General features: G+C 46.0%; 3 protein-coding genes and 2 long non-coding RNA genes across 12 annotated transcripts in view; 3 read left to right on the top strand and 2 right to left on the bottom strand.

Annotated features, from left to right (window-relative positions):
* CD164 (CD164 molecule) overlaps positions 1-5,872 on the top strand; it is an 11,673-nt gene extending 5,801 nt beyond the window's left edge. The window contains exons 4-6 of the mRNA XM_064170161.1: positions 703-834; positions 1,818-1,898; positions 2,843-5,872. Coding sequence (XP_064026231.1) covers positions 703-834; positions 1,818-1,898; positions 2,843-3,003 — 374 coding nt within the window. The 3' untranslated portion in view covers positions 3,004-5,872. The remainder of the gene's footprint in view (positions 1-702; positions 835-1,817; positions 1,899-2,842) is intronic.
* A 41,689-nt stretch (positions 5,873-47,561) lies between these two features.
* On the bottom strand, positions 47,562-62,457 carry CEP57L1 (centrosomal protein 57 like 1). Of its 5 annotated transcripts, none has more exons than XM_064170287.1 (10): positions 62,165-62,457; positions 61,787-61,883; positions 55,118-55,319; positions 53,711-53,863; positions 52,913-53,092; positions 51,307-51,428; positions 50,780-50,896; positions 50,287-50,364; positions 49,062-49,157; positions 47,562-48,090 (listed from the first exon to the last, which is right to left on the bottom strand). In XM_064170287.1, the coding sequence occupies exons 3-10, from the start codon at positions 55,278-55,280 to the stop codon at positions 47,887-47,889; spliced, it is 1,113 nt and encodes a 370-aa protein (XP_064026357.1). In that variant the 5' UTR covers positions 55,281-55,319; positions 61,787-61,883; positions 62,165-62,457; the 3' UTR covers positions 47,562-47,886. The 5 variants fall into 5 exon arrangements, with proteins under 5 accessions (XP_064026357.1, XP_064026359.1, XP_064026360.1 ...); XM_064170289.1 differs by having other exon boundaries at positions 49,065-49,157; XM_064170290.1 differs by lacking the exon at positions 50,287-50,364.
* Positions 62,458-65,801: 3,344 nt separating this feature from the next.
* SESN1 (sestrin 1) lies at positions 65,802-138,225 on the top strand. 4 transcript variants are annotated; one of them, XM_064170065.1, is made up of 11 exons: positions 119,371-119,462; positions 120,060-120,131; positions 127,947-128,012; positions 128,862-129,062; positions 129,970-130,152; positions 131,431-131,673; positions 132,976-133,123; positions 134,072-134,184; positions 134,862-135,052; positions 136,132-136,276; positions 137,136-138,225. In XM_064170065.1, exons 2-11 carry the CDS (start codon positions 120,123-120,125, stop codon positions 137,220-137,222), a joined length of 1,386 nt encoding a protein of 461 aa, XP_064026135.1. In that variant the 5' UTR covers positions 119,371-119,462; positions 120,060-120,122; the 3' UTR covers positions 137,223-138,225. The 4 variants fall into 4 exon arrangements, with proteins under 4 accessions (XP_064026133.1, XP_064026132.1, XP_064026134.1 ...); XM_064170063.1 differs by lacking the exons at positions 119,371-119,462; positions 120,060-120,131 and adding an exon at positions 65,802-66,293 and having other exon boundaries at positions 134,075-134,184; XM_064170062.1 differs by lacking the exons at positions 119,371-119,462; positions 120,060-120,131 and adding an exon at positions 65,816-66,293.
* Positions 115,621-117,549, top strand: LOC135189607 (uncharacterized). The gene is made up of 2 exons (XR_010308168.1): positions 115,621-116,215; positions 116,776-117,549. It is a non-coding gene; the product is annotated as an uncharacterized LOC135189607 (long non-coding RNA).
* On the bottom strand, positions 129,264-139,754 carry LOC135189544 (uncharacterized). The gene is made up of 2 exons (XR_010308131.1): positions 138,619-139,754; positions 129,264-132,297 (listed from the first exon to the last, which is right to left on the bottom strand). It is a non-coding gene; the product is annotated as an uncharacterized LOC135189544 (long non-coding RNA).
* Between the last annotated feature and the right edge of the window lie 1,300 nt (positions 139,755-141,054).

Below are 141,054 nucleotides of genomic sequence, written 5' to 3'. Positions count from 1 at the left end.
GGTTTCCTGCCAGGCTGAATTGTTTCAAGATGTAAATAACCACATTTAAATGAGCCTGAGCCTTAGAGGCTTCTGGACATAATGGCATTTCAGGAGGAGGCTTGCTGATATATATTGGTGTATGATTAAGCAGCAGTTTATGTAAGCTGTCCACATGTGATTAACTCAGTGAATGCAGTAAGTTGCAAAAGGCTTCACAGTTGTGGGGCTTTTTTAGAGTGCCAACAAGAAGCAGTGTCTCAGAAAGCCTAGGCTAAGCTTTTCAATGACTGTGTCTTGGTTTTCATCCCAGACTGCTGCAGCTGTCTGACCACTGTCATTTCCAGTTGAACTTGATAGGTCAGGTTCAATCTGGGTGGCAGTGAGATTGGGAAGAGTACAGAGTCCCTGGTTTCCTATTGTGTGAAGCATGTCCAGTTTATGCTTGGACAATGGGACTCTTTCCCTTTGAAGAATCTTGAATTGCCAGTCGGACATTGGCTTGGTTGGGCTGCCTGTGAGCAGGGTTTTCATGCATTCAGTGGTGAAAGTTTTGCTGCTAGTGTGATGGATTGAACATTCAACTGCTTTGTCATTTCAAACCAAAACCACAGCAGAACTTGCTGCTATGTGAATTCCCTGAAACTCAAACAGCTGCTGCTGTGGGTTTTCAGTTCAGTACTGTCATTAATTTATTTAACATACATTTTTATTCTTTCATAGCTCCTACAAATGCTTCTCTTACCAATACTACTGCTACGCTGCCTTCCAGTGCTACTACACTGCCTTCCAATAGAACCACCCCGTCTTCCAATACTACAGGCACTCCTGCTACCACAGCCCCTACTACTATAGGTAATACAGTAACAGTGAACATAAAATGGCACTAAAGTAGGAACTGGTGAATAAAATAAAGGCTATGGGGCTTTTCCACAGATCACTAGTAGCACAGCTACTAAACATCTGATGTAGGGAAGAATAAATTGTCCTAAGGTTTGGAAGGAGTGGATTATATAAAACTCTAGCAGAGAATATGCTGCTTTCCAAGATAATTAAGGGGGAAAAAAGAAAAGCATACTCATCTTTAAAAACATCTGCTGCTTAAGAAAGCTGGAAGGTAGTGACTTAGTACTAATTAGGCTCAGATCAGCCTGATGTACAGTAAGGTGGTGTTTAGCTTTGAGTGAACCTACAAAGGTTGGCATTTGTCCATGCACATTGTGGAATACTGATTAATTTTTAGTAACACTAATGTGGGGAGGGGGGTGAGAGTTGTCAGAGACCCAGTGTTCTGGCTTGATAATGGAAGAGCTTCAGGCAAGTATTTGCTTATTTCAACGATGCCATTCACAGTTACTGGTTTGGAGCTGGGGGGAGAGAGGAAGTTTTGCTATCCTGTCTAGAGATATTCCATCCAGTACTTTTTCAGTATACCGAATACTAACTAATTCTAAGGGCTGTTAATGAAAGTCCTTTGCCTCAGTGAAGATTCTCAGTTGTCTGGAAGCAGGTGTCTTCATTCTTGTTCAATACCAGCATTTATATCTGTGCTTGAAATAAAAGTGGTTTTGTCTGAACAAAGAATCACTGTCTGAGCTGTGGAGAAACTTGAAATATTTGGGTAACAATGATAAGCAAGTTTGGGAAAAAAATCCTTATTGCAGAAACTTGGCTGAATGCCATGCAGCTGAACATCTAAATTCTGTGGGGTGCAGTCTGAGGTCAAAGCTTAGCCTCGTTCAAGCAAAACAAGACAAATCATTTAAGTAAGAACTTCAGTGCTTGCAGATGTTGCTCTTGAAGTTTATGCTATGCACTGACTGTTTTCTTTCAAACAGCTAATGTCACCAATGCAACCACACATGCTCCTCTACCTACAACTGTCATTCCTTCAGCTATCCCAGCATCCACTATTCCAGGTAACTGTTACTTCTAGCATAATTAAAGCATGAAATACCTAGAAATTGATGTTGCTTTAAAAACACTACTTCAGAAGACTTACTAGCAAGCAAGAACATTAGAGTAGAATTGGTATATCTGCTGCTGTCACTTCTAACTTTATGGCACATCTAATTTTACTGAGGAGGTGTTTTTATGTAGCAAGCTAATGCCCTGAGCAACAGCTAATTGGTGAGATAATAAAACTTAGAAACATGTTGGTGACATGAAGTCATTTGGCTGTCTTTAACAATGTGGCTGGAAGTTACTTGTTAACTCACCTCTGTTTTGGGGGGTGGTATTTCTGGTGAAAGTGGGATACCTACTTAGGAAAAGTAAATTGAGTTACAGTGGTGGGAATAAGCTGGATCATTTTATGTCAGCATCAGTCCTGACTCTGCTGTTTCATGGAAAGCTCTCATGGAGTAAAGCCCTTTACAACTAGCCCTCAGCAGCTGGCTGTTACTTCCAGATTCACATTCTGTGGCTTCAGCTCATTTCTTTAAATATAACATTTGGGGTACAGTAGATGGAAGATAATTTAAATTGAATTTAAGAAAAAAAAAAATGGAGCAAGCAGCAGGAATAGAAAATGTGTTTTGAGTGTGAGCATGTCAGTAAGATACTTCTATATAAACTGGGAAAGCTTTGGCTTTTTGAAGTACCAATAAAGTCCAGCTGTGACTTGCTCAGTATTGAGGTCCAGAGCAGTTTGCCTGTAACTAGCTCTAGCCTTGTCCAAACAGTATTTAACCAATTTGAATATCAATCATTTAAACACAGCTGGTGACATGTCTTTAGTTTCGGTTTTGTTTCCTTCTTGGTGTTTGGATGTTTTTAGTAGTCTTAATAGAAGGAAGCCAACAGTAACATCAGTAAAACTGTTGTGAGCATTGTGCACTCAAACTTATGTGGTGTTTAACAGGTACAAATACTACCGCAACTCCTGCACCTTCTTCACGCAAGTCTACGTTTGATGCTGCAAGTTTCATAGGTGGAATTGTCCTTGTGCTGGGTCTACAGGCTGTTATTTTCTTCCTCTACAAATTCTGCAAGTCGAAAGACCGAAACTACCACACGCTTTAGGACTTGCCACTCAACCATGGACTGGTAGCTCAACACCTGTAGTTCACTGAACCAAAATATTTTCTGTTGCTCACGGAAGACAGCAGTTCTTACCACCCTTTAAATCTCTAAAAGAAGACTTCAAAAGAATATTTTTGCAACATTATACTTGGCAAGAGGTGATCTGAATTTCTTCAACAGGATGACTTGCAATACGCTGCATGGGTTCTAATGGCTGTCTTATTTTCCTGTAGTGGCTGCTGCTGTGGGACTTTTTTTTTGATATGCCAAATGTAGACGTTCAGAGATGATTCAGTAGCAACACTGTCTTGAGTAGACAATCTCATGATGACTTGTTGTGATGGCGAATTTAATCAACATTTGGTACAGTATCCCTTCAGTTTTATCAAGATGTGAATTATTGGTGTCTGACTTCAGGGAGTGAAATAACCATTTGTACTAGTTTATGGCTGTGCTAGAAAGGTGAATGGAATTGTAGTAGGTAGTATCTTCACAGAATAACATAACCCCTGATTTTTTTTTACATGAGAATAAAGGTTGCCTGACAAAAAAACTGCATTCCAAACAGAGGTCCTATACCCTTTCCAATTAATATTGAGGGTGGAGAGGGGATGTGTAGGGATTATCCTCTTAAGGGGAAATGAAGATTAGTGCCTTAAAAAGACTGAAATTCAGTAGGCTGCAGAAGTGTCCCACCCATCTCAGATCACTAAGACCATTAACTACAAGCTTTATGTAGGAAAATGGAATACATGTGGCTTGAGCATTCCAGTTTAAAAACTATTTACTTTTTACTCTAATTGTCCCTTGTTGAACTTGTTTGAGGGTGAAGGAGCATGGTACAGTAATGCTGAGCTACAAAGAGAAGCTTTAAGTTGTTTACCTCTTTGCTCTGACTTACAGAGACCAATCATAGAAATAGTGATAAAATTCAGTTCACTCCCTATCTGAAAAGGCAACAACTTATATTTATACTTGAAATATTGGTGTTTAGGGGAGCCTGAAGTCTTTCTTATTCAAATAGTTTTTGAACTCATTGCAATTCTTTTCAGGGTTTTGGTTGCTGGTTTTGTTTTTTTTTTTTTGCCCTCTGGTATATCTGCTTTGGGAAGGAGCAGTTAAGAGTGGTTCAGAGGATCTACTGATTTGATCCTAGTCAGAATTGCTGTAGTTCTGGGGCTGACAGGGCTGCATCCTTTTTTCTTTCCCTTCCTGGCATCAGATGTATAGCACCCTGCAGTGATTTAGTTGTTTTTTTTTTTCCCTTGGCTGGATCAGCCATGTGATCTGAGCATCAAAGGTACGCCATCTCCCATGCAGACTGACTCCTGTAGAAATAAACCCACAGGGAAAACTCAAGTGGTGGGTGTAGCACGTAGTCAATAGCTTTGGATGCTATCCCTTGATCATCTATTTCAGGGTAATCTGTAGTACTGTCTTGCTAGCTCTGAGTGAACTGGAATTTGGCACCCGATACCAGATGATAGTGTTAAAGCAGAGACAGTCACGGTGGTGGAACTTGGGTAGGAAGCAAATTTAAGTGCACTTCAGTTGGAGACTTAAAGCTCTGTGTTGCTTTCTGGTGTTCCTCTAGTTTCAATGGCATTGTTTCTATTGTGCTGCACAGGAAACTCAAATTGCTGCAAAATACAGGAGTTACTTGCCAGTACTGTATCTTTCTGTTTATTAGCTTTTGGTTTTCTAAACACAACTTAAGACAATCAGCTCAGGTTTATTACAACGGCAGAGTGAGCAGCCAGTTTCCAGCAAAAGCATGTGTGTGGGTTAGATGCTATATCCTTGGCCTTATTGTGTAATCACTTCAATCTGTCTTTTCCCTCAGAGCTATTTTCTTAAATTTGTGTAAAAAAGATATCCATGAGCTTGTATTCTGTGCTTTGAAGTGAGCAAAATACTCTCCTGAAGTGTGACTCAGCAAAGCAAACTGTATGCCTGGTATATAATTTTTTGGCCTCTAAGGGCTATCTTTTGGGAAACTCACAGACAAGTGCTACAAAACACTTCACAGCATAGAAGATATTGCCACAGAAAAGTTGCTCTGTAAAATGTTGCTAAAATGCTTATTCATGAGCTGTGCTGATCCTCATTTAGGTTGCTGATGAAGTATGCTGGTAAAGCAAACTGAAAAATGTTTAAAGTGCCTTAAAGTTGCTTAATCTTTGGCCTCAGATTTTGTTTGAAAGGGTAGAAAGGATACCTTGCCTTAGTTACTAAATTTTTCTTAGTGCCAGCAATTGCTACTTTCCAAGACTCTAGGAAACCCAGGATCTGACACAGGCAGATGCCAGTCTGAAACACTCAAGCTTGTACTCTGTCAGTTCAGTTCTGTCCTGGAAGGCCTGCACTATGCACTGCTTGCTCGTTATCCTTGCCAAAAAGGTACAGTCCACAGTTTACAGAGTCGTGGTTTGGGTTGTTCCCCTTTCAGTTGTTTGGGAGGAGGGGAGGCTGGGTTATACATCTTCACCATGTGCTTGGCTGCCTCACTAGAGAAATTAATTACTCCTTTGAAATGGCAGTTTCAGATGATCTGTGCTGTGTGCTAGCAAAACAACAAAAACCTGAAGTAACAACTTGCAGTTTTTCTTGGCCTTGTGTTTTGAAATGGAGGGTAGCTCTTAGGTCTGTTGTGTGTGTTTGCCCCCAGATCAGTTTTAGGCACTGGACTGTAGTGACTCACAGTTACCTGGCTTTTTCTTGAAGCCAATTTGTGCAAATATGGAGCTGTTATCTTATGAATGTTCTCTGCAAGTGTTGCTGTAAAAGTTTGTATTTTGTCTTCAATGAAAGAAAACTGAAACAGTTGTAATTGCAAAACCAAATGATAAATAAAATCTGTTGGATGGGATTTTGCTTGTAAATTCTCTTTGAGAAATCCCAGTGGGGACTTCCTGCTGACTTTATGAAGATAAGAGCTGTTTTCTACAGGAACTGAAAAACCCAGGATAAAAGGAGAATGAAAGGTGAAGAGTCAAGTTAAGGTAGCTCTCCTCACCACAGTATTAACTTTGCATGTGATATCTGCAACAATACTGATTCAGGTTTAGAATCACCTCTAGAGGAATTTTTGTTTAGGTCACGTTTTCCATGTTTAGCCCTCTTCTCCCCTTAAAGCCAAAGAACAGGAAGGCATTTGCTGAGTGTTGCAATTGCAACAACCTGTAAGGCTTTAGTGCTCCTCTTCCCAGTAGCAAAGCTTGCAATACTGATGGTAACCTGTGAGGGGGGGAAGAGGGACTGCAGCCTGTACTTCCAGGAAGGCTGTCAGTACCTCCCACATTGTAGCATCTTTTCAACCTAAGATCTTTAACCTTGATGAAAAAGGTATTGCTCCGAGGCTCTCTGACTGCAGTGCTAGGCAATAACTGTCACTGAACAGAGGGGTGTGGTTCAGTAGTTGCAGGCTGACTTAAATAACATCATGACCTGGCAGTGACGATTCTGTGGGCAGCAAGTGATATGTCAATGTGTCACTAGACTGTACTGGCATAACTCAGCCTCATTACAGGAAAACCTTGAGCAATGATTCTAGAAAGGCTGTAGTATGTAAATGGAGGAAAGATAAAGCTTCCTGCTGGTCTTAAAATTGCTGTGCCTTCCAGAAGAGCATCCATTTATGCACACAGTCCAAACCTGAATTAAATGCTGGTTGCAATGCAGCAGTGCAAGCCTGTGCACAGTTGTTTATCCCCTACAGTAGCAGCCTTGTGTAACTGCTGTCCTTTGAAGGTGGTCTCTTGGATGTACAGCATTTCTTCAAAAAACATCTTGCAATTTTGCTTTGTTGAAGAAATATTTTACCAAGAAGCTGTGATTGGGCTGAGACAACCATTTTTTACTGCTGCACTGGCACATAAGTGCTGCCATTGTTCTGCACTGAAGTTGGTATCTGGTTCCTGGAATGTGCTGGAGTCCCATTTGACAACTCGTCGCAGCTGACCTTAACTCGTCGCAGCTGACCTTGCATAGTTAGCAGTCACTTTATCATTCATTTAAGGTGTACCTTTAAAAGACCTCATGTTACTTGGTAACTAATTCCATGGCATTCTGGGTAGATTGCGACTCGTTGTGGTGTAGCAGCAAGCTTGAATGAAGGAGGGCTTGCTTCAGTAGTGGGGGAGGATGTCAGTCTTACTCTAGGAATCTTCTGTCTTTAAACACTACAGGAGTTCTGACAGGAGAGTTCCTTCACTCGGTGTTAAACCAATGCAATGCTGGTCAGGGTTGCCTGAATTTGATTCTAGGTCTGAGCTATTTTTCCAGAGTACTGAGCTATTTGATTAGTCATGTTCACAGGCACCCAGGGATGTAGATGGCGCTGAAAGGCACACAGGGTGGTATTCTAACTCCAAGAGCTCTGCTATGATTTGACATATCTCTGAAAGACTGCTCTGAGTCTCTTACTGGCTGGGCTATAAAAGCAGTATTGGTGTTTCCCCATGCAAGACAAGTACAGATAAATTGATGTTGAGTTTTGTGTGTGTGTGTTCCAGTTAGTGTAACGTTGTGCAAGAAGCTGCCCATCTTCCTCTTTCTAGGGGGAGGGGAGAGAAGAAGGTGCTGGAGAAGGTGGTGATGCACTTTTCATGAGTCATCTTTAAATGTGAATGAAAGGTTCAGTGTACAAACAGCAACCTCTAGGCCCGAGAGCACTGCACTGGGCAGGATATGGTCAGGGGTTGCAGCAGGAAAGCAGTTTGAAAAGAACAAAGCCAAACACCAGACCCTGTGCTTTTTGCTCTGAGTGTGAAGCTGTGCTTTGCATCCCCATGATCTACCGTTACCACAACAAAAGGAAAGCTTAGCTCTGGCTGTTCTCCTTGCCCTTCTGTACTGCGGTTTGCTGTCTGAAGGGAGAACCTGCAGTGCTGCTCTTGCTCAGGAGAATCTGCATTGCTCAGGACCTCAACTGGAGCAGTGGATGAGCTGACTTGGGCTGGTATTGAATGCTGCATCCAGCTATGTTGGCTTGCACTGTGCACAGCACTGGAGTTTCACTGCCTTTCTCTCCTACATCTGCCAGTGCAGCAGCATTTTCTAAAATGCCCTGGGCCCAGAAAAAAAATATTTAAGTTTTCTTCTGCATCAGCCTCTCTGTCTGTAGCTTTCTCATTTAGGTGTGGCAGTAGCTTATCTGCACCAGGTGTGCCCAGGAAGAAGTGCAGCAGCTGTTTCATATTACTGAGACAGGCCTCAGCTCAGATGCACTCGAGAGAAAAGATGAGGTGAAGATCACATAGAATGGTTTAGGTTGGAAGGGACCTCAAAGCTCATCCAGTCCCAACCTGCTGCCACAGGCAGGGACACCTCCCACTAGAACAGGTCGCTCAAAGCCTCATCCAACCTGGCCTAGAACACCAAAGTTCTTCCCTGAGAGAGTCATTGGACACTGGAATGGGCTGCCCGGGGAGGTGGTGGAGTCGCCGTCCCTGGAGCTGTTCAAGGCAGGACTGGACGTGGCACTTGGTGCCATGGTCTGGCCTTGAGCTCTGTGCTAAAGGGTTGGACTTGATGATCTGTGAGGTCTCTTCCAACCTTGGTGATACTGTGATACCTGCAGGGAGGGAGCAGTCACAACCTCACTGTAAAGAACCCTTTCCTAACATCCAGTTTGAATCTCCCCTCTGCCAGTTCAAACCCATTCCTCCTCATCCTGTCATTACAAGCCCTTGTCAATAGTCCCTCCCCAGCCCTCCTGTAGCTCCCTTCAGATACTGCAAGGCCACTCCAAGGTCTCCTGGAAGCCTTCTGCAGGCTGCAGAACCCTGGCTCTTGTAGCCTGTCCTCAGAGCAGAGCTGCTGCAGCCCTCTGAGCGTCTCCGTGGCCTCCTCTGGACTGGCTCCAACACTTCCATGTCCTGCTTGTGCTGGGGGCTGCAGAGCTGCACCCAGGACTGCAGGTGGGGTGTGAGGAGAGCAGAGCCAAGGGAGAGGTCACCTCCCCTGCCCTGTGCCCACACTGCTCTTGCTGCAGCCCAGGGCACTGTTGCTGCCTGGGCTGCACTCCCACTGCTGGCTCAGATGGAGGAGAAGGAATGGAGGGAAATCAGTGTCCCAGCTCAGGGCCGTGAGCTGCTGGGGCCTGAGGGGCAGAAATGCTGCTAACTCCTTCTGGGGAGTCCAAATGAAGACACTGCACACCGATGGGGAGTCGAAGGGAGATTCTCTTCACAGGTGCATGCATACAGGAGGCAGTCAGGCAGAACGAGCACATTCACAGGCTGGGCCAAGGCTATCAGGCTAAACCCTTCTAGAACCCTGCACCCTCGCCCCCTCAGCAGGCCTGAGAGCAGCCGGAGCTGCCCTCCCCACCTCGGGCCTGCAAGGCCCCAGCAGGGGCCTGGCGCCGCTCACAGCTCCCTGCCGGCAGGAGCCCTCTGCCCACACGGACCGGAGGTGAGCAGGGACTTGGTCTTCCTGGAGGCAGCAGTGAGGGGAGGAGAGGCAGGGAGGAGAAGAGGGGAGCCAGCAGGCACTGCCTCACAGCTCTGATCCCGGGAAGCAGCCTAGCAGTGTGTAAAGCAGAGTGTGTCCAGCAGAGCAAGGGAGGTTCTCCTCTGCCTCTGCTCTGCCCTGCTGAGACCTCATCTTGAGCACTGCCTTCAGTTTTGGGCTCTGCAGCTTCAGAGGGACAGGGATCTGCTGGAGAGGGTCCAGGGGAAGGCTATGAGGATGATGAGGGGCCTGGAGCACTGCCTGGTGAGGAAAGGCTGAAGGGCCTGGGGCTGCTTAGTCTGGACAGGAGAAGACTGAGAGGGGATTGAATCAATGTCTGTAACTATCTGAGGGCTGGGGGTCAGGAGGGGGGGACAGGCTCTGCTCACTGCTCCCTGGGATAGCACAAGGAGCAATGGATGGAAGTGGTGGCACAGGAGGTTCCAGTTCAATACAAAGGGGAACTTCTTGACTGGAAGGGTCCCAGAGCCCTGGCACAGGCTGCCCAGAGAGGCTGTGGAGTCTCCTTCCCTGGAGCCTTTCCAGGCCTGTCTGGATGTGTTGCTGTGTGCCCTGAGCTGGATTGTGTGGTCCTGCTCTGGCAGGGGGGTTGGACTGGATGATCTCTTTGGGTCCCTTCCAACCCCTGACACCCTGTGAGCCTGGGGTGACCATGTCTGTCTCTGGGATGGGACTTTGTCTCTGTGGTCTTAAGGGAACCTGCCCCCCTCTTCCCCCCCAACTACCCCAAGCACTTGCCTGATTTTTCCTCAAGATGATTGTAGGTCTTTCTGCTCTAAATATTTTCCTTATGGAGGGGGTCATCTCTTTCATCTTTGCCTGAAAGCTGCCTGGAACTTCAAGAGTTGAGGAGGGACTCAGAGCCATGGACACACAGCTGGCCCCAGCAGCCAGTCAAACTGCACAAACGACCCTTACCTGCAGTTGCATTCCTCTGGGAAACTGCAGCTTCCAGGTCATAAACTTGGCAGTGCAGTTCGTCAGGCAGCTGGAAGGCCTCCCATTTTAAACTGCTCCCTGGAGTTAACTGGCTTCTGGTCTAGAAGGTGGTGAAAGGACTAATAGCAGCAACAAAAAGACATCATCTGGGAGCCCTGCCTGAAAGCAGGAAAAGATGCTGCTGCTCTGTGCACTCTGGTGAACGAGAGGCCATCAGTTCTTGCTGGTTGAAATAATCCATAATTACAGCTTTGCTAAACATCCATAATCCCTCTGAATGCAAAATGCAGCCCAACTGGTACCAACTGATATTCTCATTATTGGTTAATAGGGAGCTGGAGGAAGATAAAAACCACACAGAGGCTTCTTCTCACTGTTCCCTCCATGTAAGCCTAATTAGACAAGACCCTGGCTCCATTTTCAGGGCAGAGGTGATGTGAGGAACACAGCAGCTCTTCCCTCATCTCTCTCACAGCCTAATTTGCTAACCAAGTTTAAATACAGGGTCCGTTAGTGTTAATGACCACATAGGTGCCAGCTGCAGCTGAGAGTACTGGGTGGCAATAAAAGCCTGCACATTGCAGTTGCCACTTTCCTTTCTGCTCTCCCCCAAGGCTTGACCCAGCTGTTGATCTCTGATCTTTTGAAGGGTTATTTTGCAAACACAGCAAAAGAGTTCAGAGTCCCCTGGAAGACAGACACCGGTGAGGTCAGCAGTCTGCTGTCTGCTTTGACCATGTAAAAGTCTCACGAATTTGGTCAGAAAAGCTGCCAGCAGGCTGAGGAATTGTTCCCAGCAGAATGGCATTTGTCTTCCTGACTGGAAAACAAGCAGCCCCTGCTTTCACCTTGGTGCTTTAGAAGGCTGAAGGCAGAATATGCTTTGGTTGGTTTACAGGAGAGGCATTTAAATACATTTATAAAGCTTCCCCCCCCCCCCCTCCTGCTCTCTCTAGACCAAAAAGGAAGGGCAAGGAGACTCCAGTGACAGCAGAGTTGTCAGTCAGTAGATGGATTCATCTAGTTAAAATCTAATCAAGTGGTTGCCAAGCCATATTTGTTCTGCAGGCTAAACTGCAAAAGAAGCATTGCACATGTCACAGCCAAGAGCTCTCTGCACCAGCTGTGCTAAACACAGAGATTGTATTCACTTGGCCAAGTTAGTTTGAATATTGAAGCAGTTACAGCTCCACAGACCCTTTTATAGGGAGGTGATCTTCAGAGTGGATCTGGTTACTCAGTTATTCCAAATCAATGATCAGCAGTGCAGTGTTTGTTACCACACCACAGGGCCAGTCCTCTGTCTGCCATGGCCCTGTCCTGCCCAGGGATGCAGTCACTGTTCTGCGCAGGTCCTGCTTGCTTCTCATTCTTTATCTGCTCAGGCACTGAAATACTTCTCAAAGAGATAACCAAGTTACCAAGCTGTCTGCATGATTCTGTACTCCTACCCTGCCTGCATATTTATGCACTGACTGTGCCTTATCACAGAATCACTGAGGCTGGAAAAGACCTCTGAGGTCATCCATAACCTAAGACCACCACATCAGCTAAACCGTGCCACCAAGTGCCACATCCTATCTTTTCCTAAAGATCTCCAGGGACAGTGACTCCCCATCCCTGGGCAGCCCATTCCAGTGCCTAATCACCTCTCCGTGAGGAAGTGCTTCCTAATATCAAACCTAAACCTCTCCTTGCGCAGCTCCAGGCCATGTCCTCTTGTCCTGTCACAAGTTGCCTGGGAGAAGAGCCTGATCCCCACCTGGCCACAGCTTCCTTTTAGGTAGTTGTAGAGAATGTGAAAGTCCCCTCTAAGTCTCCTCTTCACCAGGCTGAATATCCCCAGCTCACTCAGCCTTTCCCTCCAGCCCCCTCACCAGTCTCACTGCTGGCATTCCTCCCCAAATATTCATTGGTAAATTTTATGGTCTATAATTTTGTATTTATTTCCCAGCCACTGACAAAAATACTCAATACTGATAACTCTGCTGCCAGCTCCTGTAGCAATCCATCAGAAACCATCTTCATTTCATGAAAATAACACATTTTTATATGTCAACACCCCCAGTCCTCAACCCATTTAGCATTTTTATTGTGAAACACTAACATTTGAAATACAAAAAAAGGTAATGTGCTGCTAACCCAAGGCCCTTCCAAAGCTGTATGAAATCTCTAGCATTATGTTTATCTACCTTGCAATCTTAGCAGCAGAATGGAATGAGGTTGGTCTGTCAGGGTTTGTTTTGCTTACCATCATGTTGCTTGGCATTAGGTATATTGCACACGTGGGGTGTGCTCTTCAGCTCAGCTTTGAGGAATGAGCCATTTCAGCCACGTTGGAGAAGCAAAAGGCAGGTTGCTGTGGCACTGAGCTACCCATGAAGGCCTTCAGGTAGGAAAAAAACTCAAAGTAATTCATTACTGGATTTTATTTCTGGAATTAATGGCATCATCCCTGAACATTTCCCTGAAACTCAATGATTGGGTAGAAGACTAATAACCTTCAAGATCTGTAATGTAATTTGGTTTTAGTATGTGGAATAAAATATTCCAAGTGTCCTTGCCTCTACTAGAACATCCAGCCAGCACTGCTGAGGACAGACATAAATGTAGCTCCTGCAAGCTGTCATCTGTACACAACTCAAACTTTAGCCAGGGTGCTACTTTTTTTTTTCACTTCTCCCTGCAGTGGTGCAAACAGTTAGACAAATGCACTGTTTGGGGGGCATAAAATACACATCCAGCTCCAGTCACTCTGTTATGCAGGTAGTTTTGAATCCATTTCCCTCACAGCATCACAGAATGCTAAGGATTGGAAGGGACCTCTGGATATAATCTAGTCCAACTCCCCTACCAGAGCAGGTTGCTCTTCTACAATACCAATAGCCAAAGTCCTGATTAAAGCAGGTGAACTGGAGAGAATTCCATTTACTGCACTGAGGCATGAAAAGCTGCTGAATTTAGATGCCTGTTTGTGTACCTGTTTGGTTCTCCATTGCCTGCTGGACATCTTGCAAGAGCTTTCCTCATAGACATGAGCTGCTCCTGGAACGAAGTCATTTCTGGTTCTGCCATGAGCTTAGCATTCAGATGAGAGTTTTTCTGTTTTGAAAAGCTTCTGTAACCAGAAAGCACATAACAGAAACAATGATGGGAGCAGGGATTTTGTCTCTTTTATATAGCACTGAGTTTCTTGGAAGGTAAATCCCTCAGAAATGTCTAGTATAAGTGGGGTGGAATTGTTTCTATTTTCTAATAAAGGGCTGAGCAGGGAACAGGCTGCACAAGAGGGGTATAAAACATAGAATCATAGAATGAATCATAGAATGGTTTAGGTTGGAAGGGACCTCCAAGCTCAGCCAGTTCCAACCCCCTGCCATAAGCAGAGACACCTCTCACTAGAACAGGTTGCTCAAGGCTTCATCCAACCTGCTCTTGAACATCTCTAGGGAGGCTGTGGATCTTGGATCACATTCTGTGATTCTGTGATCCATAGCCTCCCTGGGCAACCTGTGCCAGTGTCTCACCACCCTCACTGGAAAGAACTTCTTCCAGTTTAAATCTCCCCTCTGCCAGTTTAAACCCATTACTCCTCGTCCTTGTCAATAGTCCCTCCCCAGCCTTTCTGTAGGCCCCCTTCAGATCCTGGAAGGCCACTCCAAGGTCTCCTTGAAGCCTTCTCGAGGCTGCAGAACCCTGACTCTTGTAGCCTGTCCTCATAGCAGAACTGCTGCAGCCCTCTGAGCATCTTCGTGGCCTCCTCTGGACTCACTCCAACAGTTCCATATCCTTTTTAGTTTTAGGGGCTCCAGAACTGCACACAGCACTCCAGGTGGGGTCTCAGGAGAGCAGAGTAAAGGAGGAGAATCCCCTCCCTTGCCCTGCTGGCCACACTGCTCTTGCTGCAGCCCATAAGATAATCTTCTGTATGGGTGCAAATCCACATCATTAATTACATTCACTTATCAAGAATTCAAGTTCTTTGGCACAAACAAGCTCAGAGCAATGCAAAACTTGATCTTTCTCACACACTGGAGAGACCTGACCACCTAATCTGCATTGTCTCTAAAATAACAATGTGTATGACCATGTTTGTTCTCCTTCTGGGCAGAGTCTTGTTTGCTTTCATCACAACCATCAATGTGGATGCATAGTGGCATTACTGTGTCAGGCCCAGATTTAGCAGGCCTCTCTGCTTTCCCAGGCATTTCAACTGGAAAAAGCAAAGTCCAGCATCCTCTGCACTTGGAGTGGAGGACAGCAGATGTTCTTACATCTTCAGCACCATTGCAAAGTGAGACAGGAGAAAGCTCTAGCTGAGCCAGATGAGCCACTTTCTCATTAAAAAAAGGCCCAAATTCCTGTTTGTTTTTCTCAGGTCCAGCCTTTTCTTTTAAATCTCATGAAGACAGCTCTTATTTCTTTCCTGCATTGACAAACTTGCAATAATTCAGTCCCTCCTTGACTGATCTGCTTAATAAAATATTCAAATGGTTTAGCATCTCCCTGATACAGCTGAACTGAGTGGCTGCACATCCAGTTTTATTTGGGTTTAAAATTAACAAGCACACAAACCTCATATTATTTTCACTCTTTTTAAGTTGACAAATAAGATCCATTCTGCCTTTCCTTTGCTAATTGACCTATATAACAATCAATACCCTATTTGTTCCATTCTAATCAGCCTCATTTAAAGTAGCAAGGCACTTTTCCTTCCATCCATCTTCACTTTCGTTTAATTTAGTAACTTTCGTGCTTCATCTTGCATTTCTGTAATTAAATTTGCAAGTCTCATGCTGTGTTCTGCTTTGTTTAAGCAGATACCAATTTAAAAGGAAAAAAACCCCACAACTCAGCCACCTCCCATGCCCAGAGTGCACACCAGCCCATGTCCTCTTGACTCTGCTCAAAGGGGAGCCCTTTGACTTCACGTGAGCTCCCCCACTCTCCTTGCTCACTGCTCCTGCACACTGTCCTTTCCAGGGTGGGGTTGTGGGAGCCACCCTGCAGCCTTCCCCCACATGGACCTCTTTCATTTCCACTGTTCTCTTATTCACTTTTGGCTGTTCCTATTGCGCAGGTTCACTGGGGTTGTTGAAAGCCCATCTCACTCTGATGGCATTCCAGTTCTGTCCTGCTTTGCAAGCTTCTCTGCTTGAGAGATCTGCAGGCCTATTTCCTTTAGGAAGAAGTATTTAGCCATTATCCATTTGATCTCATTTGTATTCACCCACTGCCTGCCATCATTTCAGGACAAATTGAACTGTGCTGAGGAGGAATATATTTGACTATAAAGGGGATTGATTTGGAAGTTGTAGCCTGGAAATTACTTTCCAGGCTTTAGTTTATAACTCTCAGAACATTAGTTGTTTGAGGGGCACAACATAAAGCTGAATAAATTGTTGATTCTAAGTAACCCCAAGTGGAACAAAAGATTCTCTGTTCTTTTATGTCCCAAGATCCAACACATTTATCAGGGTCACTGAAGCATCACAACCTCTTCCCCCTACCCCCTAAAAAAGGAACAAGGACAGCACATGACAATGCTAACATACCACTGGGTGTGAGTTCACATTCATACTTCTTCAGATCCAAGATCAACCTCTCTGATGTTCACCTATGTAGAAAAGCTTGGTGCTAGTTTCCCCAAGGTCACACTGAAAGCAGAGTTCCTGAGTTTAGAACCAAGTTCAGTGCAGCCCAGCTCTATTTCAACAACTTCCCAGCCTAACAGCTTGCCTTTAGTTTCCTACTCAGCAACTACCTCCCACCCAGAGAAACCAGCTTCCCTGCTTCTCAAGGGAGCTCTGAGCATACTTAATTCTTTCTGCTAAAGTCAATGATGATCTTGCTGGAGAAAAACATGGAGTAGGTCTCAAAGCTGCCACACTTTCTGCCCGTGATCATAGAATGATGGATGAGGTTCGGTCTGGAGCGAAGAACGCTCCAAGGTGACCTTATTGTGGCCTTTCAGTATCTTAAGGGAGCCTACAAGAAAGCTGGAGAGGGACTTGATGATCTATGAGGTCTCTTCTGACCTTGGTGATACTGTGATACTGTGATGTCAGAGAGTGGTAGGACTGGGGGGAACGGAACAAAGCTAGAAATGGGGAGATTCAGACTGGATGTTAGGAAGGAGTTCTTCATCGTGAAGGTGCTGAGACCCTGGAATGGATTGCTCAGGGAGATGGTGGAGGCCTCATCCCTGGAGATGTTTAAGGCCAGGCTAGATGAGGCTCTAGACAGCCTGATCTAGTGTGAGGTGTCCCTGCCCACGGCAGGGGGGTTGAAACTAGATGATCCTTGTGGTCCCTTCCAACCCTGACTGATTCTATGGTCCTGTGCTTTTCGTTCCTCCATCTGAAGCTAAAAGAGACTTTTCAGTTAAGAAATTAAATTATCAGCTCAGGATCTGCCTGCACTGAGGTTGAACTCTAACATCCCACGTCTCAAAAAAGAAACATTTTGTGTTTTGTGGTCATACTTTGAGAAAATTATTCAAATTCCACTGAAGGAATCCCCCTAAAACTGCTTCCTTACATCATGCTGGAGCCTGGATTTCACAGTGACTTGGGAAGCAGAGTTCCCAGTCCTGCCCTGCAATCCTGCATTGCGGTTGCATAGAAACCCCCAGCCCTAGCTCATCTTCACACTATTGCAGACCTGAGAGCTGAAATAAACCTGCCAGGAGGCAGCAGGGCAATACACAAGTTTGCTGCCAGTGCTGCTGGTACAAACCAACATAATCTGAATGTAAGCTCCATAAGCTTAAGAAATGTGTTTCTCTTTTGGGTCACTGATTGACAAGAGCTTTAGTAGATAAAGCTGTAAAGATGATTTAGCTGCTGCTTAGATAGAAATGCAGAACATGTAGCTCTAGATCAGATTCTTGGTAGCTTTCCATCATCAGCCTTTGAAGAAACGTTTCAGCTCTGTGGCTGCACAACTGAGACATTTTCTTGCCTTCCTGTGTGTTTCCAGAGCTCTGCAGGAACAGAAGGAGAAAAAAACCCAATCCCACTACACATCGCTGGGTATCACTGTCACAAAATATTGATCCTTCAGTAATCCCTGGGATTTGACACTGGGTGTGCTTTATAGCTCAGAGTTTCTCAGCTTTGCCTAAAATGTTTACAAGGGAAAGCAAATGTCATTGCAAACAGATTGCAGAGCCTGTTGTTGAGCAGCAGTATCAAAGTCACTCTGGCAGCAAAGCCGAAATGCAGTTTCATTATGGACTGGTTCTGTTGATAATGACCTGGCACAGGGCTGTGCACTGGAGCTTTCTGTAAACATGGAGCAAAAAAATGTGGCTTTTGTGTGAAACTGAACGCTTCTGGCCACTCATTCCTGCTCCCTCCCACTACGACCTGTAGCAGTAGGGCACAGTTTCCCTCCTTTTTGTTTCCTCTGTTTTGTTTCTTCTACTGTTCATGCCTGTGAACACCCAAAGTGCCCACACCCACGCAGCAGCTGTTCCCAGCAAACACCTATCATGCTAAAAACTCTGGCAGTTGAATTGCATTGCTAGGTCTAAACTATTAATGCTCCAACACAAAGAAGTAATCTCCTATCAGGCTGTTTCAAGCTGCCTTCAAACTGCAGCGTAATTAGTGCCCAGCCTCGTTTGCACAATTGTCTTTGCAATGATTGTGGCCAAAGGGTCACTTTGCATGCTCTGAGCTCTGGAGAGTTTGAAGTTGTTCAACAGACGGAATAACAACCTTCCCCTTACCTGCTACAGCTTTGGTTTGATTCTGGGTGCTGAAGGATTGTAATGGGCTCTCCAAAGTCCTACTCTGTGCCCCTTTGGCTTTCATGGATGGGTACAGGGCATCCGTGCTAGAATCACTGAGATCACATCTTCTCTTTCACGTGTTTGCTCTCTGCTGCCACCTGAAAGGAAGCTGTAGTCAGGTGGAGGTCAGTCTTCTTCCAGGTAGCCAGCAACAGGACAAGAGGAAATGGCCTCATGTTGTGCCAGGTTGGATATTAGGAAAGATGTCTTTACAGAAAGCATCACGGAAAGCATCCAGTTGAAAGAGACTTCAAAGATTATCCAGTCTAGTCTTGAGACTGGAGTGAGACTTGGGTGTGGTCAGGCACTGGAACAGGCTGCCAGGGAGGTGGTGGAGTCACAGTTCAGTGAGCATGGTGGTGTTGGGTTGATGGCTGGACTGGGTGATTTTAGAGGTCTTTTCCAACCTTACTGATTCTGCAATTCTCTGATTCTCTCTCCAAATTGCACTGTTTGCACTTAACCTTTTTCTCCCCTGCCCTATGCAGAGTATGATTAAGTCTTAGCTCACTGCATTAGCCCCACATGAACTACAAGTGGGATGGGACAGTCTCTTCTTGACTGGTCCTGCCTTATTACATACTTCAGCAAGTTTATGATAATACAAAGCTAAAACCAAGGGGAAGGAAGAAGGGGTCAGCTGGATAAAGCATGGAAATCTGGTCACTGTCATTCAAACAGACCAAGAAACTCTCTCCACTTCCTTCTGCTGCTCTCCTTGGTATCTGATCTTAGCACTTTGCTAAGTGCTTCTGAGTGCTAGGTGCCAAGGCACAGAGGCACTTTGCTCTTAGGAGCAGAGGAGTCATTAAGAAGGCATGCACACCTCCTGACCTTTTATTGCTTTCATCATGCTGCCTTTTCAACCCTTGATGGCAAGACACAAAGGTTAGCACGGAGCTTGGAGAGGCAAGTAGGGAGCTCCGTATCTGCGGAAGGGGACGGGTGGGGACCTGGAGGAGAGAAATAGTATGTCCCAGGTGCTTTAGAACAGTCTCGTCCCTGCTGAAGGTGGATCTCCTGATACAAAGAGCTGTTCAGCTGCCACAACAGAATCTCCTCCTGCTCAAATGTCACTGAGAGGAAAACTGGGAGCAAGAAGCTCACTTCTCTTCCCAGGAGGCAAAAACTGCCAAGTGTCAGACATTGCTATGGGTGAGGAGGGGCTAGGAGATGCTGCGGCCAAGGGACTCCTGCAGCTGCCTGGCCCCATGGTGGAAGCAGAAGCTGTTGGCTGCTCAGCATGGAGAACTCCTGTCTCTGACCCCTAACCCTCCTGCTACCCAATCCTGCTCTGCCCCAGAGCTGCTCCCTCAGCAGAGGTTATAAATTAGAGGCAGAGCATAGGAAGCCAGCTTCGGGCTGTGCCCCCTCTGATCTGGTGGTACTGCATGGGCGGTGGCACTGGCATACAGCTAGGTGGTGACCAAAGGAGCAAATGGGACAGCAGCTTGACACACTCACACATTTCCTGTGGCAGATCCAGGCTTGCAAATCTAAAATGCCTTGGCCCTGCAGGGACAGCCCCACTGAGCTTTGCTTCCTGCGTGCTCTGCTGCATGGCAGCGCTGTTTGCTGGTGCCCTTGCGCACAGATTTCAGCCTTACTGTGTCGTCTTGCTCTTTCACTTCCTTTCTTGTGGGTTCCAGGGACAAGGCTTTTTAAAAACCCATGTTCCATCTTCTACTTTCAGAAGGGCCTCTCTCATGGAAAGCTTCCAGTTTTCTCTTCTTGAGTGCTCCAAGTGAGCCAAGTAGGAGGGCTAGGAAGAATCCTGCTGCAATTCATCCAACAGGCTTCCAACATTTCCATTTATCCAAGTATTGTATTTAACTGCTTTTTACAACACTCAATATGCATCATTACGCAAGCAAGCTTAGAAATGTTGTCATTTCATTGCAGCTTCTTTGTCACCCTCAATTCTCCTGCACTTCATTCCCATGCTTTTAAAACAAAGTGCCCCTGTTCAGTCAGTTCTTGTGACATAAGCATCAACCTAGGCTGCAAATCTTTCTGCAGCTGCACATCTCCCTTTGAATGGCAGCTGCAGGACAAGGATCTTGTTCTTTTGGGGTTCTGTCAAACACACACACAAGTGCCTTTAAAAATGACATGGAGTTTGTATCAGCTGCAGCACTGACAAAGGAATTACAGGGACAAATAACAGCTTCCAGGATTGAACTTGGCAGAGAAGTTCAAAAGAGATTAAATCTGATTTAGTGCCACACTGTAAGCTCTGCTATGGAGAAAATGGAAACTAATTGCAGTGGCAACAAGGAACAAGAAAGATGAAGCATCTGATGCCCTGCATTTCTTATTTCCTGTTGACACACAGTTGCTGATCCTAGGACAACATTGCCCTCGCCAATTGCCTTTGCAGTATTTCCATCAGGAAATTAGAAATAAAGGCACAAGGTAGTTTTTGCCTTCTTGCAAGTCTCTAGAAAAATCTTTAGTCTACAGAGAAATGCAATCACAGCTCCACTGGATAGCACAAGAGTGGTCATACTGAGTCAGAGCAAAGGTCAGAGTCCTGCCTCCCACAGTGATCAGAAGTGGCCTCATGGGAGGGTGACAAAAGCCTTCAGAACAAGCATCTGCTGATATTTCCCACAGATACTCTCATGGCCTCCAAGAATTTGTAGCTTGGGCACTTCCTCAGCCAGAGCTGACTGCTGAACGTTTAATAACCCTTGGTAGATCTCTCTTCCACAATCCCATGCAGTGTCCAGCAGGGTGCTCTGAAGTTCACCACCCATCACATCCTGCAACAAGAGATCCCACAGCCAAACTACAGACTTTGTACAAGAACCACCTTTGTTGTTGCTGTTGTTGAGAAATAGCTACCTGCTGCTGGCCTGAGATGCCCTTACGCTGGAACAAGCCCATGAGCAAACACTTCTTTTTTACCTCCTGCCTTTGACTGGTGGTTTTACAGAGCTCTCCTCCAGCTGCACTGCTTGTTCCACCCAGCAACATTTCATCATCTATGTGGCTCCTTTGGGAACCTTTCCAAGTTCTCTGTCCTTTCTCAGGTAGGGATCAGAACTGCACAGGCTGCTCAGCACAGATTTATTCCACACTGCAATGGTGTTCATGTTTTTGCTCTCCTAGAGGGAATCAATTTGCCTTTGTTTGTTTTTTTGCTTTCACTACTGAGCTGAAACTTTGACAGAATTTTCTGTCATAACACTAAGAATTTGTCTATGATTCTATGATTTCATTACTGCCTGCTAGTGGTCAAGCAGGAGGCTGTCATATTATACACTGGTATTGGGGCATCATTTTACTAACACACTGAACTTCAGCTGCTGTTTTATTTTGCACTCACTCTGCTCTGTAAAGTCCTTCTCCAGCCAGCCCTTGTCCTTGGTCTCCTTTCTTTATAAACACCACACACACACCTTTGTACAAGACCAGTTTCAGTCCCATCCCTGAGAGGCAGTAACTCTTACTGTGGTCAGTGTCTGGTTGCTGGATCAAACTGTAGAAGGGTCACATCTCTGTGACTAGGCAGCAGCTGGGCTGCTTCTCTGGCATCCAGTGGATTCTGGAAGCTGTCAGCTTTTTGTGTGTGTCTTGAAATTCAGTTCCTGGAGTCCCAAGAACAGTACATTTGTCAGGAAAGCACATAAAAGTATCTCAGCTACATAAACTTGTTTTCCCTCCAGCAGTTTCGTAGTTCAGGACCATCTTCATTTTCTGTCTCTAGCATTTTCACACAGAATCACAGAAACATGCAGGTTGGCAAAGCTCTCAGGATCACCAAGTCCAACCTAGAACCCTACTCTACAAGAGTCACCTTAAACCATAGGCCTAAGCACCATGTCCAAATGACCCTTAAACACATCTAGGGTGGGTGACTCAACTACCTCCCTGGGCAGCTCATTCCAGTCCATGATCACAGTGTCTGTGAAAAAACTTTTTTCTAATGTCCAATCCAAACCTCCTCAGTTTCAGCTTGAGGTCATTCCCCCTTGTTCTGTTTCCAATTACCTGTGAGAAGAGCCCAGCAGCAGCTTCTCCACAACATCCCTTCAAGTAGCTGTAGACAGCTTACTCCAGAGACCTAAACTAATTATTACTGGCAAGGCATGACAGGGACAACTTTTCCAACTGATTTTAATAAAAAGTAGTAGGGTTCAATACTGCAGCCTCGATGAGCTCCAAGGTCTATTCCAACCTGGTTAATTCTGTGGTTCTGTGAACCTAATGAATATTTTACTGCTGAGGCTCAGAACTTTTTCTATTTCCTTTAAGCCTAGCAAAACATCTTCTCAAAACAATGGGTCTCTGCAAGTCACAGAGCTGCTGTTAGTTGGTGTTTGTAGGAGATGTGGGTGTAGGGCTTCACTGCTTCCCAAGACAGGGCCAGCACCACAGAAGTGATTTAACTTGGAAGCACCCATTCTAGAAACCCAGAGCTCTCTGCTGGGATGCAGCAGCTGCCATCCTTTCAGGAAGTTAAATAGTCTGGCCTGAAAGAGAGGGAAATAATTCCTCAGCAGCAACAAAAAATATCACAGGCAATGGGGTTAAAATGTCTGCACAAACTGTGTCACAGAGACAGTGCTAAGGACTCCACCACTGTCTCTTTGCTGTTCCAGAAGCAGGCACGGTAACAGCAGTAACATCTGAAGTTGAAATACATTGCACATAATATTCCTCCTACCCCTGGTTGTGTGGTTTCTCACTGATCCCTGAGCTCAGGCTCTTTGATTGTTTCAGAGCTCATTAAACAGACTAATTTACATGAGCTTTTCAGCCACATAAAATGAAGCTGCTAATATGCACTTGATGCTACAATGAGCACACACCACAGAACAGGCAGTGCTTGCTGCTAGAGGAAATAAACCTACTTCAAAACCAAACCTGCACAAGCACAGTGTTAAAAGCAAAGCTGTAACAAGTATTTATGATTCACTGGGTCCTTTCTTCCCTCTCAAAATGAAATTTCAAGAAATCCAGACCTGCTAATAAAAACTCTTGCTCATAGAAAAAGAGAAATACATAAGGCATAAAATCTGGAGACATCAAAAGACAGAGCTAGCCTTTGATAGATCTTTCCCCCCATTCCTGAAGAGTTTAATATTTTTAGTCAATGATCATAATCAATTGTTTGTTTTTTTTTCAGAAGGCAGGAGGGTAGAAGGGAAGCTGTGCAGGTGAAGTTTTCAATCCTGAGTTGTGGCTGAGCAATACTTACTAGATTGGTGGAATGGGGAATACTTTCAGAAGCAGAAGGCAGCGCAGCATGGCTGGGCTCTGATTTAATTACCTTTGATCTTTAAGCTAAAGGAGCCTTCCTTTCCTTTTCCTTTTGTTTCTACCTCTCACAGAACCACAGAATGTCTTAGATTGGTGAAGACCTTCAAGCTCATTGAGTCCAATCATTAGTTTCACACTGACAAGCCCTTGACTAAACTAAATCCCTCAGCACAGCATCTAATCACTGTGAACCGCTATGGTTGGAAAGGACCACCAGGAGCATCCAGTCCAACCTTCATCCCAGTATCCTTACTCACTAGACCATAGCCACAAGCACCACATCCACTCTTCTTTTAAACACCTCCAGGGATGGTGACTCCATCAACTCCCTGGGCAGCTTGTTCCAGTGCCTGACCACCCACCCAGGAAAGAACTTCCTCTGAACATCTCAACCAAGAGGGCTGAAGCTCTCTCCTTCCTGGCAGGCACTCTTTCACCAACACCCTTCACCAATGGCACAGGCTAGCTGCATCCAGATTAAAACCTTTGATGCTGGTTTCCCCATCTCCATTGCCAATCTAAATGGTGATGTGTGCAGGAAGATGCGTGGCTCAGTGCCTGGAACCAAATATACCTCTGAGCACTAGCAGATTCTGACCTTCTCTGAAAGTGCTTTGAACATGATCAGCACTTCAGGAAGATGAACAACAAGTTAAGGAAGATGCACCACAAGTTAAGGAAGATGCATTCATCTGGAGACAGCAAAGAGGATCTGAGTTACTGCAAGAAGTGGGAGGTGCTGAGCATTCTGAGTCTGTTCTCCTTGAAAGATACCTTTAAAAGTTTGACAGAACAGTGACTTCAATGTAGACTTTGGCCTCTAAGATTTGGAGCCAGGGTATTTTAAACATAGCCTCACTTAGCTTTGATGTGGAGAACACAAGGTAAAGGTTTGACCTCCAAAAGCTGTTGAATTTTGAGTGGAATTTGAAAGAGACTTTCTTAAAGTGTCCACTTTACAGGGCAAGGACAGGAGCTGCTGTGCTAGGGGTGTTCAGGGTCTCCTCCTCCAGGAACAGGAGACAGGCAAAGCAGCAGACAGGCATTAAAACCCAGCATCATTGGTATAAAATATGATGTGCAATCACTAGAAGACAGCCCACATTGTTTTTCTATATGAAAAGACAACTTTTATTCCATGAATAACAATACACCTTCCTGGGTTTATGTACACCATGCCATTTCTGGCCTTCACATACATGCTGGGTTAATGGTTGGACTTGATCTCAAAGGCCTTTTCCAGCCTAAACCTTTCTCTTTAATCCCTTTAATGAAGTAGAATGTGCAGCTAGTACATTCCAAAGGAAGAGCTCTCGGTTCAGCTTGGAGATTAAAGGCAGCTGTTTTCTGAAGGAAGTTTTACAGGGGGGTTATTATTTCCTGTGTTTCCTTTTGTCTGAAACAAACAAACAAAACAATCCAAACCAACCAACCAAAACAAACAAACCAACCAAGGCTGGATGCAAAAACAACCCCAGACCTTAGGGTCGGGTAGGGTGGAGGAATAAAAGGTTGTAAGCGAGGCAGTTGTGTTTGGGCAGGGCTTGTTTAACCAGCTGTGCCCTACTAACTTTTGCACCAGAAAGATAAGCAGAAATTGTACCCAAGGAAACCAGACAAGTGACGCTCTTCAGGGGAGATTAGTGCTCACACTCCCTATTTCCTCTGCTTTACATCACAGCCCAGAAATTAAACCAGCAGGGCAAACAGAGCAGCCAGGGTTTCCTCCAAAGGCAGTCCAGATGTGCTTTGTCTTTACAGGCTCCTGTGGCAAGGACTCTGGGCAGCCTGGCACAGCTGTGGTGCTTCCCCACCTCACCACAGGATGTTCAGGGTGGCTTCTGGGTGCTTACAACTGAGTTCCAAGGCTGTGTCACTCTGCTATGATGTGGCACCTAACTTCTCCACAGTGAAAATAAGGACAGCCCATGGCATCCAGATAAACCCCAGGGGCAGCCCAGCAGGGATTTGCAGTGACGTTTCTCAAGCAGCAGCTGAGCCGTAGCCTCATCTCAAACAAACCATTACTGAGCTAGCCTGAGGTGGTCCTTGCCCATGGCAGGGAGGGTTGGAACTAGATGATCCTCGAGGTCCCTTCCAGCCATGACAATTCTATGACTCTACATCATGGAATAGGCTGCTCAGTGAGATTGTGAAGTCACCATCCCTGCAGGTGTTCAAAAAAAGTGTAGTTGTGGCCCTTGGGGACATGCTTTAATGCCCATGGTGGTGTTAGGTCGACAGTTGGACTGGATCTTAGAGGTCTTTCCCAGCTGAAACAACTCTCTGATTCTATGTAAAACCTCCTAACCCCCTCCCAAGCCCCCAGAGATGCTATGCTGTGCTGGCAGTCTGACTGGTACTTTTAAAATATGTATGGCTAAAGGCTCTGACCTACTTTCACAAGCCAGATCTGGGAACAAAGAAAAGGTCATGGGGAAGGGAAGAACAGGATGGCACCAGCGCACAAACACCACAGCCCTACACTTTCCTCTTTCTTCCTGCTTCTAACATTTCCTTTTAAGAAAAAAAAAAGCTTAGACTCTCTTCTGTAAGACATTTCTGCTGCCCCTGAGTGCTTCTGCCTTTTTCTAAGGGATGCTGCCAAGATTTAGGTGGGCAGCAGGTACATATCCACAGCCTTCCCTTCATGCTGCTGCAGCTGGACTCTGTGACACAAAGACAGCAAAATCAGGAAGGAGAGGGGGTTGAACCAATCCAAGAAAGGTGCTTGTGCCAGGGGAGGTCTAGGATGGATGTTAGGAGGAAGTTCTTCTCAGAGAGAGTGATTGGCATTGGAATGGGCTGCCCAGGGAGGTGGTGGAGTCACCATCCCCGGAGGTGTTCAAGCCAAGCCTGGATGAGGCACTTAGTGCCATGGTCTGGTTGATTGGCCAGGGCTGGGTGCTAGGTTGGACTGGATGAGCTTGGAGGTCTCTTCCAACCTGCTTGGTTCTATGGGCACCTCCCTGGAGTTCTTGGAGAGATGCACAACACAGCTCATCCAAAAGCAGAGTCATTCCTGTGATGGCTGAAACAAGTCATCCCTTTGGATCATCTCTTGATTTTTAGTGGAGCCTACTCAGACAGAGGCAGCTAAAGTTAGGTGTGCTAGCCACAAGCATTTTCTACTGATCTTAATTCATTTTAAGCTTATGGAACATCTTGAAATGAGGCTGTAGTGAGGTCAGTTGCTGTTCCCCAGTAACTGGCAACAGGACAAGAGGAAACGGTCACAAGTTGTGCCAGGGGAGGTTTAGGTTGGATATCAGGAAACATTTCTGTAGTGAAAAAACGGTCAGGCACTGGAACAGGCTGCCCAGGGAGGTGATGGAGTCATCATCTCTGGAGGTGTCCAAACACCATGTAGACACAGCACTCTGGGACATGGTTTAGTGGGTATGGTGGTGTTGGGTTGATGTTTGGACTTGATGGTCTTGGAGGTCTTGTCCAACCTTAGTGATTTTATGATTCTATGTGCAGAAGGCTTTTCATCAGAACTATTCCCACTGTCATTTGTTCTGCTCCTCTCTCTGAGTCTCTTCTTTCTATTCTTCATTTTTTTCTTTATTCCATGTTACTTTTTTTCCTGCTCTTCACTCCCTATTTACTTTTTTCCCCTCCCTCTATTTTCTCAGCTGCATCTAGCCACTTCCTCCACCACATACTGTTTCTTCCACCCAGCTGCAGGTCCTCTCAGAGAGAGGGAGAGGGTAGGCAGGACCTGCTTACCCCTCGAATGCCTGGCAGCCACAGATGCAGGCAACAAGGTTAGCTCAGAAGATAAGAAAGCAATTGAATCAATGTCCTGCTGTAACCCTCTCAATGCAGGCAAGATGGAGGCTAAATTTCTGCTTTCATCATGACTAATTGACAGCTGCTGTCTACAAGGTGCTTCTTAGCTTCAGCTGAACAACAACAGAAAATGAAACATTAACTGCTAATAACTAATAAAGAGGAGACAAAAAGGGGGAGCAGAGGAGCTTAAAGGGCAAGAGCTCTTACCTGGCTAGGTGTTGCTGGCAGGTAAGAGCTAGCCCCAAACCAGTGCAGCTCCACAAGCCTGCAGCTGGTGTGCAGCTAGAGGACAGGGAAGAGGTAACCAGCACTTTCCCAAGGATTTTTTATCACGTTTGCTAGGGAACAAGATGACCAAGAGCAAACCCAGCATGCTGAGGGACAGCTTGCACATGGGGAACCCAGTGGCTTACAGAGGGTCAGCAGAAAGGCTTGCCTGGTTAACCCCAAGTTTTGAGGAAGGAGATCCTTGTGACACAGCCAAAAAAAAACATCCCTTCTGGAAGGAGCAGATGATACAGGGTCATCTTCTAGTCTGTTGTGTGCTCTTCCTCTCCTTTCCTAACTGCTGACAAGCCACATGGCTGTCATTTATTAACAAGGTGTGCTTTAAGTGTAAAGCAACTCTCCCTGCCTAGGCTAAGCGACTAAAGCAGAGGAGTCACATTCTCCTCCACTGCTTATTCAACTGTCAGTGGCTCCCAGGATAAAGTAAGCTCAGAGATTTCTGCATATTTATATAAAAACAATCCCAATTTCCAAGCAGGAACAAGTGGTGTTGCTCTGAGCTCCTGAGCAGCGGATCTCAGCTGTACAATGCTGAAAGACTGCCTGGCTTATTAAGACAGGATGCAAACCATGCATGAAACACATCTTTTCTGGTGCAACTGATAGTTTCTGGGGTGGGTCTTGGCCCTAGGACCTCTCTTACACCTCTGGTGTTAGGAAAGAAAGTGTATAGGACACTGCTCTGAGAAGAGTGATTCTCAGAAGCTTGCAAGCCAGAGCTACATAGAATCATAGAATGATCCAGGTTGGGAAAGAGACATCTTTCCCTGCCCTTCTCACACTGCAGCTCTGAGTGACCCAAAAAGAGACACCCAGGAGTCATGATAACATCTATTTGTGATTTTTAAACTCAGAAGGAAGCTGCTGTCACACAGGAAATGTTTTAGCCTTGTTCCCTTAGCTGGCTCAACCCATCTCTAACAACTTCTGAACGCTAGTTTCGCCTACATTTGACACAAGAGCAGCAGTCTCCAGGGCATAAAGATCCTTGCAGTTCTGCACAATCAGCATTCAGCTAGAGAGGAGAGCCCCCTGCTCAGGGAAAAGGCAAGGCGAGTTTGATCTCCAGCTGTTTTGTTTGGCTTGCTCAGCTCCCAGGAGGCAGCAACCAGCTGGGCTCCCAGCACCACAGCCAGGCAGAGTCAGCACAGGCAGGGCTGTGAACACAATGCTGCTTCTTGCCCAGATAAGACAGCAAAGGATGAGCACTTCCCATGCACAGGAATGAGCTGAGGACACTGGTTGCAAAGGACTGAGCATGGGGAGTATGAGGGATGCATGAGGGATGCATGAGGGGGCTGAGGGGGCATGGGCATAGTGTAAGAAGGTGGGAAAAAGAAAGAATTTGCCTTTTTGATACAGAAAGCAAAGGAATAAGATTCTCTCTTTCTTCCTCCTAACACCTAAGCCAGGTGAAAAATCAGGTCACAGAGAAGCTCTGTTGTGAGAATGTGGTAAAGGCACAAATAGGAAACAGCTCTTTGTCCACTAAAATCAGATAGCACTCCCTGCCTGTACAGTAAGAGAAAGAAAAGAGAAGGAGGCAAAATACTGTATGAAATAAATCATGAGCATCAATCAGTAATCACATGGAACACAGCCAATATCAACTCTAAAGGTCTTAGAACAAAGAGCTCTCTGTAGTTATTATAAATGTTGGTCTCTTGTTTGGCCAGCACAGATGTGTGGATAGCCTGCACAGAACAATCATCAGCACACAGATCAGCTTATTAATACTGTGCAAAGAGATGGGGGGAGGGGGAGAAGAGGTTAAAAAGGTCAAAATTTGGGTTTGTGTCAAACAAAAGCAGAGAGAAGCAAAATTCAGACTAAAGCTTCCGTGCTGAGCTCTACTGTTCCACCAAAGGAGGTCTCTTCTCATCAGATGGTGGAGGACAAACAGTGAGCAACACTGAGGAACACAGAGTCTTATTTTTTATTATGATTTTCCACTGTCTGCCCTAATTAGAATCTGTATTTTGATAGAAAGCTGAGTAACCAGACTAAACCCACAAATTGCCATGGAAGGAGAGCCTCTTGCTGCACAGATCAGCTTACTTGTTTGTAAGTTTGCCCAAGAAGGTTCCAGATGCCAAATCACAGCTGTCAAAGAAGGTCTTATTTTAATGGAAAAGAGCTGTGACAGAAAATCAGGGTTTCCACTGAATGAAGCTGAGGGGTCTTGGCTCACCTGTCTTACACAATCATAGAACAGTTTAGATTGGAAGAGACCTCAAGGATCATCCGGCTCCAACCCCCTGCCATAGGCAGGGACACCTCCCACTAGAACAGGTTGCCCAATGCCTCATCCAACCTGGCCTTGAACACCTCCAGACATCTTAAAGATGTCTAAGTTTTCAGCTGCTGAAAAGAAATGCTGCTGGTTTTTTTTTTTTTTTGATAGGAGCTCTAAATTTGAAGAGAGCTAGAGAAGGGCTAAGAGAAAGAAAAACCATGGCTTGAATGTCACTCATCCTACACAACTGACTTTGCTATAATGAGCAACCACATCCCACAAATCCCTTTCATAAATGAATCAAGCCCCATTTCAAAGTCTCTAGTCTGACCTTTTGCCCCTTCCCTTCCAGAACTTTGCCATCTTATTCTTAGAGGGCCTCTTTTAATTTCCAATCTAACTTTATTCACGGTTATTGAATCCATTTGTTCTGCTGCCAAAATTGGCCTTTAGCTTAAAGAGCTCCTCTCCATTCTCAGTGCTTATCTTGCTGGTGTATTTTGTAGGGAACAATCTTATCTTCTCTCAGTCTTCATTTTGCTGGGATAAACAAGCCAAGATATTTCATCTGCTCTTGTAAAATGTATTTTCTGTTTCCCCTCAGCATGCTATTAGATCATCTTTGCTGCTATTCAAATCTGAATTTACCCTGCCTGAACACAAATCTCCAAATTATATTGACTAATCCAGGGGAGGCCTCAGCAGAATCACATCCAATGGCATCAATCTTCCCTCTCTTCACTGGTTACAAAACTCATTGCCTGATTCCCAGGCAGATGTAATAGCTTTGCTCCCGCCGTGGCTGCGATATGCTGATGGTTTACAGTCATCCCCTGGTCAGCTCTACACCCAGGTATTTCTCCTCCTCTGCTGCTTCCAGCTAATGAGCTCAAAGTTCACAGGAGTATTTCCTATTTCTATACCTAACCCCAAGCTTTGTGATATTGATGCTTATCTCCTTTCTACTATTCCAATGCACAGAACCATGAGTTCCCCCTGTAAGATATTCATTTATTTTCCATATCGGTTTTATCTGCCAGCTCCACAATGGCCTGAATTTAATAACCCTCTCCTGCTCTCTACTGAGATCATCAATAACAACGTCAAGTACCAGGGAGCTGAACAATAGGAATTTCACCAACGACCTGTCTCCAAGCCAGCAGTGCAACACTGCCCTTTGTAGTCTCCCCATTAGCTTAGCTTTTGTCTTCTTTGTTTTCTGGCACAAATTGCCATCTCCTCCAGCTGATAACCCCAGACATGCATGAATTGGACTTCCCTTGTGTAGACTATTTCATTATCACTGTCAGGATCTGCATAGCCAGGACAATTTTTATGCTCTTCTGCCTCTGGTAGTGAACAAAGCTTGCACTTCTTATGCTTCTGTTCTTTTATATTGCACTACTTTTCCTAAGGGGTCAGTTAAAATAATCACCTGTGCAGAGCTCTGCAGGAGGAGACATCAGTCCATGAAGCCCTCCTGCTCCTCCTTTTGACAAAGTGTTGGGATTTTCACAGCACAGTTATTTATCTCATGGCAATAACAACTCTAGCTAATCCTGGCTTGAGATGAGGCTGAAAGACCTCACAGCCTCCCAGAGATTATTTAGCCTTGGAGTTCCAGAATTCATTTTTTTTTTATTTGGCACTTTTCATAACTCATTTTTGGAATTCCAGAATTAATTTTTCATTTGGCACTTTGCAGAATTCATTTTTGGAATTCCAGAATTCATTTGTTATTTGGCACTTTTTATTTGGCATCTGTAGCTCAGCCCTGGGTAATTTGTTTATTATGACATTAAACAATGTTTAGGAAGTCAAATGGTGAGTAAAAAACTGGATCTTGTACAACCATCCTTGTTGAGGGGTTGGAGATAAAACTGCATCTTTTAAAACCATCCTTATCAAGAGGTTGGAGATAAAACTGATCTTGTGAACCCCTCCTTATAAAGGAGCTGGAGTAAAAACTGGATCTTGTGAACCCTTCCTTATCAAGGGGTTGGAGATAAAACTGGATCTTGTAAAATCATCCTTATTGGGAGGCAGAGTTAAAACTGGATCTTGTAAAACCATCCTTATTGGGAGGTTGGAGATAAAACTGAATCTTGTAAAACCATCTTTATTGAGGGGTTGGAATAATATGAAAGAATGAGGTCCAGGGTCACAAAAGGAAGAGTCCAGGAAGGACAGAAATGTTGATTTTAGCATACCAAGCTATACAGAAAAACAATGGGATGGTGTAAAGACTGCATCATCAGGCCTATGCAAAAGGAAACCAAATTAAATCTCCTCTAGCAAAGGTAAATTTCCTAAAGTTTAAATGCTTGACTTTTACAACCTGAGTGTCTTCTAAACATTGCCTGCTTGCGTGAGTTCCTCTCATCTGCAGCCTCTCTTGGAGGAAAAGGAACAGGCAAGAAGTAAACACAACAAAATCTCTTCCTTTCCCCCTTGGGAACAGCAGTGTGCTAACTGTAAGACTCATCACAGAACTCTGCCACTCACTGTTAGGATTGAAAACTCAAAAAGCAAGGAGTTGTTTGTGATCTGATGTGAACAGGAGAGTCACAGGACACTAGCAGTGTCTTGGCAGCACAGAGCTGCTGGATAAGTAATTCCTGGGGTTTGCTCTAAGTCAGAGAGGGAGGCATCCTAGGAGGCTGTGCCCTTCTGCTTTTCCTTTGACTCTATACATTCCAGCACTGTCTTCACAGTTTCTTCATCTCACCAGTCTCGTTTCCATACTTTAAACACAGCATTTTCATACCCACTCCTTTGATTAGCAAGTCCCAAACTGTATGCTCCAAAGCACAGCTCTGTCATAATCTTGTAGAGAAAACAGAAGAAGTTATTCCATTTCTTGGTCTCAGCAACAACTAAGCTGGCTAATTAAAAACAAAAACCCTAAACCCAAAAACCAGAACACAAGCAAACAAACCCTACAAAACAGAACAACCTGATGGAGACATCCAACATTGATAATTTCATTCACAATAATTAGCATTCATCAGAATTATAGCCAAGCAAATTCAGAGTTCTGCACCAGGAAATGGTGAACATTACAGTAATAACTGGCTCCATCTATAACAATATTTGCTTTAGTGTCCAGTCTATTTTTTTTTCATACTGAACACTCCCCCCCAAGGCAGAACCTGGAGAGTTACCATGATCTCACGTCAGTTTAAGTGTGTGTCTTTTCCTTCTCACTAATCTGAGCTTTATGCTGCCATGAGGAAGATGCAGGAGGATTTAGGAGGTAATTTGGTAGCTGAGAACTCTGATTTCAATGGAAACAGTCAAGTTCTCTGATTTAGACCTGCCTGACCTGAGCTGCTCTGGAGGAAGCTGACAGTGCTTGAGCAACAGGCCATGAGTAAGTTTTATACTGGCTGAGCTAAGCTGTCCCAGCTGCTGACAAGGAGCTGTTGGTTCCTCATTCAGGAAGAACTCTATCCCAGCTGGAGACAAAACTAGCAAGACCCATTTCCATTTAACTTCAGCTAAAAGCAAAAGACCTCCAGCAACAGTACATCTGTGCCTTTAATCCTGCCTAGAGAGCTGGGTTAGGGGAGCAGTTCCAGAATGTACTCTTTCATGTTTTTTTAAAGACAGAGCATTGCTGCTGCAGGAGTTTTGATCTTCTCTACTGTGAGCTTTTCTTCCAGAAAGAAAGCAATTTTCCATCCAGGGAAGGGCCATGTCCAGTTCTGGGCTCCTCAATTCAAGAGAGATGTTGCAGTGCTGGAAGGTGTCCACAGGAGGGCGACAAAGCTGGTGAGGGGCCTGGAGCACAGCCCTGTGAGGAGAGGCTGAGGGAGCTGGGGGTGTGCAGCCTGCAGAAGAGGAGGCTCAGGGCAGAGCTCATTGCTGTCTACAACTACCTGAAGGGAGGCTGTAGCCAGGTGGGGTTGGTCTCTTCTGCCAGGCAAGCAGTAACAGAACAAGGGGACAGAGTCTCAAGTTGTGCCAGGGCAGGTCTAGGCTGGATGTTAGGAGGAAGTTGTTGGCAGAGAGAGTGATTGGCATTGGAATGGGCTGCCCAGGGAGGTGGTGGAGTCGCCATCCCTGGAGGTGTTCAAGCAAAGACTGGATGAGGCACTTAGTGCCATGGTCTGGTTGATTGGATAGGGCTGGGGGCTAGGTTGGGCTGGGTGATCCTGGAGGTCTCTTCCAACCTGGTTGATTCTATGATAAAAATAAAAGGTGGATTCACAGAGGTAGCAATGGAAAGCAAATTCTATAGGGGTGAGAGCAGAAACTTAGTGAACAAGGCAACTAGACAGCATTTTCTGTAGCTCCGTCACACAAAGCTCCCCTATGAAAACAGGAGAGTGCTCTTAGGAGATTTCCTATGCTACATACAACAATTTTAGTTTAAAAGGTTTTCTATTTAAAGTCTCTTCAGTGGTACCCAGGAGGTTCCCTAACACACCCTAGCTTTCCTATTCCAAGAGCTGCCCTGTGTTACTCCAGGACTGAGAGCAGAGCATTTCAAGTGTGTGGAGATAACCTCAATTAGTGCCATTTCTCCCTGCTTCTGAAGTGGACTTTGCTGCTCTCTGCTTCCTGACATTCCATAGCATTCTCCTTGGGACTGGTGAGTCCTACAGACAGAAGCACCCTGCCAACCTCCTCTGAACTTGTCTAATCTTCTTTTAAGGGTGAAGTCTTCCTCTTTGATCCATTTCTTCACTGCCTCCCACCAGGTGTGTGTGTGTATATATATATATAAATACACATATACTGGTTAGATCCCTCCTGAGCCTTCTCTGGGCAGAACATTCCCAGTTCTCTCAGCCTCTCCTCACATGAAAGACGCTGCACAAGAAGTACCTTAAAGACTGGATGAGGCACTTGGTGCCATGGTCTAGTTGACTGGATAGGGTTGGGGGATAGGTTGGACTGGATGATCTTGGAGGTCTTTTCCAACCTGGTTGATTCTATGATTCTATGATTCTACCTTCAGGTGACTTCAAGGAAGGTCCTAGCAGACATTTGGGAATTCACAGGTTTGCACAGGTCTTTGGTCATCTTAAGCCTCAGTTATGGCCTGTATTCTCTGTCAGTACATTTGATTTTCAGGAAGCATGCTGAAACATCAAAAACATTCTCCTGTCAACATAGAAACTAATTCCAGTGACTCAGATGTTTTGTGCAGTTCTCTGACTATCATATCTGTTTGTGTCCTTTATTCACTTTTCTAATGGCCTTCCTCTCAGACTTTCTGCAATTACAAACTTCTTCCTTCTGGCTCTTCAAGAAGTACAGCTGTCCTTTGTACAAATCTGTCTCAACTCACTTCCTACTACAATGAAAAAAAAAAAGGAAGTCTGAAACCTCAAATACTTTGCAGTTTCTTCTTTACAGGTGAGAAAAGTTTAAAAGTAGTGGGAGATCAATTTAGTCCTGCAGAAAAAACACTTGCATACATTAACAAAAAAGACATTCAGAAGCAATTAACATTACTCTTTGCTGACTCTCAGTGCCTTGAAGGTGTGCTTGCTCATTACACTACTTAACTACATCAGTAATGTCCCTTCTGTGTTATTTTCCCCTCCAGGATGATTTTGATATGCAAGTGCAAAGCTGTGACATTAACGACGCGTGACAAGCACTTCTGCATGCTCAGGTAGGTCCTTGCAACACATTCATCACTTGGCTAACAAGAAGGATGAAGTAAGGTACCAAAAATCCAGGTAGAACTTGGTCCTGCAGAAATACAGCAACAATTGAAGCAGCCACAAGATCCATCTTGAACACAGGCATTGTGAACCTATAGATTTGAAATAATCTTGGATCAACCTGGGCAGATTCCTTTTCCTTTTCCTTTTCCTTTTCCTTTTCCTTTTCCTTTTCCTTTTCCTTTTCCTTTTCCTTTTCCTTTTCCTTTTCCTTTTCCTTTTCCTTTTCCTTTTCTCCTTTCCTTTCCTTTCCTTTCCTTTCCTTTCCTTTCCTTTCCTTTCCTTTCCTTTCCTTTCCTTTCCTTTCCTTTCCTTTCCTTTCCTTTCCTTTCCTTTCCTTTCCTTTCCTTTCCTTTCCTTTCCTTTCCTTTCCTTTCCTTTCCTTTCCTTTCCTTTCCTTTCCTTTCCTTTCCTTTCCTTTGTGTTCTAAACCCTCTGCTCTTTCCTTATTCTTCTGAACACTGTTTGTTTCACTGCCCTTAGGGATGGGCTGCAGAATTTGCTAAAGGTTAAAGCAAAGCACTTTATAGAAGAACTAAATTCAACATGATTTAGGTAAGTCACTAAGTAAATACTTGCCTGGCTCCACCACAGCAGGTAGAAGGAGATTTTAGTTGTGTTTTTAAAAATCCTCACTGAAATATCTCCACTTTCAAGCTCTTAATTTTTTTTTCCCCTGCTGATTCCTGCTCTGTCTCACTGCAAAAATCTCTGTCAAGACTCTTGCGGTCTGCAAAAGAAGCAGGAGGCTACAAAACTGAAGCATTCTTACAAAGCAAAAAGGGAGGAGGACTTTCCCCCTCTCATGTTTAGTTTGGGAGTTGTAATTTAAAAGGTTTCAATTTTATATCTTTTTTTTTTTAATGTTGGGACATGAAGTTGTTTTTTTCTGGCTTGGGGTTTTCTTTGAGAGGGGGAGTTTGAAGCCCTAACACAAGCAACAAATAGGGGCAGAAAGCCCACTTCCTTTTTGGTTCTAGCCACAGTTCTTCTATGAAGTGGCTTGTGTGTTTGGTTCTCTGTGTCTCTACAGAAAAGGGGAAAAAGAAGCCAAGAAAACAAGTTTTGAGTAAATGAGAAATCAATGTGACCTAAAAATGCTGGGGAAAAAGATCTTCTTTTAAAATTCTATTGTGCTTCTGCAGGCTTTCTGCATGAGAAATTCTGGGGGGGGGTGTTAGGCAGCAGAGCTGCAAGGAGATTCTATAAGCTTAAAAGACAAAATCCTGTACCCTAGAACAGGCTGCCCAGAGATACTGTGGATGCCTCCTCCCTGGAGGTGTTCAAGGTCAGGGTGGATGAAGCCTTGAACAACCAAGCCTAGTTGAGAGGTGTCCCTGCCCATGGCAGGGAGTGTGGAATAGATGATCCCTAAGGTCCTTTCCAACCTAAGCCATTCTATGACTTTGTATCCCAAGAAACCACTAATGTCAGCATGATAAATTGGTTCTGTTCAGTACATTTGACAGAAACAAAACAACTAACAAGTGTGGGGAAGCCAAAGGAATTTCATTTGAATTACTATTTTGCTAATGTATGAAGCTAAGTGTGCTTAACTTCAGCCTCATGCCCTCATCCAAGCCTTGAAACCAAGCAGCCCTAAACATTACATTTTAGAAGGTCTTAGGAGTTCCTTAAAGAAGCATTTCTACACATGGGGAAATGCCTTAGATTTCTCAGGAACACCTACTCTGTGTGACAGTCCTACACTTGCAAAGGGCCCCCTTTAAGCACAGCCAACAGCACTGGGCTAAGTAACTGTTTATCTAGCAGGCAGTGTACTTCTATGTGCCAGAAGTTTCCCAGAGGTTTGCTAGGGTTTGATGGAGACCCTTGGTAGACACAAGCATTTAGTCTATCAGAGTGAGCTGTGTGGTTCTGAGGAACAAGCTAAGCTGAATGCCTCAGATCATTCAGAAACTGACCACAACATTTCTTGCATGGAAGAGAAAGCTGGATCAGGTTGTCGAAGCACACATTTTGGAAGGATAGAGGCTGGGTGGTATCTCAACTTGTAGCCACATGGTGTACAGTGAACACAGAGTTGTGAACTCAGGCCACCAAAACCATCTGTGCCACCTCTGGCAGCAGTAACCCAGGAGGTGTCTTCTGCAGTGGGAATTAGGAGCCCAGCCTTGAAGGAGAGGCTGTTGGAAGTGATTTCAGGAAGTTTCATGTAAACATGAGGAGGAATTTTTTCACTGTGAGGGTGACAGAGCTCTGGAACAGGCTGCACAGGGGGGTTGTAGAATCTCTCTCTCTGGAGATATACAATACCCACTTAGATGTGTTCCTGTGTGATCTGGTATAGCTGATCCTGCTCTGCAGAGGGGTTGGATTGGATGAGCTTTCGAGGTCCCTTCCAGCCCCTGACATTCAGTGACTCTGTGATTCCCTCCATGGACCTGAAGTAGTTAAGGATTTCCAGACAGGCTCACTGAAACAAACAAGTGGCACAGATGGACTCAGGACTGTGTTGTCTGTTTTGCCAGCTTTGCAAGTTGACATGAGCATATTTCCTCCAAATGGTCCCTCCAGCAAAACACCCCTTGATAAACTGGCAAAGAGCACCTTCTTCACATAATCCTTGCAAGGATTGATTCCCTCTTATTTTGCGTTCCTATCCTTACCTTATTCCCAGGCATGATCATCCTCCCACTTCCCATTCTCTTTGACCCCAAAATTTCTCACATTTCAGAAAAATCAGGCTGTTTGATCTCTGTTATCTAAAATAATAGAATCACAGAATGGGTTAGGTTGGAAGGGATCTTAAAGCTCATCCAGTTCCAACCCCCTGCCATAGGCAGAGACATCTCCCACTAGAACAGGTTGCCCAAGGCCACATCCAACCTAGCCTTGAACACCTCCAGGGAGGTGGTGGAACACAGAATCACCCAATGTGATCAAAGATCACATTGGGTGATTCTGTGCTCCACCACCTCCCTGGGCAACCGGTGCCAGTGTCTCACCACTCTCACTGTAAAGAATCCTTTCCTAACATCCAGTTTGAATCTCCCCTCTGCCAATTCAAACTCATTATTCCTCGTCCTGTCATTACAAGACCTTGCAAATAGTCCCTCTGGCCTTCCTGCAGCCTCCTTCAGATACTGGAAGGCCTGAAGTATATTTCCCTGCATCGACAGCATTAAATATTGCAAGAAGGATACAGATTAAACATTTCCTCTCCAAATTCCTCCTTTAAAAAGGCACATCAAAGGCTGGCTGAAAAATGCCAGTGCAATGAGAAGCCTCTTTTGAGATGGCTGGAATTAAAAACACAGAGATCTGGACAGCACTTCTGTTTTGGTGGAGGACCTAATGCTAACTTTTCAGTCACCATCATGACCAGACTGTTTCAAAACCAAGGTCAGGCTTGTCCCTTCCATTGTGCCCAAGCAGGCACTCTTGCCCAACTCAGCTGGAGACTCAGTGCACTTGACAGATGACACACAAAGCAATCCTGTTTTGCTTCTGGTTTTCAATTAATCATCTTGTAGGTTGCATGAGTCAGCCTAATGTGCTTTGGTTTGTTGTTCTTTTTTTTTTTTTCCTTTAAGTTTTCATTAAGTAATTAAATATGTCCTGGTCAAGGTCAGCCTGAGGTAAGATCTGTGTGTTTTCACACGTGGGAACTTTTCCTGACAAAGAAATGCAGGTTTATTTTTGGACACAGATAGGGTGTCAGGCTTGAGGTCATTTAATCAGCAGGGAGAAGGGAATAGGGAGACTAAATGCTGGCTCTCTCCCTCTGTCCCCTCTCCCTTGCTCTTGCATCGCTCATTGTCCTGCCTGATCTCAGCCAAGAGCAGGCCAGCCAAGACCTTCTGATTCATACTGGGGCTGCACCAAGCCCCAGCAGCTGAGACCTTTCCTCTTTAAGACAAAAGCAGAGCAAGAAGATTGTTCAGTCTTTTCTCAGCTTCCCACCAGGATCCACTGGTGCAGGTAGAAGGGCAGGGGTACCACAAGCCAAAAGAAGCACTGGGCTGCAGAGACAGGAACTTCTGAGACTTAGCAGTCCTGTTTGTCATGTTTTTATACTGCTCAAAGCAGCAGCTGTGAACAACATCTGAGCCAGAAGGACAATAAAGAAGCAGGTAACCAAAGTCCTCCCTCACCAAAAGAGTGCCTTCAAATCCAGAGGATTAGTCACAGAACTCACTTCTTAAGGCATGTCAGTTGCTACAGATCTCCCAGAGCTAGACCTTACTTCTTGTCCACCACCCTGACAGCCCATCTCTGGTTTTAGGTTTTGCCCCCTTCTCCAGAACTTGTAGATCTCTCACAGCTACTGAACCTCCCTGAGGCCATGTCCACAAAGGCCACTTCCTCCTTGAGAGGAGGAACTTGGCACACACACCTGTCCCTGCTCAAAGCAGACATCTACTGTCAGGTTTGCAGGTGCTCAGCTGCTGGGCAGCCTCCAGCAATCATGACACGACATGAAATGCCATCTATCCCATGATAATATGACACTTTCCAGGAAAAGCCCTGGCTGGATCTTGCATGCCCCACTCCTCTGACTGAGAAACCTCTGCATCACAAACTGCATGTGGACGCTTCTTGGACAAGCTAAAGCATGAAAGGAGATGACACTGCTAGAAACTTCCCCAGCCGGATATTAAATCCCAGAGCAAATTAAGGCTGCATATTATCAGCTGGAAAAGAAAGAAAGAGCTGAATGGAGTGATTAAAGTGGCAAGGGAGACATTCTGGCTCTGTGTTTGCTTTCCAGCAGACACAATGAAACTCAAGGACCTTCACAAAGAAGACTTTCAGCCAAAGTCAAAGGCAAATTGGTTATCCCCATCTTCAGTAGGAGTAGCACTGTTGGAAATCTCCTTCCAAAAACCTACAACGAAGGTCATTTGGTTGCCCACCTGTGCTTATCTCAGATAGTTGAGTTAGTTCAGCTGGACCAGTCAAAGGTTAGTGTGATGAGAGGCTCAGAGAGCAGGGCAGGCAGCTCAAGCTTGGTCCTTTTCAGCCGTACCTCCTTTTGCACACAGGCTGCGCTTTGTGAGACGGGACAGGCGTTCAAAACCAGTACAAACGTTATTTCTACTCAACAGTTACGTAGCTCTTTTGGACCCTGGAGACACGCTGGAGGTGTTGGGTTGGCTTTGCCTTTTGGATGCCGGGAAAGAGAAAACCCAGCGTTTTTGGGCTGGCAAGCCCCGAGCTGCTGAGGCTCGGGGAGGCGCCGGGCAATGGTGTGCCGCAGCCGACCTCTAGTGGAAGTAGCACGGCTCGGGGAGACACTAAACCAGAGCAGGAAAACTCGAGAAAAGCAGATGAAAAGCATGAGTGAGAGCTGGGAAAACAAAGGTCTGATGGACTCAGAGCCGTGATGCTGGAAATACCGACGGCAGAAGTTCCCGTAGCTCCGCGGGAGCCAGCTGGGCTGTGCCGCTGCTTCCTGTGCAAAACGAAATGCCCGCAGCCTCCTCTGCCTATGACGCAGAACGCTGGCTTGTGAGCAAGGCAACTTCCTTCCGTGCTTCTAAAGACCGGTTTAAAATTCTTTTCATATTGAGAAGTACATTTCAGTTGCCAGAGGAAAGAGCTCTGTCTCCTCAGGTGAGTTCTTCAGGTCCTTAACGCTGTGGTCAATACCAAAGTGAGAAAGCAGAAGCTAGAGGTGAAGTTTCAGCTCCTCAGCTTCAGTGCTGGGCTGGGGCAGAGTGAATCCAGTGTCCTTCTGGCAGCATTCTGCGAATAAAAAACCCCAAACAACATAGTCAGAGCAGCTGGAGAACATCAACAGTCTACAACTACCTGAAGGGAGGATGTAGTCAGGTGGGGGGTGGCCTCTTCTCCCAGGCAACCAGCAATAGAACAAGGGGACACAGTCTCAAGTTGTGCTGGGGGAAGTATAGGCTGGATGTTAGGAGGAAGTTGTTGGCAGAGAGAGTGATTGGCATTGGAATGGGCTGCCCAGGGAGGTGGTGGAGTCACCATCCCTGGAGGTGTTCAAGAAAAGCCTGGATGAGGCACTTAGTGCCATGGTCTGGTTGACTGGATAGGGCTGGTGGATGGGTTGGACTGGATGATCTTGGAGGTCTCTTCCAACTTGGTTGATTCAATGATTCTATGAACAGTTTGAGCAACATGACTGTAAGATCTGCAAGCAGTGCTGTCAGTGCCCTTTGCTTCATACTTCTCATGTACTTCTCTTTTTTGTGTGCCTCTTCTGAAGCAGAAATAGGTCAGAGAATGGGACGTGGTGGTAGGGTTGAACCCACATTGAATGGGTTTTTATTATTTCAGTTTGTCCTTTGAGAAAGGGCCTTCCACCAGACCCTGCAAGACTAACAGCTGTGGTAGAGCAGGGCACTTGCACTGTCCTTGGAGAAGTGCCTATCTTCTAGCATGGGAAGGCTGCCAGCTAATGCATGCCACTGCCTGAGGAGAGTCCTGGCTCAGGGGTGTACAACATTCTTCTCACACACACCCCCCTCCCACATCTTCATACGCCACAGGAGCTTCAAGTATGTTACTATTTCAGGGTTATCACTCCTTTGGTATCTGATTCTGGCACCGTGCTGCTGTCACAAACTCCTGAACTGAGTGTGTACTGGGGATGGCTGAGTTTGGCCCTTTTTCAGTGTGGAAGAATCTGGTGGCAACCTAGCACCCATTTGTAGAAGAACCAAAGTGTTTTCTCCTCCTTCTTTATCTCATCTCAGGCTTGCTGAGTGCTTGGAAGAATATCAGGATTCCTTCATCCTTGAAGGCCCAAAACTACTGTGTTCCTGTAAGTGTTGTTAGCTTTTCTTCCCTTTTCTGAGCTCTTTGGCAGGTATAGTTAACACCGTGGGGGTTGCTTACTTGGTTTGGTAGGGTTTTGTCTTAGGCCAAGCCATAACAAGCAGCACCACTTCTTCTGCTACTACTTTTCCAAAGGTTTTTGTAAGTCCAAGTAAGTGTCAACCTATCCTCCTTTACCTGGTAGGTACTGCTGATACAGATGAAGATGTTAATAGGCATTTACTGAAGCTCAGCAAAACCCTGGGGGTTTAGTGGAACTCCATCTAATCCAATTTACCACCTCCTTGTTTCATCAGTAAAGGGCCATCTGCATTTCTATTCCATGCTTTACTTCAGCTTTGGTTTTAGTATCTTTGTTTAGTCATTCTGCTGTTTCACCTCTGAAGCTCAGATCTAGATAGCAGTTGAATGAAGCTCAGGATGGTAATATGCTACTGTTCCTCAAACATTAGCTAACTAGATACTGAAGATCAAAATGAGCCACAGCACTTCTGAGTTGCTTTTTAATACCAGTAGGGGTATCTACAGGGTAAAATAGATAGCTCAGGTGAAATCTGCACGGTCATGCACCTTTCTCTATACATTATTAGCCCTCTACACCTGAGATCAAGGATCATCTCTCTACCCTACCTTGCTCGTACAAGAGAAACGTGAGTCAGCAGATCGTGGGCTGTGTCAGAAGTGTGGCTGTGGCCAGCAGAGCCAGGGAGGTGATTCTCCCCCTCTAGTCCACCCTGGTGAGACACCACCTGGAGTATTACATCCAGTTCTGGAGCCCCTATTACAAGAGGGATGTGGAGATACTGGAGTGTGTCCAGAGAAGGGCCACGAGGATGATCAGAGAGCTGGAACAGCTCTGCTGTGAGGACAGACTGAAGGAGTTGGTACTGTTCAGTCTGGAGAAGAGGAGGCTCCCAGATGCCCTTCTTGTGGCCTTACAGTATCTGAAGTGGGCTACAAAAAAGCTGGGGAGGGACCTTTTTAGGCTCTCAGGGAGTGACAGGACTAGGGGGAATGGAGCAGAGCTGGAGGTGGGGACATTCACACTGGATGTGAGGAGGAAGTTGTTCAGCATGAGAGTGGTGAGAGCCTGGAGTGGGTTGCCCAGGGAGGTGGAGAAGTTTCTTTCCTGGCAATGACTTGGAGCACTCATTATAATGAAATCATTTAAAAAAAAACCCAAGATATAAATAAGGAGAGATTCAAAATTGGCTTTAAAAGTGGTGCTTAAATAAACAGCTACTCCTCAAGCAGTTGTGCGCGGTGCGGCCGCAGGCACAGCTTTGCTGCTGTGCGCTCCCTTCTCCGGCGGCTCTCTGCCTCCCTCTGCACGACACCAGCCTGAACAGCAAGAGGCTCTGCTGCTGCCGGCTGCACACCGTGAAGAGATCTCTTGGTAAACCCAGAAAATTTCTGAGGCTTTCAATTCAGTGGGAAGCTGTCCCATAAATAAACGCTGCAGAGCAGGGTCGGGGCAAGCCCAAGCATCGGCACAGGCTGGGCAGTGACTGGCTTGAGAGCAGCTCTGAAGAAAAGGGCTTGGGGTGCTGGTGGATAAGAAGCTCAACATGAGCTGCCTGTGGATACTTGCAGCCCAGAGAGCCACCCTGATCCTGGGATGCATCAAGAGATGTGTGGCCACCAGGTCGAGAGAAGTGATTCTGCCCCTCTCCTCCACTCTGGTGAGACTCTACCTGGAGTACTGCAGCCAGTTCTGGAGCCACTGTTACCAGAAGGATATGGACGTGCTGGAGAGAGCCCAGAGAAGGGCCAGGAGGATGATCAGAGGGCTGGAGCTCCTCACCTATGGAGACAGGCAGAGAGCTGGGGTTGTTCAGTCTGGAGAGGAGATGGCTTTGAGGAGACCTTCTTGTAGCCTTCCAGTATCTGAAGGTGGCCACAAGAAAGCTGCTGAGGGACTTTTTAGGGTGTTGGGTAGTGATAGGACTAGGGGGAATGGAGCAGAACTAGACATGGGTAGATTCAGATTGGATGTTAGGATAAAATTCTTCACCATGAGGGTGATGAGACCCTGGAAGAGGTTGCCCAGGGAGATGGTGGAAGCCTCATCTCTGGAGGTTTTTAAGACCAGTCTGGATGTGGCTCTGAGCAACCTGATCTAGTGTGTGTGTGCCCAAGGGGGATTTAAACCGTGCACAAGAGGCTGACATGAACCCAGGAGGGAAGGACAATGCACAAGCTGTAGGCAGACCAGGACTTACCCAGTGCTTCTCAAGATTTTGAAGAGCTAACCCAGAGCCCCTAGAAATCAGAGCTCTACATTTCATTAGAATGTATCTGGCCAAACACTTTGTCCTGTGTAATTATCTCCATTTAACTTCATCAATCACTCCAGACTGCCTTTGTAGTCAGCAGAGAGAACCAGGCACTGGAGATAAGGCTCATCTGATCTGCTTCAGCCATTACCTAAAGCTAACACTGTCAGAAACGATTACTTCTCTCTGCTGATGGAAAAGAGACTATTGGGACCCACACAGGGAGCTTGTGAAGACCTTTAGGTAAGCACCAGAGCTGTAACCCAAAAACTGCAGAAGCTTCAACAGGCCCCTGCAGACAGAGGCAGCCTTGCCTGCCTGTTTAGTACAGGCAGGTTAAGGAAAATAGACAAAGCTTCATCAGAGCTTATGTTTTATTGCCCCCATCCCCTTGTTTTTTTCTGCTGCAGAAATCTCCCTGTGCTTGTACAGTATTCTTATTCTGGGAATGCCTGTTGGTCCACAAAGCACATCTGCACTTAGTTATGTTAGTCAGTATCCAAATCCCAGCAAGATCCTGCCCTGATTATCTTGCTGGGAGTGTTTTTGCCAGCTTCTATTCCCAGAACACTCTGGATTTATAGCTATGTCCAACCTCCAGCCTTCCTGGTTAGAAGGTTGTAACACCCATGCTCAAACTGAATGCCTTTTTGTGCTAGGACAAAGTCTTTCCAGCAGGCTTAAGTAACAAGCCATTAATTTGTGCTAGCATATTTCATTAACAGCAGGAAAAGTGAACTATTGTTGGATGCAATTTGCTGGGCTGTTATTTTTAATTATACTGTTTGACCTATATCTTTTGTCCAACTCTCTTCATGTCCAGCCACAAAATATGCCTCTAGATTCAAGTCCTAGCAGAACTTTTTGTGGCAGTTGTGCATAACTCAGCATAAACCTCATCTTGAGTACTGTGTTCAGTTTTGGGCTCCCCAGTTTCAGAGGGACAGGGATCTGCTGGAGAGGGTCCAGCAGAAGGCTACGAGCATGATTAGGGGACTGGAGAGCATGGCTGATGAGGAGAGGCTGAGGGACCTGGGGCTGCTTAGTCTGGAAAAGACTGAGGGGATTTAATAAATGTTTATAACTGTCTGAGGGCTGGGGTTCAGGAGGGGGCGGACAGGCTCTGCTCACTGCCCCCTGGGATAGGACAAGGAGCAATGGATGGAAGCTGCAGCACAGGAGGTTCCAGCTCAATGCAAGGGGGAACTGCTTTGCTGTAAGTGTCCCAGAGCAGTGGCACAGGCTGCCCAGATAGGTTGTGGAGTCTCCTTCTCTGGAGACTTTCAAGGCCTGTTGATGCATTCCTGTGTGACCTGAGCTAGATTGTATAGTCCTGCTCTGGCAAGGGGGTTGGACTTAATGATCTCCTTGTGTCCCTTCCAACTCCTAACATCCTGTGATCCTGTAAAAGAACCTGGATGCTGAGAAAATAAACCAGTTGGGGCTGTTTGAGATCATCGTTTTGATCTACTGCCCTGTAGAGCTAGATTCAAAACACTCCTAAAAATCAGGAATAAAACAAGACCACGAAGGACATAAATAAAAAGAAGGAGCTGTAAAAGAGTGGAGCAAGCACTTATGAAGCCAATACATACTGTTCTTGTGCAGAAGCCTGCTCTGACCATTCTGCTTTCCCCAAATGGACATTTATGGAGTTTCAGGCCAGAACTCTTTTTGGAGCAGAAGACACAAAGCATTTGGAGCTCAGTAAAACTCTGCAGTCTGCTTGCCTGATTGTTGCAGAGCTGAACCTTACCAACACTTGTACACTGCTTCCCTTCACTGCAGAATTCTTCATTGCTCTGCATTCCTTTGAGGAATCATTTTATGGGATTGGTAGCTGCCTCAGACTGTGAAGATGCTAATAAACAAACACATAAGCTCATCTCCTGTCCCAAGACAGAATCTGAAGACAATTTTTCTGTGTTTCTTCAAGCAAGAGAGCTTGAGATGCACTTCCTTTGTGTCCAGATGGACTCTCTCACAGAATCACAGAATTAACCAGGTTGGAAAAGACCTCTAGGATTATCGAGTCCAGCCTATCACCTAACCCTTCTAATTAACCAAACCAAGGCACCAAGTGCCTCATCCAGCCTCCAAGACCACGCTGAAACACATCTGCTTTGCTTTAGTGTATGGAAACACACTCACCAGAGAAAAAAAATGCTACAGGAAAAAAGCAGCACAGAACAATTGCTGAAATAAATGAAGTCTGCCAAGCTGAGCTATCAGTGCTTGTACCCCTGCTTACTAATGCCATCTTGCATATCATCCATTCCTGTTGTCCCCTCTGACACCCCAGCTCCTGGATCTGAGCAGCTCAGCTTTTTCAGCTCCCTATCCCCTCCAAAGCAGGCAGAGATGCAAAATGCCCAGCTGCCAACAACAGGATCAGCTCCAGCCCTTTCCCTTTTCTGCAGCCACTCACCCCACAGAAAGGCAAGCAGAGCAGTTTTGTTCTGGACAGACCCTGTCAGCACACACATTTCAGACTGTCTGCTCAGTGCTTCCATCGTTTAACCACTTCCCCATCCAATACCTGTTTGACCAACCCAAAGCTGCTGCTCTCCACTACAGCCTCTTGTCCAGGAGAGGAGACAGGCTTCTGCTTCTCCAGCTCCAAACTGGTCCCTCTGCCTGGGTTGCTATACTCAACAAAAATGCCAGGTCAAGGGACAGAGGGAGCAGGAGATTGATGTGCCAGTTCCCTGCCCAGACAGGTCCAGTTGTTCCTACAGCAACTCCAAGCTATATGAGTTGTGATGGCCTCCTGGGGTACTTCTTGCTCTTCGTCCTGCCACATCACTGCTCGTTCCACCCATTTTTATGCCTCAGGGGCAAACTGCTGACAATTTTTCTCTCTCAGTTCAGTGCCTGAAGGGTTTTGTCAAGGACTGGACAAAACAAAATGCTTTAGGCTCCTTAGGGCTTGGGAAGGCCCTTCTGGTTTGCTCTCTCAAGAGAGAAAAGGAAACCCACTGCTCTTATTTGAACAGAACTCACTCTGGAAAAGCAAGCTCTAAGTTTCCCCATGGCAGCAGGAGGAACAGGACAGCAAAGATCACAGTGTAAAAAATGTATGAAGTTTTATTAGACAGGTTCACAAGTAAGCATTTTGTTGATCCATTAAACCACTCCATTACAAGTCAGCATGGTTGAATTGTAGCTACCCTACATGAAAGGTAATTCTGAGGGGAACAAACTGACTTGCTACTGAGTAGGCAGTTTAGAATGCATCTGTCTCTGCTAGGTCTATTTTCTTTCTAAAAGGTATTCTGTGAAATTAAAACTGTCCTGGCTGTCAGCCAGCTTCACAAACTTCTATGGCAGTAAATCCCAGAACTACTGCTCTCAGGTGCTGTCATGCTTCAGTCTTGCCTGAAGCTCCTGCACTGTTTTCAGCAGCTGAAGAGAGCTTCTGCTTTTCTGCCCAGGCCAAGACTTAGGCACATTTTCTCTTACAATCTCCTTCGCTTCCTTTTGATCACCACACTTAAATCTGACATGAGCTGCTCCTTGCTTCAGTTCCTGAGTTTCTCTCTTTAATTTCTGCACCTAGGGAGAAAGATTATTAATTACAATGTTGTATACTCAGAAGAACCTCAAGCTGTAGAGCTTAATGGACTTCTGTCAAACTCTGAACTAAAGGTGCCTAAGTGCCTAAGTGACATCACAGAGAAATAAGAAGAAAGGGAGAGAGGGAGAAAGAAGGGGAGAAAGAGAGGGAGGGAGAGGAAGGAAGGAAGGAAGGAAGGAAGGAAGGAAGGAAGGAAGGAAGGAAGGAAGGAAGGAAGGAAGGAAGGAAGGAAGGAAGGAAGGAAGGAAGGAAGGAAGGAAGGAAGGAAGGGAGGGAGGGAGGGAGGGAGGGAGGGAGGGAAGGAGGGGAGAAATAAAGGGAGGGAGAATGAAAGGGAGGGAGAAAGGGAGGGAGAAAGGAAGGAGAGAAGGAGGGAAGGAAGGAGGGAAGGAAGGAAGGAAGGAAGGGAAGGAGGGGAGAAATAAAGGGAGGGAGAGAGAATGAAAGGGGGGGAGAAAGGAAGAGAGAAAGGAAGGAAGGAAAAAAAGGAAGGAAGGAGCCAAACCTACAAATCTTGTACACAATTGTCTCACTGTAACAAGTTTGCAAAACCCATGGCCTCAAAATATTGACTGAGCTGTAATATGTGTTTCAAAACGAATTCTCTTGATGTCAGCAACCCCCCACCTCAAGGTGCCTGGTCATAGTGACATTGGAAACTGATTTTGCCAGCTAAACTGAAAGGCACTCAAGACAGGACATGGGGGTGCCAGTGAGACTGTAACAGAGGTTATTGTTATGCTGCTAAGGGAAAGTCTTCCAGTGAGGTGCTACTGGCCCTAGCAATAGTTTTAATTCCCAAAGGAAAGAGGTATTCAGCACTGTTCAGCACCTTGGAAATGGAATCAAGTGCAGCAGACATAAGGTGCCTCTTTCATCACCGTTTTCCCCTCTCTGTGCGAGTCAGCTGCTAGCAGCAGCAGGACACTAACAAACACCTTCATCTTACCACCTTCTTTTTTTTCTTCTTCCCATTTCCCCTGCTAGGTTCACTTTGAGATGTTGCAGGCACTAAAATTCTGTTTCTTTCAAATCTTGTTTGAGGCTGTGGGGAAAGAAACCCAACAAACAGAAAAAATAAAGAAATTAGTTTTTCAATATAATATTAGAAGTATAAAATCAGCTGCTTAATTAATTCCTTCTGTCATGCAGGGAAGAGAACCAATTAAGGACACTATTAACTGTCCTGCTTGGAAGGCATAAGCTACACTTAAAAACTGCAGAGATGACAGGGCTGGCAGGCTGGCAGCAGACCTTGCAGCCCTGCCTCAGAATCCTCATTTTCATTTTAGCTGCAGCAGTTGTGTTTTTCTGCTGTTCCAAGGAGCAACTGAGATAAGCCAATCCTGCTGGGGATCTGATCAGAAAACCCTAAGAATATGAACATTTGGATCTTACAGTCTGGGAGCAGAGAGAACTGAGTCCATCTGTGTAGCAGTGAGGTCAGGCCCACTGGCTAACCCTCAGACTGCTCTCTAGCTCCAAGTTGCCATAGAGGCCCATGGTAAACAGGATAACAGCCATGCCCAGTTAGACACAGGAGGACTTTGTCCTGGCTAAGCAATGCTGGAGATCCATCACAAAAGTGAGATTATTCTGACTTTTCTGGCATCAGAAGGAAGTGAACCACTAACAAGGCAGGATCTGCCTTGACTGAGATACGCAACTGGCAAGTTTTCTACTACGAAGTTTCTAACTGGTCTGCTGTCTACAACTACCTGAAGGGAGGCTGTAGCCAGGTGGGGTTGGGCTCTTCTGCCAGATAACCAGCAACAGAACAAGGGGACACAGCCTCAAGTTGTGCCAGAGTAGGTTTAGGCTGGATGTTAGGAGGAAGTTGTTGGCAGAGAGAGTGATTGGCATTGGAATGGGCTGCCCAGGGAGGTGATGGAGTTGCTGTCCCTGGAGGTGTTCAACCAAAGCCTGGCTGAGGCACTTAGTGCCATGGTCTGGTTGATTGTCTAGGGCTGGGTGCTAGGTTGGACTGGCTGAGCTTGGAGGTCTCTTCCAACCTGATTGATTCTATGATTCTACGAGTCATATTTCAGGAGTTCTCCCCAAGTAAAAAACATGTGGAGTTGAAATGTCATTTAAAACAGAGGGGTGTTTTGGCAAGAGAGAATTGCCTTCTTTGGTCATCAAAAATGAGATAAAATCAACCTTTTTCAGTCTACCTGAGCAGCTTTGTCTTTTATTTGCTCACACTGATGCTCTTCTTTCCAAAGCTTCTCTTCCAAGCATTTGATCTTCTCCTGAATTTGAAGACAAGAATAATTAGTCACACTTCAGTTTGTCATGTTCAGTCAGAAGTCTGAAGCAGCCTGCATTTTTCATCTGGAATCAAACGAGACTGTAGGAGTTTTTAAAGCCCAGACTGAACAAAAGACTCATCCAAAGGAAGCCAAAGTGGCTTTCAGTCAGGTCTGCTTCATTATTTTAGCTTTAACAGAGGAAACTTTTGCAAATCTTAGCACTACACTATGTGCCAGACCAATTATATCATAGAGTCAGAGAATATCCCAAGTTGGAAGAGACCCAGAAGGATCATTGAGTCCAACTCCCTGCTCCTCACAGCGCTACCTAAAACTAAGAAATAGTCATTGGCTTCACAGCACATCCCACAGCTCTGAGAGAGTGCTTTCAATTTGTCATTCTGTGCATGCTTACTTCTGCAGTTCTCTGAGCAGCACTAAGTTTGAGGCACTCTTTCTCCAGCATTTCAAGCTTTTCAACTTTTGCATGCAGTTCCAACCACTTCTGATCTTCCTCTTTCTGAAGCTTGGCCTGGAAAAAAAGTAAGCAAGAGTGGAGCTGGCAGCTGAATGAAATAATTTCAGACAGAAGAATTCCCAAACACAGTACAGTAAAGGTGTTGAACTAGATTAAATTTCATCTTTTCTTTTAAATTGCAAAGTGATGAAAAATCCCAAGCAGACAAAGAAGACTAAAGATTCCAGCAGCCCTTTTGTGCAAGTATTAGCATGGTTCTGCTCATTAGAAGTTCCACCTAGGGAGCCTTTTCATACAACTCATTGAGTAGTTGTCATCAGCCACTCAGACAGTAAATTGCTTCCGTTTGCTGCTGTCCTGAGCGTGGCTGAGGCCAAAAATGCCCACAAAAATGTGCAGGTCTTAGACATTTCTATCCTTTTAAACCAAATCACCACTCTGTTAGCAGGCTAAGAAGACTTCACCTGTTGTTCCAAAACCTTTTTCCTTTCCAGTTCTGCGCTGTGAACCATTTTCCTCATGTAATCCAGCTGTTTCTCCAGCAGGGAGCAGCGAGATTGAGCTGCATTTAGCTGCGCTCTTACATCTACAGAGAGAAACAAAGACATTCAGCATAGCAGTGGGAGACCACACTTAGCCTCTTTGGCATCTCACCGAGAAACTGTCTCCCTTGAACACATGCAAGGGAAGTTTTGTTAGCCTGGACAAGTCATGTGGTTAAAATAGATGTGATATGAAGGACATGAGAATTGAGATGTTTTTTCAGAGCTAGTCATAGAATCATGGAGTGGTTTAGGTTGGAAGGGGTCTCAAAGATCATCTAGTTCCAACCCCCTGCTATAGGTAGGGACATCTCCCACTAGAATAGGTCACTCAAGGCCTCATCCAGCCTGGTCCTGAACAGCTCCAGGGAGATTGTGGATCACAGAAGCACAGAATGTGATCTTTGATCTTCAATCACATTCTGTGCTTCTGTGATCCACAACCTCCCTGGGCAACCTCTGCCACTGTCTCACCACCCTCACTGGAAAGAACTTCTTCCTAACATTCAGTTTAAATCTCTCCTCTGCCAATTTAAACCCATTCCTCCTCATCCTGTCATTACAAGACCTTGTCAGTAGTCCCTCCCCAGCCCTCCTGTAGGCTCCCTTCATATACTGAGAGGCTACTCCAAGCTCTCCTCACAGCCTTCTCTTCTGGCTGCAGAGCCCCAGCTCTCTCAGCCTGTCCTCACTGCATAGTCCCTAATATGAATTCCAAAGATGTGAGCACTGTGCTCACTTTGATTTAGATCAGCAGATACCTACACAGAATCTGCTTTCTTCCCTTCTCCTCACTTTGTCTCAAGTTACAGAATCACAGAATTAACCAGGTTGGAAAAGACCTTTGGGATCATCAAGTCCAACCTACCACCTAATACCATCTAATTAACTAAATCATGGCACTAAGTGGGATGTCTAGGCTGGATGCTAGGAGGAAGTTCTTCCCAGAGACAGTGATTGGCATTGGAATGAGCTGCCCAGGGAGGTGGTGGAGTTGCTGCTCCTGGAGGTGTTCAAGAGAAGCCTGGATGAGGCACTTAGTGCCATGGTCTGGTTGACTGGCCAGGACTGGGTGCTAGGTTGGACTGGATGAGCTTGGAGGTCTCTTCCAACCTGGCTGATTCTATGATTTGTTGATTCTAAGTGCCTCATCCAGCCTCCTTTTAAACACCTCCAGTTAGCAGTGTTACAGAATCATAGAATTGTCAGGGCTGGAAAGGACTGCAAGGACCATCTAGATCCAACCCTTCTGCTTACTCATTGTAGGAGTTAAACATAGCCACCTGAAATCTGCTGCTTCTTTCCAGTAGCTGTATGAGTTACACAATACTGGGGTGATATATGTAGAAACAAGATCTCACCTTGATTCACCATTACCAGGCTCCTGCCCCTCCCCAGTTCTGAAGCAAAGAAAACCCTCAACAAGACAGGCTGCATTAATTAGCAGTCTGTCAAAACAAACAAACACTCCCTGGATTATGCAGCCTGGGAGTTGCTGTGGCTACAGCTTATCACTCAAGAGAAATACCTTCCCTCTCTTGCATCAGTCCTTGGTGTGCTATGTTCTTTTTGTGGGATTCACACTCTAAGGCCTTCTTATGCTGAGCAGCTGCTATGGAGAGGCTGCACAGATTATCTTCAGCCTGGGACTTCTCCAGCTCTAGTCGGCAGATCTTTTCTTGCAGAGTTTTCAGGGCTGCCACCACAGCTAGAAAATAATGCAAGAGTTTAGCTTTTAAAGTAGAGAAGAGGAGATCACTCAGAAGTTATTTTAGACCAGAGGGCATGAACTAGCACTACAGAAAGCCAGTTTTAAACCAGTGTACAAATCAGAGAAGAGGAGATCACTCAGAAGTGACTTTAAACCAGAGGGCATCAACTAGCACTACAGAAAGCCAGTTCTAAGCCAGTGTACAAATCAGAGATCACTCAGAAGTGATTTTAAACCAGAGGGCATCAACTAGCACTACAGAAAGCCACTTTTAAGCCAGTGTGCCACACCAATAATGTTCTTTTTTTGGCTGTATTTAAAGCCATGAACTGCTTGTGCTGAGTTTGAAGGAGTTTTAGAGGAAGTCTGCCGATTCTAAGGTAAACAATTTTCAAAGCCAGAGTTTACAAGGATGTTACAAGACTTGCAGCAGTTTCCATTTCAGAGGTCTGACTTCAGGGAGCCTACTCCCTCAGGACACATACACATCCTGCCCCAAAGTCATTCTGGTAATCACAGCAAGTCACTGAACTAAGGAAACCACAAAGAGTTTGCTCAAGAGATTTCTCATAGAGCGATTAAAAAGACCACTTAAGGGACATAGTTTGACTCTACCTTGGTGATTGGGCATAGAAGGCCTGGCACTACCAACAGCTGCCAACTTCTTTGGTTCTGTAGAAGCAAAAGCTGCAGGAAGCATCTCATTTGGTGGCTGAAGAAAGCTTCCTATGTAACTGTTCTTTGATTCAGAATCCACAGCCTGTAATACTCAAGACACAGATAGTGAAACTTGCAGATAGTGCTTCAGTCCAATACAACCTCTAGGAAAGTACAGCAAGCTTTGAATCACTCCTCAGCTGCCTAGCAAAGTGGCACCAAGCATTTCACTTGGTACAGTGTAAGAAAGGGAGAGCATAGGCAGCTTCAGCTGATAGGAAAAACAGCTTATTTGATGCTTCAGTGATATAACAGTTATGGCATCACTCCAGTTCAAAACACAGAGCATGCAACTGGAAAAGGTCTCCCACCTGGGCAAGGCTATTTACAGCTACTAGTTCCCAATAAGTCACCCAAAGAAGGTGTCTAGACACAGAAGGAAGAAACTCAACCGAGACTGGAACCTGCTGATGAAGCATCCCCAGGGGAAGCCATTCATACTGGGTGGGTGGGGAAGAAAGTTTTCAGTACTGGAAAAAGTTTCCAGGAACACCTCTCTGAGCACTGTTCCAGGGACCATATGAAACAGGAGCTTCACCATCCATCCACACTGTCTCTTCAAGATATGCACTAAACCAAAGGTACATGGAAATGCTTCCTTCCTCCACCAAGCTGTCATCACAGAGACATCAACAGGAGTATCTCTTTGCCAGGGCTTGCTTGACTTGGGGCCTCCCAGACACAGCTGCTTTTGTGTGTTAACACACCCCAGGGCAGATCCCACAGCTCAAGGTGGCTCCCCCTGGCACCAGCCTGGGCAGCCCAGCACCAGGCCAGCAGGAGGGGGCCTGACCAGGCTACCTTTGCACCACTGGCCTTGTCTGCAGAGTTCCCTCTGAAGCACCACTGCCATCCTGCCTGAGCCCAGCCCATAGGCTCTTGGTGCTGGGTTGGCAGCTGCAGGCAGCCAGAAGTGCCACCATCTGCCAAAAGGTGCCACCTGATGACACTGCCACACAAACCATTTATGGCCCTCCACAGGTACGTCCTGGAGGAGCAGCAAACACTGTGCATCCAGCCAGGCCAGGCAGATGCATTGGCCTCTTCCACCAGCACAAGGCGCAGTGGCAGTGAAGGCAATGAGAAGTCTGAGTATGTGGATGAGACAGTCCTGTGGCCATAGGCAGGGTCAGCACCGAGGCAGGAGAGGAGCTGAGCTGGGCATGGCACAGTGGATCAGCACAGTGTTCCACAAAGAAAGAAGCCAGTCTTTGCAGTTCCCAATTGCTTCTCAAGTCCTACACTCTGGTGATGAATCAGGCTAACAAAGCCCATAAAAATGTGAGCATGCAACAAGCTTCTTACCTCTGCTGTGATCACAGGAAGACAACTTGGGGAACTCCAGAGGAGGAAGGCGGATTTTGCTCACACCATCTAACCTCCTGTCTGTCAGCATGAGTGGAGATTTGCTTTTCCAATGTCCTCTGGTGGAAGCTGACTCCCTCGCATGCCTGCTGCTGCTATGCATCAATTAGTTTCCACGTTGCTGTCACACAAACAAACCTTGCTGTTTCCAAGGAGACAGGTCAGTGGGCAGTTGTAAGGAGGGTGGTGATCAGAAGCAAATAGTGATTAGAAAAGAGAGGGAATAAAGCAGCAGGAAACTTGTGCAGATCCACTTTTACAGCACAGCAGAGGGTACCATGCACCCTGCAGCTGGAGAGGGCAGCTGCCCAGGCTGCCCCTAAGAGCACAGCTCAGCAAGGGGCATGAAAGAATACAACACCACGGGACCAAGGCACCTGTGTTTGCACAACTGCTGCTGTGGCCACAGTTACAGACTTCCTACTCTGCCACAGCTCCCTCAGCCACAGAGGCTGTGGGAATGGTGCTAAAGTGCCCAGGGGCTCTACCAACAGAATTCCTCCAGCCCAAGTGCTCTGCCGTGGACAAGTCCTTTAGGACCTTAGCAAGTCAATGTAACTTATAACAACCATCCCGCACAGGAGTAATCTCCACAACACTGCATGCCTCAGGCAAGGGCACAGGCCAGGAGAAGGACAAAGTCACCACCCTGTAAGACATTCACCAAACATGCTGACCACTGTTCAGCTCACTAGGTCAAGAAAACTACCAGGAAATAATTAAGCAGCTTGACATATGCTTGGCCATCAACTGTTCTACCATCAACATTTCCCCCACAACTTTTAAGTTTCTATAAAGCCATCCTGGACAGGTTTGCTTTCCAAAACAAGTCCCACAGTCCCTGCAAGCTTAACTTGCCACTCTCTAATCCTGTGCTGCTCTGGATGCTGGGACACAGCCCTAGAGAAGTGCTTTAAAGCAGATATTGCATCCTGAATGACAATGTTTGGGCTAACATAACTGCATGAGGCTTAGGGGGATTTAGCAGTTGAACAACACTTGTGGATGCAGCCAGAACACTGTTGTTTAGACAAGCCCTTGGTTGAGGAAATTAATACACTGGCTTGAGGCTGGGGAGCAGCCAAGGGAGAAGTATGCATGTTAAAGGGAGGCTGGCAAATTGCTCCATGGCAGGAGGAGGGGAGAAGAAGAAGGAAGAAAAGTCCCACTTCTACCCCAGCAGCCTGCACCACTGCAATGAGCAGGATAAAGCACTTCGTATTGTGCAGGTTGCAGCTGGAGTTGCCACCAGCCCTGTATCAGGCCTGGCAAATTAGCTCTGTGACAGCACTGCCCTGCCACAGTTGCACTGCCTGCCTACCTTTGCCCACCTCTTGGGTGTGAGGATGAGCAAGGCTGGGTCCTTTAGCAGGACCACTTCTGCCTGTGTGCTCACTACCATGTGAGGGCTGGGAGCGAGCTGGCACAAGTTGGGCTGTCAGGGAGTACTCCCATCCTCAGCTCTGTATCTGTGTAGGTGACTTTGAACCCCCAGAGGAGGGCAAGCAAGCTGGAGTCTTGTACCTTCAGACAGAGAACTCCCCACTTCTTCATGGTCACACAAGCAGTAATGTAGTTTACCTTTGCAATAGGTATACTTATTTTTGCTGAAAGTGGCTTGCACTGAGTGCCAGAGTATTGGATCAGGCTGCCATAAAAATCTGCTGAAGTTCCTTGTGCTGCTGCCTGGCAGAAGGAAACACACCAGGAGTAGGGAGTTAGCACCACTGAAATCCTCAATGTTCCTTCCCTCCAGTGCCAGCCACATCCTTTTAAAAAGCTTCCCCAAAATCTCCTTTTGAAGATTCATAGATTCATTGAATGGTTTGGATTGGAAGGGACTTTAAAGATCATCTAGTTCCAAATCCCTTGGAATTGGCAAGTACAACTCTTGGGCTGCTCAAAGCCTCATCCAACCTGGTATTGATTGCCTCCAGGGAGGGGGCATCCACATCCTCCCTGGGCAACCTGTGCCAGTGCCTCACCACCCTCACTACAAAATCAAGTCAAGATCTGCCCTCAATCCATTCCCTCTCATCCTATCACTACAAGCCCTTGTAAAGAGTCATAGAATCAATCAGGTTGGAAGAGACCTCCAAGCTCAGCCACTCCAACCTAGCACCCAGCCCTAGACAATCAACCAGACCATGGCACTAAGTGCCCCAGCCAGGCTTTGTTTCAACATCTCCAGGCACGGCAACTCCACCACCTCCCTGGGCAGGCCATTCCAATGCCAGTCACTCTCTCTGCCAACAACTTCCTCCTAACATCCAGCCTAGACCTCCCCTGGCACTTCAGACTGTGTCCCCTTGTTCTGTTGCTGCTTGCCTGGCAGAAGAGATCAACCCCACCTGGCTACAGCCTCCCTTCAAGTACTTGTAGACAGCAATGAGCTCTGCCCTGAGCCTCCTCTTCTGCAGGCTGCACACCCCCAGCTCCCTCAGCCTCTCCTCATAGGGCTTCCTTGTATGTCTCCATCAGGTACTGCTAGAAGGTGAAAGTCCAAAACTGTTTTGCCAGATACACAACTATGCCTCATGCTGTAAAAGGCAGCACATGGAAAAGCTTTTTCCACATGTGAACTGTGGCAGACAGGCACTAGAGGAACAATGCTGCGATAATGTAAGTGATGCTTCCACTGAGCTCTCTTTGTCACCTGTCAGAGATCCTGCCTCATTCTTGCTGAGGTGCTGCCACAGCACCTTTAGAGAGGAAAAACAAAACCAATCTTAAGCATTTCTTAGACAGTAGCACAAAGACATCCACCTTCTGACCTGACCTACTGGGCATGAACAATTTATAGTGCTTTTTTTCCCCTGAGGACAAAGTCTCGGCTGAGTTAAGGAATGATTCACTGCTTATCTGACATACTATATGAGAAATGTTGAAGAACTGTCCCAACAGAGGCCATACCAAAAAACTCCCAAAGTGCTGGCTGCTGCCTCTCTTCTTCCAGCCAAGCCTTGCTGGCAAAAGGTTATGTGAGAGGCCACTTTTGTGACACGATCCAAACGGGTCTGTTTTTTTTCCCCCCTTTCACTTTCCTTTGAGAATCAGAGGGAAAATCCTGGTCAGCTGTACTAGCTGTGCTGCACTGCTCTCTCAGCCTTATTCCCAAGGGACAAAGAACAGCCCTTCCACTGACAAAGAGAAGTAAATAGTGCTGCAGGCCAGCTGTATTGCTGTTTTGGGAACACCCAGCCTCCAGCATCCTGACACAACTGCATCACAGAACTTCAGAGGTTGGAAGGGACCTCCAGGGATCATCCAGTCTGACCCCCCTGTCTAAAGCAGAATCACCCAGGGTAGTCTGCACAGGAATACATCCAAGTGGGTTTGGAAAGTCTTCAGAGAAGGAGACTCCACAACCTCTCTGGGCAGTCTGCTCCAGAGCTCTGTCATCCTCACTGTAAAGAAGTTTCTCTTTGTGTTGAGGTGAAGCCTTCTCTGTTCCAATTTGTATCCATTGCTCCTTGGCTTATGGCTGCTGATCACCAAAAAGAGCTTGGCCCCCTCCACTTGACACCCATCCCTCAGATACTGATAGACATTGTTTGTATCTCTCAGACTTCTCTTCTCCAGACCAAACAACCCCAGGGCTCTCAGGCTCAGGGAGATGCTCAAGTCCCCCAATCATCCTCGTGGCTCAGGCTCAAGGGAGATGCTCAAGTCCCCCAGTCATCTTTGTGGCTCTCTGCTGGACTCTCTCCAGCAGGTCTCTGTCTTTCTTGAACCCGGGAGCCCAAAACTGCAAAGAGTATTCCAGGTGTGGTCTCACTAGAGCAGAGTAGAGCAGGAGAAGAACCTCCCTAGCCCTGCTGGCCACACTTTTCTGATGCACCCTGGGATGCCATTGGCTCTCTTGGCCACAAGGCACATTGCTGGCCCATGACTGTTTTAATCAGCCTGAAACAACATGTGGCCTTGCTCAGGGCTTATCTAAGGAGCTGCTATTTCTCTTTCTTCTTTATCTTAAGTGGGTTAGAAACAAAGTGGTGGCAGCTGCAGAACTAATAGGAAGTGAAACCTCACTGAACCAATGAGACTTTTCAACATATCTTGAAGGTTTGAGTCCTACTTGAAATGAGTTTAGAACAAGTGGCTGAACTATCTTAACCAATACTCTAACTGATGTGGAAATTGAAGGTGCTCTCCTCAGTACTTTATGTGAAGAACATAAAAGTTGCCTTTTTTACTCCTCACTGTGAATTTCTGCCGCTGATGCCATCACACTGCCTTCCATATGCAGCTTGCCTAACTTCAGTTGCTCATAAATAATTTAAGAGACATTTCCCTTCCTATGAACTGGATGCAGAGTTTCTGACTGCCAGGCTGTTTAGTGAACCTCTAGGGACTTCACTTACGTTCTTGCTGTTCTGTGTGACCTTAATACATCACAGATGGATGGGACTGATAAGGGGCCCGATGTTGCAGGATACATGAGCCTTCCAGCCCCGGGGCTGAATCCCAAGTCTGGAAATGATAGGCTTACATTCCCTGCATGTCAAAGAAGTGCCAGGTATAAGGCCAAAACAAGCAGCACTCGGTGAAGAGCTAAAACAAAAGCAGGGAAACTTTATGACCATAGATGGGTGTGAAGTCCCACCCTGATGCTTGGCACCTTTTTCCTCTTGGGACTCAGAATCTGGAGTCCTCTTCTGGTGGCTAGTGCCAAAAATCTGTTCTTTAACAATGAATAAAGAGTCCCTGCAGCTTCTCTGGTCTGTGACTTCATTTCATGTGGCTGCTGGCCACAGCATTTTTCTTTGTGTTATTACTGGAAAACACCAAGGTTTGTGTTAAGACAGCTTGCCAAAGGTGTTTTAAAGGCCTATTGGGATGGCAGCAGATAAAGAATTCCTAACAAGTAATATTCATTTTCTTTTAAAGTGTGGCTGGAGGAAACAGTGTTCACCTTCTCTGTGCTGGTTACCCAGTGGTTAGAGCATTGCCTGGGAAGCAGGAGTTCCTGGGAAGCATTCATACTGCCTGCCTGACCACCATGGGAGTCTGGGAGGAGGAGGAGGAGCAGGAAGGAAGCAGGGAGTCACCACCTTTTCGTTTGAAGTTCTGACCCTGCTCAGAAAGGCATGTAAGAATCTAGGGCAAGGAAAAGGCAGCTGAGACAAAGGGCAGAGGAAAACAAGGATGTGTCTCTTTCATCTAGTTCCATCATCAGAACAGAGTCCTGGATTTCAGGCATACATTTTGGTGGTAAACAGCTCCCAGCACCTGGCTGGGAATAGCTATCAGAAACCCCAAGTGCCTACAGCTCCCTGGGTCTCTCTCCTAGTTCATTCCAGTGCCACATGATTGCCATCCTTTCCAATAAGGTCACAACTTCAACAGGTGAGATGATCCTTCTCCTCCATTTCATGGTCCTTCTGAGCAGCTGGGGCACTCTCCTGGGAGTGATGAGATGTTGATGTAAATCCCTTTGAGTTAAAAGCTGATTTGCTCATCCCTAGGTTACAGCACTGAAAGTCATCACTGAGCTAAATGCAGTTGGGCACTGAAGTCAGCTGTGGCTGTAGCAGAAGGATGTGACTTGGGCTTGGCTAAGTTCCTCTCAGCTAGAACTCTCTTGGAGCTGCTCTACCCATCTACTAGATCTCAAGTGGGCACAAAGAGGAGAGAGGTGCCAAGATGCCCATTTTAGGGCAATTCTGAGCACTTGAATCTAGAAACAGAAGAGCACAGTTTGGGTAGCTGCTCAGTGGAGGTTTTTGGATCTGAACTTTTAGTTTACCCATCCTCTTTTCTGGAGCCTAGCTCTCAGTCTTTCAGGCTGCATTTGTACAGCTAAGTGGACTGCAGTCAGAGACTTGGCACAGTACAGCAGGACTTTAAGTGGGCTGCAGTTCTGCCCAGCTCTCCTCAGACCAACCTACAGTTCAGCACAGAACTTCTTCATAGTCTTTCTGCATGAAAGTTTTGGTCTCCTAAGAAGAAGTTGGTGGCCAACTCACTCATCCCTGATGCAGTAATAACCTCTAAGGAGGCAGGGTGGCAGAGGCTGATGCAAACACTATTGCATGCCACTGCAGAACATATGGCAGATGTGCAAACATGTCCTCAGAAGATAAACAAAGCCATATTTTCTTGCTCATCTTATGCTGCAGTTTGCTTGCTCAAGGAGGGCAGGCTGCTGAGATGATATACGAGTCTCTGCTTGACATCAAGCTTGGGCTTGGGTTCAAAGACAGAAGAGGAGTAGCCTCTGGCATTCTAGTGTCTCTCTGCAAAATGAGAGTCGCAGAACTTTGCTTCCTCAGAGAGCTACTCTGAAGAAAAACACATTAAACACCGTGGAGTACCCATTTATTGTGGCAACGTGGCAAACCTCAGACCTCAAAGGACAGGGTGAACTTCTAGAAGGCAACGATCCCATCCCAGGTATTTACTAACTGGAATGAAAGAAAGCCCAACCAAACCAAGTGTACATAAAAGCAGCTTAAGGATTCCAAGCAGTCCCTTCTAAGCTGTACTGCCTTATTCCTAGCTCTCCAATAACTGACCAAAGGAATTCTGTGGCAAAGTGCTCTTTGGTGACAAACAGAAAGGGGAAAACACTTTAAAGAAGTAAATATAATACATTTTAGAGCTCACCTCTTAGAAAGGATATGAACACAGCTACCATACATTGTACTGAAAAGAACAATTCTGCCGTCAGCTATGGTTTGCATATGGTCATAGAAGTCCTTATCTAGTGCAGAAAAGAAGGAAGTTGATAAATCATCAAGGAAGGAAATACTGAGGTTTAAAACAGCCACAAATTTGTTTTTTCTGCAGCTTATCATTTTAAAACCTCCAATGCTGTAATTCTGGATGGGTTGCCAGATTGTTTCCTTCATAATTCCGCCTTTGTCTTTTCCATTCTTTAGGGATCAAACCCAAGCATATTAACTTCAGTCAGCGGACACACAAATCAAACAAACACATTCCCTTCACTTCAGGGCCTGATTAATTCCACTGCTAGCCTCTGACCTTGATTTCCACAATGTCTTGCAGTACAGGCAGCAGCTTGACCTGCTGTTGGAAAATTGGAAAAAAAAATAAAGCCACCTTCATCTCCTTTACCAAAGGATTGAATCAAAAATCCATAAAGCAGAGGGCTGAAATGTGAAGTTTAGGCCTTGGAGCCAGTTTTACAATCTGTTTCCTGTAGGCAGAGTTCATTTGCAGCCCATGGAAAAAAAATAAGCCAGCTTCTAAAAGATAAAAGGCAGTGCTGTGACTTGCCATCAATCTTAGCATTCAGTGTGGGAATCCACCCATGCCACAGCCTAACACTAAGGCTTAAGCTCCGACTCTGCTTCTCTTTATTGACCTCAGATGTATGCAGCCATGGCCAGAGACACCTGTGCTGGTCTGAAGCTAACTGGAGTATTTTAATGAGAGGAATTGGATTATTGGTTGTGAAAAGCAAACAATGGGGATGTCTACTTCACTCAGAGGTTTGCTGAGATGTGTAAAAGCAAGGACACAAGCACAGATAAGGCAGTGTTGGTGTCTCTCCATGGCTTCTGCCATATGAACTGCTTCTGCCTGCATCTGTGTAACCCAACTAATCATTTTCCTTCTAACCCCCTTGCCAATTCTTCCAATTCACCTTGCACGTAAGGCAGATTCTGGGATAAGGGAGGGGGTGGAAAGAAGGTGGAAGGGTGGTTGGGAGCCCCTCCTGGGCACTCTGATTTCTGGGAGAGCTGCTGTGTTTCTGCATCACTTTTCACTTGTATATTGCTGTATATAGCTGTAAATATTGTAAATATCTGCTTGTATCTTGTGCTAAGCTGTGAACAGAAAGCTGCATTCCTTAACTTCCAGCAGGCTGAGTCTAGTCTGGGTGAATTCACTGTGTGTGTGGGGCAGAACCCCTGCAACACCCAGGAAGTACAGACTGGTGATGGGGAAAATGAGACCTCTCCACCCTCTGAAGATCAAAACGTAGCTAGAAATAAAGCAAGCATATGTGCTGTGGCTTACCCACAGGGAAAGTGGGGGAGCAGAACGAGTGACGAGAGAACAGGACAGGAAGCTGAAGCTGCAGCCAATGCCAAAAAAGAAAGAAATGAAAAGATGAAAGGCAGCGGCAGGATTAATGTCTTTGAAGCCATCAGTTACAATGGGTGGAGGCCTCGAAGAAGTCAAGACTCACATTTATTACAGGTAGTGATGATCTCAGTAGATATATTGCTCAGGAGGGTGCCAAGGGCCTAGAGGAAGCAGCTGCACAAAGCAGTCTAAGCTTGTCCACCCCTGCCAAAACAATGGCAACACAGGCTCCTAGCAGAAAGGATTTTATGGGCAAAAGAGATTGGTCTTCCTTGAAAGGTAGAGGTAATGAGTGAACCACACTGATCTTGCAAGCTTGAAGGAAATAGTGCCAGAAAAGACAAGGAGTGCCAGAAGAAGAAATCAGATTCCTTACCACTGAAAGACCTGGTGCTGGCTTGTGATGGTGAGGAGCCCAAGCCCTGCTCCTGGAGTCAGAAGCAGTTTCTGTGTTTTCCTGTGGCATAGGAATAGTTTGTTCTGCAACAAACTTCAGTTTTGAAGTCTGAATTTTAGAGTAGGGAATGTGTAGATGAGAAATGTAATTCTGTGAGGCTCTGATTTACTTGTAAGCATTATTTTGTCTTCCAGTGCACTCAGATTTGTAGGTTTATGATTGCTTTAATGGGACAGCTGCAAATGGGTGGCCTTGGCCTTGCTTCTCTCTTCTCTGCCATGATATGAACTGGATTGAGAAACTGACTTGGCTGAAAACCAACTTTATAAAAAAAAGTGCTTTCTGTCCCTGCTAGAAAGGCGAGGGAACCAGCAACACAGCATCCACACTTAAACACAGAGTAACTTAACACAGCTGATGCTGGGAGGCAGCTCAGCAGGTCATCTGGTCCAGCTACCCAGCTCAAACACAGCCACCTTGAGCCAGCTGCCTGCGACATGACAAAAGATCTTTTCAGCATGTCCAAGGATGGAGCCTCCACGACCTCAGTGGGCAGCCTGTGCCTGTGCTTGGTAACCCTCACAGTGAAAGAACTGCTTCCTGAGAAAGCCTCTCGTGTTTCTGTTTGTGCCCATGGCCTTCAATCCTGCCACTGGGCAACACTGCTGTAGCCAGGTGGGGTTGGGCTCTTCTCCCAGGCAACCAGCAACAGAACAAGGGACACAGTCTCAAGTTGTGCCAGGGGAGGTCTAAGCTGGATGTTAGGAGGAAGTTGTTGCCAGAGAGAGTGATTGGCATTGGAATGGGCTGCCCAGGGAAGTGGTGGAGTTGCCATCCTTGAAAGTGTTCAAGGAAAGCCTGGCTGAGGCACTTAGTGCCATGGTCTGGTTGATTGGCTAGGGCTGGGTGCTAGGTTGGACTGGATGCTCTTGGAGGTCTCTTCCAACCTGGTTGCTTCTATGACCCTGGCTCCACCCTGGTGATACAAGAAAAATCAAGGAGTGCTGGCAGAGAGCCTTATGGAGCAGATGCACGTTTTGAGGCTGTCTGTGGCAAACCATAAACCATAACTCTGCTAAAGAGACTGCACAACTGTTGCTCAATTTGAATATTCTGGGGATCTTGCTGCGCCTTTCATTTCAAGTGTTGAAGGTGATGTGTTTTTGCTTGCATCAGCTCTTTTGGCTTCCTGCTGCTGCGTTTACTTAGCTACATCAGAAGTTTCTGCTGAAGCTTGTACCTGACAAGCCTTTACACTTGCTTTAAACGCCTGTGCTTCACTTTTGGCCAGTGCAAATGTCTAAAGAATTCCACTACCTGAACTGCTTTACTCCTAGCCCCAACAGAAGCCTGTTCTTCAGAGAAGACCTCTGAGATCACCAACTCCACCACGGGCGCTAAGCCGTGTCCCAAAACGTGACGTGCACAGGTGTTTGCAACACCTGCAAGGGATGGTGACCGCACCAGCTCCCTGGGCAGCCTGTTCCAAGGGATGGTGACCGCACCAGCTCCCTGGGCAGCCTGTTCCAATGCCTGACCGCTCGTTCTGTAAAGACCTTTCTCCTAATAACCTAAAGGTCGCCTGGCGCCATTGGAGACAAGAAAACTGCCTTTGATAACCTGCTCGTCGGCACGGAAATAAACCCAAAAGGCGGCCTGGCGGAAAGGCAAACAGCTGTGCAGAAGGGCTGCGACGGGCAGCGAGAGACCGGACCGGACTGGACTGGGCTCAGCCCGGCCCGGCTGCCCGGCGCGCTGCCTGCCGGGACGCGTAGTTCCCCTCCGCGGGCACAAGGGCCTCCCCGCGGCCCCTCCGGGCGCCTGCCTGCCGCTCCCGGTCGCCATTGGGCTGCTGGCAGCAGCTGCTCCAAGGTGATTGGCTAACATGCGCATCAGTCATGTGGGCAGGCCGCGTTGGGCGGGGCCAGCTCGCGGCCCTCCCTGTCCCCACCCGGCCCTGGCGCGGGCTTTGCCGGGGGTCTGCGGCTGGCCGGGCCCGGCACGCAGGGCTGAGGGGCCGCCCCGCGCCGCGGTGAAGAGGCAGGGCCGGGGCCGTCCCCTTTTCTCCATGCCTGGGGCAGAGAGGAGGAGCCGCCGGCGCCGCGGGGTGGTGGCTGACCCGCTCCCCTCCGGGAGAGGCGAAGCCCTAGCGGCGTTGCTCGCTCGGCAGCCCCGACCTCGGTGGGCGGCTGTCGGCGGAGGCGCGCGCCGGGGCTGAGGGAGCTCGCGCCCGCTGCTGCCTCCCATGCGGCGCCGGCTGCGGGCTCTCTGCTCGCCGCCGCGGTTGTCTGTCTGGGTGGGTTGGCGGCTACCGGGAGCCCGCCATGGGGCGGCCGCACCGGAGCTGTTGAGGCGGCGGTGGAACAGCTGGGCAGCCCCATGGAGGAGCGCGAAGGCGAGCTGCGCTGGGACGGGCTGTGCAGCCGCGACGCTGCCACCCGCGCCGCCGCCTTGGACACCATCGGGCAAGCCGTTCTGCGCCGCAGCGAGACCATCGCTCCCGTGGCGGCCGTGCCGCCTGCCCGGGCTGCCGACGGGCTCCTGGTTCCTGCCGCCCGCGACGGGCTGAGCGAGGTGCTGGCCCGCCTACTAATGCTTTCCAAGCGCTGCCCCTTCCCCGACGTGAGAGAGAAGAGCGAGGCGATCCTCGGCGAGGTGCAGGTAAGCCTGGCAGCCGCTGCCGTGAAACGGGTCTGGGAGAGCCCCGCGGCCGCCTTCGGGACTTTTCCCCATCCCGTCGCTCGCGAAGCACCGTGGACTTTGAGCTGCGCAGCGAACGGAGAGGGCATTTGAGCCCTGGCAGGTCAGAGCTCTCCGTGCGGCAGCGCACGCCAAGCGCTCCCCTCCACACATTTGGGGAAGCGTTATTAGAAGGCAGGGGGGAAAGCGTCAGGCTTTTGGGTGCAGGCCGGGCAGAGGATTCAGCGATGAATGGCTGGGAAGCAGCCGGGCGCTGGGGCGTCCCGAAGGAAGTGCTAAAATGACAACTTCGGTGCTCTAGTTTTGGTCTGCGTGAGCAGTGCTGTGGCATTACCAGTTGGCTTTAAATACAAAAGCAGGAAAGACTTGGCTATAAACATTCCGAGCTGCCAATTGCAAATAGAAAATCGCTATGGGAAGCTTTTGAGCTTGTAAAAGATTTAAGCTCATCGCCAATAACAGCAGAGCTTGTCAGAATGTACCTTTTTGTCGTTCATGGGTCAGTAGCTTCTCCACTGGGATCAGCAAGATTAAAATGGTGCTTTTATAGCTTATAGGCAGCCTCTCCAGTAGAGGATTACATTTACTGACCTTTTATGTTAACAAAAATAAGTGTTGCTTTGTACTCTTCCACTGTTACAGTCTAATTATAGTTACTGGCGCTGCCATTCTCTTGCTCACCTCAAGTTTTGCGCATGTCTTGAAATTCACATGCAGGGCTTGCATAAACTGGTCCAGCAGCACGGCTAAAAATACTGCTTGCTGCAGAGTAGGAAAAGGAAATGTAGGTATTTCTTTTAATCACGAGTGAGTACATTGAGCTGTGCTTGGAGTTAGCTGCCCAATTCTCACGATTGTGCTTTTTATCCCTGAACATTGACAAGTTTAATGCAGGGGGAATCTAGAGGGGGAGAACCCCAATAAAACAAACAAAACCCCAAACCAAAACAATCCTCCAACCCAAGCGTATTCCATACATTATAGTATATAGAATAGTCACTTGCATTAGGTATTAAAAGTACATTTATCTAAGTGTTTTGAAGGAACTTGCTTATAGAGCTGTTTTTAACCCCTTCCTACTTTGGAGTGGTTAGAGAAATGCTGAATTACTGAAGCTGTGTTTATTTTGTCTCACTTCCCACTAGTGTGCAGTGTGATTAAGTGCAGTCTAATTGATTCTGCACAATTTGGGCTGCATGGGGCAATTTTCTGGAAGCAGATTTTTGCCAGCAGAAGCTATATATAGGCTATAGGGTCCGTGTGAAAGGCTTGTCTGCTATACTGCTTTTCTTTAAAACCCAAACAAATGATACAGACAAACAAAACTCCCTTGAAAAAAAACTTCATCTGGGACCTTTGTGTCAAGATCTTTCCTGTTAAAGATTCAAATGAGAGGTGAGAATGATGAACAGGTTGTTAGGGGAAGACTTGCTTGTGTCAGGCAGAAGTTAGCAGAGCCTATTCAAAGGCCAAACATGGAGTGATCTCTCACCCTATGTCTTGGAAGAGGTCAAAATACACAGTCTGATAACTCCCTCATGGATTTTCATATATGAACTTCCTGGCATGTTCAACTATTAGTCTTGCTGAGAAACTTTGCTACTAACTTTTTAAAGTAGGCTAAACAGTTCTGGCCGAAAAAAAGCCCATCTTGTTCCTGAAAGTTCAAATCCTGTGGTCGTAGTTGGCTTGACTGATAAAAATACATGTGAGGGGTAGAATGGCTATGAAACCAGTTGTATGCACACAAGTTGCAGTAAAACAGCAAGTTAAAGAAATAAAATCAATTGCTACATTAAGAAAATATTTTCAAGTTGCTTTTGCAACTTTTTAGGGAGCAGATGTAAGAAAGAGGTATTCTATATCCTATGAATGTAGAGTATCAAGACAGTTCTTACAGTTGTGCTCATAAAAGAAAATTTTCATTGTAACCTTTGGATTTGTGGGAGCAATAATCCAATCTAAGTATTCTGGTTTGGACTCTTGTCAGGCATGAAACAGTTTTCTGTTGACTTTATGGCCAAGAGGAAGTTTATGCAAGTCTCTGCAGTGAAAATGGCAGATCACAGAATTCACAGAGTCACAGAATTATTGAGGCTTGAATAGACCTCTGAGATCATCAAGTCCAGCCTATGACCTAACACCATAGAATCAGTCAGGGTTGGAAGGGACCACAAGGATCATCTAGTATCAATCCCCCTGCCCTGGGCAGGGACACCCTACCCTAGATCACCACCACATCAACTAGACTGTGCCACCAAATAATTGTATTTGATTTAATAGTTTACTTTATCCCCTAGAACTCCTGGTTTTCAGCAGGGACTCTGAAGGTAAATAGCTTAGTAACATCATACAAATGTGAAATCCTGCTCAGAACAGTATCAGTACCTAACAGGGCTCACTTGTATTACCTCATCTCCCTGGTTTGGGATAAGAAACAATCTTTGAGAAGCAATATATATACCATTGTGCTGTCTAAACCTTATCCTCTGCCAGGTTATTAAAGGACACAGAGCCCAGGGCAGGAGAGGCAAATTTGAATGCAGAGGTTCTAGGAACTGGTGCTGACCTCCTTTTCTCTCTTTTGGGATGAATTCAGAGTAGTTATAGAATCATAGAATAGTTTAGGTTGGAAGAGTTGTCTGAGCCTAAGGCTTTTTAATTTCCCATACACACACAAAATGGAGAGTTGCAAAATGTGTTGTCTTCTTTCTGCTCTGCAGCCAAGATGGGTCAGCAAGGAAATCACAGATTTGAATTTTCCTTCTGGTCTGATAGCTGTTTCTTTCTAGGACTAGTGCCCTCTTGCCTGTTGGGATAATCAACAAGTATTTAGGCATGAGCAAATATACTGCTGGGGGGTTTTGCAGCTTTGTGTCTGGAGCAAGTTGGTGGAATGCATTATGTGGCTGGTGTGAGCTGCAGGCTTGGCAGGAGCCTGTGTCAGCATGGCATCCCTCTAAGCCTGCTTTTGTTATGGGCTCTTTCTTCTCTGTAGAAAAAAAATTCCTCTGAAATGGGATGGAATCCTAAGAGTGCAACTTTTCTTACTTGAAGTTAATAAACAGTAATAATGATATAAATGAACAGTAATAATGAATAGTATGAATGCTGTTGGTTATAAATATATTGCCTGTATCAGAATCTATAAAAATAACTAACTACCTAAGGTAAATTCCTGTTGATTTGATTTGTATTCAGGCCAATGAGTTTCTTTTTGTAGATTATATACATTATATATTTATCTGCATACTAATGTATTTTGGCCTAACCACAGGTCTAATTTCTCATTAAAATTACACAAGTTGGTTCAGTTTGAATTCTTACCAAAACAGTATCAGCAAGCTAATCTCTTTTTCTAACCAAGACTTTCTTGCTTTTATTAATAAAGTTGGTAAAGTCACTTTGACCAAATACATTTTTACATCTACTTCAACTGCAGTGCTTTGACCAAGTGCAAAGAGTTTTGAGTGTTTGCATATGAAAATATTTGGTGACTTTTTTGAGAGAAACCCCAAACAGATCATAACTTTTTGGAGTCTTCTTGCATTTTTGGTATTTTGCACCTCTTTATATCATCCTGCTGATGTCCTGGCAGAAGAAGAGCAGGTTGTGCCACCTTGCATGCCAAGTGTCTGCACACCAACACAAGTATACAGGGAATGAACAATGGAAGGTTGTAACAAGTGATCATTAAAAGTATCATAGAATAGAATCACAGAATCAACCAGGTTGGAAGAGACCTCCAAGCTCATCCAGTCCAACCTAGCACCCAGCCCTGTCCAATCAACCAGACCATGGCACTAAGTGCCTCAGCCAGTCTTTTTTTGAACTCTGCCCAGCCTCAGTCACATTTATTAGATGTTAGAGAGGACTATAAATACAAGGTGTATGTCAGCAGCTGGAGAACAGCCATTCAAAGTATGAGATTTGCTAGCTCAAATCTTTCACAGCCATCCAATCTCTTTGGTATGTTCTGCTTAGTCTTTTCCAGAAGTATGAAGTGATCAAATTCATAAAAATAGTCTTTCAGATTGACAAAGAAAATGCATTAGTGGGAAGCAGATTCTACAGCAGTGTCAAGGTGCTAGCCCATGTAGGCTAAAAGATGACAGAACAGCAGAATAAAACCCACAAATGTCAAAAAGTGTAGAATTTGGCATGGAAAGCTTGGCTGGGGGCAAATGCTAGGAAGGAGGAAACTGCTCTCAACCTCTTTGGGCTGTAGCAGTACCAAACACTTCCATTGGAGGGAAACATCAATAATGAAGAACAGAACTTTGCTCTGTGTTGAGCTTTTCATTGGTGTAAACAGAGAGAAAATGGGAAGCTGTGTTGCGAAAGATGCACGCAAAGTGCATGAAGGTGCAGGAACAACGCTGGCACAGTCAACTGCATCATGAAGTGCAGCTAAAAGGGATCCTGGAAGAAAGCAAGAAATAAAAGATCCAGAGATTAGTGGCTTAGCAACTAATGCTGAGGTGATTGAAACATTCTCTGAAATGGTTAATCCCGGCAGTGTAGTTAACAGCCATGGTAAAAGCACAAATTGTACTCTCCCAGGCTGGGAAGAGGGGAGAAACCTGTAGGTTGCTTGAATAAGTAATAGATTTTTCAGTCTGGTAGTGCCTGATCAAATTCATCCTAAGGCTTAAAAAAACCCTAAACTAGTTGAAGCAATCTCCTATAGTGAGGAGCAATTTCAAAAGAGTGAAGTAATAGACTCAAGAGGAATAATGTTGCCCTCTTCAGTAGGGCCAAGGGGGAAGGGATGAAGAGGAAAGGGATGGATATTAATTTTGGCTCAAAGGAAAAAAAAATAGTGGAGCAGTGGTGAAAGACATTTTTAGTGTCCAGGGTGAAAAAAAAAGCCAAGCAACAGCCAAACCAGACTTATCCAGGACAGGCTGTTTTAAATCCAGCATTTCTGCTGCTTCTAGGAGGTGCCAGGCCTTGTGGCTCAGAGAGGATATTAATATGTTGATACGTTGGGAGTCCTCAATATTGAAGAGTCATAGAATGGTTTAGGTTGGAAGGGATCTCAAAGCTCATTCAGTTCCAACCCCCTGCCACAGGCAGGGACACCTCCCGCTAGAACAGGTTGCTCAAGGCCTCATCCAACCTGGCCTTGAGCAGCTCCAGGGAGACTCTGGAGCACACAATCACCGAATGTGCTCAAAGATCACACCTGGTGATTCTGTGATCCACAGCCTCCCTGGGCAATCTGTGTCAGTGTCTCACCACCTATAAAGGAAAGAGCCCTTTCCTAATCTCCAGTTTGAATCTCCCCTCTGCCAGTTTAAACCCATTACTCCTTGTCCTGTCGTTACAAAACCTGGTAAATAGTCCTTCCCCAGCCTTCCTGTAGCCCCCTTCAGATACTGGAAGGCTACTCCAAGGTCTCCTTGAAGCCTTCTCTTCTCCAGGCTGAATAGCCCCAACTCTTGTAGCCTGTGCTCATAGCAGAGCTGCTCCAGCCCTCTATTCACCTGACACTCTCATTAACAAGTCAGGGAATTACCATATGGACACTACTGTGCAGGGAGTAAAATTAGCTGCAAAGCCATGCCCAGAAATGAAGCAAGCTCAAGTTGCAAGTAGTTGATACAGATTCTGCAAGGTCCTGTCCAGCATGGTCTTGATTAACATTTTTGTGCTTGCTGAACTGTAGATTACAGACTAGGCGGGAAGAGTAAGGATACTGGAGAGCAGCCATGGAATTTAATGTTATGTTAATAGTTAACAGAAGCTTGGACCTTATCTTCTAGACCTCTGTTTGGGGTTGGTTTTTTTTGGTGAAGGAGGTTTGAGGCAATTGGTGGTGGTATGGTCAGAGAAGAGGTGAAGACAGTGTGCTGCCAGATGAATGGGGGATGAAGGGGATGAGAAGAAAAACCTGCTGCAAAAAGCAAGGAAGCATGAGCTGGAATGGATGATCAGCTAGGATCTAATTTCCAGCAAGGCCTGGGTTAGACATTGAGAGGAAGATCTGATGGATTAGACTAGCAATGCCATGGCACAGCCTGTGCAGGCATGTTCATCTCTAGAGCTGTTTGTCTAAGCTCTCCATAAATACCATGCAGGAGTGATATGCTTATTTGACCTCTCCCTGGAAAAGGGAGAATGTTGCTAACTGGATGGGTTTTGTGTGTGTGTGTGTGTGTGTTGATAGCTACTTGGAAGGAGGCACCCCCCAAATGTTTTTCCTTTGGTTTCCAAGACCATGTTTTCCAGATACATAGCATTGGAATTGTGGTCTGGAATCTGTCTCTACTGAAAAGCAGTGGGTGGGCTTGTGATGACTGAGTACCACCTTCTTCTCTTGTGCTCTGATAAATGTAACAGAATGCCATAGTTTGCAGTGTGCCATGGAAGAGAGGGCTAACAGCAGCAGCCAAATATATCTCATTTATATCATCTTGTATTAACAGCCTTCAGACACTGCCTGTGACCTAGGCCTGCTCGGCAGAGGACACAGAAGGGAATACTCTTTACCTCCCCAAATCCTGACAAAGTACTTGTATGGATTTAAATAAAATGAGCATCTGAAAAAGAAAGGGAGGGAAGATTTCTAGTTGCAGCCAGAGCAGGCATTTTGCCCTTTTTCCTCCACCACTGTGTAGGACAGAGGAGGTAGAAGTTCCCTTGTGTATGTCCATAAAGGGTAAACTAGGAGTTGTTTTCACCCAGTAGAGTTCACTGTCTCTGCTGAGGTGTGCTCCATATCTGAGCTCTGTGGTGCAGGCTTGTGAAAAGGAATGAAACTCAAATATGCTCTTTGTTCTCAGGTGGTTTATCCTGCTGACTCTGGTACTGGACTTTCCAAATCTTCAGTTTGCTTTTGGTGTAATCTTGGGTTAATGACTTCATAACTTTGTCACCAATCTTTTTTGTCTTCACTTTGTTTTGCCTTGCTGCACAACAGAAGTGAATTTCTTTAGGCAGATCTGTTGGGTGGTGGGATTTGATTTTTTGGTCTGGGTCAATTTAACTATTGCCTACTGTATGGCAGTAATATTCCCCTGTGAGGAGGATGTCTTGGATGAAATCTGTGGTCTGTTCAAGCCTGTGCATTTAAGTCTTTACTGATCCATCTGGAAGTTGCCTGTTCTCCCTGCACAATGCCAGCACCCAAAGAGCTTTCTGTTTCCCATAGTACTCTTAAATAAAGTGAATGAAAACCTCCCCCCCCCCCCCTTTTTTTTTTTCTTTTGGCATTTCACTTCAGAGCAAAAATGTGTTTTGTCTCTTCCAGCCATTAGGTGGAATGGGTTTAATTATCTATTGTAGGGTGCTCCTTTCAGAAGCCACATGTCCCTCTGCCGGATTGCTGGGTTAGAAAACATTTGGCTGTTGGGGATTGGGCTGTTTTTGTGGTGTTCAGATACTCTTGCTTTTTTTGTTTTGAGTAATGGGAGAAGTGGTGAAGTAATGATGCACTGAAATGGTTGTAGTCTTGTTTACAGCCTCTGCTAGCCTACCGAGGAAAAGAACTGTACCTCTGCAGCGTTTGTTGTAAGCATGTTCTGATGGTGGCAGGGCTGGCTGGAGGAGTTAAGGGAGGAGACTCAATCTTTTGACATGTCAGGGCTGTGAACATACATGTTTTTAAAAGCTTGAGTTGTCAGTAGTCCTTAGGTTGCCTTATCTGCCTCCTTGTGAAGGCTTCAGTCTGCGAGATGAAAAGGAGATTTTCTTCTGCTGAGCTTGTCAAGTGCAGAATTTTACTGATTCTATTGTTGGAATAAAGAGCTGCTTGAAAACAGTGGAGGCTGTGGAGTGATGCAGGGTATCAAGGTCACTTCTAAAGCCGCTTCTGTGTTTGGAGTCTTTCCATAGGTTTCCATGCTTAGCTGTATGCCGTTCTTCTCATGTGGAAATGAGCTCTGCTTAGGCAATTGTTTGGGCTAACTTGGATCTGTAAATGTAGGGATTTAGGTGATTCTGCTGATGTGATTTCTCCAGGATATTGTAACTACTTCTTAATTCTCAGAAGAAGTGAGAAGAGAACACACATTTTGTAATACTGGCTTGGCTGATTTTTATTGCTGACTGCATTGAAATGCTTTAAACTGAAGGAATCTATCAGAAATATTGCTTCATCTCTTACCGTGTACTAAAGAGATAAGCAGCTGCAGGGTGTTTGTGCATTGGTGACTTAGAGAAGGAAAAACAAAGTTAGTTTCTTGATTTTTATTTTCATTTACTATTGCTAATTTTAATAGGAGCTAATATCTAGAGATCTGAAGGGGCCAGAAATACTTCAGCTTGAATGAGTTGTGTAAACAGCAGCATCTGCTCACCTGATTTAGCAGTTGCTAACTCACACAAGCTCTGGTTTAGATGATTATTTTTATTGCCCCCTCTCTTGCTTCTGCTGTCTTTTCTACAGGTAGTTCTAGAAGCTGAATATTCTTTTATATTCATAGCTCTAGATGACCCTTTCCAGACTACACTCATGTATTTTACTCTCAACTTAGTCCTGTTGTCTTATTTTTCTTGCTCTTATACTAATGGTCTCTGGGTAGCAATGATCCTGCCCTTCTCTGGAGGGATTTTGCTAGAAGTTTGGCTCTGCTTTAAGTAGCCAAAAAGCCAACTTATTTATGTTTTTTTTATATATATTAATTCAGAATTTGTTTTCCCCATTTAGTATGTAAATAACTGTCTGTATTTTGGGCTGTTGTCATGCATTTGGATGCTTTTCTTTGCTCACAGATGGAGAGATTTTATGTGTCTTGAGGAGATACCAAACAAAGTGAAAAGCACAAAGAATTTGGAAGGTTTAGAAATCAGCATAGGGTGTGCAGAGTATTAACAAGCAGAAGTTTGGACTTTTAGGTTCTGTGAAAAACAGCTTGACCCTCCAAAGTACTCTGTTTAAAAGCAAACGATATTGTCTCACTGTCAGGAGCGCAAAGGGAGCACTGAAGAAACACTCCCTGCTTTGTCATCTCACTCTTGACTTTTTTTTTCAGGTCAGTGTTTCTCCCTGTAAAATAAACACAGTGGAAAAGTACTGGCTATACCATTGTGGGACAGAAGAAATGGTTTTGAAAGCTTGAGTGTATTTTCCTGTGGATACTGAGTGTTTAATTTCCAAAAATATGGCTTGCTGTCAGTGTGGTTTTCTATTCCAGTAAGTTGTTTACGCTTTAAGGGGAGGGAGGAGGGAAACTTAGCTCTCTCCAGAACTCAAGTGAAAAGTGTAGGTTCACTTGGACCTACATACATATAACTTCAAGTGATGTTTTCTTTCTCTTCTTCACCACTTTCTTGATGTTTCCAGCAACTCCGACTTTGTTCTTTGTGTTTTCTTCTGGAACGCTTAGGTTAGATTGCTGCCAGAAGTTGGGGTTGGGAAGCTGAACTTGGTTTAGTTCTGTTTAAACTGAGAAAACAATTCACCAGTTTCTTTACTCCTGCTTTATGTAGAAATTGAACTGTTTCCAGTCATTTTGAATCAAGAGTGTGTCTTAGTGTTGGGTACTAGAGCCCCAAATACACCGGGCTGGTAAAAATAGAGCTGATGCTAGGACACCTACTGCTGCTGATGTCATGCAATCTGATACACATCTGCCTCCTCTCCAACTACAAAAACTTAACTTTCAGCCCAGGCATTGTGCTAAAGGCAGGCACAGTGCTTCTGAAAGCATGTGGCTGTGCTGTCAATTAACTGAAATGGTAACTTCTCTGCACTCTTCTGTGCTTTCTGGAGTCAGTGATAAGCTTTCATCCATCGTGAGTCCTTTCTGACAGCTTCATTCCCTACCTAACTATCTGACTGGCCCTGTGAGATTTGAGTTTTGAGACTGAGGGAATAGTAAACCTCCTAGCGAGATTTTCTTCCCTGGGATATTCCTGCTTGCTGTTGCATTGGTTTTTAAACAGTTGTTTCTTCTGAAATAGGTATTTTACTTAAGGATTCCTTAACTCCTAGAGAGTAAACACGCAATAATACGGAACAAACTTGAAAATGGAAACTTAGTTAAAGCTGTAAAGCCTTTCCAGTGTGCCTTTTATTAATTTTAAGGAGGAGAGGAACCACTTTTCTGAAAGGTTTGGGTTTGAATACTGCAGCTTGTTGTTGAGCCTTCACTGCTCCTGGTGTGGCAGTGCAACAAAACTTTAAGCTTGAAAAGGCTGAAGAAGTTACAAGAGTTCTCAACAAATCTGGAGGTTTAATAACTGAAGAATTGCACCAGCATGCTGTATAATATTCTGCTGCAGCAATCTGACTGTTACAAGCAAACAGCTTATGGTAAGGGAAACAGCTCTTATGTTCTTCTAGCAGTTGTTTTCCTTCGCTTAATTAGATAGGATAATGACTCTTCACAGTGTATACCCTGAGCTGGCAATGCAGAGTCATCTGCTGGAGCATATCCTAAAGGGGATGATGCTATCATTATAAAGCTCTAGAAATGTCTTACAGTAATTTGTTTTTTCTCTCCCATAGTGGAAATAAATCTAGGAAATGTGTGAGTTGTGTTACTTGATAAAGAATTCTAGTTGTGGGGTTTTTTAATGCCCCTTTTGGCTCTCTCTTTCATTGCATGGTGAGGGTTTTGGTAGCAGGGAGGCTACAGAGGTGGCTGAGAAGCTGCCCCTATGTCTCATGGAGCAGAGAGGGGAGTTAAGAGTGTGAGAGAAAGAACTCTGCAGACAGCAAGGAGATGGAGGAGGCACTGGAACAGAGATTCCCCTGCAGTTTGTGGTGAAGACCATGGTGAGGCCAGGCTGTGCCCCTGCAGCCCATGGAGGTTCATGGTGGAACAGCTAACACACCTGCAGCCTATTGAGGTTCATAGTGGAACAGACACCCACCTGCAGCCCAGGGAGGTTCATGGTGGAACAGCTAACACACCTGCAGCCCGTTGAGGTTCATGGTGGAACAGCTAACACACCTGCAGCCCATTGAGGTTCATGGTGGAACAGACACCCACCTGCAGCCCAGGGAGGGCCCCATGCTGCTGGATGCATCTCTGGGCAACCTGCTGTAGTTGAGGATGTCCCTGCTTACTGCAGGAGTGGTTGGACTAGATGACCTTTAGAGGTCACTTCCAACCCAAACCATTCTGTGATTCCATGATCTGAAGGAGGCTGTGACCTTCCTTTGGAAGGTTGTGGGAGGTTCTGAAGAAGGGAACTTTATGCTGGAGCAGGCTTCTGGCAGGACTTGTGTCCCTGTGAAAAGAGAAGCCCATGCTGGATCAGATTTGCTGTCAGGACTTGTGAGCCCCTGGGGGACCCATGGTGGAGCGGTTAATGAAGATGAAAAATGTGTATTCCTATGTCCCTTACTATGCTGTTAAGCAAAGCTGTTTAACTAGAGGATTGTTTTAAATGGCCTTTACTTTTCTCCCTGAAGATTCTAATTTTGAGCTGAAGTTTTGTTGCCTTAGCAGCAGTGTTTTGACCACCTACTATCACACTTGCACTGGGGATTGTGCACTTAAGTGCTGTGTCCAGTTCTGGGCTCCTCAATTCAGGAGATGTGTTGAGATACTGAACGTGTCCAGAGGAGGGTGACAAAGCTGGGGAGGGGCCTGGAGCACAGCCCTGTGAGGAGAGGCTGAGGGAGCTGGGGGTGTGCAGCCTGCAGCAGAGGAGGCTCAGGGCAGACCTCACTGCTGTCTGCAACTACCTGAAGGGAGGCTGTAGCCAGGTGGGGTTGGTCTCTTCTGCCAGACAACCAGCAATAGAACAAGGGGACACAGTCTGAAGCTGTGCCAGGGGAGGTCTAGGCTGGATGTTAGGAGGAAGTTGTTGGCAGAGAGAGTGATTGGCATTGGAATGGGCTGCCCAGGGAGGTGGTGGAGACACTGACTCTGGAGGTGTTCAGAAAAAGCCTGTCTGGGGCACTTAGTGCCATGGTCTGGTTTATTGGCTAGGGCTGGGTGCTAGGTTGGGCTGGCTGAGCTTGGAGGTCTCTTCCCACTGGTTGATTCTGTGATTCTGACTGTTTACTGAAAGTAGTTACATTATTCCCATCTGATGGTCAAAGAATTCTGGATGAAGAACAATCCAGCAAATGCTTCATTAAAAACATTGTATACAAAAGACAATTTTGCCATTATCTTGAAAAAAATTCACAACTGCTCTAATGTTGTTATTGGGATCAGCCCTGCACTGACAGCACTGCTGCTGTGTGATAAAGGGGAGCATCCATGTGCCTGCAGCATTGAGGCTTTGTGCTGGTTGGGCTGTTCAAAAGCATCTTGATGCCCTGCTGCAGGATTCGTTCCAAGTGTGCTTCCTTTCATTAGGAGCAGTTGTGTGTTTCCTGTTTCAGGTTTCCTGGATGGTTTGTGGCCATCAGGTTTATGATCACTGTGCCAACCTGACTGTCACAACTGTCCCTTACATTGTGAGTAGAGAGATGGAGGAAGGAGGTTTAGAATGTGCCACATTGAGCCTGGAAGTGAGTCTCTGTGGTGGTGACCTTTTAGCAAGGCCTAGGAACTTAAAGGTAATGGCATATGAATGCCATTGAGTGTTTTCAGGACCAAACTGGCTCACTGACTGTGGGCTCCCAGGTGTGCCACTTGTTACACTGGTAAATAGATAAAGTTTGTGCCAGTGCTTACAGTTAAATTGGCATAAGCAAACTCTTGTTCGCTCGAGAATGCTTCACAGAATTCCACATGGAATGGATTTGATAGCAGGTAGCTGCCTGGAGGTGATAACCTGCTAGACTTCAGCTCTGCCAGACTTCTTGGAGACAGGAATATCAGCTTATAGATCCTTAGCTCTACCGGAGCAAACTGTTTCCTTTGGATAGCATCCATATTCTTTTATCTCATGCACAGGTTGGCTTTCAGGTGGAGGTAACCTAAAAGAGCCAAAGCTGCTGCACCTGCTGTGGAAGGATGTAATGAATTTGAAGGGACACTTGGGGGAGACTTCATGTCTAGTGTTTCACTTCCAGCTTTTGATTAGCTCCGAGTAACTTGCTCTCAATTGAGAGCTATTACTTTAAACTCCTGAAAAATGAAACGTTTTGCCTTTTTACTTGCTGAACTCTATTATCTGTGTAGTAAAATCACTTATTGTGTGGTAGTGCTGTTGTTTCCTACATTTACTTACTCAGTCTTAACAGCAAAGTAAACCTACTGCATTGTTCATACTGAGTTTGGAGGGGAAAATCTATTTAAATACTGTATTATAAAGAGGGAGAGGGGAAAGAATAATTCCCTGTCATTGGCAGTCCACACTTGCTAGAAGAAACTAAATTATTTGTTCTGTGTCTGTGGTCTATTATAAAATACTTGTTTTGGCATGGTCAAAGGGACCCTGCATGGTGAAACTTTGGCGTTGCATTTTAGCTTCTGCAGTGTGGCTTGGTGCTGAGCCTTGCTCTAGAGCCTGCATGGTGAAACTTGTGGCTTCTGTGCTGCATTTTAGCTTCTGCAGTGTAACTCGATGCTGAGCCTTCCTCTAGCTGGAAGGGTGCTCTTAGTTCATCCCTGGCTTTAGCAGTGACTCAACAGGCTGCATGAATCCTTTAAGTTTCAACTGCCAGGCTCCAATGCATCAGAATATAGGTAGTATTTCTAAGCAAAGAAAAAGGGAGGTGAAAAAAGTATTGGAGCTTGTTGCCTCTTGGATGAAAATGCTCTTCAAATTGTTTGAACTCCTCCCTTACTATATGCATACAACTGAAAGGGTTACACAGCTTGTATCTTTGAGATGTTTTCATATGCAGTATTATATTAGTGTGTCCAGTTCTGGGTCACTCAGGTCAAGAGGGACATAGAACTGCTTGAGAGAGTCCAGCACAGAGCCATGGGGATGATTTAGGGAATGGAACATCTCTGTTACAAGGAGGGACTGAGTGAGTTGGGGCTGTGCTGCTGGGAGAAGAGAAGACTGAGAGGTGACCTCATCAATGGTTATCAGTATGTAAAGGTGAGTGCCAGGATAGAGCCAGGCTCTGCTGGGTGATGCCCAATGACAGGACAAGGGGCAGTGGGTGGAAGCTGAGGCATAGGAAGTTTCATTTAAACATAAAGAAGATTTTTTTCCCTGTGAGGGTGACAGAACACTGGAACAGAATGCCCAGGGCCGCTGTGGAGTCTCCCTCTCTGAAGATGTTCAAAACCCACCTGCATGTGTTCCTGTGTGGCCTGGTGTAAGTGATCTTGCTCTTACAGGGCGGGTGGACTGGATGAGCTTTGGAGGTCTCTTCCAGCCCCTGATATTCTGTGGTTGTGTGATTACTTCTTACAGTTGTAGGCATGCACTGGATAGCCTCCTGTAGATGACCTGCTGATAACTGAGGCACTTGGGGCACAACTGTGACACAGCTTGCTGTGCAGTAGTCCCATTGACCAGTTTGTCCCTGCTTTGTGATCATGTAACTCGCAGTGCCAACAGGAGAGGTGAGGGTCTGTAACAGGTAGGAGGAAGAGGCAGCTCTAACAAAAGAAGTTTTCCCTACAGTAGAATATAAACCTAAAAGTTCAAAGTTGGCATCATCTTGGTATCATAGAATCAACCAGATTGGAAGAGACCTCCAAGCTCATCCAGTCCAACCTAGCACCCAGCCCTATCCAGTCAACCAGACCATGGCACTAAGTGCTCAACATCTGGTAGTTCCAAAGCATCCCAGGTTTGCTTTTCAAACTTGATGATGTTTTTATAGCACATTTAGTTGGGTGAGTTTTTTTTGTTTTGTTTTGTCTGTGTGGGTTTTGCTGCTGTTAGTTTGTTTTTTGGTGTCTCTTTTGTGTATTTGTTTGCTCTCTCTATGTATTAAAAAACCCAAACAAAATGCCAAACAAAACAACAGCAGCAAAACCCCAAACAAGCGAAAACTCCAAGCCAAAGCAAATGACTAAAAATACCCCAAACAAGTGAACATAAAAAACCCCTCCAGATTTGTGGCACTTATGGTCAGCCAGGTGGGCATGCTTCTGTGCTGTGTGATAATTATTCAGCAAGACAAAGGTCCTGGTTTTCACCAGGCCATGGAAAGACAATTCTACAGCCCAAAGGCTCTAGTTGAGTTCAGAAAGCTTTTGTTTAAGCCCCAGATCACAGCTTCAAAACTCAGGATCCTTCTAACCCTGTAGGTGCAGTGAGTGAGCAGCTAGGCAGAACCTCATCAGATGTTCAGCCATGTGTGAGTGTTTTTCAGTTTTGAAAGGGGGCAATGGTTCCACGCCCGTGCTCAAGCTCAGCCTGGATCCAGAGATTAAATGTTTCCCTCTCTATCTCCTCTCAGAACTCGCAGAACATGGTGTTCTCACAGCGTGTTTATTGAAGACCTATCAGATGGGCTCTGCACAAAACAAGCCACAGCTACCCCTCCCACTCCTGAGTAATGGCTTAGTGGTTAGAGCATTCCCAAGGAGTGAGGACTGTAGGTTCAGCACCTTTCCTGCCTGAGGTGATTCAGAGCCTTGCCTTTTACATGCCTAGGCTCCCAAGGTGAGAGAATTGGACTGGCTTTGGCTGTCATTTCTGGGCCAGTGAACACCTGAGGGGTTGCATGTAAAGCAGGACTAATGCAGTTGGAAGCGCTGACAGCGTTGCCATCATTAAACAGCTTAACTTTGTTTAGGGAGGAGATGCTGAAATCACCTCGGGCTTATTAGTGACTTGAACTTGGCCTCTACCTTTAAGTGATCTGACCACAGAGGTGAGAGAGCCAGTCTCAGGGCTCGGGGTTGTGGTCTGGAATTGGTGCAGATGCCTTTTGGTGATGGGCAGAAAGCTCTGGCGCAGAGGTGAGACTTGTCTTTGGTGCTTCCTGTTGGCTTATTTAGCAGGTGTGCAACTTGCAGGGTTTTGTGAATGCCCCTTAAGGGGTACTACCCTCCTCATTGGTTTTTTCTATAACAAGGACAACTTTTGTGTTCACTGGTGGTAGACTGAAGTAGGGTCTTGGCAAAGAGATTCAGGCAGTGAGGAAATGTTGACACTGGTCATTTTTTCACCTGTGTGTAATACGTAGCCTGTCCATAATGCACTAAGGGCAGCTCTGCTCCCCACCCCCATTACAAGCAAGCATGTTTTTCATCAGTGAATGTCCTTTTCAAGGGCTTGAGAGCTTTTCTCTTCTAAGTAGATCTCTAGACTTCTCCCACTTCACATCCCCTCACACTTGAGGGCACTGTAGGTTCATTCTTGCTTTATACTCGAGTGGCTCTACAAGCTCTTAGTGCAGTTTTGAACAAGAGCTGGGTGTCTCTTCAGTTTTGTAGAAGCTTGTTCTGATCTAGAAGCTTCCACCAAAGAAAAACAAGAACAGTTCTTGAAGATATCCCTATTGTTTGTGTAAGAGTTCATAGCAGAGTTTGGCACCTGGAAAGGGAATAATTGGTCTCAAGTAGACTTCCAGCTTCGTTCAAAACCAAAGATGTGTGCAAGCTGCTATACTCAGCTAAGTGGGTGAAAGAGGATTACAGACCCAGCAGGGCAGTCTGGAAGAAGAGTAAAACAGTGTCAGTAAGTGCTGTACACTGTGCTGAGTTCAGTGCAAGAATTCTTGAAGAGAAATGTGTGCTCTTGTTGCTATTTAAGTTTTCCCATGCCAAGCTTTTTCACTTGACTGTACTATACAGGAACTAGATCATTACCATTAAAAGAACCTGAAGTTCTTCCAAGTTTATATTCAGGCCAAATGAAGTAAGCCTCTAGCAAACGTGCAACTAGATGACATAATAGCATATATTAAATGTGCTGAGGCCTTTTTTGTTTCCCCATCCTCTAATTATATCAAACAATAGGAGATAGAATCATGGAATATGAATACATGCCTCTTCTAGTGACAGCGTGCTTCAGCTCTGTTTAGAGCTTCACTCAGAGGCAGATCTGTCTGCAGCTGAATCTTGTTCATAGCGGATAGCCACAAGCACCCTGAAAAGGCAGAGGTTCTGTGAGCAGTTCTGTGAAAGTCTGCACCCTGAAGTGCTTCAATGTTTTCCTCTGTGACTGAACTCACACTTCCCTTCACACTCAGGCCTTCTGATTTTCTGGGAGGTTCACATGGCTGTGTGTAAACTGAATCACCATGAAACTCTGGGTGGCTAACCCGTGTGTGGTAAATGGATGGTGGGCACTTCGGTGAACTTGCCCTGGGAACAGTGCTTTGTAATGTTGACTTTGCCTTCCGTGCTGGAGTTAAAGCTTGCCTGCATGCCAAGGCATGTATTCCATCAGCTGCAAAGCCTCTCCTTGAAAGGTTCTGGAAAGGAAGGAAACGTAGCAAACGCCAAACATCAAGTGGCTCTGTAGACAATTATTGGTTTAATCTATTGGCAGGAGATTAAAGAAGATGGCAGATGATGGCCACTTCTTTCCCTTTTCCCACAAGATTGGGCTAAGAGTTTTCCCCCCTGCCTCCCCCAAGTGACATGAATTAGTTACACAATTCCTGGGGTGGCTTTTTAGTGACCTCCTAGTTGTAAAAGCTTTTATGAACGTTAGGAGTTCTAAATACAAGACCTCAAAATGGTGTGGGGTTTTTGTTTGGTGGGGGTTGTTTTGTTTCTGAAGTAGCTGGCATAAAACTGAAGGTTGATCTGTTGTCAGGTTAGCAGCCTTCCTTTGCCGTGATTCATTCCCTCTTCTGTGAAGTTTTCATCTCCAGATATCAAGTAGATAAACGAGCAACCAAAACACCAAACACCCAACCAAAACCCAACAAGCAAACAAATAAACCCCTCCCCCAAACAGCCCCCAAAATAACAACCAACCAAAAGCAAAACCCCAAGCCCAAAACCAACAAAGGAGAACAAAACCCAGTCGCTTTCTAAGATGAAGTGAAATGTCCCTGAAAGGAGGGACAGAATCCATCAAGTCCTGTGTTGTGGAACAAGGGGAAGCAGCGTCTTGTGCAAAGTGTTTGAGACTCTGCTTGCACAGTGATCTGCTGCTAGTGCTTGATTTCTCCCTGCTGGAAAGCTGGGAATCTCCCCAGCCTGCCTGATGAATGTTTCTTCATTTAATCTGTCCCACAGGAGCACGTTTCATTGTGGGCACAAGACCTGGTTCAGATAAGCCTTATGGGTTACTAGACCCAGTTGGTTGGGAAAGAGGTGATTATAGGGAGTTGGGTGACTGTAGTTAACCTGTGACTGGACCGGAGTTCAGGAATGGCAGAGGTGTGAAGAAAGAGTAACAAGTTCTTGGGGCTCCTACAGATTACATTGTCCAAGTGCTGGACTGTGAGCTACAGCTCCCTTTTTGAAGAACTGTAAGCTGAAGAGGAAAACAAGTCTGGCATTAGGCTTTCAGGCCCAAGCTATAGCAGCCCCACTGCTTCTAGCAATTTCTTTTCCTTCTTAGGGTAGAATTTGAGATGTGGTTTTTAGTTAAGACAGTCAGCAAGTTTACACTTCTGGCACTTGGAGGACAGAGGGCTTTGAGCTCACTGCTTTGAGTGAGTTTGGAATCAGTCAGGCAGAGCCTTGCCCAACAGTGCTGGTGGAGCTGTGCCCAGAACTGAGCAGGGGTTGTGGTGCCTGCTGCTTGCCACCTTCTGTGGATATAGAGCTGAAGGAAGAGATGTTCATTTAAACATGAGGAGGAATTTTTTCACTGTCAGGGTGACAGAACACTGGAACAGGCTGCCCAGGGGGGTTGTGGAGTCTCCCTCTCTGGAGATACTCAAAATCAGCCTGGATGAGTTCCTGTGTGATCTGGTGTACGTTCCTGCTCTGGCAGTGGGGGTGGACTGGATGAGCTTTCAAGAGCCCTTGCAGCCCCTATGAACTCCAGGTACTGTCTCTGAAGTGGGATAGGGAGAAGCACAGGTAGGTTGAAGGGGGGGATCAGCAAAGTAGCTTGTGAAGTGAGGAAGACTCTTTTGAGGGTTGTGCAGTGTTATCTCCCCTTCACTGGTACACTGAGGGCAAAGGTCCTCAGTCCATAACGGCTGTGAAAACAGAAAGCTTTCAGAATATATTCAAACCTAAGTGGTGTTTTTCGGAGAGTTAGAGCTCTGTGTGAGTGTTTACATGGGGCAGTAAGGAGAGGTATGAGGAGGAAGTGTAGCTAATAGTAGCACAATAAATACTGCTTTAGAATGTAGGCATTTCTGGGTGATTGTTTGGTGTTCTTGTCCTTGAAAAGCACCCCATGGAATATGCAGGCTTCTGCAGAAAAAGGGTTTTGTAGTTTTTTAATAGCCTGATTGCCAAACGGCAGGGAGAGAAGTTCATTCGGTGTTAGATTCCCGAGACACCCAAGCAATGAATCATAACCTTAATGCCTGTTTTGTACTAACTGCCAAAAAAAAGCACCAGTCATATTGCTGGAGTGAAGCAGCATATATCCTGCCAAGGCACAAGCATACTTGGTAGTTTGCAACTGGTCATTCACCAGGGTCACTACTCTTATTCATTCAATCAATCACTAAGCTCTACAACCAGTGATCAGAAGGGAAGAGTGAAACCTGCATGAGTTAGACTGGCAGCAATTGGAAATGAAAGCAACCTGAGTGGCAAGATCCCTTCAATAAATATCTTTATGCCAGGGCTAACTACGGATTTTTCCCTGTTTTTTTCCCCTGCAAATTCCCTTTGGCCATATAGTTAGACTTGCAGAGTACTGTAATGTTTTTATGTTATCGAACTCATCGAAGTTTTCCCCACTAATTTTCTTCGAGGGAGACCACCTCTGGTGTCTTACTGGCAGATTCCATTTTCCCTCTCAGCTGTCTGTGCATAGATCAAATTGATGTCTGTAGCTGATGACTGCCATAGTTAGCATATCCCAAGCTGAACTCGTCCTGAATCTCTCACCAAGTCCTCTCGTTGCTCTTGCTTTCAGCTTTGCCATTATGCTATGACTTCCCTGCAGTATCTCGCACTGCCAGCTGATGTGTCATGAAAGTCAACACAGTGTTTATTTAAACATCTGTTCAGTTCCACTGATCTCAACTGCATGAGGCTATTGATTTCTGTATTGACCATGCAGAGAGGACCTGTGTGTGCCTATAAAGCATATACCATACTAGGCCTATCTCAAGGGCAGCTCTCCCCGCTTGCATCACGCAGGGCTGCAGTAACGCATCCCTCTGACGCACAAGAGCAGAACAGAAGTACTGCTGGGGCAGGACGTGGAGGGGTGGGTGGTGTGAGGAAATAGAGCAGTGTTCAACTGCCTGAAGTCCCAAATGAAAGAAAAAAACTGTCAGCCCGTGGGAAGTCACAATTTTGTGTTGCAGCTCCTTCACAGAGTGTGACCACTCATTGGTGTCTGCATAAATCAAAGCTCCAGCTCTAAGAGCTAAAAAGCAGGTAAGTGCAGTAGTATGTTTGTGGGCTTCGTTGGGTGTTTTTCCTTCTGGGTTACTTTGAAATGTCTTCTTCAAGATCCTTGTGCAGAGACTTTTGCACTATTTCCCCAGTGCTTACCAAAGAAAAACCTTTGGTAGCACAACTTAACAGTGTGTTATGTTACCATTAGAATATTATTCAGCAATTCCAGCTTGGGTCTGTGTGAACACAGAAGATGACAACCTCTGCTGTAGACTTCTTAAAGGAGATAAGTTTCTTTACCAGTCTTGAAATTGATTTAAAGATTACAATCTTATCTAAGGTGAAAGTTAAGAGGCAATGTAAACTGTACAAGCAGGCAATTCTCTAATAAGATAATTCTGGTTTCTTCCTTAGAGGTTAACATTGGGGGTGTAGTTATTTTCTTGTTCAGTCCTAGTATTTGCAGAGCTCTGCAGTGCATCTATGAACTTGTCAGCTTAAAATTCTGCTAATCAGATCTATTGTGCTTAACCTTTAAGATCGTATCTGAACTTCCGAAGCCTTTGCCAACTTGCTGTTAGATTCACAGTCACTTTGAGAGGTACTTTGTGTTGGTTTGTTGTAAGGAGAGAATGGAAGTGTAACCAAAGCTTTGATCTCTCAAGAACTTGACACCTGAGTGTTCTCTCTGACTTGTTAAGACTCCTTACTAGGAAATCTTCCCTGGCATTTTTCTCCCAAGTTGTACTTTCTGCTTCTTTTGCAATAGTGAACTGGGCATGACAGTTCTAGGGCTGGCCTGGGAATACAGCTGAGGTCTGTTCCTGGCCCTGCCCTTCTCAGATCTGCTGTGTAATCTTAGATGAGTTGCAGCCTTATTTCAGTTTGCTTAGCTGTAAGATGGGAATAATGCTCATGGAACTTCTATAGTAATGCTGAGTTCTGTGAAGAGGATAAAGTCCTAGAGATGTGGTTAGGTGAAGCTGCAATACTTGCAGTTACCTTTCATATGGTTGGCACTTGATAAAACTCCTATAGCATATTAATGTGAAGAAAATTATATGTAGATGGAGTATGGTGGAAATTCCCATCAAAGGGATGCAGTAATTTCTTTTGATACTGTGAACAGGCAACCTACAGTGCTGTTAGCTGCCTTTACATTTAAATTCATTGCCATCTCACTCTTAATTTGCTTTAGTTTACAAGTGGCTAAACATGTTCAAACTTTCAAAGCAACTGAATTTAAATTGAGGGAGAGAAATAGAGCATGAGTAATAGGGAGAAATAAACATTTTACAGTCTTTGCACCCACATGTGCTTATGTTTTCTTTCCTTGAGTCCTGAAATATTTGAACCTGGGACTGGGGTAGAGAGGCCTATCAAGAGACTGAGCTTTTTTTTTCGCTGGCCATTGAAATACAGATAGCTTTGAGAAGTGTGGAAGCTGTTCAGCAGAGCAGTGTCTCAGGATACACAGAACACCACACTGAAAGCCTGAAGGGAAGCAGGATTTGGCCAAGCTGGGATCCAGACGGAAAGCTTGGGCTTAACTTTTAAAAAGTCAAGAATAGTGTTTGAAAACAAAACAGAAAGGCCCCATTGCTTGTCCCAGGGTGTTTGGTAATCATTTCAGCTTAGAAATTGATAATGGGCTTTATTGCAAAGCATCCCTGCTTGGAGGTTTGTACATTAGTCCTTTGTATATTGAAGGGCAGTTCTAATAAACATATTCCTGCATATTACTGCTTGTGTATTGCACACTCCACACCCCACTTGTATATTACTGCTTGCACATTGCACACTCCACACTCCACTTGTATATTACTGCTTTCACATTGCACACTCCACACTCCACACTCCACTTGCATATTACTGCTTGTGTTTTGCACACTCCACACCCCACTTGTATATTACTGCTTGCGTATTGCACACTCCACACCCCACTTGTATATTACTGCTTGCATATTGCACACTCCACTTGCATATTACTCTGCAGCCTTCAGCAACCTTGCTCTAGTTGGAGGTGTCCCTGCTGACTGCAGGGGGATTGGACAAGCTGACCTTGGAGATTCCCTTCCAACCCGATGCATTCTGTGGTTCTTAAGTCTTAACAGTAATATTGCAACGTGGAACTAGGGGCAGGCATGAAGGTGGAAAATGCCGTCAACTTGAAATCAGCCATGACTACAAAGCTGACCTTCTAAAAGCTGTCAAATCAAGCTGTGTTATGCTGTACCTGTTCTGGAAGGTAGACAGAAAACAACAGCAAACTTCTCTTAGCTGTGTGCTGAGCTGTTCCAGTGCTCAGATGGAGAATGAGAGGCCAAATCTAAGCTGCATTTTCGCTGCCATAAATGTGTGCTCTTACAAAATTCGCATGTACTTCATCTAGGGTGCCAGTCTGAGCGTTGCAGCTGTCCAAAATAGAAAAGCAGATGGAACAAATAGGAAGATTTACGGCACAGCTTGATCTCATCCCCTGCAGCAGCCACTCAGCGGCAGCGCCGCCGAAGACGCACGGGCGAAGCGAAGCGGAGTTCCCCTTCGCAGCAGCGATTGGACTGGCAGGGCTGGCAGAGCTGCACGACAGCTTTGGGATTGGCTGGGCAGGAACACACCTCTGGAATCTGTTTAGTTCCTAAAAATCAGATAGCATCTTTTTACATTCCATCTAGAGAGCTTTTATCTTGCATTTAACAGCCAAATAAACACCCAGCAAAGGCAGTTAACCCCTTCGGAACGGCGGAGCCTGAGTTAAATGGGTGGAATTAATTCAGGGTTGGGTTTTTTGGTCGTGTTTGTGTTAGTTGGCTTCTTTTCCCCCCTCTCTTGAGTACGATGAGTTCTGTGTGAGTTGTCTAGATCCGTTGTTCATTTTTGTATGGGTGGGTATATATGATATTGAAGAACTTTGCTGTATCTTGAGTAGAGCTGAAACTTGTTTTCCAGCTTACACTGAAAGCAGGGATTCTTTGGAAGCTGGGGTTTAGGTCAGCTCTGCGACGCTTAGTTCCACTTGAAACAATGTCTTTGTTGTGGTAAAGATCAAGCTACTATTCCCGGTTGCATTTTAATGAAGATATAAATTCTTCTTATTTAAAAAGAAGAATCGAAGCAGACTTGGAATTTGCTTGGATTTTTTTAAATAGAATTTAAACAACCTTGGCATTTGCTTGGGTTTTTTAGAATGGAATTTAAACAGGCTTGGAATTTGGTTGGGTTTTTTAGAATAGAATTTAAACAGGCTTGGAATTTGGTTGGATATTATTTTTTAATAGAATTTAAGCAGACTTGGAGTTTGCTTGGCTTTTTTAGAATGGAATTTAAGCAGACTTGGAATTTGCTTGGGTTTTTTAGAATGGAATTTAAGCAGACTTGGAACTTGCTTGGATCTTTTAGAATATAATTTAAACATACTTGGAATTTGCTTGGGATTTTTAGAATGGAATTTAAGCAGACTTGGAGTTTGCTTGGATTTTTTAGAATGGAATTTAAGCAGACTTGGAACTTGCTTGGATTTTTTAGAATGGAATTTAAGCAGACTTGGAACTTACTTGGGTTTTTTAGAATGGAATTTAAGCAGACTTGGAACTTGCTTGGGTTTTTTAGAATGGAATTTAAGCAGACTTGGAACTTGCTTGGGTTTTTTAGAATATAATTTAAACATACTTGGAATTTGCTTGGGATTTTTAGAATGGAATTTAAGCAGACTTGGAATTTGCTTGGATTTTTTTAGAATGGAATTTAAGCAGACTTGGAGTTTGCTTGGCTTTTTTAGAATGGAATTTAAACAGACTCAGAATTTGCTTGGATTTTCTTTTTTAAATAGATTTTAAACAGACCTGGAATTTACTTGGATTTTTTAGAATAGAATTTAAGCAGATCTGGAATTTGCTTGGATTTTTAAAAATAGAATTTATGTAGTCCTGAAATTTTCTTTGATTTTTTTGACAGAATTTAATCAACCCTGGAATTTGCTTGGAATTTTTAAAATTATAGACTTGGAATATTCTTCATTTTTTTTAAAATAGAGTTTAAACAGACCTGGGAAACCTCTTGGATGTTTATTTTTTTTTAAGTTAAGATTTTAAAGCATTGTAATGTCCTAAGTAAAATAACTTCAGATCATAACTGAATGAGAGGTTTGATGAGCTGTAGTGAGATGCTTACAGAACCAGAAGGCTGTGAAAATTTTGGTTCTTAGCAAGTAACAAGGGTTTGAATTACCACTAAATACAGGAATGTTGACTGGAGAGGCAAAGATATGGAGGAGAATGAGGGTCGAAATGGAATTGAAGATTAAAGACAAGAGAAGCTGACTGCTCTAAAGCTCTTTAAAGCCACATTCAGCTCCCCCCCCTCAAATAATTGGCTTTGCTTCTGTTACATTTAAATCTGGGGGAAGATAGGAGTAGGTAATACTGAACTTGGAGTTGTTTAGCCTGGAGAAGAAGAGGCTCAGGGCAGACCCCATCGCTTTCTACAACTACCTGAAGGGAGGCTGGAGCCAGATGGGGTTGGGCTCTTCTCCCAGGCAAGCAGCAACAGAACAAAGGGACACAATCTCAAGTTGTGCCAGGGGAGGTCTAGGCTGGATGTTAGGAGGAAGTTGTTGTCAGAGAGAGTCCTTGGCATTGGAATGGGCTGCCCAGGGAGGTGGTGGAGTTGCTGTCCCTGGAGGTGTTCAAGCAAAGCCTGGATGAGGCACTTAGTGCCATGGTCTGGTTGATTGGCCCGGGCTGGGTGCTAGGTTGGACTGGCTGAGCTTGGAGGTCTCTTCCAATCTGATTTATTCTATGATTCTTTTCTTTTTGTTGTGTAGAGCAGTCCTTTGTTTTGCCACCTCGCCAGTTATTTCCAGTGCTTAAACAGGGGAGTTTAGCCTTGTAAAAAAGGAGTCCTTAGGCTGCAAAAGCCTGGAACCCCAAGACTGATTGAAAACTTGTATTCCTGAGGCATAGGGAGGACTTTGGAAGCACAGGGTTATTCATTGTTCAGGTGAGTGTTTCTAGATCATGAATTAAATGCCCGTGGGGAAACAAATATGTTCAAGGACATTTCCACTTGTTCTTTTTTCCCGGTACGTGTGGAAAAAAAAGGAACACATTAAGCTTACTGCTTCTAATTTAAGAAACAAATCAAGAGTTACAGGAGAAGAAAAATATTACACATACAGTCCTCTTCCTGAGAGAACAATTAGAGGGGAATATGGACTACTAGCAGCTAAATATTGTGGTACTTTGTATACTGCTGTAAGGCACTCAAGTGCTGCTAATGGCAAAAGAGGATCCTGCGCTTAAGGAGAACTGAAAGTCTGTGTAGAAGTGGTTTAACAGCCTTGCTTGAGTCAGGTCAGTCAGGAATTAACCATTGCTAGGCATTTTGTGATTCTAGTTGCATGCATCCTATTCAAATAATAATGAAGCATCCACAAGCAATCAAGTAAATGTTGAACAATGCTTACAGTGCTTTGTAGGAATCCCAGAATGGCTTAGGTCGGAAGGGACCTCAGTCCCACAGCCATAGACAGAGACATCTCCAACTAGACTTGGTTGCCCAAGGCCTCATCCAACCTGGCTTTAAATACCTCCAGGGAGAAGGCATCCATAATCCCTCTGGCAACCTATTCCAGAGTCTCACCACCTTTGTACTGAAGGACTTCTAAGATCCAGTCTAAGCCTGCTCTCCCCTCAGCGTAAAACCATTTCCCTTGTCCTGTTGCTAGACACGCTTATGAAAGCTCCCTCTCCAGCCTTCCTGTAGGCTCCCTTTAGGTACTGGAAGACAGCTCTGAGTTTCCCTCAGACCATACTCCGTGCTGAACATCCCCAGCTCCTTCAGTCTATCCTCATAGCAGAAGTGCTGTAGTCCTTGGATCATCTTTGTGAACTGATTCTGGACTCGCTCCAACAGTTCTGTGCCCTTCTTATGATGGGATGTGTTTGTGGTACTTCTAAATGCCCTTCTATCAGGCTGCTTTAGAGCAAATTTAATTTCTTACCAAAATTGTCTCTGTGTATATATATATATATATATATATATAGAGAGAGAGAGAGAGAGAGAGAGAGAGTTTGCTTTTGGCTTGTTTTTGCATTTCTTTTTTTTTTTTTTTGCTATGCTGATTTTAATCTTGGGGAAATTAGCATGTTTGAGCCACCCCCAGTTAAATAATAGAGTTCTTTTTAAGGGGAGGAGAAAATCTCTGCTTGTAGTTTCATCTTGTCACCTCAGTTTAGTGAAGGGGGAAAGATGGAGTGGCAGAAAAGAAAGAGGAAGGCATCCTCACTCAGGAAGGCACCGGTGTATTGTCCAGTGAAACTGAGAAGGAAGCTGCAGTGATTGAGATGGTAAACTAAGGAGCAGAACAGCAGATGGGGGAGGGCAAGTACAGATGTTTGGCTGGGAAAATGGAAAAGTAGGTTGGTTGGGTAGCTCAGAAGAATTGATGAATTCCTTATGCTGAGAGAATGTGATGGGTTACAGATAATAAAGCTAAATTTATTATGGTTGACAAATAATGAATGTAAGAGGGGGAAAAGTGCAAAGTTCTCACTGTAATTTTCTTTTAAGTCTTTAAGGTGAAGCTGTTTTTCTTTTTAAAGTTTGGATTTCTTTTTAGAAGACAGAGGCAAAAAACTGATCCTTGAATGAGGGAAACATCCAGCTTCAGCTAAGCTTCCCTGTCCAAGATATTCCGTCATGCAGCCCAGGGAGTAGGCAAAGCACAAACATTTAATGCATTCTGGAATTAAATCACACATCTCCTGGAGGAAATAGGAATGTATCTGTTCAGTCAGTATCCAAAACCTAAATTACTATCACTTTGTGTTACTGAGGCAATATTATGTGCAAAACCTGCATAGGTACCTAACTTTTCCTTGGAAGGGGTTGTTGGGACCTTTTCTTTGAGAGAGCCTATCCATTTTTTGCAGCAGACCTTTGATCTGTGACAGAAGCATCTGAGCTACACAAGAAACCTTTGCTTTTTTCCACTTTTTACCACTCAGATTTGTGTTTAAAAGGATTTCCCTTTGCACTTACCTCTGAAAACTTTTAGTGGTTGTGGTTATTGCCTAGGAGCATGAATCGCAGAATTAGTAAAAGTTGGAAGGGACAACAAGGATCATCTAGTTCCAAGACCCCTGCCATGGGCAGGGACACCCTACCCTGCCCACAGCCTCATCCAGCCTGGCCTTAAACACTTCCAGGGACGGGGCCTCAACCACCTCCCTGGGCAACCCATTCCAGGCTCTCACCACTCTCATGCTGAACAACTTCCTCCTCACGTCCAGTCTGAATCTCCCCACCTCCAGCTTTGCTCCATTTCCCCCAGTCCTGTCACTCCCTGGTATCCTGAAGAGTCTCTCCCCAGCTTTTTTGTAGCCCCCTTCAGATGCTGGAAGGCCACTGGAAGGTCACCTGGGAGCCTCCTCTTCTCCAGACTGAACAGCCCCAATTCTTTCAGTCTGTCCTCATAGGAGGGAGCTATCAGATCACTTTTCAGAGTAGAAGTGTAAAAGGGTAAAAGTGGCCTCTGCCCACAAATCTGCACCTTAGTCACATAGTCATGGTAGACTTTCCTTTCCCCAGGCCCTGAAATACTGCAGTTGGAACTTGAGTATAAGTGCTGCTTTTCACTAGAGTTTCTGGAGTCTCAAGAACCTACCCTGTGTAAAGAAATTTCTACTGTGAGTAAAGTTCTCCCTGTACCCCGAGGCACCAGCGGCAGTGTTGTGCCACAGCGCCAACGTTTCCAGGATCCAAGCTTAGTGGGGGCTGATGCAAGATGCTGCTTGTATTTGAAATCATTCATGCAACCTAAATTCTGTCCTCTTGAGTGCTGACAGTCTCCTCAAATACACAGAGATGTGGGCCTTACCACAGCCACTGTCCAGTTAAGTTCTGAGAAGATAAACTGTATTAGTCAAGGGCAAGCTGAGTGTTTGCCCATGTCCAGCTTCCATCTCCTGAACTTTTTGATGTAGGATATTCTAGGAAGCAGGGACTTAACACGAGTTGAAAAAGGGAAGTTCCTGTATTTGCATACATTGTCTCAGCTCTCTGGTGGAGCTCTGTTTCATTGTTGGAGTCTATTTGTGCCTTCCTGCAAGTTCTGGAAATGCTGAAACTGCAGAAAAGAAGAGTGTGGTTCTGAGCAACTGCTCAGCAAGTTCTCTTTTAATCACTTTCATCAGCTTCATCCTAAAGTGAAAGCTCTGCACAGCATCTCTTCAACATGAGGGGAGGAGGGGGAATTTAAGCTGTAATTAAGCCCTGCTTTAATATATGGTTTACACATGCAAAGCATAAATATGTTACAAGACTGTCAGAGCATTATGAATCAATAAGTAGTAGGTTGGACACTTTGGCACCAGCAATTAAAAGGCAACTTATCAACAGTCTTTCTTTCTCCACACTTTCACCTTTTTCCAACCTGATTAATTCTGTGTAATTAGGAATGATGACAGCAGAGCCTCAGCTGTGTTAGTGCTCTTAACATTTTCTCTAGCAGACAGGTAGCATGAAGTAGTTACATTGCTAAGTCTTCTGCTGAGCATCCAGAAGCAGCCCTGACAGTGTTTTGGAATATGGCTTGATGCGTTGCTGGCCAAAGGGAGAATTTGTTCTAGCAGTAGTTGTTAGGATGGGCTGAAGGTTAAATCGTTGTGACAGTAACCACACTTGGAAATGTAATCCGTTACTGGAAATTCTTTTTTCCTGGTTGTTGCTATAGGGAAGGGAAAGATTCCTTTGGAGCAGCTCGTGCGGTGATTACAATGTAAGCAGTGACTGTATGCAATGTGGAGGGTTGGTTTAGACATGGATTAATCAGTGCAGCAATAACCATGAAATGTTTGCTTGCTTTTTGTGACGTCCCTGACAGCCAAGTGACTTTGGAAATGCTTTGTCAGGCGAGTCTGAGCCTATGGAGGGACAACAGACAGCCTCAGGTACAACTAACATTGGAACATGTCAGGCAGCTTTTAGGGAAAGGGGAATATCTTTTCTTTTTGCCTTCCCAGTCTTCCGAGCAGATGAGTTTCATTTCTCCCTGCACATACTGCATGCCCAGAGCCTTTTCGACAGGCGACTCACCATTTCTTCTCTGCTGGATAACAAGCATCTTCCTCGTGCTGTGGTCCTTTTCCTCTCCTTATGGCTCTTGGAGTTTTCTCCTTGAGGAATGTTAAAGCTCCTGTCTTACTTTGTGTAATGCATGGAACTCTTTTTCTGTGGCTGTCGCCTCTGAAGTATCTGGAGCAGTATTCTCTCTGCCTATTTCTGCATCTGGTCGCTTTTGTTTTCTGTCCCTTTGGCTTGCTTCTGCTGCAGAAGGTACAGACTAGGAAGCACCTGATAGAACAGCTGAGGGAAAGAACTGTTTAGGCTGCTAGGCCAGGTTAGAGAGTTGTGATAATTGCAGCTGTAGGTCATGGTCATTGCCTTTCTCCCAGAAGCTGAATGTAAGAAGTGTGTCCTTCTGAAAGATCTCTAATATTCCTTAAAAACTGAAGCAGTGGTGTCCATTTCCTGTAGTAAAAGCTCCCAGAGTTTAGTTGTTCTTGCTGCTAGGCAGCTGAACCACACTGAATGCACAGCAGAGCCTGATCTGCAGTACCCAATGTTCTTTTTGGAGACGCTGCTTTCCAAATGACTTTCCCATGTGTAGATGTTGATTATTTTCTTTGTCCTTATGTGTGGGATAGCTAGCTGTGTTAAAATGTGTTTTCACAGAACCACAGAGGAGGGAAGGTGAGGAAGGACCTGAAAAGATCTGTTAGATCTATCAAGATGCCCCAGGGAAGAACCAATTAATACAGCTAGGATGTGCATGAGAAGTTTATCTGCCTGCTTTAAACACTTCCAGCAGTCAGGAGTCTACAAAATATCCTTTCCCTTCTCAGTCTCCTCCTCCTCAGGTCAAATCCCTTTGTGGTGCTTTGGCTTTACTCCCTGTTCCCTGTCATCTTTTCTAGACATCTGCTCAGCGGCGTTGGTGAGGACACAGAGGACAGCCTTCAGTTTTCATCTTTGACACATGCTGTCCAAAACAACGGGGTACTCCTGCCGGGTACAGCAGAGAGGTTTGCTTCCTCTGCCTTAAGCTGCAGTACTCTTCAGGAATCACCTTAGGGTTTTGATGGCTTGTTTCATGTTGACCTCATGATGCCATAATCCTTTACGTAACCTTAACTCTTTCCAAGCAGATTGTCTCTAGCATCTTGTTGCCCTTCCCTGTCTTTTGTGCGGTTGATAATGTCCTTGGGAGAGTAATAATTTACTCCTCTTCCCTGAGAACTGTGTTCCCTCTTCAGGTGATTCAAGAACGTTTCTGCAGTTTGTCCAGAGCATTTAGAAGTTCAAGTTTGTCCTGCCAGTTTCCATCAGTCCTTACAAGCTTTGTCTTACCAATTCATTACTGTAAGCATTCTCTCAATGCCAATAATTCAGGGCAGTTTATAGAATCATAGAATGGTTTAGGTTGGAAGGGACCTCAAAGCTCATCCAGTTCCAATCCCCTACCATAGGCAGGGACACCTCCCACTAGAACAGGTTGCTCAAGGCCTCATCCAACCTGGCCTTGAACCCCTCCAGGGAGGTGTCCAGGTTTAGGGGACACTTGCTACAGAATCTCACAGACTGTGTTTTTTCCCTGCTGCCAGTGAGCCATCGATGGCTGCACCTTCCAACTTTCATGATTTTATAAGATGCTTTTGTGATCATATTGCTGTAGTCCTACTGAGGAGAAAGTTTCTTTGGCTTAAAGTCATCATTACAGCTTCAATCTTCCTACCCTGGTGTGGAAGGCGAGTTAGAAAGATGTTCATATCAAACTGATTTTTGGCTTCCACTTACTCTCCTATTATCATCTAGGCACTTTCAGACTGTTTTGCCAAGTTTGCTTGGTTGGCTTTTTTGTTTTGGTTTGGGGTGGGATGTTTTCTTTTTGTTCTGTTCTATTATTTTTTCAGGAATTGAAATTCAGCTGCTTGAACTGGTTCCTTTTTTATTCCACCCTATAAATAAAAGCACTGTGCTCCTTGTTTCACTATTTTTTTGCTACTTTGCCTGTCTTCCATACATTCTGGAAGCTGACCCTAGCCCCTTCAGTCAGTTCTTTTATTTAAAGTGAAATTAAAGAAGCCCAGCTAATTTGAGAACTTAAGTTCTTTCTAGCCTGACTTTCTGCTTTCTAGGCTGACAGTTTGTGTTGGTGTTGAACTCTAAGGGTTAAGAAAAGGAAATTCAGATGGGTTTGTGTGAGTAATGTTACTTTTTGCTCTTTTTCATTCCACATAGTATCTCCTCTCTAAAATGCAATTAATTTTATTTGCTTTTAACTCCAAAATAGGAAAAAAATAGGTGCAAAAAATATTTGCCTTTCCCAATTTCTGAGGTTTTGGAAGTCATTTCACCTTTCAGGGCTGTAGTGTTCCATGATACAACCATGTGTTGCCTAACCACATCTTGTTAGGTCCTAATGATACACATTAATGGAAATAGCTCTGCCAAATAACTCAAGTTGGTTTTGACCATCAACAATCTAGACCAAGAGACAGTGAGCAAGTGAGGATAATTTGTATTTCTGAGTGGAATATGGACAGAAAATCCAGACTAGGATTTTTATTTTAATCACAGAATCAAGCAGGTTGGAAGAGAGCTCCAAGCTCATCCAGTCCAACCTAGCACCCAGCCCTATCCAATCAACAGAACAAGGGGACACAGCCTCAAGCTGTGCCAGGGGAGGTCTAGGCTGGATGTTAGGAGGAAGTTGTTGGCAGAGAGAGTGATTGGCATTGGAATGGGCTGCCCAGGGAGGTGGTGGAGTCACCATCCCTGGAGGTGTTCAAGCAAAGACTGGATGAGGCACTTAGGGCCATGGTCTGGTTGATTGGCCCGGGCTGGGTGCTAGGTTGGACTGGATGAGCTTGGAGCTCTCTTCCAACCTGCTTGATTCTATGATTCTAAGTTTAAAGCCTTTTAAAAGTTCAAAGCCTTTTAGCTGTTTTTAGGGAAGAAGTTTTTCTGAGTTTCTGAGCAGCAGTAGGTGCAGGAGTTCCTGTGCTTTATCAAGTAGCTGTGAATTGTTTACCAATGTCCCAATAATTTACAGCCAGATTATTTATGGGACTCTTCTTAAGCTATTTAAAAAGATTATTTATGGGACTCTTCTTAAGCTATTTAAAAAAATAGATTCGGGGTGATTTTGTGTGTGTGTGGTTTTGTTTTACTCAAGCATATTTGTACAAGTGAATTTCAGAGTTTGAAAGGAAAAAAAAGGCTTTCTTGGTAATAAAGGTGGAGAATTTTTGTCTGTTGAAATTGATAATGAAGAGACAAATGCGCTGCAAAAATGACTATAAAAATTTCCCTATAAATAAATAGTTGCATCATGCTGATTTCAGCTCTCACTAAAACTGCAAATGCATTCAATTTTTGAGGCATAACTATATTTTCCCCCCTCTAATTTCTGTAATATAGTTCTTAGAGAAAGCATCTTTTCTTAACAGAAAATGAGTGTAGTCTACAATGACTCTTTCCTCCTCTGTTTTCTGTAGATCTCCTTTTCATTCCAAATCAAACCCTTTTGTAGCCACAGATTTTGGCAGTTTTCTCTTTCTGCTTACCCAGATGAATATTATTCTCTCATGTAACCTTAGACTGGAGAACCAAGGAGTCTGGAGGGAAGTTGCTTGTTTGCAAGGCTGCCACTTAAAACAGAGACGCTCACGTTTGTGTGCCTGGCACAGCTGGACAGGGCTGCTCTTGGGAGACAGGACTTAAGCTTGGGCTTCCCTCACTGGAAAAACCCCAAATCCTCAAAATTCTGTTTGTAAACCATTAGGGAGGTGTGTTAAAAAAGAGTATTCCTGAAAGCAGCCTGCTTGGCAGGGCCTTTTAGATATTGAAGCAGAGCTGCTAAACGAGTGAGTCAAGCCCAGCTTGGCTATACACGCTGTAATTTATGACCAGGGTTTTGCTTGCTTCAAATTGCAGAGTAGCTGTTCTAGATCTCTAGTGGCTCAAATAAACAAGACCTGAATTTCCAAGCTTAGCAAATAAAACTTGCTTTCTTTCTCCCTCTTTTCCTTATATTTTTAATGAGGAAATGGAGCAGTGTCACACAGCCATCTCCCCTTCATGCTTTGCTTGTGCATCTGTCTGAGCCCATATTATTCTGGTTCAGGAAATGTGGGGTTTGTTTTGGAGGGTGTATTGCCATATCTGAGAAATAAAGGAGGCTGTTCCTTTGTCATACAAACGCTGTGAGTGCTCTGGTACTGGCTGAGGGATTCTTGAGTTTCTTCTCTACCCTCCCCCATTTATATTCACTGTGTGAAATTACCATTTCAACACTAGGTTGACATCAGTAATCCAGCTGATTATTCTCTTGATGCAACTACAGAGGACTGTATGCTAATGCTGAGTGAGGGGTAAGCAGCATGCAGGTATTTGGAGTCTGCATATTTAAGTTGGCTAATTTGGAAGGTAAGCTTGTCATAAATGCCTCGTCTGAAGCTGAAAAGGGACAACATTTGGACTCTCACTTGGCCCATGCAGTACTGCTGGGCAGTGTCAAGTTAAAAGGTTCTCTTCCACATCTACTCTGCCCTGGTGAGACCTCATCTTGAGTACTGTGTTCAGTTTTGGGCTCCCCTGTTTAATAGGGACAGGGATCTGCTGGAGAAGGTCCAGCAGAGGACTGTGAGGAGGATGAGGAGACTGGAGCACTGCCTGAGGAGGAGAGGCTGAGGGACCTGGGGCTGCTTAGTCTGGAGAAGAGAAGACTGAGAGGGGATTTAATAAATGTTTATAAACATCTGCGGGCTGGGGGTCAGGAGAGGGGGACAGGCTCTGCTCACTGCTCCGTGGGATAGGACAAGGAGCAATGGGTGTAAGCTGCATCACAGGAGGTTCCAGCTCAATGCAAGCGGGAACTTCTTTCCTGGAAGGGTCCCAGAGCAGTGGCACAGGCTGCCCAGAGAGGTTGTGGAGTCTCCTTCTCTGGAGCCTTTCAAGGTCTGTGTGGATGTGTTCCTGTGTGACCTGAGCTAGATCGTATGGTCCTGCTCTGGCAGGGGGGTTGGTCTGGATGATCTCTTTGTGTCCTTTTCAACCCCTGTCATCCTGTGAGCCTGTGAAATACTTAGGCTTCAGACTTGCAGATTTTGTGTTTAAAGCCCAGGACTACTTGCAGGTTATGTCACAGAGCTTTTGTTGTCCTAATGAGTTTATAAGAAGAAAGAATTGAAACTACATTTCTGCCTTTATTATAATAGACTCCTCCAAGTGCCTCTTATAAGATACTAAAGTGCTCACACGTTCACAAGGAAGCCACAGCAGCAGCAGTTCCCAAGCTGATCTGCTATCAGCGAGAGAGACAAGCACAGGTTTACATAGCTTTGTCACTGGTTAGCTTTGCAAATGTTGTTCCATACATCACCCAGCTCTTCACTGAAATCAAGGCTGTTTGAGCACTGATGTAAATCAACCCACACTGGCCTATAAAAGCTTCTTATTGATTTGGTTTTATCTTTTTTTCCCTTCTTTTCTTGTTTAAGCCGTTAGTAAACAGTATTTGAAAGGTACACAGGGAATTCGTGACAGTTTAACTAAAGCCATTTTAATAACTGGTAGCAGTTTAACTGCAAAGCCTGCCTGCAGCTAAGGCTGTAAAAAGACTGCTTTCTCAACAGATCTTGTCTCCTCTCACAATAGAGTGATCTGCTGAGCACGGCAACTTGCATGAATGCTCACTGCTTTTGACTCCTGTTAGTTTGGTGAACTCTCTAGCAGAGGAAGAGTGACAGTGGTCATCAGCTTCCAGCAGCATCAGCAAAGCCCTTTCAGCTACTTGAAAACCGATAGCATTGCTGGCCTTGGATGGCTGTAACAGGTCAGAGTGAGATTGCAAGTGTGTATCTTGACCTTCATTACGGTTGAGTGTCCTCCAGGAGCCGTAGACCTGTTTCTTGCATTAAGAGGCAAAGTTTATTAGCTCTGAAATGGTGAAAACAGTGTGAGGGTTCTACAGGCCCTGCACTGATGCTGGCTTCCATTCAGACACCTGCTTGGCACAGTCACAAATGCACCATGGCTGCAAAAGAGTTGAGTGCAGCAATGCTTTGAGCCATGCTTCAGCTGAAATACCTGCTGTTAGCAGTGCTCTGTGATGCATCAGAGTTGGTGTTGTTTGCTCCTCGGCTTGCATTTGTTTCTCTTTAGATGAAAAGGCACTTGTAGGCACGCAGCAACAGCTTAATAAGATGTGTGTGTGTATCTGTTTTGTTTCCTGTGAGAACTAGCAGTGTGTTAAATTCACCAGCAGTTAGAAAAAAGATCGTTAGATGTTGTTGTTGTTGTTGTTTTGGTTAACACTGTGGAGAGCACAGATTAATTGAGATAATGGTATCAGGTAAAATTTATGTCTTGGATAGTAAGGATACACAAGCAGTCTTTGCCTTGAGAGCCATGACATGTCACAGAATCACAGATTTATTTATTTAGACTGGAAAAGACCTTTAAGATCATCGTGTTCAGCCATTAACAAATACTACCAAGTGCTCAACTATGTCCTTCAGCACCGCATCTCTGTGTCTTTTAAATCCCTCTGGGGCTGGTGATTACACCACTTCCCTGGGCAGCCTGTTCCAGGGCTTGATAACCTTTTTGTTTTCATGAAAGAATTTTTGCCTAATGTTCAATCTAAACCTCCCCTGGGACAACTGGAGGCTGTTTCCTCTTGTCCTGTCACTCGTTCCTTGTGAGAAGAGACTGATCCCACCTTCCTACGATCTCCTTTTCAGTAGTTTTAGAGAGTGAGAAGGTCTCCCCCGAGCCTCATTTTCTTCGGGTTAAACAACCCCACTGGACAGCAGCAAGCAGTTCGGAGAGTGGAGTGGCTGGAGGGGATCAGAGGTGTAGCATCTGTCAATAGAAGCCTTTGAAAAGGTTAGGCAAACATCTGCCAGGATGCTAAAGCTCTAGCTGATTCTGCTGAAGCAGGAGGTTAGTCTTGAATAGGCTTTCAAGGCTCCCATCTGTCCTTTTTCTACAGCTGGGATAATTTTGTCATTTCCTTCTGACTCTTTCCCAAGCCTTCTGCATGGTCTGCTATGAAAATCCTCCAGAGGTGTTTCTTAGTGGCCACAGAGATTTGAAGTGATGGAAGAATATGCAGTCATTTTGTGTCCTGTTCCACTAGACCTTTCTGTATCCATCAGGCAGAGCTCAGCAACTATATACTGAAACTAAACAGCTGCTCACTTTACAAAGTTCTCTCAAAAATAGCAAAGCTGGTGGCTAAACCTCTTTATCACTTGGCTAGCACAGAGTTTTTCTCTGAAATCCCACTTAATCCAGAGTGTGTATCTCTAAAATAAGTTGTCTGATCAGTATTTCTTTTCCTGCTCTGGTGTTTGTAACAGTGGAACCTTTAAGGAAAGATAGAATTGCTACTTTGATGGGGGGTGAGGGAAATAACCCCCAACAACTAAAAGCTTTTGGCAAATCTTTGAGGCTTGTTTCTTTTCTGAATAGAAGTAGTGTGGTGGCTGTGACAACAGGAAATCAGACTTGGGGGGAGAGGTAGTGGCTTTTCTTAGATGAGCTCATACAATTGATAAAAGTAGATAAGCTTTTAAGCCTGCTCTGAAGTAGAGCTTGCCCCCTGTAGTTTTCCAGCTGTATCAGTTAGCTAATGAAATATATTATTTAAAACTAAACCTTCTTTTCTTACAGGATTCTATGGGTAAACATTTTGCCAAGCAGATATTTAATGTTCAGCAATCTTCATGTTTTCCATGTCCTCTATGGGGTTTCTGTTCTGTAACCCTTCTCTACATGGAATAGATTTCTGCTCTGAGTGTTACTAATGGAAGATGTAGTATAGGGGAGACTAAATGCAGGTAAATAGGATTTACCCTCTTCTAATTTGGGCAGAACTGGGGTTAAGCTGCTTCTTGGTGAGACCACTAGAGAGATGAATCTGCCCATTCTTGGGTTTTATTGTTTTCCTGTGAGTAACCAAAGACTTCATGTGCCTGGCATTTAGCCAGCAAGTATGGGGTTAAAGAAGAAAGTATGGGGTTAAAGAATCACAGAATTTCTTAGATTGGAAAAGACATTCAAGCTCCTCGAGTCCAGTCTTCAGTTTCACACTGACAAGTCCTTGACTAACCCACATCCCTCAGCACAACATCTCATCATTGTGAATCACTATGGTTGGAAAGGACCACCAGGATCAGCCAGTCCAACCTTCATCCCAGCATCCTTCATCACTAGACCATAGCCTCAAGTGCCACATCCACTCTGTTTTTTAAACACCTAAGAAGAAATATTAATAATGACTTCAGAGGCTTCAAACTTCTTGTTTCTTTCAGAATTTAGATCTTTTCACTAACCTGTCCAGGGAGCTTTAAATAGTGCTTATCATCTGAATGCCTATTTCAGGTCATTGAACAGTGATTGTTATCTGAATGCATCTCCCAAATGCATTACTGGGGAGAATCTGTCCTCTTCAGCAGTGCACATTTGTTCAAGTGGGACACTCCAAAGTGCCACCAGATCTTGCCTATAGAGTCATAGAATCAACCAGGTTGGAAGAGACCTCGAAGATCATCCAGTCCAACCTATCCCCCAGCCCTATCCAGTCAACTAGACCATGGCACTAAGTGCCTCATCCAGTCTTTTCTTGAAGACCTCCCTTCCTAAAGGAAAGAGGTGCTCAGAAGGGGAGGGCTGCGGGGTTTGGAAGTGCTGTTTAGCAGAGTTACTCTTCAGAGTATCGTATGGTAAATTAAATTATCACCAATGCCATCTGCCTTTGAAGGAGTCTTTATTCTATCCATAAATGTTGTTTATGGAAAATTGAGGGGGGGGAGGTGGGAAAAAGCCCAACCCCAAAGCCCTATTTCTGTGTTTCCAGGCAACACAGTAAGTGTTCTTCATAGAATAACCTTAAGTGTGCTCAAGGAGCTTGTGGCTGTGCTGTTTACCCGAGCTGCCTAGGTGAGATCACTCCCTTTGCAGTGTGATTGGTGCGTGCCATGCTATTAGCAGCTCTGCTGCATGGAGATCTGGCTATTCATAAATCCCAAATAGCACCATGAGGTTACAGTGAGGGAAGCAAACTGCACTTTTTTAGCTCATAGTCCTCTTACTACGTGCACTGAAGCAGGGGACCTGCGATGAGCATTCCCAGTCATGCTGAGTGAGGCAGCTGGCTGGTGCAAGGTGGTGTTTCAGCTTTCAAGGTTCATCTCATCTTTCATAGCCATTACAGAATGATAGTCCAGTCCTTGCTGGTTGGGCCTCATCTTGAGTACTGTGTTCAGTTCTGGGCTCCTCAATTTAAGAAAGATCTTGAGGTGCTTGAATGTGTCCAGAGAAGGGCACCAAGGCTGGTGAGGGGCCTGGAGCACAGCCCTGTGAGGAGAGGCTGAGGGAGCTGGGGGTGTGCAGCCTGCAGAAGAGGAGGCTCAGGGCAGACCTCATTGCTGTCTACAACTACCTGAAGGGAGACTGTAGCCAGGTGGGGTTGGTCTCTTCTGCCAGGCACACAGTGACAGAACAAGAGGACACAGCTTCAAGCTGTGCCAGGGCAGGTTCAGGCTGGATGTTAGGAAGAAGTTCTACATGGAAAGAGTGTCTGGCGTTGGAATGGGCTGCCCAGGGAGGTGGTGGAGTCCCCATCCCTGGAGGTGTTTAAGAGGAGGCTGCATGAGGCACTTAGTGCCATAGTTTAGTTAATTAGAAGGGTTAGATGATGAGTTGAACTTGATGATCTTAGAGGTCTTTTTCAACCTGGTTAATTCTGTGATTCTTCTTGTCATACAAACAGGTATGGGGCTAATAAATAGACCTAGCACTGTTATCAGCGCTGACTTTGCTGCTCAAACAGAAGAAACCTTCCTGTTCAGCAGTACATCAAAGAGTAATGGGCTTTAAGGAAAGGTTTGCTTTGTGATGTTTCTTCCTATCCTCCTGATGTGGATTCCTCATCCAGAGTGGGGGCTGCTGCAAAAGAGTCGCGAGTGTATTTGGAATGCCAATATCCTCCTTACTCTGCAGGATATAAAACCACACTTACAAAATGCAGGGAGTAATATTCATCAATACACAGAGTGTACAGTGACCTGATAAGAACTGGATGATGAAATCTGTTTGAGGAGGCAGTCATCAAACAATATTTGTATCAGGGCTTTACCTGAAGGTGAGGGAGAGCAAGAAGATTGCTGCTGTGGTGGTAGTTTCACGCTCTGGCAGACAGGTGGAAATGAGGTTATGTTGGCTTACAGTAAAAGTGCATTTAAAAGATTACCTTTGTGACCACAGAGATAGTTTAGTTAAGCTCATCTACAGAATTTGTGTGCTTTATACAAGTACATCAACTAAATTGATCAGCTCTTTGAATCTCTCTGGGGCTATCCAAGTTCTTAGTTTCCACCCTGAGTTTGCATAGAGGCAGTGTGCTCCCCAAATATCTGTGTCTTGTTTGTTTCTGCCTTAAATCTAACTCCACTTTGCAGTGGAATAGCTGTCCCCTGCTGCCAGTGGTAGCCTGGGCTTGTTGCTGTGACAGTTTGTACAATTCCTTGGGAAAAACATAGCTGGACAAATACGACAGATAAGTAATCAGAATTTGTTTACAGCCTGTTGTGTGGTGCCGCATTGGACACACCTGTACTGGCTGTGACAGGGTGGTTACAGTGCAAGGAAAGGCTGTGCCAAGAGATAACCTCAGGTCCCAGAAGCCACCCAGCTCTGCTGCCTAGCAGTGTGCTGCCTGCACTGCAGTGACAGTCCTGCTCTCGGAGCTGGCTCCTTGAGCCTTTCTCTTTGGTGCTGTGCATCATGGCTAAATAGGCCTCGTTCAAATCAATGGCCCAGATTCTTGCAGAGCTTTTTCATAAAGCTCTTATTGTGTCCTGGGTGAGACCAAAGGAAGCAAATCAAATGTTAGGCTATGTTACAGGCTCAGAAAACCAAGACAAGCCATGGTATTGTACAGTCTCACCTTGGATGCTCTTTAGCTTTGGCTGCCTTACAAAAGGCACATCAGAAATAGGCAACTTAGGTTACCAGAATAGGCTGGGGTTTGGAGGAGTTGAGAAGATGAGAAAGGATAGGAGAGGGATTAATGAATGAAAAGAGCTAATTATGTGTTCCTGTCTTTCTTCTTAGTCTAAGGAGTGATACATAAATTAAAAGCCATAATAACTTCTGTTCCTATGTATATATAAAGCAGAATGTCACAGAATACCTTGGAGGCAAGAGGGGGAAAAACCTTAAAGCCTGCTTTTCATCTCTCACCCACTCTTCCTCCTCCCAGAAATCCCCACTTGCCTCCCTGTTGTCAATATTTACCTTGGTTATATTGAAGGCACACAGCTGTAAAAGCCTAACAGAGAAAAGCAGGATCATCAGTTCCATAAAGGAAGGAAACTGTCCAAACCCTATTGCACGCCTGGACAGCCTTGCAGTTTCTCTCTCTGGTACCTGCTAGTTGTAGCTGCTGAGGTTGGTAAATGGTGTCTTTCAGTGCACAGCTCTAAAAGAGAGAGGAGGAGGAGAAGGAATGATAACTCAAAGCACTGCACAAGCATTAAGTAGCCCTAACTCAGTGCCCACCTCACCAGCTATGCATAGGGCAGCCTGCTTGACCCCTGCTGTGTGCTAGGAGACTGAAACAGAGATAACAGTTAAACGGTGTGTATGGAATTCAAGGGCACAGCTTCTTTTTGCTTTCTTATCTGTACAGACTTATCAGTTGACTTTTAGCCATTCTTACACAAGTTATTTAAATCCCACCCACACTCTTAAGAAATTAAGATTCATATATATATATATATATGTGTGTGTGTGTGTATATATATATAATAGCTCATACTTAGCCCAGCAGACAGCTTTCAGGTTTCATCTGAATGTTGCTGTATTCATTAAACCTCTCAATGTTGCCAGCTGGTCACTATTTCTTGCCTGCTGGAAGACCTTTGAGTCCCTCTTTACTTTAGGACTTCACTGTTTTGGTTAAATTCTGTTACCAGGTACTCCTACATCTTTTATCACCAGCCTGTAGTGTTAACTGCAAAGGTGATGATGATTTGATGTCTCTGAAAGTCTATGATGCTTGGATGCTCTTTGGAACAGTCATTTATTGTGTTTGTTCTGAAGAGGAGACAAAAAGAAAGGCATCTGGATTTTCCTTCTCAGATGCTATAGATTTAACAACACCAAAGGTCATCTTGAAGTAATGCTGCTGATTTTAGAAGGAAATTGTGATGGAGTTGATAGTTGCACTGAAGGCTAGGTTTTTGGAACTGCTGATGTAACCAACTGGAATTGTCCCAAGCTTGGGTGAGTGTTTGTCCAAAGAGAGAAAACAAATACAGTAGCTGCAGTGGAAGGGACAGATAGGGCTACCATTCTGTTTTCCTATCAAATGTGTGTGTGTTTCTGTTTGCTGGCAGCTTTGCTTAGTAATGAAACTTGTAAGTTCAGTTCTAAGAATTGAATCCATCTGCAGAGATTTTACAGCAAAGCTCATGGGCCACTGGGAAGGATTTAGTTGCAGTTTGGGTCACAGACTTGGGTAAACTCAGATTTTCTGTGCAGTGCAGGCCTGCCTTATCTTAAACTTTCACTGTTTGCCTCTTTTTAACAAGGCTGAATCACTTACCAGCCTCATCCCCTGAAACGTGTTTTTCATCTGGGAGATGTGGTTTCCACTCCTTGCTGATGTGCTAGTCAGCAATTCATGAAGCTGCTGTCTTGGGTGAGTCTTTATACTAAAGGGGCTGTCCCTTAGCCAGACAAGTAGAGGGATGCTTTTCCCTAGGAGTCCTTGGCCCCAGATGCTCTTTCTTACTCTCCCCACTGAAGCCTCTGGTTTACCATCCCTTCCCAGAAACTTCTGGCTTTGTATTCTGCCCTGTCCTTAATGGGCAGTGAATCCAGCTGCCAGGCACTGGAGAGGGATACAGCCTATTTCCTTCTGCTTTTGTATGTATCTGGTGCACAGGGAGAGAGTTTTCAGCCTCTGCCTTCTGAGTTCTTTTAAGGTAAAAGGAAGCTGTGGTGTGACACTAGCTGAAACTCAGCCTCCATTTAGTGAACTTATGCAAATCTCAGGTTGATTAATAACAGGCTCAAACCCAGAGAAGTGGTTCCAGGCTTGATGTTTGCTGGGGTGGTTCAGACATTTTCAGTGTGAAAGTCACTGTGATAATGAGCCCTCGTTGCCAAGTGTTAGCCTGCTCTTACACAGCCAGAGCTCTCTGGAAATAGCCACAGCCTGCAGCAGAGCAGAAATCAGATGCATACTTTGAAAGAAGGTCTTAGCAGGTGGAGATTTAGGGTAGTACTGAGGGCAGTATTGAGGGCCTGCTTTGCTTGCAGCCTTTTCATGGTCTCAGGTCTGATGTTGTGGAGGAGCTGAGCTGCCTTTGGAAAGCAGCAGGGTTGAAAGAGACTGAAAATAGTAAAAACACACAAAACTTATTCTGGTTTGTCTGTGTTACCTGGGTTTGTATGACCCAAGTCACAGTGACTTCCTATCTGTGCTTGCTGGAAATAGTGGGTGCTCTGAAGGGAGAAGAGACTTTGTCTGCACATGGCTCTGCTGAGTGACCACCAGAGCTTGTGGCAGGAGGGTCTGGGGTCGGGCAAGCAGATGGGGCTGCTCTACAACTCCAGAGCAACACTCAGGTAATTACAGCCCCACCAGGCTAGCAAGATGCAATTCAGGGCAGGGTAGTGAGAAGAAGAAAATCAGATTCATTCTACTGCAATTTCTGATTGTTTGAAGTTAAGTAGAGAAGTAATCATGGGGAAGGTGCCACAGTGCAAGAAATGAAGGAGGGATGGGTGATGTATGGAGGAGGGGAACCCAGGCTGTGCAGAGGGAAGTCAGCATGTGATCAGTGTGCACTGATCTGAATCTAAGAGCCCAGCTGTTCTCTCTACATCTTCATCCTTTCTAGGTGTCTTCCTTTGCGTTCTGAATTTCATGACTGCATTTGATACAGGGAAGAACTTGCTGCAGAGGCCTTGCTGGGACGTGTGTTACAGGCTGCACACACAGGCTGACATCACCCAAATGTAAAGAGTTCCACTATCGATCCACATTTTAGCAGAGTTCTGTTACATAACATAGGTCATGAAAGCAGGGGCCTGCTGAGATGCCTCGCAGTGTGCAGTGTTCTGAGTCTCCTGTCTGCACTGGGCTGTGCTAATCTCTGTGCCAAAAAGCTGGGCAAAGGAACAAGTCAGGACACAGTGTCACAGTCTGCTGCAGACACGGTGACTCTTAGGAGTGTCACTTAGAAGTTAACTGAAAACCTTGGAAGCTTTCTTTCCAAGTGTTTCCCCACCCACTTTGCACAGGATTTCTGCACTACTTTAACAAGTTTTCAAGTTGCTTTACGGACACCCAAGATGAGATCCTTTGCTTTATGTAAATCACACAATCACAGAGTGTCAGGGGCTGGAAGAGACCTCCAAATCTCATCCAGTCCAACCCCCCTGCCAGAGCAGGATCACCTACACCAGGTCACACAGGAACACATGCAGGTGGGTTTTGAACATCTTCAGAGAGGGAGACTCCACAACGCCCCTGGGCATTCTGTTCCAGTGTTCTGTCACCCTCACAGGGTAAAAAATTCCTCCTCATGTTTCTATGGAACTCCCTATGTCTCAGCTTCCACCCATTGCCCCTTGTGCTGTCGTTGGGCATCACTGAGCAGAGCCTGACTCCATCCTGGCACTCACCTTTACATCTTTATAACCAATGATGAGGTCACTTAGTCTCCTTTTCTCCCAGCAGCACAGCCCCAGCTCCCTCAGGCTTTCCTTGTAAGAGAGATGTTCCATTCCCTAAATCATCTCAGTGGCTCTGTACTGGACTCTCTCAAACACTTCTATGTCCCTCTTGACCTGGGGGGGCGAGAACTGGACACAGTACTGCTGATGCAGCCTAAATCATTGTTTGTAAGCAGGCAAGCTATGGAGATAAAGCACCTTTCCACCACAGGACCTGTGTGCCTCCCAGGGTAATGTACACCATACACTTATGTAATGCTCCAGGTTGTTGCCAGAGTAAAAATATCTGCTGTTGCTCTCTGTGGTTAGCTTAAAACTTCACATCTGATCTGCTGTCTCTAGTTCCTAGCTTTCACAATGTGCTGTTGGTTAGAAACTGTCTGAGCAGCTACTCCCTTTGCCCCCTGAGACAAGTGGGAACATGGGCTAAAGGTTGTAGATGGTCTGATCAGGAAGTTCACATCAGTGTCAAGTGCAGTTGCATAGCCTTGCCATGGCTGGTGGAAGTTTTTGTGTGGGGAGAGGAGCAAAACAGTATTTAGGGAGAGACTTGTATAAAGCATGTGGGAAAAATGGATGCAGCTGTAGTCCTTCAAATGTGATGATGACCAAACCAGCAGGATAAATGCCATTAACGGTTACTTGATCCTTTTCTAGTTGACAGAAAAAACCACGAACTACATTTGTTGTTAGAGGGTTTATTTACTACTTGAGAACTCTAAATTGTTCTTGCTCTATGCTGTCAACAAACTTCCCATAAAAGCCCACCCAGTTACCACCATATTCTTGTATTTTGGCACAGAAAGTGTTTTAGCCATGCACAGCTCAGTGAAGGATTTAGCAGGATAAGCAAGTGCAAAATTGAATGACTTTAAAATAGACGGTTTCTATCAAGAGACTCTGTCCTGGGAAGGAATGGAAAAGGCATTTATTTGCCAAGTTCAGACTCCTGTTTCTATTGCAGCTTTTGATGGTAGCCCTGACTTTTAAACAGGCTGCAGTCCTTCCCGTGGTCCTAGGTGCTTGAGATGGAGAATTGTTAGGCAGGAAGCCTCAGTGTGAAGCTGATTGTGCTTTAAGAGCGGCTTGGACACCTCTGCAGCCAATGTTCCTTAGCATTATACTTGGAGAAAAAACGTTTTGCATAGTGACTTGTTTGTGGTTGTTCTCTCTCTTTTTAATAGCCACGTAAAATGTCAAGGAGCTGGCCCAAGGCAGTGTAGCAGGGTTGCAGGATAACCATGGCCAGTACTTTTCTGTTGTTCTTGCAGCCAGATGCCTTAACTTACCCTCTCCCTTGGGGAGTATTCTTGTAATTCCTCTATACTCAGCCCTGGATTTGTGCCATCTATCCCATACATGCTGGCTGCTTATTACCAGGCAGGCTTGTCAGTGCTTGAGGATGGAGTGGCCCTCTCTTGGGAAACTTGTGGCCAGTAAGGCTCTCTTAAGATAAAGGATCATTTGTTGTTAGGTAGAGCAACAATGGAGAGACAAGACTGCTGAGCCAAAAATCTAAAGGTATGTTTGGGTTTATGTGAGTGTCTCTCTTGTTCTGAGGCAGAGCAGGCAGTTGTGGTGTTTGATGGTGTTTTTTTTCCATCAGTGAGTACCCATGCAGAGGCTTGGTCTGTTTTTAGGACCCTATAAATAGTCCTGTCATTACCCACGCACATTCTTGTCCATTTCACCCCTGCCCTGCCCTCCTCCGGCCTCCTACAAGATCGTATAGACAAGGGGAAAAAAGGAATTTGGTCCTTTGGGGCTTGTGGTAACTGGTTATAGTCTCTGTAAAACAGCTGCTGTGTGCACACACCCAGGTGCCTGATGGTGTTGGGGCAGTGGGTACTGGGCCGTGCCCAGTGAGCTGGATGTGATCTGGATGCTCTGCAGTTACTTCCCATAGTTTTTCCAGATTTGCTAATTGAACCTCCTGTGTGCTGGCCACCTGGGCTGTGTCCACATTCCCATCCAGAAATGTGATTTATTAAGTCTCTCTCTGTGAACCAGCTCCCCAGCTTGCCTCTCTCTAGCTGCTTTCTTCTTCCCTCTGCCCCTGGGAGCAGTTATGTTTGGGAAGGGTTCAGAGCCGTTAGGAGAGTTTGTGCGGTTGCTTCTGTCCTGTGAAAGAGGGCAAAGTCCTGCACTCTGACATGTGCTGCAGAAGTTTCTATGGGGGTTATCCTGCTTCCCTGCTCAGGTCAGCTTAGGCGTGGTCAGACGATGGATTTTGAGACCCAGCCAGGGCAGTGTGCTGCCAGAGACAGCCTGAAGTCTCAAGTGACCCCAGCCCAAAACATTCCCTCCTAGCAATGTCTCGGTTGTGTTTCGACAGAAGAATGGCTACAGGACAGCTGTTAAGTGCGTACCTGCCTGTGTGTGCAAGGCTGCATTCACCTATGGCCCTGAGAATGAATTTACTGTAGAAAATGTGGCCCTTGCACATGAAAGAAAGGATAGAGATGACCTTGCAATGTGAATTCAGGCATACAAGGTTTAATTTATTCTTGGAAACAACAAGTGGGGCCCAAGGAACCCTCTAATTTGCCACAGCTGAACTTCCCTTTCTGCATCCTGATCAGTGCAAGCTCTGAACTTCACCTGCTAGCTGTGGACATGCAAACACTTTGCCTTAATGAAGTTACTCCCATGAGACTTGAGTCTGGACAGATGATCCTCAGGGGTGTCCTCTTTCTCCTTAGCCCAGTGCCCAAATTCTGCCCTCTCAGCCTTCATGAGTTCAAATCTAAATGCAGATCTTGTTTTTTTTTTCCTGTGAGCCCTGGGTCTAAGCTCACCAAAATGATTTCTCCTGGACTCATCCCAGACTTGTTTGTTTTAGCCATTGTGCAGTGATCCTTAATTCCTTATTTGCTACAGTTCCAGGATTTGGTCTCTGGTCCTTGCTGGCCGCCAGCCAGACTTGGTTTAGCCTCAACTTTACCAAGCTCAGAAGAGCTGATATGGTACATGTGGATTTCTTCCAAGTCCCATTTCACACTGAGTTACAAATCAGTGGTTGTTCATAGGAAATTCATTTTTACATTCACAAAAACAACAGAGTAAGTGAAGCCTTAGATTCATGCAGAGACAATTCAAAGGCCTTCCCTTGCTTTGAAGGCACAGCTTGCATTGTGTAACAGGTTTTGTATGCAGTGGACTGGCCAGAGTGGTAAGACAGCCTCCATCTGTGTAGGACAGGCCTCCCAACAGCATCTTCACATGGTATTGGTGAGGATGGTCAGACAGCATTCCAGCTGCATGGCAAGTAGTGCTTTGTCTCATGTCCCTTAACAGAACCAGTTATGAAGACTAGGACCTGCAGGAGGTTCCCAAGGGTGAATTGTCACAGAGCTGAGAAGGAGTATTTGTCCCCTTTCAGGATTCATCTTGAGGAGAGAGGGCTTAACAAAAAAGATAATAAAGTGAATAGGTCAGTTAGGTTTGATAGGTTGGACTGGATGATCTTGAAGGTTGCTTCCAACCTGGTTGATTCTGTGATTCTATGAATCCCAACTCCAAGGAGCTGTGCACAATGTCTTGGACACGGCTGTGATCCATGAGTTTGCTAACCAAAGGGAAGAGGGGAGAGTTCTTTAGGCCAAACTCTTTGTAGACAGCTCTGAGCTGTACTACATTTTATTCTTACTGATTGAACTCCAAATACCCTCTCTTATTAATGTTAAACTGCTTGGGTTTTCTTAACCTTGATGTTTGTTTAGTGCTGAGACAGACAGCAGAGTGAGTAACAGGCAGCTTGTAGATTTTGCATTCCCTAGAGAGTGGCAGTCTGCGGCTGGACAGCTGAGCTCCTCTCCATACACCCTCTAGCCACCTGAAGATCAGAAGTTACCAAGGTCACTTTAGAAACTGGTTAACACAGACTTGCATCTGGAGCTGGGTCTGGAGGGGTATTGTTCACCAGAGCATTCCTTTGTAGTGCATGAGCTTAGAGCCACCTCAGAAGGGCATCAGAAGAAAGCACTTCTCTAATGTGGATACTGACAGCAAGCCAGGCAAACAGCTTCTATGGTTCAGCTGCTGTTCATTAACCTAGGAGGAGCTGTGTACCCTCATGAAAAGGGGGAAGAATCATCTGCTAAGGCATTCTTTCAATCTACTAAGCTTTAGAGATGTATCTTTAATCGACCTATTTGTAGTAGTCCTAGAAACCATGAATCTGGTTTTTTTGTGTCCCTGCCAAGACATGAATAATCTCAAGATCTCAACTTCTTTTAGCTCCTTGAATGAAGCTTTGTATTTTTGCTACCTAATAAGTGCAAGAGGGAATGTCAAATTTGGACAAGCTCTGGGGAATGAATAAACCAAACCCCTTGTGGTCTAGGGGTGGGGGGCAAGCACTTCAGAAGAATGCCTCTTTTGAGGGAGTAAGTGTCCTTAGTGACAAACCAAAGAGTGTGTGGAAAAATAGAACCTAATGAGGTGAATTGAAGTCAGCTGTGAGAACAGCCCAGGTGTAACCACTGAGTCTCACAGCCTGTTGCAGCTTGAAGAAAGGAGATTTTGGATCTTCTGGTGGGGCTGCAGTGGGTTAGCAAAAGCCCTTGATGACTTGCAAGTCCCATAAAAGCTGAATATGTGGCCATTGAGACAGCAATGTGTATGAAAGAGGTAGGAAAATACCATTTGAAGGATGTGTAAGGTTTGAAGCACAGGCAGTAAATATAATCTCAGAATGTTTTAAAATGCAGCCTTGCATTCCTAGAGGCTACAAAATGAAAGCTTCTCTGTGTTGCTCTAACCTTATTTCCTGATGTGATCAGTCATCAGGCCTCATTCTTAACACTTTGGGTTTGTCACTACTTATCATTCAGGTATCAGGTGCAATACCTTTCTGAAGGGCCAGTCCTCTTTGACACATACAGCAAGAATTTGGTTGTATGAAGAAGAGAGTTTATCCTCCTCCCCAGACTCTGATGTACTGATCCTAACAACAGAGTCAGTTTTGTGAAGACAGACAAATGAGATTGCTAAGGTTAGATCAGGAGCAATGCTCTGAAATCCTGACCATTTTTTTTCTTGACTTGCATGCTAGGGTGATCAATTCCTCTGCTTACATTCTTTCACGACTCTAATGAATGGTTCTGTTGCTGTGCCTCCCGTGGTGTTATCATGACAAAGAGTTTTTTTGCTCTTTTAGACATAGCAAATGCGTGGTAAAGGAATGGAAGAGACTAGGAAAGGCATTTGAAGTTTGTTATGAAAAAGGTAGTGGTTGTGGACAGCAAGGAAGGAGGGGAAACCACAGGGAAGTGTTCACGGGGGCCAGTGTGGGGCTGCTTAGTCATCGCCCAAAACACCTGATGCGAGTTCATTAAGGCACCAGATTAGGTGGAGGATGTTCAGGCTGTTCTGGTTGGAGAGATTCTTGCCCCCCTGCTTTTATTGCTGCTAGGAGTTGCACCACCTGATGTCTGGCCATTGTAATGCCTCTGTCCAAATGAGGAACAAACAAACAAAACAATCAACCCTCACCCCAAAAGAGTCCTCCAATGGCTTTGGCTGGAGGCAGTACTGAGTTCTGTTTGCAGCAGCTGAGTGGGCAGGTTTTAGGGGAGAGACCTGCCCCCTCAGAGAGCAGTGACACCCAGGGTAGTGCAATGACCTCTTCAGCTGGTGTAGCTGCAGATGGGAGACACCGTGCAGCTGGGAGCTCTCTCAGCAGGGTTAAAGACACTGAGGGTGAATGCCAGTGTTCACAGCCGTTCTGCTAAGCTTGCCACAGCTTGCCGCAGCTGCTGCTACCCTATGACTGCAAGAGAGAGAAATCCAGTCCTAAAAACTAACATCAAGTATCTCAGAGCCCTGGAAAATTATCTGGTTTTACTTGTAAGTGTTGCTGGGAAAGAGTTGTCTGGTCACCCTCTGAGATATTCATTTGATGTGAGGGCATTGCAGTAACAGGCACTTGGAGTGCTCCTGCTTGGATAACTGTTCTGTGGAAAGAATGTAAGATCTTGGTTTGCCAGTTCTTCAGAGTCATCTGTTTGTGCTGAGCTGGGCTCAAAAAAAGTTGCCCCATTGGACTGCAGTGGAACTGTTCCAAGTTACAGCAGCAAAGTGCTGACACATGTGTTTGCAGGATCAGGCTTTTCACATTGACACTGATTGGTCCCCTTTTAGCTTCATCAGGACATTTACTTAGCTGTGGCAATAAGGAACAGTTGCGTTTCTGATGACTTAACAGGGTGCACAGATGCTGAGTGCTGTGCTCTGCAAGCAGCTTTTATGGCAGTGCTTGCTGTGCAAGAGGGTGCCTTCATGCTTTCGGTGATGTTTGCCTGCGGTGGCTTCATGTGTAGCTGTCATGCACTCTTTCTAGGTGAAAGGAAACCTGCTGTCTATCGATGTTTTCATCTTAAAGACTTGTTGGTGTTGTTTTCCCGTAGGAGCGTTTCACTTGAGCTCTGTGTACTTGCATCGATACTTGGTCAAACATCCTCTTGTGTTTCCCCAGCGGAACGCTGAAGCTATGCAAACCGGACCGTAGAGCTGTCCCCGTGTCCCCAGGCTGCACTGGCTTCTGCACTCATCAGTACCCGAGCCAGCCTTGTGCCGTGCTCCACGTTCCCTCGTGGAACTGCTCCTGGAGCTGCCCTTCCTGGCCTGCCAGTGGAGATCTCTTCGGTCTCCTGTTGCGCCCTGGTTTCTCATGCGAACGAGGCTCGGTTTCGTCTGCCCTTTGGCTTGGAAGAGTTGTGCTTTGGAAATACTTGTGTGAGGGCTGGGCTGCAGAAAGCACTTGCAGCAGAGATGTACTGGGGCCTGAGCAGAGCTTGTGTACTCAGGCCATATGGGAGAGCTTTTAAGACCATTATTATTTGTTTGCTACAGCTCTGCAACTTCCTCTTCCCCTTTATACATGCTTTTTTCTGACATGCTGTCACTGCCTTCATCTATCCTGATAAAGCAAAGAACATGGTATAATTTTCCTACCTTCTGCTCTCGAGTTGCTGGTTTAATGAGAGATAATTTCCCCTGAACAATATTAGGGGAGAAAAAAAAATCTGTCTGCCAAGGTTCTTTGTATAGGAACAAAAGTTACCATCAGCAGGCTTCCCCACGAATAGCCAAGCAGGGCAATCAGGTGCAGGGGGTGAAGAGCCTTCAGGGAACTCCTCAGGACTTGCTGCTTCCAACGTTTTGGGGAAGTCCCCACACCTTCCTACCTTATCCTTGTCTTGTCTTGTCCCTTTCCCTTTCCCTTTCCCTTTCCCTTTCCCTTTCCCTTTCCCTTTTCCTTTCCCCCCTCCTTTTTCTTTCTCCTTTTCCTTCAAAGGATGTTAACAGTTTCGTGGATGGGGATGACCTCTCATCTGACATCCAGGAAGACTTGGTTGAGGCATCTTCTTGCATCTCAGGTAATTGCTCTCTTGCAAGAGTTTTTTTTGCTCAGCACAAGCCAGCTCTTTGCCTGTGGTGCAAGAGGAGCCCATTCCTTCTCTTTTTGTAACATTTTGGCCTGAAGTAAGGGAATAGGCAGTGGGAATTAAACAGTGCTGCTCATTAGTTTATTTTATTAGCTCACAAAATGCAACCTGACTTGCCAGTATTGCATTCTTTCTTTTTCCATGCTGCTGTTGAACATTTTATGAAGGGCAAGTAGTTAGGAAGTACACTTCTCTTCTGGAGAAACTTAACCAGCTTAACGCCAAGCCCCCCCCCCCCCCAGGTCTCCTACTTGGGCATCTCTCAATGATTTAACCTTGCAACTGCTGTTAAACCTTCAGGAGTGGAGTATCCCTTGGCTCTCCACAGTCAGTTGCACTGCCTAGAGAGGTGGTGGTGCTATTTGGAAAGGAAGCCTTAAAGCTTTAGCGTTAGAAATGTGCACAACTGCTGGCCTGAGCCAGCTGCCTTCCCCTGGCAGCTCTGTCCTCCAGTGTCTTCTGTGTTTTGGCTGCAAGATTTGCACACCTACAACAGGAGCAGCCCGGGACCAGCTTTTCAGCGTTCAGTTTTACATTTCACAGAAGTGTAAAGTTCAGCGTGACGGAATTCCCCTGCTTGCTTGGTAGGACTCAAAACAAGCAGCCTGAATTGCAGACAGAAGCCTTCCTTCCCAAAATGGAATAAGTTCGAGGGGTTAGAGCTGTCCTGGCCTCCTCCCATCAAAACTGCAGCAAAAGTTCTCTTCTTGGGGTCTGTCATATTTTATTTTAATTGAAAATATTTAAAGGAAAGTCATCTGGCAGCATTTAGCTCTGTAAATCCTAGGTTGCTGCAGAAGACAAAAGAAAAATAGTGGTAAAAGATTAATAAAATGATGGTTGGCCAGCTTCGGGGACTTGGTTCTTTTGAAATCACTGCTGCCATAAAATCCCAGACCAAAAGAGGTGGGAGATGGAAGGAAGGCATCTGGCGGAGTTTCTAGCCCTGGGGGGTGGAGGAGAGCAGCAGTACAGCCTGCTGCAAACAAAGGCTGAGTGTTTTGCTGATGTGATTGCAAAACATATGTTTGCCCAGGACTGTTATGATCTTGGGAATAGGCAGGAGGCCAGATTCTTGCAGCAGCGTACTTAGCCACGCAAATATCTCCAAAATGTTAACCTCCTGCGCTTTCTCAGTTTAAAAGCTGTAATTAGTTTGGTGCTTGAAGAAAAAGGTAGAAACTCTTGTGCAAGGAACGGAGAGGGAGGAAACGTAGTAAGAAAAAGGCAACAAGTGCTGTCCAAAGAGATTGTCTGTGCTGGGGGGAAGTGGAGCAGCGCGGGCCGGGGCTCAGGGGGAGAGGAGCTCCTGCCCCTGGCCGGGGCTGATCTGGGAGCCTGCGGGAGCGCTTGCCCCGGGCTGGACGGCCGCACGCCGCTTCTGCCCCTGCTGGGAGCGTCTCTCGGCGTTCCCGGACGGCAGCAGGCAGCGGGAGGGGTCCGCGGCAGCAGCTGTCCGCCGGCCCTGCTCGCCGCTCCGCCCTCGGGGAGGGACGCGGGGCAGGAGCGAGGCCGGGCCGCCAGCAGGGCCCGCCCCGGCGGCGGGGGCGGTGCGGCAGAGCCGCGGCCGGGATGCCAGGGCAGAACGGCGGCCCCAGCCTCACAGCGCTGGCATGAGGGTGGCGAGGCCGGGCCCACAGCAGCAGGTACCGCGGTGGGCGGGAGGGAGCCTCTCCGGGGAGCCATAGAAACCTGCTGGCAGATGGGGAGGGGGCCCGGGCAGCCCCCTGCAGCGGGGGCCGGGCGCCGGAGCGTGCGGGCTGCTCGCTCGACCTTTCCAGACCTCGTTCACAGCTGCAGGGGAGCTCTGGGGAGCTTGCAGGTCCTTCCCAGCTCCCTTCTAGGAGCTGACAGGGGCATTGCAGATGCTGTCGTCAGCCTCCCTCTTGCCACCTGGTCCCTCCCTGGCAGCGCTGCTGGGTGCGCGGTGTCTCCGCTGGGCTTTATGCGCATGTTGCTCTGAGTTGCTCGGTATTTCTTCTGGGTTTGCACAGGCTTGAGCGATCCTTTTGGAAGGAGACTGGTTTTGTGTGTCTGGTAGGGGAGAGCTGGGTGTAGTTGTAAACAACGAAGCCAAAGGCATTCCTTCGGGCGGGAATTAAAATGCTGCATTGACTCTCTCCTGCAAGCTTCTTAATGTCGCCAAGTTTAAGATTTGTCTTTTAGAGGGAATTGTTAAGTCCCCAGACTGCTGCAGGTTGCCACAGAAACTATATATCTATTTTTTTTCTTGGTTTGTACAGATCTAATACCTCTTGGATACAAATGGCTTTGCTTTGACATAGCCCAGCAGTGCAGCCTACATAATGCAAACGGTAATTGTCACGTTTAAACTTGCTTCCTTCTGTGTCACTGACTTATGGGTCCTTAAACGATGATTCCAGCCTGGAAATTGCAGATATTGCTTCCAGATCCCCTGTCCTTTGGTACTTCTTGCGTCGTTGTAGATTCGAGGGAAGTGGCACGTCGAGAAGCCAGGCACTAATCATTGAAATTCAGCCTCTCGGTTTCAGTGAGCTCATATCAAAAGTAAATTGGGTTGTGGTCTCCAGGCAGTTGTGTGACAAAACCACTTCAGGAAGAGCTATGACTGCCGAGGAAGGTTAGGTAGCAGTTAGTGCCTGGAGACTACTCCAGTTGGACCTGCTCCTACTGCTTGGTCCCACAAGCTGATCAGTAAAGAAGCTGACCAGTGAAGAAGTGTTAGGGCTTGAGCCTGAGGAGCCGGAGCTTGGCGAGCAGGCAGTGTGGCCCCGGGCACACGCTCCCCTCGCTGCTTGTCTGCAATCACAGGAGCTAGTCGGGGATGGTTTAGAACTCTGGTATTTCAAAGGGCTTTAAGGCGTTCAGAGACAGTACTCTGATGAAAATAAGGGAAGAATTTAGATCCATGTGAGAATAATGCATGCTCTGTGGCTGAAACAGCTCGGTGTTTGCTGTGCCCTAAGCCCAGCGAAGGGCAGCAGGTCTGTGGGACAGCGCTCTGCAGAGGCGAAGGACATGTTCTCAGCTCTTCAGGTCCAGGCGAGTGCAGACATGTCTGCAGCTTCAGCTCAGTGACACTGAGATACGAGCACAGTGGAGCCGCTGCAGAAAAATCCAGAGCGGCTTTGAGGTAATTTCTCTGAGAGATAGGAAGCAAATGGAACTGATGCAAAAGAAATACAGAGCAGCTTTGAGGTAATTTCTCTGAGAGATAGGAAGCAAATGGAACTGATGCAAAAGAAATACAGAGCAGCTTTGAGGTAATTTCTCTGAGAGATAGGAAGCAAATGGAACTGATGCAAAAGAAATACAGAGCAGCTTTGAGGTAATTTCTCTGAGAGATAGGAAGCAAATGGAACTGATGCAAAAGAAATACAGAGCAGCTTTGAGGTAATTTCTCTGAGAGATAGGAAGCAAATGGAACTGATGCAAAAGAAATACAGAGCGGATTTGAGGTAATTTCTCTGAGAGATAGGAAGCAAATGGAACTGATGCAAAAGAAATCCAGAGTGGGTTTGAGGTAATTTCTCTGAGAGATAGGAAGCAAATGGAACTGATGCAAAAGAAAATCCAGAGCAGGTTTGAGATCGTTTCTCTGAGAGATATGAAGCAAATGGAACTGATGCAAAACAAAATCCAGAGCGGGTTTGAGATCGTTTCTCTGAGAGATATGAAGAAAATGAAAACAGTGCAAAACAAAATCCAGAGCCGTTTTGAGATCGTTTCTCTGTCACTTTAATGGGAATCAAGGTTTGCTTGAGAAAGCCACAACAATTCCATCTGCTTCTGCCTTAGGTAAATTAATACAATGGGAAAAGCTGCCAGTTGTGCTTAGCCCCAGACTTTTCTAAGTGTGTAGAAAAGGTGTAGATTTGTGGTCTTTTCTCCTTCTTTTAGCATTGGTAGGAGAAGGATCCTATTTCATCACTATTCTTTGATCCTTAAACCATTTCCCCAAAAGCTACTTATCTGGTAAGAATCTCCAGTAGCTACTGCACTTAGCAGAACTGAAAATGCGTTTTTAAGCTGAGCCTGGTGATAACTAACCTCTCCTGTGAGGCCAGTTGTGCCAGTCATTGTCGTTAAGGGAGGCTGTAGCCAGGTGGGGTTGGGCTCTTCTGCCAAGCAACCAGCAACAGAACAAGGGGACACAGTCTCAAGCTGTGCCAGGGGAGGTCTAGGCTGGATGTTAGAAGGAAGCTGTTGGCAGAGAGAGTGATTGGCATTGGAATGGGCTGCCAGTGGTAGAGTCACCATCCCTGGAGGTGTTCAAAGCAAGCCTGGCTGGGGCACTTAGTGCTGTGTTCTGGTTAATTGTCTAGGGCTGGGTGCTAGGTTGGAGTGGATGATTTTGGACCTGTCTTCTAACCTGGTTGATTCTATGATTAAGATCCTAAACAAGGAAACTCCGAATTTCTAGCCTGGCACTGTCACCACCAGTGAGATTTTGCTGTTCCTGGCATTAAAGGGGAAGTAGGAATGGGAGACAGTGACTGAAGCTGCAGCAGCACAAGGCCTCTGAAACTGTCAGGGCTCAAAGTCTCTTTTGGAAATGCAGAATAAGCTTCTTGGGCATTTGGGTGCTTTGTGACATTTTATCCTGTGAACATACAAAGCTCTCAGTGGGTGTTTTTAACATCAACTTCAAATGCATACCACCTGTACTAACCTGGCTTTTCACCACTGGCACGTTGTGGGGTTTTGCTCTGCTAGGAGATTGTGTTGAGGAGTTTATAACTTACCTTTCTTAATCCTAAGCGTGGGTAGGAATGCACTTAAAGTGATCACTGGTTATCTAGGAAAATGTCCTTTCCCAAACAAGTCACCTCAGATTCATTTCCCTTCTCTGGTTCCTTCCTTTTAGATTGTTTTATATTGCATTACCAGGTGTGATTTTCATCTGGCTCTGTTTGAGTCCAGCAGTGTTTAGTGTTTAACCAGCACCCAGATGATTCAGGTGAAGATAGGAGCCCAAGCGTGGCTTAGTGAACCAAACAGATAATGATGTTTTCACTTTGCCTGTCTATGATACAATGTTCTTTTTTGTCATTTGGAGGCTTAAGTTAGTATGTAAATAGATCACTGTGGGAGATACAACATTTGATATTGGGACTGACTGTACTCGAGGGGAGCAAAATGACTCAGTGCTAATATCGGGGAAGAAGTCTGAAGATTGTGGTTCAGGGCTGGTGCTCAGCTCATGAATCCCCAGTGACTTGAAATTAACAGTTTGGTAGCAATCCCCAGTCGTCTGGCAGAACGTTTTGGAAGAGGTTTTGTGATAAGAGGCAGAGCTGTAGCCGCCAGGAGTCAGTAGTGGGGGAGAAACAGGGATCTGAAATTGCATTTTAAGCATGCAACAGAGCAAGAGTTGTAGCTAAGGTTAGATTGGGGGAGAAACAGGGATCTGAAATTGCATTTTAAGCATGCAACAGAGCAAGAGTTGTAGCTAAGGTTAGATTGGGGGAGAAACAGGGATCTGAAATTGCATTTTAAGCATGCAACAGAGCAAGAGTTGTAGCTAAGGTTAGATTGGGGGAGAAACAGGGATCTGAAATTGTATTTTAAGCATGCAACAGAGCAAGAGTTGTGGCTAAGGTTAGGTTGGAGGAGAAACAGGGATCTGAAAATGCATTTTAAGCATGCAGTGGAGCAAGAGTTGTAGCTAAGGTTAGGTTGGAGGAGAAACAGGGATCTGAAAATGCATTTTAAGCATGCAGTGGAGCAAGAGTTGTGGCTAAGGTTAGGTAGCTGCTCCTGTTCTAGAGACTCTGCATCTTGGCTTGCAACTTAACTCTGCTTTAGTGCTTTTAGGTGGAATTTCTGCTACTGAGCGTGTGTTTAGAACTTCTTTTTTCTTTCACTTCTATGTTAAAGATGTTCATGACCAAAGCAGATGATGCTGTTACGAGCAGAGGTGATGGGTGTTGTACTTTAAGAACTTGCAGCTCAGTTTTCCAGCTTGAGCTTGTACCTAGCTCTGATAGGAATGCTGTTCCTGTTAGATGCTTTACAAAGGTACCTAAGGGTGAACTTGACTGACAGGCTTAAAATACAGAAAAAGCCTTAAGCAGAGTGAGTTTATGTGTGTGAGGTTTTAAAGTGGTCTTTGAACACTTACAGGCACGCAGTACAGATTTCTGGTCTAGTTCTTGGCTGTACTAAGTGGGTCAGACTGGTGTGAGAGAAATGCTAACTGGGAAGTATGTAATTAAGTTTGCAAACTCGTCTCATTAACTCTTCTCTCTCAGAAGAGCTGTTTCTTGATGTAAATTTGCATGAAACATATTTCCTGTCTGAGAAGCCTCTTAAAAGGCACACAGCCCGATGCCTAAGGCTTTAGCCTGTGACAGGAGAGATCTCAGGTCAGGCTGCCAGTCTTTGTAGCAGCCTTCTCAGCTTATGTAGTGCTTTTCTTCTCAGTGTTTTCCTGAATGGGGGAGAATACTCTTGCCTTGGCTCGAAGGAATAGTGCAAGACTGAATGAACACAGGGGGCAAGGTGTTCAAGGTATAGCAGTGATGAGGGGCATGCAGATCCAGAAAAGGAAATAACAATTGTAGCTGTAGAGAAATGCAGGTCACATAAGGAGAAAGAGGAGGCTTTTCTGTGCTTTCTGAGGTCGTTCCTTGCAGCAAGGCAATGCAGCGTTTATGTGGCTGAAGTCTTGCTTCTGAATCAAGGTGCACCTGGAAGGTGAGCATTGGATTGCTTTCTGGGGAGGCTTCCCTCCCTCCATCAGCTGTGAGCTTCTGGGTGCTGACAGTGAAATCTGTTCCATCCTTAGCTTTGCAGTCCAACTGAGTTTTATGTTCTGGCTTTGAAGGCAGGCTGCCTCAGATGCATCAGTATTATTGTTAGGTATTACTTGCACCTAAAGTCTCAGTTGTGGTTGGCTTTCTGCTGAGCTTGGAGCTGTATTTAGCTGCAGAGCTTCTAGACTGAATGGAAGCGGTGTGGCAAGGTTAATAAACAGGAGGAAAGAAGCTAGGAGATGTTGGATGCAGAAAATAAGGTGCTAGGTAGGTCACTGGTGTGCAACTTGATGGTCTGGAATCACCTGAAAGTCGCTTATGCTTTTGTAATAACCAAAATAACTATTGGTTACTTGCAGCTGCTGCTCATCCTAGCCCTGGCTGCTTTGCCAAGTGCTTGTGAGTGCTTCAGGTAAGGTGCTTGGAGAGGGAGGTGCAGGAGAGAGATGTGTGGCTGGTCAAGATGCAGGTCTTGCCCTAGAGAGGGAAAGCTGGAGAGCAGTGCTCCTTGAGTTGAGTGTATCTGAAAAGGTTGAGGCTTAGTGAAGGACATTGTGGAGCACAGAAATATGTTCAAAAGGAAGGAGAGAGATTCTGGGACTATTTTGAGAACCACCAGTGTGTTGTCTATGTAGGATTTGGAATGTTGGGATACTGGGAGCACCTGGAGCACTCTGCAAGTTCTAAAGTACTAGAATTAAATGCTGCTGCTGAAAGGGCGGGGGAAATGGTTTTTAAAAGATCTGCCATAGCTTGTAACTGAAGAGTAACAACTCTCAGAAGATTCTTAATGTGTCAGAATCTGTGCAGCTCTCCTAACTGGTGACCATGCACCTTGAGCATATTTCTGTTCTCAGCACCCTCTGGAAGAAACACATTTGTTCCTATTGTGCTGGTGGGAAACTGAGACTCTTCTTCACAAATCCTTTGCAACCACTCCATTAGAGACTTGAACCCAGGCTGCTCAAAGCACAGGCTGGTGCCATGATTTCAAGGGGATGCTTTCTCTCCTGATTTACTCAATCCCCCCAAAAATCTCTAAGTCACTTTGTGGAGGGTTTGGTTACTTCACTAATGCAATCTGTTGCATGCAGTGTAATGACAGCAGGTTGATCTCTGCACGCTCTGAGAGCTGTGGTGTATTGATACTGATGTATTCCAGACTGCAAGACAAAATACCTTAGCAGTCTGCTGATCCCAGCTTTTAAATCTTGGGTTTTTTTTTCCTTCCTATAACTCTTCTGAAACATAGTCGTTCAAGAATTTAGACTTCAAGATATTTCTCTTGGAGGGCACGAGCTGGCTGACAACTGCAGACATCTGCTGAGTTAAATGCTGCACACAGGCTGCTTGCTTGTCACTTGGATGTAAGATGCTTCTCTAATTTGCTAGTGTAGTTGTAGCTGAGATAAGAAGCTGTGCTGGAGCTCTGAGTCTCTGAGAGAGGAAGTTTTTAAGACACAAATACAGTTTTTAAAGTGGCATTGCTAGGCACTTGGCTGACAAGAGAATCTGTTGGTGAATGGATCCTCAGCAGGAAAAAGCAAGATCACAAACTACACTATCTGGTAGGAAGAGCTGCCCTTTGATCTCATTTTATCCAAGTAACACTTGAGAAATGACTTAGGATTTAAGGAGCTTGTTGGGAGTTTGGCTTGGTAGCTTTGACTTAGACCTGTGCTGATTGTTTCTGGTTCTCTGAAGCTGGTTTTCAGTCCTGGGGAAAAGTTCAGGGAAGGGTAACTCATTAATAACACTGCTTGTCATACGATGGACTCGTGCAAATAGAAACCTCAGCTAAAGGCAGGGGAAGTGCAGTGGTTGAGTGTGGCCAGTCCTGCTTGTTTGTTACAGCCTTTATCTAGGTGGGGGAAATGGAGCAAGGTTAAAAACTGCACTTAGCAGGTAGCTTTTAGGGGCTTCATTTGCTTCTAAGGCCTAAAGCAGCTGAAGGTGCCCCTCTGCACTGTGGGGCCTGGAATGTTTGTGTTCATCTGAACTCAGCTGTGAACTGGGTGGGGTTGGTATCATCAGAAGAGGAGCGGTTTGGGCTATGGAAGAGAGGCAATGGATGTGCTTTAAAGAATAACCAAAGGAGAGGGAACAGGTAAAGGCTCTCTGGTTCTAGCCTTGTGTTCAGCAGTCAGCTCCAGTCCCAGGTCTCTCTTCATCACTAAGAGCACCATGCCATCAGCTGCCTCTCTGAACTGTTTCAGGTGCCAAGGCTCCTGTCTTTCCTGGGGAAGCCATGCTACTGGCCTGGGAGCAAGCACAGATTTACAGAATGGTTTGGGTTGTAAGAGACCTCAAAGATCACCAAGTTCCAAGCCCCCTGCCCTGACACCTCCCACTAGCCCAGGTTGCTCAAGGCCTCATCCAACCTGGCCTTGAACACCTTCAGGGAAGGGGCATCCTTGACTTCCCTGGGGAACCTGTTCCCAGTGTGTCACCACCCTTACTGTGAAGAATTTCTCCCTAACATGTAGAGTGCTGTGCAGATGGCATGGGGCTCTGTAGCAGGTGTGAACGTGTGGGGACATGTCTGCCTGTGGACCTTGATGTGCCTTCTCAGAGGGCTGCTCCATGCCACATGCTGGAGCCGTGGCTCCTACCCTTCCAAAGGGAATGATTTAACAGGCAGGACACAAATGCATGTGAGTCTTTTGTTCCTTGTCTGCACAACGGGCCCAGGATGCCATAGACCTGGCAGAAAGCTTCCTCTAGCTGAGGGCAGAAGTGAGCTGCTGGAGGGGGATGCAACCTCCCTGTCACCTGATAGGCAGTGCCTGAGCAGTATCCCCTCCCTCCCAACCTGAGCAGCTTTCTATCCTATCTCGAAAAGCAAGCAAATGCCAATGTACATCAGGTACTTTCAGCAGCGTAAGAGCTCTTTGAGGTTGGGGAAAAAGCAATCTGATTAGGGTTACAGCTGTTTCATTTCCTGACAGATGCACAGGGCACTGCGGATGTGCTCACACGCAGCCGTCTCGCTTTGTAGCAGTGGCACAACCACACAGCAGCCGCCCCTGTACTGAACTCCTTGTCCTGGACAGCCTGCCAAAACAGGCTTTATGCAGGAGTTTCTGTGAGGCAGGTTGCTGAGTGTGTGTGTGTGTGTGCACATATATTTGCGTGTGCTTTGGTCGGTTGGCAGGGCCTCTGTTGTTGAACTTCTTGCGGCTGGAGCGGGGTGCGAGGCTGTAAACAAGTGTGGCTAATTATAAAGCACTCCTGGTAAAAATGGTTTGCATTTGTACAAACGGTCCTAGGAGAAGGAGCTGGCTGAGAGTACAATGAGTACCCAAATAAGCCCAGCTCTAGAGGGAGAACTCTTTCCTGCCGCCACAGCTAAAAGGCTGAATGCTGAGCTGGTGTAATTTTCTCTTCTAGGAACTCGGAATAAGAATTCCTAGACCACTGGGACACGGACCAAGCAGATTCATCCCCGAGAAGGAGGTGTGGTAGTGTTTTCCAGTACACAGTGAACTTTATGCTTTTAAGGAACACTTTTTTAGTAGTAACCCACACTTGGTTTCAGGACAGCTGCTGAACTGCAAAACATTTTCACTCGTGATCACATTCAGTCCTGGTGAGACTTTGGCCACCCTTCTAGGCTACCCAAGCAGGGGGAGCCCTGGATAGCTTTGGAAGAGTTCTGGCTCCTCCTGCACTGCTGTCTAGCGTAGGAGAAACCCAATCCTGTTTGCTCTAAGAGTGTCTGTTTCCTTGTGAACATCCGGATGTAATTTCCTACTGGTCCATAAGGCACCTGCCCCCTGCTCTGGGCTTGCTTTTTCTTGAGCTGCTTCTACTGCTCTGGATAATCTGAGAAGCTTCAGAGTGCTGTGGCTGAGCATTTCTGGTGCTTCTCTCCTGATTGCCTGGTAGGAGAATTTGGAGCAGAGGAGAGGTTAGTTATATGCCTGTGCTTTTTCTAGGAATTTTAAAGCCTTAAATGCCAATTTCCTTTTAGTTTTTCTCTCATCATCTCAGATGGCTTTTTACTTCTTTCCCCTTTTTTCCCCTTAGTAAAAATGATGATTCAGTTAGGTTTGTGTTCGTACGATAAGCTAAGATCAGCTTGGGGCATTGCAGGAAGGGAAGGTAAGGCAGTTAAACATGAGCAGTCAGTGAGCATAAAGCCAAAGAATTTCCTTTTCTTCTAAGTGAGAGATGCTGAAGGGATTTTATGTGCCATGCCACGAGGAGATTTAGAATTGCTTTCAGTGCTGAGCTAACAGATTATTGTCTGTTTCACTGGCACTCCTCACACCGTATCACCCTCTGCTCTTTCTGCTCAAGCAGACCATTCAGGTGGGAAGCGAAGACGCCGTGATGCACACTTTGTTTGCCGACTCCTTTGCTGCACTGGGCCGACTGGACAATGTCACCCTGGTGATGGTTTTCCACCCCCAGTACCTGGAGAGCTTTCTGAAAACTCAGCACTATCTGCTGCAGATGGATGGTCCACTCCCGCTGCACTACCGGCACTACATCGGCATCATGGTATGCTGGAGCGGGGTGCTGCCGGCAGACGCAGCCACTCGGGCGGTCCCTGGGCTTGTTTAGTAGCAGTTAATGCTCCGGGGTTGCAGATTCTAGTTGGAAGGGCATTTCAGCAGGAGCAGAGGAGGTCTGTCTGCTTTACAAATAGTTTCATAAGACCATGCTTCCTAGTTTTGGTGGAAAAGAGGAGGGGGAAAAGTCTGTTGTAAAACAAGACAATTGTTTATTGTCAGTTTCTTAGCATCTCAGAAAGTTGGGTTTGTGTGTGCCCTGTCAAACACATCTCCCTCCAACTCGGTCTGTCCCATTTTCTGTTTCTGAAGATTTGATTGCTAAGCAGGTTCTCTGCCAGCAGTGGCTGACTCCATCATTTCTAGTCTGCCAGGTCAATGATCTTTGCTTGCTGGAGTTTAATTCAAGTTTGGGGCTCTGTTGTAATTTGCTGGGGAAGGTGTCACTGTTTGAACAAATGATACTGGGCCTGTGTTTTGCCAAAAAGCTGCCCTTAGTCTCACTTGCTGTGTGCATTCTAAAACCTCCTTTTGCTTTTGTTGGTGGAGGTTGACCTCACAGCAGCCTTGCTTCTTCCCCAGGGGATGGCACCGTGCAGTATGGATTCTTTGCCTCAGGACAGACATTGAATCCATGCCTGCACTTCTCCCTGAACATAAGCACGTTGCAGCTGCAGCCAGCACAGTTACAGTGTGCATGACTGAGGAGTGCTTCTGTTGTGAGAATAAGAATCAGAACAGTCTGATGTGTTCATCTCTGCTCTTTTCTTTCACTTCAGCCTTTGATCACTGCAAGTCTTACTCTTGACCATTTTGAGGGAATGCTGACTTCTGGTATTGTTCCTAAAGCACTGACTTACTGTCACTGTTCTCTGTACCACAATGGTGTTTTCTAGGCTGCAGCTCGACATCAGTGCTCTTATCTTGTTAACCTCCACGTCAATGACTTCCTTCATGTCGGTGGAGACCCTAAATGGTTGAATGGTCTGGAAAATGCACCTCAGAAACTGCAAAATTTAGGAGAACTGAACAAAATGTTGGCTCACCGACCCTGGCTTATCACCAAGGAACACATCGAGGTAAACTCTTCATGGAGTGGTGTGAATGTGCCCTGATGTTTCAGTAATGCTGGCACAGGTTCTTAGGGTTAGAAGTCAAACAGGGGAAGGATGTTCTGCCTTGCTGAGCTCCCTGTCAGTGTTCTGTCACTCTGACACTGATTATGTCATACTGCTCATGCCCTTGTAAAGCTAACATGGTATTAACTGCTCATGAATGATGAACAAACTCCATTTCCAGCACACTGACACTTCACAGCTGTCATCTCAGACTTGTGTTGGTGCTCAGATGGGCTTCTCCTTAAGTCATGTGGTTTGAGTAGCCAGAACCCTCTGAGCACTTCTGAGATGCTGCCAGAGGTTCTGCACAACACCATTCATCACATTTCTGTCTCAGCTGCTGCTGCTTCACAGGCTTAGTTTTCAGGCAGGGTTGGGGGAAGCAGGCTGGCAGAACAGCCCAGGGTGAGCTGTCCCAAGCCAGCCAGGACTGCAGTACCAACAAGCCACCAAGCAGCTGCTGCTGCCCCCTCCTCTGAGGACCACCCAGATCTGCCAGCTTCAAGGGTTTGCGTGCAGCAAAAGCAGCTCTCACAGCAGCAGGGCTGTGCCTGCCCTGGGCCTGGCCATGCTTACTGGAGCAGCTCCTCTGCTCTTTACCCATTGTGAGGAGGAAGTGGGTGCTGGAACTTTCTTGGGGCTGTCTGCTCCGTGGAGAGGCAGCAGCAGCAGGTCCTGCTGGGAGGCAGGGTGCTGGGCTGTGGGGGAGGCCACACGCTCTGCCAGAAGGCCCCAGGCCTCCCACACTTTCCTGCCTGAAGGGGAAGTTGGGGGTTGAAGCTTCTTGTCAAATGTGGAGCATTCCACCCACAGGGAGAAGATGGAGGGAGCCTGGCCTTGATGCCAGGCTTTTACTGAGCTGATCAGCAAGGGCTTGCCAGGGTTCTCTGAGAGCTTAAAGAGCAGCTGGAGGAGCATGTGACTGTTGTGGTTGCTTCTTCAGCAGAGGTGTGAAATTTCAATGCAAGTCGGTCTGGCCTCCACAAAAACCATATGGAGCAAAACAGAAACCCCAGCTGACTGAATAGCTGAGGGCCAGAGAGGGGAAAGAAGTCACCTCCTGTGTGGCTGAACCACACGAGTCTGTGGCTGGCAGGTCACCTGGAAACAGCACACTGAGCACGCTGGTGGCAGCAGAGAGTTAGGAGGCAATTGTGGATGCTGGAAGAAGACTTTCACCTGGTGAAGAAACAAGGTGGGATCACCTGACACAGCTAACACTTCTGTGCTCTTTTCCAGCAACTTCTAAAGACTGAAGAGAACAGCTGGTCCCTGGCAGAGCTGATCCATGCAGTCGTTCTCCTCACTCACTACCACTCCCTTGCTTCCTTCACGTTTGGCTGTGGCATCAGCCCGGAGATTGACTGTGAAGGGGGTCACACCTTCAGGCCCCCCTCTGTCAGTAACTATTGTATATGTGACATCACAAATGGCTACCACGGGACAGAGGAAATCCAGGCCAGCCCAATTGCAGCTATTCCAGTAAGTACCTGCCTGAACAATCACTTACAATAGCAGCAGAACTTCATGTGTGGAGGGTGCCCCCTCCATGGGATTGACCAGCCTAGCCCAGATGAGGGCTCAGCAGCTGAGCAGATCCACGTAGGGGAAGCTGAAGTGACATTGGTTAGTTGAGGGAGGTTACTGAAGGAAGACAAAAAGATACAATCTCTCAGTTTCGGTTCTTGAGAGGTCTCTTATCATTCACAGAGGCAAACTGAACTGACTCTTGGCCTCAGACAGTTTATGCTAAGTGTCCTGAGCAGCATAGGCCAGGAAAGCTTTTTGCCATGGGTGCAGAGGAAAGTTACCTATTGCTTTTGATTCCAGTATTTGACCTGGTTGCCTTGAGGTGTTTGTGATGCTTCACACAAGAGATCATTGGCCATTTTCTGACTGTCACTAACCCAGAGTACTTCCTGCCTGCAGCACTCATGCTCACTGATCTGTACTTGCTTCCACTTAGTGAAGAGCAGGACGAGAACCAGGTGTTGGTTCAACAACAGTGCTCACAGGGTATTGTCACTGCATTTGAGGCTACTACAATAGTGTGGCTGGCATTTCCATTCTGTTTGATGGAGCTTGCTGGGTCTCTGGAGGAGCAAACTGCAAAAGGCAGAGAAGAAAGGGGCAGAACTGTGTCAACTGAAGATAACTTTGCCTTGCACTGATGGATTTTTGCTAGACCAAACACTGAATTAATAATGTGCTGTGGTGTTAAAACAGCTCTTGTGAAACAAGCACTGGCCTTCCTTTGAGGCTTCATTAAATCTGCATTTGCACTCACTCTTCCTTTTTCCTTCAATATGTTTCTTCTCTGCTAGCAGAGAAGGGGAAAAATACAGTTGGGTAGTAAATTGTGGTTACTTCCTCTAGCAGAATTTCTGTTACACCTCCTTGTTTTTCAGTTGTTAAACATCCACATTAAGTAAGAGAAATGGCTCGCAGTGTGAGAACCACTTGTTCCAAAGAGCTCTGACTCTTAAAATACCTAGCATTTAACTGAGGAAAGATGAGCACAGAATGAACCAGGTTGGAAAAGACCTCCAGGATCATCGAGTCCAACCTATCACCTAACTCTTCTAATTAACTAAACAATGGCACTAAGTGACGATTAACTGTGAGCTGTTGGGTCAATGCTGATCTCTTTCAAGAACTATCTTCCTCCAAGAATTGGTGTTTGAAGTTGTAAATGAAGGGCAGAAACTGCATTTCAATTTGTTGGCTCGACAGTTGTCGGTTCTCCTTAGGTAGACATTGGAATTTTTTTCTCTCCTTTTCAAGTCCACAGAGTCTGTCTGCGAAGTTGAAGCTCTCATGGAGAAAATGAAGCAGCTACAGGAGTGCAGGGATGAAGAGGAAGCCAGCCAAGAAGAGATGGCTACACGCTTTGAAAGAGAGAAGAGAGAGAGCATGTTCGTGTGTTCTTCAGGTAGGACAGATGCAGCTTGTGTGCATTTATTTATTTGCCAAGTCATGTGAAGAAATACTACTGCTAGGAGGGGGAAAAAAGTGTTGTTACATGTGTCAAATCATCACCATTTCTTAGCAGGGATGAAGATCAGGGAGTGCCTTCTATTCCAGGAACACTTAGAAGTGCAAAAATAGCAGCTTCTCTCAAACAGACCATAATACTCACTGACCAGGCGTTGTGTCTAATAGGCATTTCCAAAAGAAACGGGGTCTCTTATGCCAGGCAAGCAGCAACAGAACAAGGGGACAGTCTCAAGTTGTGCCAAGGGAGGTATAGGCTGGATGTTAGGAGGAAGTTGTTGGCAGAGAGAGTGAGTGGCATTGGAATGGGCTGCCCAGGGAGGTGGTGGAATCGCTGTGCCTGGAGGTGTTGAATCAAAGTCTGGCTGAGGCACTTAGTGCCATGGTCTGGTTGATTGGCCAGGGCTGGGTGCTAGGTTGGACTGGGTGATCTTGGAGGTCTCTTCCAAGCTGCTTGATTCTATGATTCTCTTGGGAGACTGAAGTGTCACAAGAGGTAGAGGTCTTGGGCCCCTCTAAAATAAGCATGGCCTGGAAATCATAGAGATCTCTATTTTTATTCATTTCTCTGTTCCAAGCTGTCCCTTGACATCGTGATAGGGCCCCCTGCATAGGGAGCAGAGCCTTAGGGCACGGAGTGAAGACTGATAGACAAAAGCAGTAAGAAAAAGAGATTTGTCTGTAAGAATCTTGAGTGGTTTTCATCAAGTTTCTTTTAAAAACCACAGCTGCAGCCATGCTGAGCTGTACTGAAGCATTTCAGTAGAGGTAGTCCAGTGACAGTGAAACTGGACTTATTTAGGAAGCAGAGACACTCCCACTCTCCTGCAAGCTTTCTCCTACAACACTCCAAATTGTTCTCACTGAAATTGTTTGCAATTAACAGAAGATGAGGAATCAGCCCCGACAAGAGATGTGTCTCGTCACTTTGAGGATACCAGCTATGGGTACAAGGACTTCTCCAGGCATGGCATGCATGTGCCCACTTTCCGTGCCCAGGTAACAAGGCTGGGAGCTGCTCTCATAATCTCTTTGTTGTGCCAAGTGGCAAACCTGGAAGCTGCTGTGCTGTGTAACTTGTTGCCTCCTGAGGAGGCTTAAAGCAAGCAGGGAACTGCTTGGAAATGTCCAGCACAGAACCACAAAACTGTTGGAGTGGAACATCTTCCTTATCCAGGAGAGGCTGAGGGAGCTGGGGCTTGCAGCTTGGAGGAGAGGAGCCTGAGGGGTGACCTCATTCATGTTTGTAAAGATGTAGGGGTGAGAGCCAGGAGGCTGGAGCCAGGCTCTGCTGGGCGATACCCAGTGACAGGACAAGGGGCACTGGGTGGAAGCTGAGGCATTGGAAGTTCCATGGAAACATCAGGAAGATTTTTTGCCCTGTGAGGGTGACAGAACACTGGAACAGGCTGCCCAGGGGCGTTGTGGAGTCTCCCTCTCTGGAGATACTCAAAACCCACCTGCATGTGTTCCTGTGTGACCTGGTGTAGGTGATCCTGCCCTGGCAGGGGGGTTGGACTGGATGAGCTTTGGAGGTCCCTTCCAGCCCCTGACACTCTGTGATTGTGTGATATGCTCAGCAGTCCTCCTCCCTCTGAGAGAAGCTGCAGTGCAGCACTGGGTCTTCACAAGTTCATGTCTGAAAGGCTCCATTCTGCTTTTTCTCTTCTCCTAAGGATTACTCCTGGGAGGACCATGGCTACTCCCTGGTTAACCGCCTTTACCCAGACGTGGGGCAGCTGCTTGATGAGAAGTTTCACATTGCTTATAACCTGACTTACAACACGATGGCCATGCACAAAGATGTGGATACCTCAATGCTACGGCGAGCAATCTGGAACTATATTCACTGTATGTTTGGGATAAGGTGAGTCTGCCACTTCTGCTCTGAACACAGCACAATTAGCAGCAGAGGATTTGGTTTTCCTTTCTTTCTCAGATTGAAGCAAAGCAAGAGGAGGGGAGAGTTAGATTAGAACTAAGGAAGAAGTTCTTCACCATAAATGTGGTGAGACCCTGGAACAGGTTGCCCAAAGCATGAGCCAGCAGTAGGGCCCAGAGAATCAATGGCATCCTGGTCTGGATCAGGAGCAGTGTGGCCAGCAGGACAAGAGAGGTTATTCTGCCCCTGTGCTCAGCACTGGTCAGGCCACACCTTGAGTGCTGTGTCCAGTTCTGGGCTCCTCAATTCCAGAGAGATGTTGAGGTGCTGGAAGGTGTCCAGAGAAGGGCAACAAAGCTGGTGAGGGGCCTGGAGCAGAGCACTGTGAGGAGAGGCTGAGGGAGCTGGGGGTGTGCAGCCTGCAGAAGAGGAGGCTTAGGGCAGATCTCATTGCTGTCTACAACTACCTGAAGGGAGGCTGGAGCCAGGTGGGGTTGGTCTCTTCTGCCAGGCAAGCAGCAACAGAACAAGGGGACACAGTCTCAGTTTGTGCCAGGGGAGGTCTAGGCTGGATGTTAGGAGGAAGTTGTTGTCAGAGAGAGTGATTGGCATTGGAATGGGCTGCCCAGGGAGGTGGTGGAGTTGTTGTCCCTGGAGGTGTTCAAGAAAAGCCTGGATGAGGCACTTAGTGCCATGGTCTGGTTGCTAGGTTGAACTGGATGAGCTTGGAGGTCTCTTCCTACCTGGCTGATTCTATGATTCTAGCTCTGGAAGTTTTTAAGGCCAAGGCTGGATGTGGCTCTGGGCAACCTGATCTAGCGGAGGGTGTCTCTGCCCATGGCGGGGGGGGTGGAGCTGGATGTTCCTTGAGGATCCCTGACAGTTCTGTGATTCTATTGATGAAGCAAACCTGCCTATTTTAAAGCACAGTTTTGTGTGGGGAGGAGGCTCAGCAGTGGTACAAATCACACAAGCATCCATTTTTGCTACAGGGAGTTAGAAGCAGTGCAAGTGCAAGAGGTGCTGCTTCAAACCAGAAGTGTTTGTCTTTTCCTCCCCCACAGATACGATGATTACGACTATGGTGAAATTAATCAGTTGTTGGACCGCAGCTTTAAAGTTTATATCAAGACAGTGGTTTGCACTCCTGAAAAGACCACAAAAAGAATGTATGATAGCTTCTGGAGGCAGTTTGAACACTCTGAGAAGGTACAGTGTGTGTGTGAGCCGAGGGGCCGGGGCTGCAGAGCCGATTGCCATGCTGTAAGCCACTGTCACCCAGCTGGCATTTAAGCTGTAGCTGACCTTACCAGGATGCTGCTCATGTTCAGGACGTGCCAGGGCTGAAATAATTTTTCGTTTCCTACTGCATCTTTGGTAGCTAACAGCTGAGAGGGACTGGGCAAGCTTTGGACTGGTCTTGGGGAGGTTAGACATACCAGTGGTGCAGCTTCAACTCAGCTGCAGCATCCCTCCGCTGTCAGCATTGCATGTGTTCCAGGGGGGCAGGGAAGGGAGGGGAGGTCTAGCCCTTGGCCTCACCCCAGAGGAGGCTGCTTGCTGGCCCCAAGGTCTTGGCAGTACTATCATCAATAGCCATAGCCCCAAAGCAGTTCCTTCATCTTAAGCACTGTCTGTGTTAACAGTGACCTCATCACCTCTTGCCCACACTCCACCTCTGCTTTGTGGGTGCCAACCACCCTTTGGCCTTTACCTGATCAACTTAAGCTAAATATGAACAATTTCCGAGCTGCACCCAGTCTGCTGCTGCTGCTGAAGGCCTTATGTGCTTGAAAAACCTGTCTGTTTTCAGCTAAACCAGTTGGGCTGCTAAAGGGTGACTGCCTCTTCCTCTGAACCTGGCCCTGCAGCTCTGCCCCGCTGCTGCACTGGGGCCATCGTTCCTTCCTCAGCAAGCTTTAGACAGCCCCCGTTAGCTGGGTAGCTGGAAGGGGGAGAGTGCCCCCACTGCTCCTGCAAGCACTGATAGAACAGCCCCACAGCCTTCCTTGCCCTGGAGCAGGGGCCTGTGAGCAGGCTGTCAAGGTGTCCCTTCTCTTTTCCCAAGGTCCATGTAAATTTGCTTCTGGTAGAAGCTCGGATGCAAGCCGAACTCCTTTATGCTCTGAGAGCTATTACTCGCTACATGACCTGATGGCTGCAGCTGCCTGGCGACGCTGGAATGGTCTGCAGCTGCGGCGTGGCAGAGGAAGAGAGGAAGCCTCAGGACCAACGGTAGCTCCAAGTTAAGATGCCCATTGTGCCATAACTCCTTTAGTTTCAGCTCTTGCCGTGTTTGGAATCCCGCCGCTGCCCTGGGCAGGGGCGCGCAGCAGCGCTGCCTGCTGCCGGCGCTTTGGCTTTGGCCAGCACGGGGACGCTCTGTGAACTTGTGGCGCTACAGCAAGTGATAGCTACATAGCTCTTGTGGCAAGGCGAGCGCGGGGCGGGCACAGCGCCGCCAGCCCTTTGCTTTCCCTGCCAGGATAACCCTAGAAACTCCTGATGCTGCTATTTTGTGCTGGTGGAGCGACAGGACAGCCACAGGCTGGCCCACCTCAGCCAAAAGTGAGCACTGCTGTTGTCTGAGCCTTTGTTGTGCGTGGTTTCAAACAGCAAAACAAGCCTTGCCACTCAGATTCCTCACCAGAACTCAACACTGATCGTTGGAAAGGTAGCAATCGATTTTCCTCAGATAGTTCAGCCTTAAAAATGCTCTTTGTGCTCAGCATTACTTGGTGAGCTCCAAGGTGCAGTGGGTCTTCCTATGGAAAGAAGGGGCCTCGAGTCCTCAGAGCTTCTAGAGATCTAACTTGGCCAAGTCTCTGCTGGCTTCCTGTCCTGTTTCTCCAGGGTGAAGCACGGAGGAGCTGGGCCAAGGTGTGGGAATGTTGTTCCAGACTGCCAAACAGTCCTACTCTGGGACATGCCCAGCGCTGGGCTTACTGATGATTTCTTTTTGCAGCTGCTTAACTAAATAACCAGGCTCAAAACAAAAGCCCAACTGTTCTAGTAAATCAAGAGGTGATTAGGGATGCTGATGTTTAATGGGCAGTGGGGGTGGAGAGCACATGAGTACTTTTTGTATGAGTGTGAATTGCTTTTAAAATTTGTCAGTATTATGAGTATTTTTTAAATAAAGGTAACAACTTTTTCTCTGGGGGGGTTTGGTGTGGTTTACCTTTCTAGAATCAGCCAATTGGCAGGACGGGAAAGGACCTCGAAGATCATCCAGTTCCAATCTCCCCCTGCCATGGGCACTTTCCACTAGATCAGGTAGCCCAGAGCCACTTCCAGCCTGGCCTTAAAAACTTGCAGGAATGAGGCTTCCAGCCCCTCCCTGTGCAACCTGCTCCAGTCTCTCACTGCTCTCATGGTGAAGAACTTCCTGAGGTCTAATCTAAACCTCCCCTACCTTGGATCCATTCCCCTCAGTCCTATCACTACCTGACACCCTAAAAAGTCCCTCCTCAGATTTGTTGAAGCCCCCTTCAGATACTGAAAGGCCACAATAAGATCTCCAGAAGGAACAACCCCAAATCCCAGTCTACCTCCTTTGGAGAGGAGCTCTGCTCATCCTCCTGGCTCCTCTTTGGATGCACTCCAGAGACTGTGCTGCTGTGCTTCCTGCTTGATTTGTTCAAAGACCATTTTAAAACATCTGAGACACAACTGAGAAAATAAGACACAAAATGACAAACCATGAGCCTAAAAGGATGGGGAAAAGCACCAAGCAGATAAAAGAGCTTCACTGTAACTACAGTAGGAACAGCTCTCATACTCATCTCCTCCACTCTCTGCTGGGTCGTTTTCTCTTTCCTCAGAGGTGTGACATGACTTCCAGTGGTCTTTACCTGGTTCAAGAACTAGCTCTAAATACTGTTTTAAGAGTTAAACTCATTTTCAATTTCCCCAGTAGTGAACTAGTTCATATTCAACTGCTAGAAGTCTCATAGGCCAGTGCCAAAAGGATACCTGTCATCAGAAGGAGGCTTGGGTCCTTCTGAGGAGTTCATGGTGAGAAGAGGCAGCAGGAGGAGGATTTGCTACAAGGAAGTAAGTGACCAACTCACCTCTGAGCCACACTCCTCCAGCTGGCTGCAGTGGGGGTTAAAGGGCACTCAGTGTACAGACTCCTCCTGCCTGCTTACAGGAAGGTAGGGATTAAAAACAAAACAGATTTTTCCCAAGCCCACAGGTAGAATGAAATAACAATTGCTGCCCCCACCCCTGGTTCTCAGCTCAGCCTGGTTTCTCTTACTGCAAGCACACTCTGAGAACAGTTTGAAGTTCACAGTCCAACAGGCTAAAATCTTGTTGAAGACCTCCTGGGGTAAAATGCTGAACAAACTGTCAAAACTTGTGCCTAACAGGATGCATCTGCTGCTTCCTTCTCACTAAAAATACAGGAATTCTCATGGCCCAAAACCAGAGCAAAAAACTTTCCTGTCTGAGGGCACCTTAGAAAGCTGAGCTATGCCTTAGGACACAGAAGTGGCTTTCCAACCTGCAAGTGGAGTTTCTCCTGCTGCTGTTTGGGAGTCTAAGGTATAGGTGAAATTTCTGAGAAGCCTAAACTGGCCCTTGCTATCCTACTCTCTACAGGCTCATGCAGGTACCTTGCAGGTAGAGACCCTCTCACCCAGGAAACGCCCCGGTGTGAGTTTTAGTGCCTATATCCAACATTCACCCATTAACCACACCATGCAGCCCATCCTAACTGCACACAAAGCTCCTCCCCTTGGAGAAAGGCCTTGACCATACCTGGGCATTCACCATCAAAAGCCTGAGGTGTTTGTGGTCCTAGGGAGACAAGAAAATGGTTCACCTGCCAGATGCTCCATCAGGGTGGTGATTGCTGCAGAGAGCAGCAGCTGTCTGATGCCAGGGCTGAAGGAACGAGCACTGCCTGAGCCACTGGTGGGTGTGAGCTGCCCTCCTTTGCTGCAGCACCCAGGCAGCTGCTGCAGAGCTGTGGCTGCAAGTGCAGCGGGCTCTGGTGCAGCTGGGCTGCTGCAGGCACTGTGTCAGTAGGGGATCCTCTGAAAGGGCCGGCAGTGTGTGGGAGGAGGAAGCATGCAGCAGCACCACTGAAGGGAACTCAATGGGCCCAGGTAAGACACTGATGAAAAAGAAACAACAAATTAACTACCCAGGATTTTCCTTGGACTCTGTGCTTAGAGGGACACGGCAGAGCCATCTGCAAGTTGCAGCCCTGTCCTCTCCAGCTTCTTACAGCTGCAGCTGAAAACATACTCCACCTCGGGTGAAAAAGGGCAGTGTCACAGAGCAAAAAGGACAACTGAAGTCACAGGACAGCACAGACAGCCAAGTGGTAGAAGATGCCATAAGAATACATCAGAAATGCAGCATTTTGGAGCTTCTACCTACAGAGTGAGCTTTTTCTTTCAAAGACCCATGCAGCACCACTGGAACCATCACTGGGTTCTGCTGTTTGATGCTCGGAGACTTCTGCTGCTCCTGCCAGCACTGAGTGCAGCTCTTCCTCCTGACGCAGTCCCAGGCCACACTCTGAACATGAGGCCAGAGCTCTCACACAGCTGCTGTGGGATCCCCACATCTGCCCTGTGCTACACAACACAGCCACATGAACTCCTTCAGCAGGGCTGTCATGCTGCTCACAAGTAGTAACCCAAGCTGCTGGGATGAAAGGAACCTTGCACACTTCATTACTGTCACTTAAGATCCCCCTCACCACACCCAAAACCTGGGCTATGTCTCCCCTTCCCTGCCCCGTCAACAATAAAGATGCCCCCAGGAATGTAGCAGCAGTGACCTAGGCTAGAAAAGACTTTCCCTGCCCTTCTACTACTGCTTTACTTCTCAGCCTCCTTACTGGGAAGCAGAGGTCCAGGCCCTGCTGACGGCAGAGCAGCAGCACTGGGGGAGCCCTGACTTGCTGCCTCACAATCCAGCCTCTGCAGGGATTGCTCTCCTGGCACACACACAGCATGGGCTGAGGCTGC

Source organism: Pogoniulus pusillus, chromosome 33, assembly GCF_015220805.1.
Source record: "Pogoniulus pusillus isolate bPogPus1 chromosome 33, bPogPus1.pri, whole genome shotgun sequence".
NCBI classification, from domain to species: Eukaryota; Metazoa; Chordata; class Aves; order Piciformes; family Lybiidae; genus Pogoniulus; species Pogoniulus pusillus.
Note: the sequence above shows the minus strand (reverse complement) of the source record. Positions and strands in the feature narration are given on the sequence as shown.

Excerpts from the sequence above, each read along its gene's own strand:
- CEP57L1 (XM_064170287.1), bottom strand. The coding sequence starts at position 55,280 with ATGCATAGCAGCAGCAGGCATGCGAGGGAGTCAGCTTCCACCAGAGGA. Across the intron at positions 53,864-55,117 it reads TTCCTGTGATCACAGCAGAG|TATTACAGGCTGTGGATTCT; the intron begins GTAAGAAGCTTG and ends CTGTGTCTTGAG. Across the intron at positions 51,429-52,912 it reads ACTGATGCAAGAGAGGGAAG|ATGTAAGAGCGCAGCTAAAT; the intron begins GTATTTCTCTTG and ends TTCTCTCTGTAG.
- SESN1 (XM_064170062.1), top strand. The coding sequence starts at position 66,012 with ATGGAGGAGCGCGAAGGCGAGCTGCGCTGGGACGGGCTGTGCAGCCGC. Across the intron at positions 129,063-129,969 it reads GGCACTACATCGGCATCATG|GCTGCAGCTCGACATCAGTG; the intron begins GTATGCTGGAGC and ends GGTGTTTTCTAG. Across the intron at positions 133,124-134,071 it reads CATGTTCGTGTGTTCTTCAG|AAGATGAGGAATCAGCCCCG; the intron begins GTAGGACAGATG and ends TGCAATTAACAG.